The following is a 121,896-nucleotide window of genomic DNA, read 5'->3' on the forward strand; positions in this document are numbered from 1 at the left end:
GTTGTGTGTGAGTGTGAGTGAGAGTGTGTGTGTGTGTGTGTGTGTGTGTGTGTGTGTGTGTGCTGGAGATGGCAGAGATCAGAGCGTTTCTGCTCCCATCCATCCAGTGATTACTGGGTTTTGTGCCTGTGGCAAAAATTTTTCTTTGCCCTCAGTGTCCCTATCTATGAAACTGAGCTACAATTCGACCTCAGTCCGTCTGATACCCATGGGAAAGGATCTGATTTCCACAAGGGAGTAGAGCATTCAACAACTGGACTCTGGTTAGAACCAGGTGAGGCACCGTTTGGAAGAAGGAGATTACACTCTGTTAGAGAAGTAAAATTTTAGTTTTGTTTTTCTTTCTTTTTTATGAAACAGGAAGAGCCAAGCAATGCCCCGAGTTTCTGGGTTTTCCAAGGGAAGACTCTCCCTGCTGATAACCAAGCAAGCCCTGAAAGAAGTGAAGGGGCTTCCTTTCACATTTTGGGGGGAGGGAGTCGGAATCAGACACAAAGAAAACTGAAGTATGGGTGATCCAGTCCCCCCTCCCCCAAGTAGCCTTGCTTTTTAGCATCATGGGTTAGAAGTTTATAGGAATTCTGGATCCATGGTTTCCTACGGTCGCTTTTACAGATCTTGTTAATTTATTACCCGTGGTTACACTTTTAATGGAAATCATGAAGAAATGGCAAAGGAAACATGAGCTAATTTTTTTCCAGTGACACATTTCACTGCTATTTAAATAGCTGTTTTGCCAAACCAAACATAGCGCTTACAGCCAGCGGTGACACATGAAGGAGATCACTGTGGCAGATCCTGCCTGCGGCATCCAGAACAGGCGAGACTTTCTCTCAGCTTCCCCAAGGGCCGGACGCCAAGGGGGGTGGGTTGAGGGGAGTTGGAGCCTGGGGCACAGCTGGAGTCCCAGAGCTGGGGGGATTGCAGCTCCCACCCTTTCCCAGGCAGGGTGCTTCTCTCTCGCCTGGAGCCCACTCTTCACCCCACAAGGGGCACTGGGGTGACTGTTTCCCCAGCGCCTGGGAGGCCCCCCAGAGCAGGCCACTGCCTGGCTTTCAGTGCTGGATGATTTGCTCAGGCCTTTAACTGGGAACATTATCGGGTAGTATAAAACCAGAGATAGACTTTGGGGAAAGCCGGGCCAGTTTTGTTCCAGTTCTGTGGTGGCAGTGGCCACACTTGCACAGGGCGCCTTTGTTGGGCAAACCCAGAGCCTCTGATTTCTCCTCAGAAACATTGGCCTCTGACTCTTCCTTACTCCCCGGCTCTGCGGCTGTGATGTCACCAAGCATTTATTAACTTTTTAAGAAGCCAGTTGAAAGCTGTGGCATTTGGCAAGAGAGAAGCCAGGGCCTGGGATGTTGGAAAAGGGGGGACAGGCCCACAGAGGCTCTGGTGATAGCTGGTACCGGGAGGCAGTGGAAGGGAAAACTTTCTTCATAGCAGCCGAGTCAGAACCTCCCCAGGACTTAAAAACGCAGTGGGATTGAGGGAAGCGAAATGCTTGGGGCTGATATCTGGCCCTTGGACACCTTGGATCAGTTGTCAACCTCAGGGGCCCCGTGAGAGCCCTGTGGCACCGAAATTCTCATGGTGAATTCTTCTAAGGAAGACTTGATCCAAGAAGGGGGCATGAAACAAGGAGAGAAGATGCTGGAGGGAGGAGCCCTAGCCAGCAGGAAATAGGGTTTCAGCCCCACCCAGGCCCCACTGGATCTCGAACAAGACTGGCTACCTCTCTATTCCCCCAATGGGATGCTCTATGGCCCCCAAAGCCCCCTGTAAGTGTCAAGGTAGGTAGAACAGAGGGGCTATGACAGAATTCGGGCAGCAGGCCTGCTGGCATACTGGGAGAAACCACTCTCCCTCCTCTGCTTTCCAGGGAGAAAAGCCACTTTAGTGAGGCTCCGGAGAGAAGTTAACTGTCGTTTTCCCTTTGCCAAAAAGTATATTAAATTCACTGACCACATTTTTCCAAACCCGAGTGCAGAGGACATTAGATGCAACACACACTGGCTGGGCTCTGGTGCACTGGGCACCCCACACATTTCATTTTGCATTATTAATATTTAAACCAAAGCAGCTGTTCTCTGTACACACAGAGCCCAGAGGCTGCCCGAGGCTCCTATGGAGGCTTCTCCCTGGAGCCAGATGTACCAGCTAGGAAGCCCCTTGTTGACCCTCAGGCCTTGGCCCTCCTGGGGTAAACTTCCCCAAGTAGCCATTCACTGATCTGCAATGACATTTCTGGGCAAGGGGGCTTTGTGGCTTCTTTGCAAGAACAGATTCTGTTCATCTAGTGTAGCTGAGATTCAGTAGATTTTTGAGAGGGGCAAACACCAATCTCCCTTTCTGAGCCCTCTACCCCAGGGTTAGGTACACTGGACTTTCACGTGTTCTCCCCAACTCTTTCCTCCTTCAAAGTTTTTGCACCTTGGATTCTGGGGTCCTCCTCCTGGGCATTTGTACCTTAAAGCCTCATCTTTAAGCCTGGGCGGGGAGACTCTTGCCCGAGTCCCTGGGACAGCATGGCTAGCACCACACTACAACCTGATAACAAAGCCCCTTCCAACCTACCTCACTGCTTCTCCCTCAGGTCCCTGTGCTCCGGCCACTTGGGGCTGTTTCCCAGACACACCAAACACTGTCCTTCCATACACCATCTGCTACTTCTACTTGCCTTTGAAGTCCCAGGACAACATGAGCCCCTCTCTGCTACCCTCACCCCCCACCCCAGGGTGAACGAATTACTTACTGGTCTCCCCTCCCATAACAATGTATGTCCCCCTCTATTTTGGCATATATTGCATTATATTGCAAACTTTTCTTTCTATACTTATAAAAAATAATATTTATTGAGCACTTTCTCACTATATGATGCTTGAAGTAGAATTATATATTGTATAAGTCTCACAATAACACTGTGAGATGGGTTCTATAATTATCTTCACAGGTGACAAAACTGAGACTGACAGATCGTGAGTAGCTTGAGACTACAAGGTCCTCAAAGAAGGGCCATCTTGTGCATTTGGGGTCTACCTAACACGCTATCTCATTACAGGTGCTCAATATATGCTTGTGGAATAATTAAATTAAGTAAAGCAAGCAGAAAGATTTTCCTACATCAGGACTTGTTGAGATATCCCAGTGTCACCATTATCTTTAGGTCACTGCCCCAGCTCCTAGAGAATGAGGAGAAAAACCTTTGCAGTAAGCCAGACCTGGATTCAAGCTCCAGTTCCACCTGAATTTAAGCTAGTTGTATCTTTGTTTTTCAATTTCCGTAGTGGTGAAACTAATAATACCTACCTAGTTTGATCCCTACAACAACCAGTTCAGTCCTGTCTGGCTGGATTAGAGAAGGAAGGAGGTTATGGTACATGGACCATCTAACAACCCAGTTCTTGCTACATTATGGACACAACATCTTATCCATACACATTGAAGTGCTTCGATGGCTCCACAAGGCACTGCCCCCGTGATGTCTTCACCTAACCCTCACGATTCTTGTAAGGCAAATGCTGTGATGATGATCCTGTTGCAGACAGGATCTAGTGCTGTGCAAAAAACCACCCCACAACTTAGTGACTTAAAATAATAACCTTTTTTCTTGCTTACAAACCTGCAGTTTGGGCAGAATTCAGGGGGAAGCCCTTCCTCTCTGCTCCATTCAGCACCAGTGGGAGCCGTGCGAAGTCGGAGGGTCAGAATCCTCTGGAGGTTTTCACTCATATGTCTGGTCATTGATACTGGCTGTCCTCTAAGACCTCAGCTGGGACTCCCAGCCAGAACCTGCACGTGCCCTGTCCATGTAACCTGGGTTTCCTCACAGCATGGCAGAAGAGTTCCAGTGTGTGTGTGTGTGTGTGTGTGTGTGTGTGTGTGTGTGTGTGTGTGAGGGAGAGGGAGAGGGAGAGGGAGAGGGAGAGGGAGAGGGAGAGGGAGAGGGAGAGGGAGAGGGAGAGGGAGAGGGAGAGGGAGAGGGAGAGGGAGAGGGAGAGGGAGGGAAATTTAGAGCCAGCCAGAAGTCATTGCTTTTTATGACTTAGCCTAGGAAGTCCACAGTGTCACTTCTGACACATTCGATTTGTTGAGGCAGTTACAGAGACCTGCCCAGCCTCAAGGGGAGGGGACATAGACTCCACCTCTTAATGAAAAGTGGCAGGGTTCTGGAAGAGCATGTGAGAATACTCCTGTGGCCCTTTTGGGAAACACACAGTGCCCTAATTTGCAGAGGAGAACATCGAAGTAAAGAGGCTATGTGACCTGTGCAAGAGCACAGCCCCCATAAGTGGTAGAATCAGAATTTGCACCCAGATCGTCTGACTCCAAACCCTGGGTTTTTCCCACTGAACAATGTGCTTTCCAATCCCATCTATTGGGAATTCAGAAAGGCCCAGCCTCTCCCCATAAAATGAGGTCTTTCAGTGCCAGGCTGCCACACACACACACACACACACACACACACACACACACACACACAGCCACAGGTGAACTTCCTTCCAGCAGTCCCTTTCTCCAGTGGACCTGGTGAGGGGAAGCGCTATGGAGTGGTCAGACCCCACCTTGCTGCTTCACTGCCAGGCCAAGCTGAGTTGGGAGACCAAGCCCAGCCAAGAACCAGAGGTGGGAAGTCCTGAAGCTCAGGGGTGAGGGTGGGAGGGAATGACAGGGGGCAGCGTCTAGGACGTGTAATTGTAGATGATAGCAGAAGCTAAGAAGACTGTGGGTAATTTAGGGAATTTTTGGAAAATGTGAGTGTGATGTCAGCCTCAGTGAAAGAGAGAGGAAAGCTGGGGAGAGGTTGGGGGGTGAAGTCCTCAGGGGGCTGACAGGGGAAGGCAAGGGCAGTGAGTTGTAATAGGAAGAACAGTTTATTATTCTAGAAAAGTTTAACTTGAAGCTCCCAGCCTACCCCCACTCCTCTGCCTAGTGGGGGCAAATCACACAGAGGTGATTATAATCCATGCTGGTGAGTCCTGGTTGAATCCAGGGGGAGAGTTGGAAATACATTGATTTTTTTCACAGATTATTGAGCACTGAGCACAAAGCCAGCTCTTTACCAGCCTGGGGCCCTGGGGCATCAAGAATGAGCAAGGAGCCCTGAGAAATCCCTGCAGGGAACAGGTGGGAGGAGGTTGCAGAGGTCAGAGCAGGGCAGCCCAACCCTCCAGAGTCTCGGTGGCACTTGGCTGTGCCTCTAGGGGTGTTCTGATTGGCATGTTAAGGCTCCATCCGTGGAACTGGGTGCTCTCCTGACACCCTCCCCAGAGGTTACCTCAGCCCGAAGCACTCATGAACATCCTGGTCTTCGTGCACCGAGCCAGGCAGCAACCAGCACACACTGGGGCAGCCTGCTTATCATGGCAATGTGTCATATGTCTACAGCCACACACGGCTGCGATCACTGTCTCCCGTCCACCGCTACACAGCTGTGCAACCTGGGGCAAGTCACTGGACCTCATGAAGACTCAGTGAAATGGGAGTGATAATCTCTACTCCAAAATGCTGTGGTGAGCCTTAAATAAAATTGTGCAGGCTAAGTGCCTGCCCCAGGGTCTGGCACACAGAATTCAGTAAGTGGTCATTCTCATCTCTACCCCTGTTTCTCTTCCATTCTTTTACGTGCACCCAGAACCACCATTCCTCCTAAACCTCGTCCAATCCAGACAAGTAGGGCCAAAGAGAGACAAAGCTGATAGAGTGTTGGGGTGGGACTTGTGGACAGAGGGTTGAATAGGCACTTTCCGCCTCGAGGCACCCAGGATACAGGAGCCCCTGCAGGGCACTGGGAAAGCCCTAGAGCTGGAGCACCAGCTCCCACTGCGGGGAAGAAAGAGGAGGGCTGGGAAAGCTCCTCTTGTCACCTTGGACTGCTTATCCTTAGGTCCAGGCAGCCCCAAAGCCTATCCTTCAAACCTCCCACTCCATTAGGTCCCAGTGAGGTGCCCACAAGAACAAACGGAAGTACGGTCGCCAGGAGAGGGGCTGCTTCCTCGCCATGTTGGAGACATGTCCTGGACCTCTCTGTGCCTTGATGTTCTCACCCAGGAAATAGGAAGTCTGGACAAATGGTGTACTATTAGCACCCTCCATTCCTCCCCCCTCTACCTGCAACGCCCCCCTACCTCTTCCTACTACCAGGCCTCACCCAGACAAATCGTGCTTATCAAGAGGGAGGGACTGGGTCATGGCCTGTGAGGATTTCTCTTAAGCCCTTTCTGTGGCTCTGATTTCAGGCCCCCAAGTTCCTCCTTTCTGAGCCAGGACTGGGGTTTGGGTAGAGGAACCACAGTCCCTGACTTTCCTGGAGGACTCTGATGCTATTCTCATCTTTGTCCCTTGTGGGTTTCTGTCCCTCTAGGGTTCTTGGACGGTCTGAGTCCACCTCCCAAAGTTCCTGGATTAAAAGTAGATACTTTCCCCAGAACCTTAGGAATAAGAGTAAAAAATGAACAGCCTCAAAACTTGTCTGTGGCTTTACTTTGAGACTACTAACAGCCTGAAACAACCCTCCCCCTCCCTTTCCTCCTCTCCTGGCAGCTCCTACATCCTCCAACTCAGTCCTGCCTGAGCCGGATTAGGGAAGGGAGGAGGTTATGGTCCATGGAAGAGTCATACCCTGAACTTTATGGGGTTTACAGAGGCCAGGTGCAGAGCTGGGTCATGCCCTTTCTGCACAACAGCCAGAGAAATGAAATGCAGGCTCCACGGGGTAAGTAGGAAGGGAGGAGGATGGAAAGACAAAAGGAAGTTTTCATAGGGGTGCCGAGGACAGCCTCCAGGTGAGGAAGAAAATGAGAGGGGTGTGGGGATGTTGGTCGTGTTATAAACAATGAGGGATGAGGGACAGGGAATTTCCACGGGCTCACAGAGGCTGCTGACCATGGAAGTAGGTTTCAGGCAGGTGTCAGGAGCTGGGTTGTATTTTTGAAGAGCCCATGGCTACCTTCCAGGAGCCATAGCTCCCAACCCCCGGAGGACTCAGCCACAATCTATCCTCCGGAACCAGCTCCTGTCTCCCCCAACCTCAGACCTGGTGCTCCAGGGAGGAGCCTCGGGCAGCTGGAGCCCCACATTCTTGAGCTCTCCCAGCCCCAACATTTATCTTAGGGCTATTTTCACTCCCAAGAACAAAGAAGCTTTCTATTCAGCAAGTGACGAGAACCCACACCTCTGACAAGCCATAGATCACCTTCAGAGAGGGCGGGAAGGGCTGGGGGCCAGGATGTGAGGCTTCTCCCTCCCACTCAGAGCCTCAGAGGGGGTGCCTGGCTCGTGGCTTGTGGTAGGTACCCTGGCAGAAGACAGAAATTGTGCAGGACAAACTGGTTCTGAGAGCCAGAGGCCAAGCCAGGGCAGGAAGATGGAGTAGAGAGGGGATGACTGACTTTCGATGGATATTTCGATAATTGCCCATATTTTGCTATTACAAATACTGCTGCTATAAATATCCATGTAACATACTTCCTTGTGCACAATTCTGTGTACGAGTAGGGTATAGTCCTGGAAATGCCAGGCAGATCAAAGGGCATGTGTATGTATTTTTGTTTCAATGGATATCGCTAAATTGCTCTTTATAGAGGTTATGCTCATTTACCCAGACACCAACAATGTATGAGAGTACTCACATCTTAGGCTGACCCAGTGTGTTATAAAACGTGATCCATATTAATTTGCTAAATGAGAAAAATAATATTTCGTTGTGGTTATAACTTGCATTTCACTCATTATAAATAAAGTTGAGAAACTTGTAATGTGTTTAAAAGCCTGCACTTACAGGAGCTTTAAAACACACAGATCACCAGGTCCCACACTCTAAATCTGGTTCCATAAACCCCCAAATCAGTGTTTTTTAAATACTCAAGTAATTGGGGTAAAGATTTTTTAAAAAGAGAACATAGTAAAAAAAACACTATCCATGAAAGAAAAGATTGATAAATTGTAATTCAATTAAAATTATAAACATCTGTTCATTAAAGGAGCGTGAAAAGTCAAGCAACAGATTGGGAGAAGATATTTGCAATTCTATAAAGAACTCAGAACCAGAATATATAAAGAATTCCTATAAATCAACAGGAAAATGGCAGTGACAAGGCAAAGGATGGAACACAGTAGAGTTGACATCAACAGACCACAACTAGAACATATGCTCCCTGAGGATGGGGATTCTGTCTGTCTTATTCACCAGTGAATTTCCAGAGCCTAGCATGGTGCCAGGCACATAGTACATACACAATAATGTTGTCGGATAAAAAGGAGTAAGGAACAGAAAAGAGACATAGGTGACACTCCTCTCCCCAGGGTTAAAATATGAGTGACTAAGAAGATGGGGATTTAAGATGGTGTAGAGGAGAGAAGACAGTTTGGAGAAGAGAGAAGAAGATGATGGGTTATAGAGAGACTGAAAGCCTAGCAGAACACCCAGCTGGAATGATCTAGTGGTCAGTTATAGAAACAAGAAAGCCAACCAGCAATTTTCCATGTGAAGTCATCCTCCAAGAAGTGACTGCTGCAGCTGTATGACCAGATGACATAGGCAAGAGAGAATGGAGAGAAGATGGATGAGGACCGAATTCCAGGATAAGAAGCTAGGGAAGGCAGCAGGAAATGACAGAGAGAAGAATCAGGAAGGTGGGGCATCAGCAAAGTTAACAGAAGACAAAGCTTCAAGAGGAAGGTGCTCTCAGTTCATTTCTATCTGAGGAATAATTGTATCCCTGCTGCCCAAGTAATCTTGAGACAAATGCTTAGTAGGTGGTATGGACTTGAAAGAGAAACAGACAAGCTTTGAGCCTAAGCACAGCTCTGTTACCAATTAATAGTAAAATCTTAAGCAAGTTACTTAAACTTCTATTTCCCAATGCGTTGGATCTTCTGTTTTCCAACTGGTTAAAAATGGGGGATTTTTTAATATCATCTATACCCCAGGTTGCTATAAGGATTAAGTAAAGGCATATGAGAATAAATGAAATGTATGAAAATGCCCAGTACAGGGACTGGAATGGTTGGCACTCAATGCTTACTCATTCCCCTTCCCTCCCCTCCTGTGTGCCAGGCTCCATGCTAGGATCTGATATGTGGGGGAAAAGATGCTGACAAATGCTGTGTGTGATATGATGGAGTGTAAGAGATCTAAGAGTGCTCCAGGACCATGTGTGGAGACTGGAGGGAGTCATTGCACGCTAGTCAAGCCGTTGAACCTGATAAAGCTGTTCCAGAATGCTTCTATTAGTAAGGAGATGTTGGTGACCCTGCACAGAGCCCTTTTAACAGGATAGTGGCAGGGTGGAGCTCGAGAAAAGAGGCATCAAGTATCATTCTTCAGCAGCAAGAGGAAAGACACAGAACTGCCACTGAAGGGGTAACTGCAAAGATGGAAGAAATGTCCTTGGATTGGGAGCAACCTGCATCTGTATGTGGGCACAGAGCGGGAGAGGCAGAGGATACAAGGAAGAAAAAGTCTGGCTGATGGAGCAAGACACTGAAAGTAAAGGGCTCCAACCCAGGGGCGATCCAAGTTTAATGACATGGGTATAACTTGAGGAAGAGGTGCTCATTAAGAATAAGAAGGTAAATTTTTGAACACAAAATTAGGTACAAAAGTGTATGTTTATTTGTAATAAGAAAATTATTCCCAAGAAAATAAAAAGTTTTATACTGATAAATACCACAATCACAAAATCCAGAAGAATGACATATTAATTAATTAACTGCCTGACATACCCCTATAATACATTTAGGAAAAAAGTATTTCTTTTGCTGTGTACTCTCTGATTGATTCCTCTACCTCAAAAGTTTTGTGGTATTATTTTCTATACTGAATATGGTAAAAATAACTCAGTTTTTCCTCTAGCATGGTTGATCACAATTTGTTTTTTTATTGCTGATAGCTTAGAAAAGTTTTTCAGCTTCACAACTTGATACTGGTAATGTCATAAAAATTTTTAGGATTGTTGTCATATTTGGAAAAACCACTATCAAGGTTCTTTCATATATGAGTTATATAGTATTTCAGGATGTGTCAAGTTTTCTTGCACAGTGACTCATCTTAAAATATTCCTTGAATTGACAATATTCATTAACCAGTTTGTTGACTTCTCATTGTAATGGTTTACCTACGAGTTTTGCATTATCTCACTGATGTCAGTATTTCGTGTTAAACGAGAAAGAAATTTAAATATTGTTTATGTGAGTCAGTGATAAGTTCAGAATCATAAGCCCACAACTTTACAGGCAAACACTCTAGCTATTTGCAACACTGCTGCAAATCTGTGCTTTAGAAACACAGCAATTTTGATTAAATCATATTTTACACTGAAAAAAATGCATTTAAAATTGAGAATTTCCATCTTGACTTGGTGTTGATGAAAACCAAATTCTTGCTTATAGTTTTACATTTCTGATGAATGAAAAATAATTTTCCTAGACTAGCTTATGGTTCGACAGAGAGTTGCCTGCTGGCACCCAAAAAGATGTGTCCATGTCCTAAACTCCTGAACCTGTGAATTTGACCTTATTTGGAAAAGGGGTCTTCGTAGAAGTGATTAAATTAAGGATCTTTTGATCAGACTGGATTAGCCCAGCTGAGCCCTAAACGCCGTAAGTGTCCTTATGAGAAACAGACTAGGCAGCGACATCGATACAGAGGAGAAGGCCCTGGAAAGTCAAAGGCAGAGGTTAGATTGATGTGGCCACAAGCCAAGAAATACCAGGAGCTGAAAAAGGCAAAGAAGGATTTTTCCCTAGACTTTGGAGGCAGTGCTGCCCTGTCGACACCTTGATTTCAGGCTTCTGGCCTCCAGAACTGACAGAGTACATTTCTGTTGTTTGCAGTCATGCAGTTTGTGGTCATTCGTTATGGCAGCACTAGGAAACTAAGAAAAGTTCCATACATTCTAAATTTTATTTATCTCCACTACACAAACGTTTCTTGTGGGGTTTCAATAAGATATATTCACAATCTAAAATGCCCTCCAGCCATGTACCCACGGTGCCAGGCAGGTCAGCACAGTGAACTGCAGAGAGCCCCCCCAAAAGCCCTTCTCACTGTGGATGGCTGGCAAAGATCCACCCCAATATTTAGTCATTTAAAACAGCAACCATTTTATTTTATCCCTCAGTTTTATAGCTCGGTAATCAGGGAAGGGATGAGCTGGGTGATTCATCTCTTCCACATTGTATTTGTGGAGGTCATTCAATGGAGTTAGCTGGCAGATGGTCTGGTTTGGAGAGTCTAAGACGGCTTTGCTTACATTTCTAGTGCCTTCATGGCCGGGAGGCTGGACTTAGCTAGGACCACTGATCTGAGTGGCTTCACCAGCATGTCATCCTAGGAGTTGTTGGACTTTCTACGTGGTGGCTCAGAGAGAGTGTTTCAAGAGACTCGGAGAGAAGCTTCAATTGAAAATTCCAGACACTGACTTCCACTGCATGCTATTGGCCAAGCAAGTCACAAAAGCCAACCCAGATTCAATGGAAGGGGGTTAGACCCCCCCCCCCCCACTTCTCAATGGGAAGAATGTCAGAGAATTTGCAGGCATCTTTAAGCCATCACAATGGGATGCTGTCAGGAACATGATGTTTATCTTTTCATAATGGTAGCCCTGGCTGTAGTGTCCAGGAAAGTTGAAGAAGAGTGGAATTTAGCTAGAGAGATCAATTTAGAGACTACTAGAAACAGAAGTGCAAAAAATGAAGGTTTACCTTAAGAAAGTGGGAATAGAGGGATCATATCTCAACATAATAAAGGCCATATATGATAGACCCACAGCTAACATCATAGTCAATGGGGAAAAACTAAAACCATTCCCCTTAAAATCAGGAACAAGGCAAGGCTGCCCACTTTCTCCACTTCTATTCAACATAGTGCTGGAAGTTCTAGCCACAGCAATCAGACAAGAAAAAGAAATAAAAGGCATCCAAATCGGTAAGGAGGAAGTAAAACTGTCATTATATGCAGATGATATGATACTATATTTAGAGAACCCTAAAGACTCCACCAAGAAACTATTAGAGCTGATAGATGAATTTAGTAAAGTAGCAGGATACAAAATTAATATTCAGAAATCAGTTGCATTTGTATATACCAATAATAAAACATCAGAAGGAGAAATTAAAAAGCAATTCCATTTACAATTGCTCCAAAGACTATAAAATACCTGGGAATAAATTTAACCAAAGAAGTAAAAGATCTGTACTCAGAAAATTATAAGACACTGAAGAAAGAAATGAAAGAAGATACAAATAGATGGAAACACATACCATGTTCATGGATAGGAAGAATTAATATAGTTAAAATGTCCATACTGCCTAAGGCAATATATATATTCAACGCAATTCCTATCAAACTACCAACGACATTTTTCACAGAAATAGAACATATAATCCTAAAATTTATATGGGATAACAAAAGACCCCGGATATCTTCAACAATCTTGAGAAATAAGAACAAAGTGGGAGGTATAACAATACCTGACTTCAAATTATACTACAAGGCTACAGTAATCAAAACAGCATGGTACTGGCATAAAAACAGACCCATAGATCAATGGAACAGAATAGAGAGTCCAGAAATAAATCCATGCCTATATGGCCATTTAATCTATGACAATGGAAGCAAGAATGTACGGTGGGGTAAAGACAGTCTATTCAATAAATGGTGCTGGGAAACTTGGACAGACACATGCAAAAAGATGAAGCTGGATCACCTCCTTACACCACATACAAAAATAAATTCAAAATGGCTTAAAGATTTAAATGTAAGATCTGAAACCATAAAATTCCTAGAAGAAAATATAGGAAGAAACTTCACAGACATTACCCGGAGTAAGATTTTTACTGATATATCCCTTCGCGCGAGGGAAGTAAGACAAAAAATAAACATGTGGGATTACATCAAGCTAAAAAGCTTTTTCACAGCAAAGGAAACCATCAATAAAACAAAAAGGGACCCTACGGAATGGGAAAAGATACTTGCCAATGATATATCTGATAAGGGGTTAATATCACAAATTTATAAAAAAACTCACTCAACTCAACTCCAAAAAAACAAACAACCCAATTAAAAAATGGGCAGAGGACATGAAGAGACATTTTTCTAAAAAGGACACACAGATGGCAAACAGACATATGAAGAAATGTTCAACCTCACTAACCATTAGAGAAATGCAAATAAAACCACAATGAGATACCACCTCACCCCAGTCAGGATGGCTATCATCAATAAATCAACAAACAACAAGTGCTGGCGTGGATGCGGAGAAAAGGGAACGCTGGTGCACTGTTGGTGGGAATGCAGATTGGTGCAGCCACTATGGAAAACAGTTTGGAGATATCTCAAAAATCTGAAAATGGAACTACCTTATGATCCAGCAATCCCACTCCTAGGTATCTATCCGAGAAATCCAAAACTCCAATTCAAAAATCTTTATGCACTCCTATGTTTATTGCAGCACTATACACAATAGCCAAGACCTGGAAACAACCGAAATGCCCATCAGTAGATGACTGGATTAAGAAACTGTGGTACATTTATACAATGGAGTATTACGCAGCCATAAAGAAGAAAGAAATCTTACCATTTGCAACAACATGGATGGACCTAGAGAACATTATGTTAAGTGAAATAAGTCAGAAAGAGAAAGACAAATACCATATGATCTCACTTATATGTGGAATCTAAAGAAAAGAATAAGTGAATGAACTAATCAGAAACAGTTTTGGAAACATGGAGGAAAAACAGAGGGTTGCTAGAGGGGCGGGGGGGTGGGGATAAGGGGAAGGTGAGAGGTTTTGGGAACGTACAGAGGGATAGTGGATGGGGGGAGGGGGGTTCACACAGTGTGAGGGATATAAATGATAAACGTCTAAGTTTTGCTTTGTCTTGTGCACCTGAAACTAATAAAAAAATAAAAAATAAAAAAAAAATGAAGGTTTAAATGATGGTGGTATCAACTGGAAGGGAAAAGAAGGCATACATTTGAGAGCTATTTTAGGAAGCAATAGAGAATAAGAACATGGACTCTGGGGTACACAATCTAGTTTTGAATTCTTGTTCCATGAGAACTTTGGAAAATTACTTGTCTTCTCTGGGCCTCAGTTTCCTCATCTGTAAAATGGGGGTAATAATTATACTTACTTCATAGGGTTGTTGAGAGGACTAAATGAATCAATACACTCAAAAAGCTTAGAACAGTTTCCAGATATACTAAGAATAGAGCAGAAATTAGCTATTAAAAACAAAATGTAAATAAAACTTTATAGGAGTCAAATTTGATCTAAAAACCAAGTGCACTACCAGGGGAAATGACGATTCCCTCTGTATACCTGTGGTCTATTTGTCAGTGATGCTGAGGAGGTATTTCACGCTTCCAACTCTGTAGCTATACAATACTTTAAGAGTACTGCATACCCCCATAGCACCTAGACACGGTCACATGTTATACTTATTGCATTCAACTCAAGTGAGGAAGACAGAGCAATTTAAAAAAAAAATAGATTTTTGAAGTATGGAGGAATTAGGGTACTCAATAAAAAAGCCTGTCTTAATAAAAGTACAACTCATCAGCCTGACGTCCCCATCTTTCCTGCTCTTTATCCTTTCAACGCATGTTGATTTTGTGTCCACTCTCTTCCAGTCCCTGTGCAAAGTTCTCGGGAGACAATGTGAATAAGACAGTCGCCCTGCATTTAATCTATAAATAAATAAGTGCAACTCAATGTCACAAGGGTTGGATCTTGGAAAATGAGGGGACTCTCTAGGCAAATGGTGAGGGGGTCATCCTAGGATGATGGACAAAGCCACGGAAGCATCTGGGGTTGGTGCTTAGGGTAATACCATCTTGACTAGCATGTGGAATATGGTAGTCTTGGTAAGAGCAAAAACGAAAGGGGCAGCATTCAGACCCATGATGATGTGTGCTGCTGGCTAGGCAGTGGGGTTGGAGACATGTGGGTTTTTACCTGCATCTGCCAGGTACCCTTTCACAGAAATAGCTCAGAAAGGCCCCGGAGTGCTACCTGCCTGTCCGCTTGTGGGGGCAGAGGAATCGAATCAGTTTATTGCCATTCCCTGCTATTTTTTCAAAGTGCTTGAAATGGGAGAAAATTGGTCAGCTAGACACTAGGTCCAAGAGCAGGTGGGGTTTGTTTGCAGCCAGAGGTGCTCCCAGGACCCCGCTGGCTGACTCTGTGCCATAGGTCCTGAGACTGAGGGCCACAGTCCTGTCCCAACTGCCTGGCAGTGCAGGAGGACAAACCGTCATCGTGGCCCAACTGCTTTTTCCTGCCCTCCTGCCTCCACAGGAGCCAAAAGAGATAAACCCCAACATGGGGTCTTACCAGGTTTCCCAGGAGGCTGTCGTGAAGTTCGTATGTGGCATCACACCCCCAAACACTCCCCGAGGGAAAATAATATGTCTTTACCGTTTCAGCCCAAAATTGCACAGCAGAAGCGAGGGTTTGGTTCCAAGGAGCAGGAAAATGTAGGTGTGGCACACCCTCAGATGAAGGGTCCCCAACGAAGAGCTTCCAAAACCTCGGCAAACTACCCGATGCAGCCCTAGTCCAGACCCCAACAGCAATCCCCCACCTGACCCTCATCCGCTGCTAACCCCACAACCGTCGGAATCCCAGCCGAGGCTTTACCTAACTCAACGTTAACACTAATTAGAAGAACTAACATAACTCAAACACCCACTTCAACTCCAATCAATCCAATACTGCCCTCAGCCCTCACTTGAGCTGCAACTCCAACCTCACCCTCGGTCAAAGGAAAGACGGAAAGGAATGATCTTTGGGGAGCGAGTCACCTCCGCTCCACAATCTGGTGGCCTTGACCGACAGCTGTCTGCAATTTGTAGCTTGAAATGTGCCCTGATCAACTCTCCTTTGGGATTAAAATCTGATAGGAGACCATTGTCCTTATTAAAGGATTTAAAACCAGAAATCTATTTGGAAAGAACCAGACCTTGGAAGTTCATAGCTGAGAAATAGAGGCATTTTAGTTATTTCCTTTATAAACAGCAGACAGGGATGAAAGTTCTTAAGACACTCATCTCCCCCACCCCTGGTCTGCCAGCAGTCATCAGGAAATAGGATTATCTTCAATTTATAAATGATGAATAATTACCAGCTTCTAAGAGGAGAGAAAATAGAAGCATCCAAAGAGAGAAGCTAGATTTTTAAAGGGACACCAGCATGTTTCATCTGACTTAAGATCCAGCCTCCTCCCCACCCTGGGAAGCTGGTTAGGGGCGCCAGGCCTGTGGCCCACAGGGCACAAGGCTAAATGTGAAACAGGGAAAGTGGAGTTTCAGAGCATGAGGCCCAAGGTAAGTCCCAAAGTTGTACTCTTGGAGAAGGTAGAGGTCAGTCTGGAAATGTGACTCCAAAATGAGCTGTCAATCAAGGGGAAACAAGACAAATCACCGAGGCTGAACACAAAGGGCAAGGGCGGAATAGCAGGAGCAGTGAGGGCCAGAAGCAGAAACTGCAGGTTGGGGCAGGCAGGGGGTGAGTGGTCTGCAGTCATCCCAGGTTCCAAATGCCAGCACCACAAGCAGCTTTTATACCATTACAGCCAAACGTTGCACGGAAAAGCCAGATTCCTTTTTGAATAACTTTTTTCTGATTCAAAAACAGTTTAAGAAAATTTAGAAAGTATAAAAAGATTGTAGAAACAAATTAAAATTAACCACAGCCCTTTGACTTGAGTGATGGTCATTTAAAAGGCTAGGATGTCACTAGCACTTAATTATTTCAAGAATTTATCCTTTTGCCCTCTGTGTTTAGTTACTAACATCTAGAAGAAAAGCTCTCCTGCTCCCTTTCTTTGTCCAAGAGGACTAAATGCAAAAAGAAACCAAGGCCACAGCTAATGCTGACAGACCAGATTCTATTTCCTGCATAGCTAGGGGGGGCAGCTATCCATTCTGGAAGTGTGTATTGATCATTTCCTGTGTCCCAGCACCGTGAGAGGCACTGGGTTACAGCACAGCAGATACCATCCCTTCCCTGGGCACGTCCACCTTTTGCAAAGGTTGCCCTGGATGGCCCAGGCCAATCCTTACAACATATCAGTGACACACACTCACACACTTCTATACCATAGCATCATACACATACTTGCACACTCACAAATGCATTCAGTCCCCCAGTCACTCTCACTGATGCACCCACTGACACACTCACATGCTCACATCACACCAACATACGTACACTTACGCACTCAGAGACTATACTCACATGCATACCATCACACACTCTTGCACACACACAGTCCCTGATAAGCACACATACTAGGCAGGTACATGCTCCTTCCTTGGTACTCCCCTAACCCCTGGTGTAAAGTCAGCTGTGCGTGTACCACATAAAATGTGATGAACTAGATAACATGTCTCCCCCATCTCTGCCTCACCTGGAAAACTCCATTCCTGGGCCCTCCAAAGGTTGAGCAGATGCCAGGAGACTGAGCTGTACTCCTCAGTTTCATGCAGGATGGTGGATAAAATTGAGTGGTTGATAAACTTCAGAAGGGAGAGACTTTATGAAATTTGACTTGAGACTTGACCAGACTTGAACAGATGGGACTTGATTGGACAGGACTGGACATGATGGGACTGGACAAGACAAGGCAGCCCGGGCTGAGTCCTGGAGCACTCACTCCAATATTTGGCAGAGCAGACAACAAAGGAGCCTCAGAAGAAGCAGACCAATCACTGGGGCTGCTAGAGCCCCACACAGTCACCCTTCTCTTGCTCAGTCAGCTCCAGGCCATAAACTACAGGGCTTCCCATGCCTGTCACAGTGGCCACACCACACACTGGCAGAATGATAGTCCATCTTCCAAACACACGGTCTGCAGAGTTAAGGCAGCTCCAGGACCAATGGTACCCTCCGCCTGACAGTGGGGGATCAGAGCTTGGAGCTGGGGAGAAGGCTGGCATGGGGTTGGACTGGGGCTGTGTGACCCTGTGATTAGAGCTGCAGCTCAGCTCCTGCCCCTAACAAGAGCCTCAGATTTGAGAAGGAAGGGAGGTTTTGGGTGGCGGTGGGGGCATTTCTGGTCGGCTTTAGTCGTTATCACCATCCCATGTGCACAAGCACAGCCCTGGAGAGCTGGCTCCAGAGTACAATGCCTGGGGCTCGTGGAAGTAGGTGACCAAGACCCCCAACCCCCACCACAATACACAAATACTGAATCCCCTCTTTTCCTTCTGCAAGGCCAGCGGCAGCCAAGACCTTCTACTCTTTGGGGCTGCTTCCCTCACCACCAAGCTGCCCATAGCCTGCTCTCCACCTAGGGACTCATTAGCATTTTTAAGGTTCTCATTCCCCTATACATCCTGTCCTGGGATTGTCCTCTTCCTTGAGGCATTATCACCTTCCACAAGCCTTTTATCACCCCAACCCCGCCTGCCTGGGGTCAACCTTCAATCCACAAGTGTATGGGGAAGAGCCCGGAAGCTTGGTCACACTTCCCAGGCAAGTTTCACAGTCCTTCCCATTTTATCGCCTTTTTTTTTTTTTTGGTGGCAGGTCCTGAAGTCCTAAATCCCCTTCTACCTTCTCTCCCTCCCCTCACAAGAGGTGTTCCCATAATCAGTAGGCATCAGTCGGCTCTAATCAACCCCCTGTTTTGACTATTTTCGCAGCAATAAAAGGGCCATAAAGAGAAAGTCAGTGGGCCCTCTAGGAGCATGGATCTCCTTCACTGTGATATAATGAAAAACACCAAGTGCTTCCTCAGAGCCCTAAGTGACAGCCCTGGCAGTGGAGCTATTGGAGGAAGCCTAATTATGCTATAAATTAAAGGGCGTTTTTTTTTTTTTTTAACCAACATTATGACCTTTAATAAGATTGTTTTTACAACCGGCTGTCAATAAATCATGCAGGAGCACCAGTGAGAAGCATTCTCCGAGAACTTCTGTGAATTTCATTAGCTGCAGTTTATTTGGTTTTGGCGAGCTATGATGTTTTTTAAATCTCAAATTAAAGGCTCTGAACCATAAAAGCTAATTCAGAAAAGTTCCTGTTTCAGCCTCTGAAAACAAGCTTCCCTAATTGCAGAAATTAGCTGAGATGTGGCCAGGCCAGGAGGTCATTAGCTGGGAAGCCGTGACAAGTGGCTAGGACTTCACCAGGCCTGGCAGCCACGAGCCTCAAAGAATCTGAAGGTGACAGTTCCAGGGGCCTACAGTGGCCAGCCCTGGGAGGTCTTTGGCCTGAGGACTGCTCACCTTAAGAGGAACAGGCCAGCTCACCAAGTGGGGCTCTGGATGGGGCTAGCCCTGCCACAGCAGGTAGGGTCCTTAGACCACCAGATGGGGAATCACATAAAGCTGGTTAACCCACTAGTCGGAACTCCCCCCCACCCCAATTTTCTAGAGTTCAGCTCTTGTCCTTGCTACACCGACAGACGGTATTGGTGTTTTAATACATACGAGGAGATATAAGAAGAATAGGAAGTGGCCTACTCAGAGGCATCACTGCCAAAGGAGCACATGGATTTAGAAGAGACACGGTCAAGAGAAGCAGAGATGATGATGACACAGATCTGCTGTCCACATTTTAAGAAAGCAGGTGGACTGGGCATATGCCATAAGCAGCTAGCACACTAGTGCACACAGGTATCAGGAGGCCTGGGCTTAAATTCCAGCGCTGCTATTAATTACGGAACCTTGGTAGAGTGTACAGTTAAGATTGTGAATACCTTGTTCAAGTACTGGTTTTGACACTTGCTAGCTGAGTGACCAAGTTACTTCATCTTTCCAGGTCTCAGTTTCCTCATGTGTACAATGGGGATATTACTAGAATTTTCCCAAGAGAGTTGTGAAGATGAGGGACCAGAGGCAGGTAAATTATTTAGCACAGGGCTGGAATATATAAGCTCTCAATTTCCCTCCCTGGGCCTCAATTTTATCATCTGAAAAAAGAAAGTAGGACTAAATGATTTTTAAGGACACTGTGTAGAAGTGACTCACAGAGATGTCAACTCTACTTAAAGCCTCCAAAGGCTTCTCATGGCCCACAGAGTTCACTCTACGCAGTGTGGACAGAAAAGAGGCCACAGGTTAAACCTGACAAGCTCAGGAGACTGAAAATAACCACATAGGAGGCGTGAACATAAAAATTCCTAACTGAAGTGGGCCATGGCAGGAAGTCACATCCTTGGCCTGTAGCTTCCTTGACAAAGGTCAATCTTCACTTTAAGTGAGCCTATCTGTTGTCTTTTTGCATCACACCCTTGGAATGTAAGAGTAATCCCTTTCCAGGCCCCCAAGGGAGCACAACCCACCACACTAGAGCAGAAAACTACAAAATCCCTCATTGTTATCTTATTCCCCAAATACTATCTCTGTTCTGTAAAATGCTATTAATTATCCTTTTCCCACCAATGTAAAAAAAGTGTGTGTCTCTCCATTTTGCTTTTGATCCAATCCCAGAGATTTCCCCACTTTGCTTTCTCCCACCCCCTTAATCTACAACCAATGGATTTCATGTGACCCTCCTGCTTTGATTCTAATGTATAAAATAAGTTGCAAAACGGCCATTTTCTAGAGCATTTTCTCAATCCACTGAGACTTTGCTTCCCGGCAATTGTCGTCAGTTTGGCTCAAATAAACTCTTACAAGCTTTCTCTTAGGTTGGATGTGTTTTCATTGACAGCAGCTTGGGAAAAGCCTGCATGGTTGGGTCCCTGAGTGTGCCCCCAGGTCCATCTCCTGCCAGTAGCTGTCGCACCACTTGACAGAACTTACATTCCCAATATCCTCTGCCTGGGGGCCCAGGCACCATCTCCCCTCTGTCCAGAATGCACTCCACAGCTTCTTTACCTGGTTCAGTCCTACTCTTTCTTCCAGGCACCTAAAGTCACTTCCCCGAGGAAGCCTTCTAGTTCCTCATCCTTACTCCTCCACTCCCACCGGTGCTTCTGTAATACCTGGTACTTTCGCTGTCCAACATGCTGCTCCCTCCAATTCAGCGGCAAAGACCCTATCTGTTTTGGTCTCCTTGGATTCCCAAAGTCTGAAGCCATTCCTGGTGTATGATACATGCTTAAAATATTTGTCACAGGAATGTTAAACATAGCATTCAGAGACGTAACATCTACAATAACTATATGCAGAAATAGAATGATATCTTGTAAACAGGTATTTAATTTGGAAGTAGGAGTTGGGTTCCTTTATTCTAGTGAAATGATTATATTCCAAGACGGTCAGAGAATAAAACTGTTAATATATGTTACCATGGTCTCACCTTCTGACCTTCATCTCCTTTTTCTCGGAGAATGAGGAGTGAAGATGGAATAGAGAAGGGACTACACAGGGTGAGGCTGGATCAGAAAACATTGCCTTTGAGGACCAAGAGAAATGGAGGCCAGGACCCAGGAGGGTTCCCTTCTCCACTCCTCCAACTCCTTTCCCCCACCTGCCCAACTTCCAAAGCTCTTCTCGGGCAGGAACATCACTGGTTCTACAATTTCCGAATGAAAACCATTCGTGAAGTCGTGCGTGGGAAATGAAATGCCAGCACATGGGCGTCAGTGACTGTGAAGAAATCATGGCATGTACACTCACCTGGCCTGCCTTTGGTTTGCCTCATTAATCAGCTCCCCAGGTCATCGGGGTGTCTCGCCTCAGGCTTACAGGTCTGGTTTTTGTATAATACACATTTCCCCCAGTTTTTATTTCATCTGCTTTTTTCACGCAGCCTTTCCATTATTTCTGAACATTTGAGTTAAAAAAATGTAAATTACAGACGCCTGTGGATTGACGTAATGTGAAAAGAAGGCGGCTGTTTTCCCTCCCTCCAAACAGGGAACATAGTTTTTAAAACTAATACACCCCTTAAACCTCACGAAGCTCATGTCAACCTTTTTAAATGGCTATTTTTCAGAAGGGAAAGGGGAAAAGAAGAAGCAGGGAAATGTGCTTTGGGCAATGTCTTGGAAGGAGGGGGAATGGCCCCAGCCTATGCTATGTCCCCTCCCCCAGGTCCAAGGTCGCAGCCCATGGAGAGCTTGGGAGAGGAAGGTGCACAGTGAAGGGATGAGCCTCTGAAATCCTAGTCGGGAGGAGAGACTGAACAGATACAGGAGATGGAATTTCCTGGTATAGGGGGGCTCTGGAGAAGGTGGGAGCAGAGGTGTCAGGAGGAAATAGGAGGGATCACTTTTTTCACCTCGGCTGGGACAAGTGTGGGAGGGCACTGGTAGGAGCAGAGGGTCAGCGAATTAGCCGGAAGCATAATTAACGTTGTCTTCCTTCTCTAGAAACAGGACCTGAATGTGGAGATCATGGAGTTAGGGATGATGGGTGGTGGGGAGATCTGAAATAGCATTGTGAGGAGCTCTAGGGAGATGACGAAAGCCACATGTAAACCGTGATCTGACCTCTAGCGAGTGCAAGACTCTCCTGTTTTTGAACACTCACAGGGCAGGCGCCCACTCAGTAATCCTTAGGGGTAGAGGCAAGGGTCACTTTCCTCTCTCCAGAGGGCTCTGGCGGACTGTCTGTTCAGGCATCGCGTCCTGTTCAGCCTACAGCCCTGAACCAAATGCCTGGTGGAGATTCAAAGAAGGCATCTAGGAATATTTATGGAATGAATAAATGAACTAATATATGAATGGATCAATGAATGAATGAAATTAATACCTTCTAAGTAACTATATTCCTTCTGGGAGGAAGAATGGAAGCCTCTTCTCCAACAACACCAAAATTACACCCCAAAACAAGGCTGCCACGGACCGTTGCACTGGTATGAGAAATCCAAATAAAATTTTTTTCTTCCAAAGTGGCTTGTCATTCAGAAAGCAAAATGTGCTAATAACCATTAAGAAGCTTCTTTCTCTCTCTCTCTCTCTCTCTCTCTCTCTCTCTCTCTCTCTCTCTCTCTACTAGGTTAAACAGGTTGGGATTTGAAACTCAAAGAAGGCAGACGGGACAGCGAAGTCAATTTGGAAGCGCCCCAGCAAGAGGCTGGCATGAGACACCCTGTGTTTTCCACATGGGTTGCTGATCTTTGTTATTTAGAAGCCTCAGAAGGCAGACAGCCCACCCAGCCACCTGAGGGATGGTGCCAGCTCTTTCAATTTCTGAGGTTGAAACAGGCCTTTGGAGTTTCTCAATTTGCCCCCAGACTCGAGAGGTTCCCAGCACATCAGCCAGAGCTTCCCCTCTATTTGAAAATAATTTCTGGTTTGAAAATAACTTTTCCAGTGCCTTCACCTACTAATCCATCAAGGCAGCTTTAAAATGTATCAAGTTTACAGGCAGATGGGTGGCTCAGTTAGTTAGAGCACAAGCTCTGGGCAACAGGGTTGCTGGTTCGGGTCCCACATGGGCCAGCAAGCTGCGCCCTCCACAGCTAGAATGAAGACAATGAGCTACGGCTGAGCTCCCAGGCAGCCGGCTGGCTCAGTTAGTTGGAGCACATGCTTTCAACCATATGGTTGCCAGTTCGAGTCCCGCAAGGGATGGTGGGCTGCACCCCCTGCAACTAAGATTGAACACATCACCTTGAGCTGAGCTGCCGCTGAGCTCCTGGGCAGCTGGATGGCTCAGTTGGTTGGAACACATGCTCTCAACCACAAGGTTGTAAGTTCGACTCCCGCAAGGGATGGTGGGCTGCGCCCCCTGCAACTAAGATTGAACAACAGCAACTGGACTTGGAGCTGAGCCGTGCCCTCCACAGCTAAGATTGAAAGGACAACTTGGAGCTGATGGGTCCTGAGAAAAACACACTGTTCCCCCAGTAAAGTCCTGGAAACACACAGTTCCCCAATAAAGTCCTGTCCCCATTCCCCAATAAAATCTTTAAAAAATGTATATTAAGAAAAATGTACCAAGTTTAGCCCTTCCCTACCACACCCACATCAAAAGACACTGCTAGGGCAATCCAGGGGAAATGCCTCTGTGCCCCAAATCCCTGGGGTTCACGCTTCCTTTTAGGCAGTTTCCATGGGATGGGGGGGTGAATGAAGATGGAGATCATGGGAGCAGAAAGACAACCCTCGAATCCACAGTCTCTTCCTCAGCTGAAGCCAGGGAGATGTGGACATGTTGCCAGTCAAAAGACAAATGTCAGTGTCCCTTGCAATTTGATCTGGCTGGAAAAAAGCATGTGCTTCCCCATTGTCATTTATTCTGGTTTATAATTTAGGGAGTAGAGGGTAAGGCCTCATAGAGCTAAGAATCTTGAGCTAAAAGTCTTCAGGCCAAAAGGAAAATCGTTTTAAAAAAAATACAACGGCTTATCAATTTTATTCACCTCCTGTTTAGATGTGAAAAATGCTCCAGAGGGAAGTTGCCTGAGCAAAGGCCAGGATTTACTATGTATTTCCCACAAACAGGGCTCACTGGTTTGTTCTACGAGAAACGAAACCCAGAAGACCCACCCAGCAAGCCTCTTGGGCAAAAAGGAGTCTAAGCCAGATTTTAAAAATCCACTTCAGGGCTTTTTTACTGCTGCGGGGGTGGGGGTGGGGGATTAAAGAATTGTCAATGGGCAGGAAGGTAGCACATCTGGGATCTGGCTCTGTCCCCTTGTTGGCTGGTATAACTCAACGTGTACATCAGATCTTTTTTTTTTTTTTTCTTTTAAATGGCCACGATTTATCTGGCTCCTATTCATTTTTTTAAGTCCAGGGTGAATATGATTGTTAAATTCTATACATTTACATTTGTGTAAATTAAAAGCCGTATTTCACTACTCAGCAGATCTCCTGTTTGCCGCAAAGGTACAAATGGTAAAACTAAGCTCTATGATCCAAGACACCGATTATCAAACTCACCCTGAAGATACTTAAAAGAGAAGGATCTTGTGATTTTCTTCACTAAAGCTATATCCCCTTTGTGCCTTTATAAAATCTGGTTCTGGAAAAGTCGGCGCCAAGATGCTCTAACTGAAAGTAGACTTTTGGATTAATTTAGTCAGTCATGTTCTGACCATGGCAACAAGAGGCTATTATAGGCCTTTTTTTGCAGCAAGCAAATTGCTTTGTAAAATTGATATAGCCATATTAACTCCTAAAGGGATTTGAGAGGAAAGTGAGTGAAGCCTTCTGGAGACAGTGATTTCTTGCTTTTTCGGTCGGGGACTGACATCAGTTTTGACCACAAGGGAATGTTTTTTCATGGAAGTCCACACTTGGCATTTCTTCTTAAGTTAAAAGCAAGAGCAATGTAATAAATGTTTGGTAACAACCCCCCACATACTTAGATTTATTGGCTAGTTAAATCTTTAATGGTTAAAGTTAAAAACCTTTTATTTCAATGGCCTGGGGATTTGCACAGCTGGAAGGTTGCATTTTAATATATTCAAATTGGAATGGAAAAGCCAAAGTGACCAAGGCATTGACTTTCTTTCTTGGATACTCCCAAGCTGGTAGTGAGCAGACAACCGGCATGGCCCTTCCCCAGGTCCTCCCTCCTCACCCCAAGCCAAACCGAAAGGGGGAAGAGGAGAAGGGGAGAAGGAAGTATGCCGCAACGGCCAATTTGGGTGGCTCCCTTCCTACTTTCATCCACCTGCTCTTGTTCTCCACCGGAGTAGCTGAGAAATCAAGGAGCCAGCTCCACTCTGGTTCTACCACCCAAATGACTCATGTTGTCTGAGTCACTCCTTGCCAGCTTTACCCGTCTGGAAATTCCCTAGTATGATGGCCTGGATTGGAAAGATGACATGAAAAAGCAGTGGCAAAGAGGCTGGGGTAACTGAATGTATAGGGGTTGATAATGTGATGAAGGGAGATGGGAGAAAATGGAAGACTATCAAAGCATAATAGAAGTACAGAATCTAAGAGGTCGGAGTGATGGAAGTGATGGGTGGTGCTCATGACGTCTAACCAAATGTTCACTTTGTGCCAGGTAATTTCAGACTGCTTTATGTGAATTAATTCATTAATTCTCCATTGGTACTATCTTACTCTCCCTTTACAGATAAGGAAACTGAGATATATAGAGGTTAAGCAACTTGCCCAAGGTCATGTAGCTAAAAAGAGATGGAGTCAGGATTCAAACCCAGGCCATCTGACTCAAGAGCCTACAATCTTAATGGGGCCTTCAAAGAGCTGGGTATGGGAATCTCCCAGGTCTTGGAAATTAAGAGTGTTGAAGTCACTGGTAAAGCAAAACCTACAAGGACATCTCCATCACTTTCAGGCAACATGAGAATGAGGAAATTCTCATTCTCATGCACATCCCACAAACGCACAACACCACTTCGTCCCAGCAGTACCTCATGTACATTAAAACACAGAAACATATCCTGACAAAGATATGTTATGCATTCATCTACCTACTCCACAGACATAAGCTTCAGAAACATACACTGTAATGCAGGGACTCAGCTCCCACTCCCCACACAGAACACAGAATATGGTGAGGCCAAAAAAGGAATAACAACGGAGCCATAGATAGGGGAGTCATACCACTATATTCTCGATGGCAGCTGGTGGAGACACAAAAGCAAACATCCACCAGTACCTCAACGAGGGGTCTTCCTGCACCCCAGTCTTGCTGGCAGCTGGGCGAGACACAGGAGGTAGGATCAACATGATCCACAATGTAATCCACTTGCTAACCACACTTGCTAGCCGCAATCCCCCATCCGCTTCTCTGCCAACCAACCAAACCCCTTGTGTAGCCATGGCAGTTACATTAGTGGCTCATGGCTAACTGGTAACAGCTGATGGCCACCCAGCCACAGTGGATGGCCATCTGATTACAGCTGATGGCCATCGAATAACCGAGCCAGCACTTTTCCATGTGAGGCCGGGAGCCTGGAAACTGCTCTCTGGGACTCTGTCCCCACACACACACACACACACACATCGTGGCACCAATGCTTTCATACAGATGCACCAACATTCAGACTCAGATCTTCTGGCACCACACAGGTGCATAAGTGCATGCATACACAAACACACACTTGTGCACACCAAGGGGTACACCAAATGCAGTTATGTCTCAATGAGTCCTAGGGACTCAGCCATGCCATTGTTTCTCAGCTGTTGACTGACTGCTGTCTGTCGTCCTGACAATCATGCACCTGGCCAAGACTGGATCCTGAAGGATGAAGGATAAGGCACATGGATCAGACTGCCAGGGATTATAGGTGATCCAAAGGCTGCCAGGACAAAGTAGTGATCGACAGGATCATCCACCCGCCACTTCCAATCCCTAATCCTAAGAGCCCTGAGCTCTCACCTTGAGAAAGGTCAACCAGCCTTTGCTCGTGACCTCTGCCAGGTCAAAATTAAAGGTCAAGCTTGGGTCTTTGGTCCCCAATAGTCTCGGCATCCAAGATGAATGCTGCAGGCAGGAGTTTAGGTCATTCTTGTTAAGAAAACTTGATTGCTGGGTCTCCGGGAGAGAAGACTCTTGATGGAAAATGCCAGGCTCCTAGTGAATTTTCTAGTTCTGAAACGCTAATATTTCTCATATGGAGGCTCACAGATTTTTCACAGGGTTTTCAATTTCAAGGCCATTTTGGCTTTTTATGGGGTTTGATGTTCTCTGCACAAACATAGGTTTAATAATTGACAGAGTGCCAGGCTGCCCACTTTGGCACTTACAGGCCTGTCACACAGGACAGCAAGGCCACTCAGCTCATATGGCCCGAAAAGCCACGACAGTCTACTCCCTGGCACAGAGACCTTGCCAATTACAGGAAGTTGAGAAATAAAAGAAAGGTTTCAAATAAAAAGATGTCAATTTAACAACCAGGGACCTGGAAACAGATGTTCCTCACAGAGCCCGCGAGCCGCCCACTCGCCCGCCCATCCGTCCTCCGGGTTTTCAAAGTCACTTCTTGTCAGGTGCCCTGGTTAAGAGGGAGAATTAATGAGCTGTGCTCCATTTTACGGCTGCCGTCTGATGTGGGAGCCGTGTGTGGAGCGCTCCGCGGACTGGCCAGCCTGGCCCCCAGCCCTTCCTCCAGCAGCTCTGCCTGGATCAAAGACGAGAGCAGCTCAGCTTTTATAGCAAAATGATTAAAACCACGTGGGGCTTGTTTCCTCACACGTGACCTCTCTACAAAGTGCAGAAGAGGGAGCAGAGGAAAGGTGAACCCAGGGGTCTCCAGGCTCAGGGAAGAGGAGGACCCCAGATGCAGACACTATAGAAAAGAAGCACAGACATGCGTATGCGCATGCGTGCGCACACAACTGTTGCCTTTTCCCTGAAAGTTGAAACGTATCCCCAGAATGAGCAGCTGGAGAGTCTAATTAACAAGGTTAGCTAGGACCACGTAGCATCTATCAAAGAGATGATAGATGATGATAGATAGATAGATAGATAGATAGATAGATAGATAGATAGATAGATAGATAGATAGATAGATAGATCGATCGATAACCAGTTATTCGATTACTCCTTGTCCTTGTAGAAAAAAGTACAACTGCATTGTACTGACAAATTAAGTCTCAAATGTCCCTGCTGCGTCTAGACAAATAATTTCTCAGTCATCTGCAATCTTTGGCAACTCTGCCAGACCTGAAAAACATAGCACGTGGGTGGTAGGCAACCTCACTTCTGTTCACCCAGGTGATTCCCCTCCCCTGATATTCAAGGGTAATCTCCTTCTACCCCAGCATGGACAGGATTCAGTGACTTGTTTCTAGAGAAAAGAACGAAGCAGAAGTAGTGAGATGTCACTTCCAAGATTATGTTACTAAAAGATGGCAGCTTCATTCTTGGACACACTTTCTCACGCTGAAGGAAGCCAGCTTCCATTTTGTGAGCTGAACTCCAAGAGGCCCATGTGGCAAAGAGCTGAGAGAGACCTCCTGCCAGCTGCTTGTGAGGGACGGAACCCTGCCAACAGCCTCCTGAGTGAATGCAGAAGCAGACCCTCCCCCAGTCAAGCCTTGAGAGACCTGCAGCCTGGTCCACACCGTGATTGCCGTGGTCTGAGAGACATAAGCTGTGCCCAAATTCCTCACTCACAGAAACTATGACATAATAAATGTGTATTTTAAGTTGCTAATTTGGGGGGTAGTTTGCTAGGTAGTCACAGATAACTATAATACATTTACATACCAGAGAACCACAGCGCCCTCAACCTTTTCTCTTCCCCTGAGATATCCCTATGCACCCAGGTATAATGTACAGCAACCTATAAGTGAAGCTTCTCTCCTCAACCCCATCGCTACCTTTAGCTCTCTGAGCTCAGCCCAGCCTTGAACACACCAGATATGCACGCACCTCAGAGCCTTTGCGCTTCCCCAGGGCTTGCTCTCCCTCCTCCTCCAAGTCTTTGCTTGACCACCACCTTCTTGGCAAGGCTTTTCCAGACCACTCAGCTTAAAAAGGAAATCCCTTCACTCAACCCCTGGCGCTCCCTATTTCCCTTCCCTGCTCAGTTTTTGCCATAGCCTTTATCATCATCTAGCTTACTACACATCTTACTAATTTTGTTTCTTGTTTGACCCCTCCCCCCAGAACACAGGACAAGGATTTGGGGATTTTTGTCTGTTTTGTTCACTGCTCCATTTCCAGTGTCTAGCCTGGCATTCCACAAGTATTCTTGTTGAATAAATTAACAAATGGAGCTATAGAGCTCTCATTTTCTAAATACCTACTATTATATACTAAATAGATATTGTCATTAATCCTCATAACATTGTCATTAATTCTCATAACAACTCTAAGAAGTTGACATTGTTTCTTATTTTACAAAATTTAAAACCCGAGACCAGAGAATGCATTATACAAGGTCCCACAGCTAATATGAAGAGGTGCCACGAGCTGAGACTCCTATATTCTTTTTAGTATTATTAAATTTATTGGTGTAACATTGGTTAATAATGGTTAATACCATCATACAATACATTTTTATCTCTACACTTTTTCCATTGCACGGGGTAACTCTTTATAGTTAACTAAGTCCTTTCCAAAGCACGGATCTCATCTAACCTTAGCAATAACCCTATGAAAGAGGAAGTGTAATTATTATCTCCATTTTGACAGAGATGGACATCAAACCTCAGAGAGGTGAAGGCACTTGCCTTGCTCGACACAGCTGGCGTAACAACAGAGCCAGAATTTCTTTGGTTAATTCCAAAAACATTAACTGAGCAACTCCCAAGTACCAGACACCATGAACAATAGGACGTGGGCCCCCCTCAAATCCTCTGGTTCCCCATTCGCCCCATTCCTCTTCTTGTTGGCCACCACCATGTACTGAGTGCTCGCTCCAGGTAAACGTGGATCTAGTAAATGTTACTTTGTGCTGGTCAGACAGGGCTTGAGAGGGGCTGCTCTGAAAGGAAACGACAAGTGAGGGCTGAGGTCTTTGGGAAGGAACACAGAAAAGATTACAGAGAAGGGGCTTTTCAAAGATGGAGCCAGAAGATGCATTAAGCAAGAGAAGGTTAAGGTATCAGAACTCTTTGAATTTCCCTTTTGTCCCCATTCCTCTCCCATCCCCCCCCCCCCCAGGCAACCATCTTAATGTGTGCTTGATGTGTATGTATCTTGTGGTTTGCTGGTGCTTTTGCAAAGCGCTTATCTTGCCTTTGTGCATAAGTTATTTTTAGTTTATGCAAATGGTATTGTGTTGTATATCTCCTTCTGTGTTGTATATCTCCTTCACTTTTCCACTCAGCATTGTTTCAAAGATCTATGCATGTAACCGAGGGTACATATAACCACTTGCTTCCAACTGTTGCATAATACTCTGTGGTGTGTAGCTACCACATCTAACCCATGCGCTCCTCTAGGGATGACACCCAAAAGCTTCCTATAACCACTGCAGTGCTGCCATGCACATCCCTGTCACACCCCTCCCAGGCCTGTGTGAGCGGGTCTGCGGGCACAGAGGATATAAATAGTTTTAATTCAGTGATGCCTGCTTACTATCCTGATACACTCCCACGAGTAGAGCACACACATTCTTATACCCTCATATCCCTGCCTTGGTATTATCCAGCTTCCTAATTTCTGCCAGTCCAATAGTTATAAAGCGGTATCTTGTTATTTCTTTAATTTGCATCTCTCTGATCATTAATGAGTTGCAGCAACTCTCATATGTTTGTTGCCCTTTAGGTTCTTTTGAGCTAATCAGATTTAAAGTGGAAGAGGGAAGATTAGTCAACTCAACGGACCTGGATTCCTGCAAAAGGGGGAAGGGTTGGCAGTTCCCCAGGCATAGGAACCAGGAATGCTCAAACCAAACTTGCAAGTGGAAAAGGCTTCAAGGTGAACAGTTTGGGCCTGAACTACGGGATTTTCCTTGGGGGGGAGAAAAAAAAAAAAAGAAAAAAAAAAAAATATATATATATATATTTCCCCAAAACACAGGACAGAACATGGAAAACAGATGGCTCAAAGGAGGGAAATGAAGTTAGCCAGGAAGATAGAAGCTGGGTTCAACCTGTCAAAACCTATCTTTTGGAAACTTAAATAAATTGGATTCTATTTAAAAAAAGAGCATTTCTGTTCTTCAAAAGACATAATTGAGAGACTGGAGAGACAATCTACAGTGTGGGAAAAGATATTTACAGAATGTACATGGCAGAGAACTCAGATCCAGAACATAAGAATTTCTGCAAATCGATAAGAAAAAGACAAACTACTCAATACAAACATGGGCACAAGATTTGTACAAACACTTCATAGATGTCCAGTAACCATGTGACAATGTGCTCAATTTCAGTAATCAGATACACAAACTGAAACATCAGAGATACCACTACACTCCCACAAGAATGGCTAAAATGGAAAACACAGACAATCCCAAATGTTGGGTAGAATGTAAATTGGCACATCCTCTTTGGAAAACTATTCAACTATATCTTCTAAACCTGCCCTTTAGGTAAGCATATCCTTTGACCCAACAATTCCATCCTAGATATATACCCAACAGACGTGCATTCACCAAAGTACATGTACAAAGAGTGCATAGCATCACTACTCATAATATACAACAACTGGAAACTACCCAAAGACTCATCAACAATAGGACAGGTAAATAACTGTAGTATATTCACGTAAAGAAATGCTACGCAGCAATGAAAATGGAAGAGCTATGGCCCCACCCAACAGTATAGATGAATTTCACAAACATGATGTCGAGCAGAAAGTCGCCAATACAAAAGAGTACATATTGTATTTATATACATTTGTATAAAGTACAAAAACAGGTGGAACAATCTATGGTGAAGTCAAGACAGTGATTAGCCTTGACCAGATATCGACTGGGAAGGGTATGGAGAATGGGGCTTCTGGAGTGGGGGAAATATTCTGTTCCTTGATCAGGGTGGTGATTGCATGGAGGTGTTCACGCTGAGAAATTTCATCAAGCTATATTCTTATGACTTGTATTCTTTTCTGTGTGTGTGTGTGTGTGTGTGTGTGTATATATATATATATATATATATATATATATATATATGTTACCTCAATAAAAGTTCAAAACATCTTTGGTAGAGACCTATTGCCTTGCCCAGCCTCATACTGACAAATCAGAGGTAGGAGACAGACCGCCCAGGGAAGGGGGAACAGGGTGTGGAGTCCTCACACACGTACAAGAACAGATGCTTACGCTTCCCTGCTTTGTGAGCAGAGTACAAGTGAGTATGCAGCCAATACGTGCCTCATGAGATTTCAGAGAACAAGATAGCAGTGTTGTAAATGTGGGTAGGGCTTCATTAAGAACCAAGCACTTTTATGTATTTTATTCCGCCCTTTGCAGCTGAGTCAACTGAGATCCCTAAAGGTATATGACTTCCAGAGACCACACTGATAGTAAATCTCAGAGCTAGATCTAGTCCTCGGGTCTCCTAGCTCAAGAATTTTTCTCTTGGGCAACACTACCAGCTCTATTTGAGCTGGAACAATCAGGGAAGGCTCCCGGGGGGAGGAACAAATTACACGGGATACTGAAGGATGGAGATGGTTCATGAGGGCAGACAATGGAGGAAGCTAGAGCATATGCTATGGCAAGAAAATGCCAGGACCAGGAGCTTCCCAGTCTAGGGGGAACTTGTCTTCGCACAGAGGAGCGGTCAGAGGTGCTCTTGGGACACAGAAAGAAAGACTGGCCACGGGAATCCAGTTGGTGCTCCCAGACCTTGCTCTCATGCCCCCTCTATAAAGCCCTAGGAGTCTGTCCTCCCAACAGCTCTCCGTGCCCCCAGATTTATTTTGCTTTCTTTCGCTAAATCAAACTTTATCAGACAGTTTTACTGTCAGCCGTTAAACCAAAATGTGTTTGTGCAACAGTAAACACCTTGTTACTGTGGGGAAGGATTACATAAACAACAGCAGAGACAGGCCTGACTCACTGTACCCAGGAGTCCCCAGGAGCTAAGTGGCCCTCAGTGGAAGTGGAGGAGGGCCCTTCAGGGGCATCCTGGAGCCTGAGGGTGAGGGGAACAACCCACACTCCGACCTGGGGCATTTGCTTTCACCAGAATAGAATGGCTGGCAAACATTCCTCCAGTTAGAGGCTGCATGTCCTCTGGAGAGCTCAGAAGGGTACACAGACCCTCAGCAGAGCCCTGGGGGAGGGGGCAAAATGCTAGGTAGTGGTCGGGTGGCTTTGGATTAGAGTCTGGTGATAGGGCAGGCTGAGAGCTAAGTAGGTGTGGGGGGAAAAGATAACGACTGGAAGGAGTAAAGAGAGGACAGGGTTAGGGTCAGGTTGAGGAGACAAGAGGGTGAGTCTGCAGGGCCGACTGGGCCTGCATTGGAGCCCCTTTGGAAGTAGATGGGGGTATGGAGGTTTATACCCATCTGGGATGAGTGGCAGATAGAGAAACTTGGTCTGACCAGAGGCAGGGACCAATGGGCAGAGTAAGCCAGCTGGGCTGCCACTCTCACTGGCTCTGCCCCAGGTCCCCAGGTCTCAAGGCCTTTTCTCAAAGCACATTTCTCCCTCCCATCCACATACAAGACCCTCTCCATAGGGCTGCTTGCTGAGCCAGAGAGCCACGTGATACAGGCTGTCTAGGGGAACTTGAAAGACAGGCTCTAAGGGGGCTCCAAGTACTAGATAGAACACAGCTCCAGGGAAGGTTAACAAATAATTTACATATTTGCCTCTGCTGGGCACTGGACACCATGCTAGGAGGTTCTGTACCACAGACACTGCTTCAGCTTGGTTCTCACACCCACACTTTGGAATAGAAATTATTATCCCCACACAACACGCTGCCCGTTTGCATTACCTTATTCCTCTTGTACTACTACTACTCACAGTTATTTTATCGAGCACTTACTATGTAGCAGGTACTCTGGCTATATTTTTTCATGAAATGAAAAATCCAGTGTTTCATGAAATGAAAAATCCTCACATCCAGTTTATAAGGCAGGTACTTTCATTCTTCTATTTTACAAATGAGGAAACCAAGACTCTGAGAGATTGAGTCACTGGGTTGGGGTCATACAGCTGGTAAATGGCCAAGTCAGCATAGGAGCCCAGATCTCTAATGCCAAAGCCAGTGCCCCTCCTCCTCCTGTCTGAGTCTGTGCTAAAAAGAGGGTTTGGAGGAAGGGGTAGTAGTATAATTGGGGGTGGGAGGCGGCACATACACACAGAAGGGTTTGCCCTGGACACAGGGCATGCAGAGACCCCGATTGAGGAAGAGAGAACAGTCATCAGACTCACTCATGGCCAAAAGGAGAGGGAGGCTCCTGGGCTGGCATGGCCCTAAACTTCTTCCTCAGAGACTAGAACATACACTCCAGAGCCCTGGAAGCCACTGTCCATTCCAGGCTGAGAGTTGGTCAGGCACCATTTGTATTTCACACTGGGCCCTGCAAATTGTATAGCTGGTCCTGCACAACAGCACCGGTATCCCTATGCCCTGAATCTTCTTCTTGGGTCCCCAGGCCAATTCCAGATGGAGAAAGCCTAGTGTGGCCAGGAGTCCCTCAAGCTGGACACTGCTAGCCCAGAGGACAAATCATGGCTGGCCCAGGGAAGGGCACAATTAGATCGTTCTGTGGATCCCTGGCACCTAGGACCCTGGGGATAGCAGGAACAGAGGAAAGAGGTTGTCAATTAGGGAAGAAGGTGAAAGAAGAGAAATGAGCTTCCGAGAGCTGCAGCCAGGGAAGGCTGGGAAAATGGAATAATCAGAGGTCCAGAGCTCATCCCCAGGGTCCTGAAACCACAGTAACATGGCCAGCTGCAGACACAGAATCTGAGGCAGCATATCAGAGCGGTTAGGCACTTGGACACAGAGTTGAAGGTCAGGGTTCAAATCCCACTCTGCTACTCAGTTGGTGTGTCTTGTTATATGCAAGCTGAGTTTCCTCACTTGTAAAATAAAAATAATACCTACAGTGCAGAGTAAAAATTAGAGACAATGCAAGTTAAGGAACAATTCCTCAAATGCCCGCTACATGTCAAACACTGTATTAGACACATCTCCCCTGGGAAGCCTCAATTATTTCTCAATGTCAACCTGCGAGGTAGAGATTGAGATTTAGAGCAGACCGTGCCCACGGTTGTTGAGCAGGCGAGAAGTGGAGCTGAGGTTTGAAGCCAGTTCTCTGGCACTGGAAGCCTTCTGGGTGCCACCACCCCTCCCTCTCAGGCATTGTGATGCTGAGCTACAGATGTGTGTCCAGATTTAGTCACATGGACTTGTCAGTGAGAAAAGTATTCCAAGAGTAGATTACATGAAAGAGGTTCTTCTACGAACTATCATTTAAAGTCCCTCTTTTGGAAAAAAGATTTTTTTACTAAAAGGAAAAGTATAATTAGAGACCATCCATGCTGTCTCCATGGATCCCGCACCACCTCCCCACTACCCCCCCCCCCCCCCCGTCTGAGACAGAATTGAATGGAGGCTGCCATCATGTCTGGAGTGAAGGATGCTGGGATACCTGCCAGCCACCCGGCTCCCCCTTATCATACTGCATTTATTGCCTTTTTTCTGTTTTATGGGAGTATAATTTACATAGTGAAAGTGCAAAAATTGTTATGTAGTTTGATGAATTTTCACAAATCAAACACACCCACATAACTAACACCAAGAAACAGAACATTCCCAGTACCCCAGAAACCCCTCTGCTGTTCCCTTGGAATAACAACCCCACCCCACTTCCCAAGGGCTGACTTTCAACACTATCGATTAATTTTACCTACTTTAAAAGTTTTTATAAATGGAATCAAATGGAATATACTCTTGTGTCTGACTTTTTTGTTCAATATTATGTTTGTGAGTCATCTGTATTTTTCCATGTATACAACTGCAGTTCATTAATTCACATTGCTGTATAGTATTCCCTTGTATGAATACACCACAATTTACTGATTCTGGGCATTTGAGTAGTATCCAATCACTTAAAGGTTTTTAATGTTTTGTGATTTTGCGTGGCTAAAAGTCAGACTCTCCAAAAGACTCTGTAAAAAGTAAGGTTATATTTCATTACTGATGGATTTTTTTTATTTTTTAAACAAGGATGGTGATGATTTCTCTTCCCTGAAGTTAAAGCACCACAATCAATTTGTGTGACATTTTCACCTCCAAGGGGAATGCTAGAGAAATAATACCTTAAAAAGTCAGTTGATAGATCCAAGATGGTGGAGTAGATAAACACTGTGCCTGGGTCCCTCCATGAACACATTAAAATTAAAACTAAATTACAGAACAATCAACCTGGAGAACCATCTGAAGGTGAGAACCAAACAGAAGTCCTATAACTAAAAATATAAAGAAGAAGCCAGGTTGAGACTGGCAGGGGGATGGAGACACAGAACGGGCCCCAAACCTCCGTGTAGCAGTTAAGAATCAGGAGGGATATCTCAGTTGTGGCGGTTTCCCCCAGAGGAGCAAGAAACCCCAGCTTCCTACTCCAGACTCCCCAGCATGGTGATGGGAAGAGGAGCCCTCACAACACCTGCCTGTGAAAAACAGTGGGGATTCCAACCATCCAGGTGGGACAGAAGACTGTGGGAAACACAGATGTCCTCTTAAATGGCCCGTGCACAGACTCACTTGCTCGCAGGCACTCACCTTGGGCTCCAGCAGAAAGGCGGTGACTTAGGGATGCCTTGGAGACATACAGGGGTGCAGACTGAGGTGTGTGGCTTTGGGTGGAAGACTGGAGGACAACAGGCATTTTCCCAGTGAGGGAATACTCTTTCTGAGCAATTGACAGGTGACCGCCATCTTACCTATGTTAAGCCCACCCCCCACAGGCCAAATCTAAATCTGACTGGCCTGGTGAGCTCCACTGATTGGCTTTGCTGATTTAGCTGGGCCCCCACCCTCAGCTGGGACTTGCTCACTGCTGGAGGCACTTTTCTCATGAGCAGCCAACCCCACCCACATTGTATTCTTTCTTGGAATATTATCCGAGTTCAGCAGGCCCCAGGTGAGCAGCAACTGGCCTCTGTGTGCTCTGAGACTTTTGCTGAACCACTCCAGGCTCAGAAATGGCACAAAATTAGAATCTATATTAACCTGGTGACCACAACTCTTCCCACTCTAGTGACTCCTTGAGGCCCTGCCTCACCCAGCTTGCATACCCCACAGGCTCTATCTATGGCTGAACCTTAACAGAGTTGGAGGTGGCAGCAAGCGACCTGGTGTCCTGACATTTTGTGGAGTTACCCTAGAACTGGTACTGGTGGCAGCTGACCTCGGTTCACAGCCAGGCCTCTCCCACATACCTCCAGGTTTAGCACAGGCAGCAAATAACCACAGATTTCTTTATGGATCCTACCAGGCAGTCCCCAGCCCGTCACAGGCAGTGGATGATTTGGGCTGGCACCAGAGCCCTTTGTAAGAGGCCCCAGACCAACATACTTGGAGGTTGGCTTCAGACCACAGCAGAGCACCACCCAATTACCCCCACAAGCAGCACACACTAAGGGTGGTTTCTACAGGTACCAGAGCCCACTGGGGTGAATCCCACTCCATGTGGTAAGCCCCATGCACAGCAGCCCAGAGCTGTGGACGTGGCCAAACCCTACAGCCAATGAGCCTAAGGGTCAATCCCACCAATTGATGTGCCAATAGCAATTAAGGCTCAACTGTAACAGGATGGCACACACAACCCACACAAGGGAAACTCCTGGAGCAACCGGCTCAGGTGACCCAGGACACCGTGCCACTGGGCCCCACAGGACACCTACTACATGAGGCCACTTGACCAAGACTGGGAGACATAGAAGATCTGTCTAACACATAGAAACAAACACAGAGAAGTGGCCAAAATGAGAAAACAAAGAAATGTGTCCCAAATAAAAGAACAGGAGAAAAATACAAAAGAAGAACTAAACAAAATGAAGGTAAACAACCTACCCGAGACAGAGTTCAAAACAATGGATACAAAGATGCTCAAGGAACTTAGTGAGAACTTCAACAGAGAGATAGCAAGCATAAAAAAAGGACATAGAACCCATAAAAAGGACCAATCAGAAGTGAAGAATACAATAACAGAAATAAAGAATGCACTAGAAGGAAGTAATAGCAGATTAAATGAAGCAGAAGATCAAATCAGTGATTTAGAAGACAAGGTAGCATAAGACACCCAATTGGAACTGCAAAAAGAAAAAAGAATCCAAAAAAATGAGGATAGTTTAAGAGACCTCAGGGACATCAAGAGTAACAACATTTACATGATAGGGGTACCAGAAGGAGAAGAGAGAAAGCAAGGTATTGAGAACCTATTTGAAGAAATAATGACTGACAGCTTTCCTAACCTGACGAAGGAAATAGAAATACAAGTCCAGGAAGCACAGAGAGTCCCAAACAGGATGAAACAAATAGGCCCACACCTAGGCACATCATAATTAAAATGGTGAAGTTTAAAGACAAAGAGAGAATCCTAAAAGCAGCAAGAGAAAGGCAACTAGTAACCTATAAGGGAGATCGCATAAGACTGTCAGCTGATTTCTCAACAGAAACTTTGCAGGCCAGAAGAGATTGGCACATAATATTCAATGTGATGAAAAGCAAGGACCTACAACCAATACTACTCTACCCAGCAAGACTATCAGTTAAAATCAAAAGACAAATAAAGAGCTTCCCAGACAAGAAAAAGCTAAAGGAGTTCATCACCACCACACCAGTATTACAAGGAATGTTAGAGAGACATCTTTAAGATGGAAAAAAAAATCAAAAATATAAATAATAAAATGGCAATAACTACATATCTCTCAATAATTACTGTTAATGTAAATGGATTAAATGCTCCAATCAAAAACATAGAGTGGATGAATGGATAAGAAAACAAAACCCTTACATATGCTGCCTACAAGAGACTCACTTCAGATTGAAACACACACAGACTGAGATAGAGGGATGGAAAAAGTTATTTCTTGAAAATGAAAACAAACAAAAAAAACAAAACAAAACAAAACAAAAAGACTTGAGTAGCAATACTTATATCAGGCAAAACAGACTTTAAAACAGAGGATATAACAAAAGACAAAGAGGAACCCAGTGATCCCACTTCTGGGTATTTATCTGAAGAAAGCAAAAATGCTGCTTGGAAGGGACCTGTGCATCCATATGTTCTTTGCAGCATTATTTACAATAGCCAAGATGTGGAGGCAGCCTGGGTGTCCATCGATAGATGAATGGATAAAGAGGAGGTAGTACATATATAAAACAGAATATGGCTGACCATAGAAGGGAATGGGTTCTTGCCTTCTGCAGCAGCATGGATGGACCTCGAGGATACAGTAGTGAATGGAGTATGTCAGACCAAGAAAGACAGATGCAATGTAATTTCATTTATATGTGGACTCTAAAGAACAAAACAAAACAAAACAAACAAATTCATAGATACAGAGAACATTTTGATGGTTGCACATGGGAGGAGGTTTGGAGTGAGTGAAAAAGGGGAAGGGATTAAGAAGCACAAATTGGTTATTACACAGTAGCCATGGAAATGTAGGGTATTGCATAAGAAATATAGTCAATGATATTGTAGTAACTATGTATGGTGTCAGATGGGTACTAGACTAGTCGGGGATCACTTCTTAAATTATATAAATGTCTAACCACTATGTTATACACCTGAAATTAATATAAAATAACATTGAATATCAACTGTAACTGAAACATTTAAAGGGGGAGAAGATTGATAGGTCATATTAATTTTTCCTTAAATGTTTTATAATGCACCAGTGATTTTTCTGGGACAGGACTTTTATTTGTAGGAAGATTTTTAAATATTTTTAAAATATTAAAATTTTCTTGTTATAGGTAGGGGGCAAATCAGGTTTCCTGTTTCTTGAGTCAATGTTGCTAAGTTGTTTTTCAAGGAATTTGTTCATTTCACCTAAGTTGTAAGGCTTACTGGCTTAAGTTGTTCATATTATTCTTTTAAAGGTCTGTAGAATCTATATTTTTTTAAAAAGTCACTTGAAACAAATACATGGGTGAATTCTACAGGCATCCCACTGAATCTTAGAACCAATGACAGTTTCAAAAAAATGGTGAGTTTTCATGTCAGCAAATTATTTGATGAGAGAGCATGATAAAAAAAAGGTTTTGCATAAAATATCCCTCATGCAGAAGAAGGGCTAGGAAGACCCTTTCAGCTGGCAAATGCTTGTCATTTTTCCCCCAAAACTGGGAGATACAAATGTGACTTAGTAATTTCCCTTGCAATGAATTTCTTCATGAACTTCTCAGTTGCCATAAATTAAAGTGCTTATTATTACTAAGAATGCCTGAGAACTCATTTGGCCCCAAAATATCACTGAAATTTTATTTTATTTTATTTTTATTTATTTATTTATTTTTTTACTGACTCTCCACTACAAAGTCTGATATTTTTAATTGCTAAAGAAATGCTGAAAGCAATGGAGAAGTGGGAGATGAGGCTACACAGGTGGTGAGGGCTCAGATTACACAGGGCTGTAAGAGGAGCTTGGAGTTCACTTGCCTGTGAGTATGGACCAATTTCTACATGTTTAAAAGAAAAGAAATAAAATTTTCAAATACGTTTTAAACATCTTCACATTAGTCGATGAGGCAAAAATACACTTTCCCCTCGTTGTTTAAATCAATCTTATCTTTCAAGTGTAAATTCAGTCTTCTGAAAGCTTGCCACAGAAGGGCATGAGCCAATTTTTAATTTTCTCTGTTTAATTAAAAACATCGGGGCAGCTGATTAGCTCAGTTGGTTAGAGCACGATGCTCTAACACCAAGGTTGCCGGTTCGATCCCCGCATGGGCCAGTATGAGCTGCACCCTCCACAACTAGAGTGAAACAACTACTTGACTTGGAGCTGATGGGTCCTGGAAAAACACACTTAAAATAAATAAAAGTTTAAAAGAAAAAAACAACACTATCCAAGATGCTACCATCAGGGGGGACTGGGTGAAAGATACATGAACCCTTGTACATTTTCTGCAACTTCCCGTGAATCTATAATTATTTCAAATTTTTAAAGTATAAAAATAATAATAACATTAAGATAGTAAATAGCCCTATTGGCTGGAAGTTTGATTTGTTTAACCCTGCGTCATCTGAGTGCTTAGATGGCATTTTGAAGACATTGAAGCTGGAAACCTTTCTTTTCCACAAGTTTATCATTCCAGAGAGCAATATAGAAATATAGCCTCCAAAAATGACTCCAAATTACAGACATTTGCAGCCATTCAAGACTTAGAGTTTATAAAATGTCTACTTTCCTTCCATTTGGAATCCTTTGTGGGGGGAAAAAGCCCTTTGGAAACTTTTCTCCTCAAAAATGATTACACTGAAGGGCCTGGCCTTGTTCTACATTCTGTGTGCATTTTTGGTTCAATTTACATCGGGGGTAGATTTTTTTTCTTCCATAATTACATTTAAAACACAACGACGGAGTTGTGTTAACAATTGTTCATTTAGGCAGTCTGAGTTTGCAATTGATGGGGATAAAAATCTCTAAATATTGAAAATTTACTAAAAATTGTCAAAAATAGTATCATCTTTTTGTTTGGGGGCCACTGACATGGTACTGCCTGCAAATCCCTCAGAGTCCCTCAGGCGATGCCTCTACTTCAGTCTTGCAAAAAAAAAAAAAAAAAAAAAAAGTCTTGAGGGCCATTTATGTACTAGGCACTGCCAAGAGCAGCAATTAGGTGGACAGACCACGTTTCAGTTCTGATCCATGCCTTTCAGGACAACAATTAGATGTTCTTCTACCAGTCTCTCAGCAGCAGACTCAGATTAGCAAAATTCACAGAAACAGCGATGGAGACGGAGTTACGATTTATTATATTAATATGGGATTGACTCCTTGCTCCCTCACCAGGGACCAAAATACTAACTTCCCAACCAAAACCACTGTTGGGTATGCAAGTGCAAAGAAGTGGTTAAGAGTTGGGGACCTGAGAGCCTGATTGCCTAGATTCAAATCCCAGCTCTCTTACTATGTGAATTTGGGTAAATTGATTAATTTCTCTGTGCCTCAATTCTATGACTATAATATCTGGATAATAATAGTAACATATGTCATTGGTTATCATTGAGATTAAATGAGATAATGCATGTAAAGGGCTTAAAAGAATGTTCTCCAAATGCTTAGAAAATGTCCTCTATTATTATTAAGTCGAATTATTCACCAGACGACTGCTTGGTGAGCCCAGAATCAAAACAAAGGGCAGTTGAGGCAATAGTTCCCCCTTAGTTAGAGACATCAGTGGCATATCCCTTGTTCCACCCCACCCCTGAAACAGTGTCACCCTCTGATCACTAGACTACTCAGGCCCTTCACAGCCTGCCTATGCTTCCTTGCCCTGGGCCAGGCTGGAGAAGCTTGACACATCTTGCTTTTCTAAACTGCTTTTTCTATGTGAACCACCTCTTGTCTGCTACCCCATTTTTGCCCTCTGTTTAAAGGGTAGTAAGATTTTTCTTTACACAATCCTGGTAGACATTATATCTCCACCCCACCCCGACCCAGCCGGGTGTTGATCCAATTAGAACCCCACTCAGAGCTCCGGCTGGAGCACCCAAGGTCACAACCCATGTGCAGAAATCACATTACCTTCCCTATGAATCACAACCAATCATTTCATATCGGTGTCAGCAAGATTTAAATCTTTCAATAAGAGCTACACATACAATTTTACAGTTGCATAGTTCTTACTCTCTTTTTTTTAGCATAATTAAGTTTAGAGCACATGTAATTTTATTTTAGCTTCCATTACTTTATTTGTCACTCAGAATGGAAACTATATATGTTTGCATATTTTTTAATGTGGCAGGTAAACATGCTGAGGTAGACCACATCAACTCCTTTGATCTCGGTTTTCTTGCTTAGCTGAAAGTCGCCTACTTCCAATCTGAGCTTCATGTTTTCAGATGACTGGCTTTGGAAATCTCCTAGCCTGAGCACATAACTGTTGATTTGACATTTCCCCTCTGATTGCCAAAAGCACCAATGTTTCATATATCTAAGACTAAACTCATAATCTTAGTCCCCTCAAACTAGCTCTTTTTCCTGGGCACTTCATTTGCATGAAGTGCAAATGCATCTAGACAAGCCTGCAACCTAGAAGTCATTCTTGACACCTTCCTTCCCTTGCCCACCATATGCAATCCATCTCCAAGATTTTGGCTCCTGAATCTCCCCTGAATCCATCAACGTCTCTCCATCTCAGATGCCTCAACCCTAGCCACCTTTGTTTCTGAGTTAGATGACAACAATGGCCTCCTGACTTGTTCCCCTCTTCTCCTTCCTGATGCTCCATTCTCTTATTGACCATTTATTGATGAAGGAAGCGTGTTCCATTTTCCAGATTGCCTAGCTGTGGTTTCTAACCTTGGTGTACATCAAACCACCAGGACTCCTTGCTAAAGCAGCATCCACCTGTGGAGACTCTAATTTACTAGGTTTTGAGTAGGGTTCCAGAGTCTGTATATGTAATGAGCCCCCAAAATGATCCTGATACAGCTAGTCTATGAATTAGCATTTGGGGATCCTTGGCTACAGCTCATCAGGACCATATCTGGCCCATTTTAGAGATGGCCAAATGTGTTTCCTAAATGAATCAGAAATGAGTACCCATCTGACAAATATTTATGGAGCCGCACTATGTACCAGGCTGTTCAGGCACTAGGGGTACGGTAATGAATAAAATGGACAAAACTCCCTGTCTTCATGGAGCTTACATTCTGGTAGTAGGAGACAAACAAAACAAAAAATAAAATGTATGAAATGTTAGATGGCAATGAGTGGAGAAAAAGAAAACAAGTTGAGGAATGGGGACGACAGAGCTGTGGTGGGAGGGGCAGATTGCCATTCAGATAGGGAGGTCATGGAAGGCCTCGCTGGGAAAGTGGCTATTGAGTAAAGACTAGAAGGAGAGTGAGGCCTTCAGATAACTGGAGAAAGGGCTTTCCTAGACGAACTCCAGAAGGAGCAAGCACACTTTGCTCTTCTAGCATTCTCCACGAGAAAGGTATTCTCTGCGGACCTTGTGTTCCTTCTCCTAGTCCTCAACTCCCAACTGGAGAGGATTTCCCCAACAAAATGTGGTATTTCTCTCCTCCATGTCATTGCCCAAGTATTCCTTCTGCCTGCAAACCTACTCTGGACTGGACCCCTCAGCACTGAAACTTTACTAATTCAGCTCTTCTATGACCCATCACATCTGGATATCCTTCTACCACAGCACCTAAGATGCTGGCTTACACGCTTGTCTCCTCCATCCCCAAGACAGGCCTCAGGCTGTTTGTCTTGAGCTATTATGGTATCCTTAGTGCATAGCAAAGTATTGGGCCAGAGTAGATTCTTGGTAAGTGTTAAGAACAGAAAAGAAAGAGGGAGGAAGACCTAACTCCACGTTAAATGCCAGGATAGGTATTATATAGTGGAAGGTGGGCAAACCAGGACTCCTGCCAACCAGTCCTGTGGAGAATAACACCCTCATTTTTCTACCATCCTTCAGTAGTCTCTCTGGAATTCTGGAATTGCCCTCAGGTGCAGGTGAGTGATCATAAGATATGGTAATAATAATAATAATAATAATAATAATAGCTGTCACCTGTCAGGTGTATGTTATGTGCCAGGCCCTACACTAACTCCTTTACATGCATTACTTCATTACCTCATTTAATCCTCACAACAGCTCTATGAGGTACATACAGTTATTATCTCCATTTCACAAACAAGGTGTCCCAGCTGGTGAGTAATGGAGCAAGCATCCAAATCCAGGGAGTGTGACACCACAGCTCAGATATTTAAGTTCTATTTCTGAGTCAACTGAGCTGTAATTTCAGAGGACCCACGTTCTGTGTCAGGAAGCTGGGGAGAGTAAGCGAAAAAGAGAGAAGGAAGGATGGTCTGGGCCAGAAGAGACACCTGCTGATGGAGAGAGAGGGTATGTCAGCAGAGTAGACAGAGGTCTAGGGCTTTGGAACCCCCATCGTCCTCTCAGGAGCTGAGGGGTTCTTTGACAAAGCTCTACCCAGAACAGAGGAAATGAGGCTGAGAATCCTCTGAGGAAATTTGGGGAGGGTAGCTGGACTTGAAACTGGATTGAGTAGGGATCCAGAAATCAGGAGTTTCTGATGGAGACATGTCTCCTGAGTTGGTCACAAATGGACCTGGGGCTGCTTGGCCCTCTGGGGCTGCCCACTGGCCAGGACCACGTGGTTGCACAGTTCCAGTGGCATCATTCGTACTGGGCTGCAAGAGGATCTTTTTTCCTCTGGGTCAGCAGACCTGAGAGGAAGTGTATTCAGTCCCTGTGTCCACGGGACTCTCGTACCCACCCCACAGAGTTCCATTCTCCACAGCAACTCTCCGTCCTCCTCTATCCCACTCTCATCCTACATGCTCTCCACCCCCACGACAGCCTTCCTTCTGTTGGATTTTTCTGCCACCTGAATAACAAAATGTTACCATAGGGAGATAAAGGCACAGGGCTTGGGTCAAGGAAGAAAAGACACCAAAAAGGTGAACTGGAGAGAGGTGAGGGGTCCAGCTTGAGCCCAAGCAGGGCCTCTAATTCTGGAAGCTCTGGAGAAACTTGATACTATGGCCAGGTCCTGAGCCAGGGCGGGAGGAGGGAGTAAACCATCTTCCCAGAGCAGGAAGTGAGGGAGAGAGAGTGAGAGAGCTGGGGAAGCGCTCTGTTTTCTTTGGCCTCTGCCAGCCCAGGGAGGGAGGGAGAGAGGGGGGCCAGAGGGAGGAGGATGGGGCTGGTGGAAAGATCCCGCCTTTGTGTCCTGCCCTCCCCCAGGAGATGGAGGCTGGAAGAAGGCTGGGGGTGGGACAGTTTGGAGGCCAGGCCTAGTTTCTCCCACCCTGCTCCCTGTGAGATGTGCAAGGGAACTGGGGCCATAGGATTCTGGAATCAGACCAGTCAGGTGAGACCGTGGAATGTGGAGAGGAGTAGGAAGACAGGAGGTGGGAGGACAGAGCATTATCACGTTGGAGGGGTGGGACTGGCCCAAAAGCATAACCCCAACACTCTGGGAAGCACTACATTCTCCCCAGCCTTGATCTCCAAGCCACCTCCCAAAGGCCTTAACCTCATGCAGCAGTTTCTCCAGCAAACAGGGCCCGAGGAGGTGGGGGGTCATCCTGGGAAAAGTTCTAGGTTTAGGCAGGCCAAGGCACCCCCTTCAGGAAGCCAGACTTGTAGAACCCCAATGTGTCTCCTTCGTTTATGCTGGTTTGTAGACAGATATAGTCATTCTACTCCTAAGAGAAAGGCTTCCTTAATAGCAACTCTATCCCTGACTGTAATTCTCTCAGCAACTTCCATGGCAAATATCATCCTAACCCCAAAATCCATCCCTCACAGGAACCCCAAACCAATCTCAACCCAAACATTATTCAAAATCACTGAACTTAACTCCATACCTTTATCCTCATCCAAAACCGTACTGTAGCCCCAGCTCCAGACTCTCAACCTGATCTGTGTAAATCATATGCCTGACCACACAGAGGTGTCTGTTGTGAGGTGGGAATTAACAAACAGTAAGAGTTAACATGCATCAAGCATTTATGAGGTGTTAGGCACTGTAATGGGCCTTTTCTATTTATTGCTGTATTAATACCAACCCTATGAGTTAGGCATTACTATTACTACCATCTTACAGAGGAAAAAACCAAGGCTCAGAAAGACTCGTCTGGTTACTCCAGTCACGTGCCACCAGCCCTGGATGTGACTGGTGGAACCACTGCTCCCATTTGCAAAATCTCACAGGGTGAGTGTGGGACTTCAACTAGGACGCTTTCTGTCTACATAGGGAATGTTACGGCTGCTCTAGAAGCCAAACCAAGCTCCGTCATTTGAGATCCACATGGGGTCTCTGCTCTTATATTAAGTCAGAGTTGGCTCTGAGGTGTCAGAGTCTAGAAACCCACTGCAGAGTGACAAGAGAATCATAGCATAGGTGTGAAGGATCTAATCCAGGAAGACAAACCAAAACCTGGTTAACTTCCAGTCCTGCAGAACCACTGAAGACCCACCACCACGGCCCCCACCCCACCACTTTTGGGGGAGAGGGGCTCCTCCTGACCAGCCAACTCTAACTGGATCTCAGCTAATACTGATTCATCCTGAGGACTGTGCTCGGAGCCTTCCAGAATACCATGCGGGGAGTCCTCGACCAGGACAGGGATGATGACCTTCTAAGCTTAGTGTTTTATCCCACACACACACTTACAGATGGGCTCGTTCCTAAACTCACACACTGGCCCATTCAGGACCTCTCCAAACTTTATGTTTTCCCTAGTCCAGTGAGGAAAACCAATCGGGGGTCTACCTCCCTCATTCTAGAGGACCTCACCCGGGAACACTGGCCTGCAAAGTTCCCAGGACATCAGCAGATCTGGGTGAGACCAAAGGGAAGGTACCAGCCCTCTGGAGTCCTCTATACCTTCCTAGTTTAAGCATTGTTTAAGGGTCTTTATGGCCAGGGTGTCTGTCCAACCATGAAGGACCACATCAAGAAATGCTCAGTGCACCCCACCTCCACCACCACCACTCTCTATCCGTCTTGAGAAGGTGACCCAGTGAGGGAACTTTGGCCACAAACATGCCCGATCAGAGGCCAGCTAGGAGAACCAGTCAGTCTATGGCCCTAGGTGTTCTGGCTTAAAAGCCAGAAGAAGTCCACTCATAGATACTTCTGACTTGTGGGCCTGGAGCTTCTTGGCCACACAACCCTGGCCCTTATTGTTGCATGTTGGCATTACCTGGTTCCTTTCTAAAACTGTCCAAGGACCCCAGAGATAGCCCAAGGTGGCCCCCTGAAGCCACCTGTGCCCAGTCCCATCTTGCTTGCCCTTCTCCCATCCCCCACATGTATCTCCCTCTCATATGCAATATGAGTGTTCTTTCTCTTCTGCCACCACCCCCATTTGTCATCTAGGAGCACTAACCTGGAGTCAGTAACAGTAACGAGTATAATCAGCTCCCGGAAGAGAAGGTACGATTAGCATAGGCAGAGTAGGACTAGGGGAGGGAGAGAACCTGGGGAGGAGGGAGGCATGAGGCTCTGACAGGATCACTTCCCAGCTGACTCTGCCTGGAACCAAAGAGATAGGAATCCATGACTGCAAAACTGTAGGAGCTGATGCCTGCAACTGAAGCCCATCCCAGCAGCTTCTCTGGGCCGGGTGACATGGAGTCCTGCCCAGCCCTCCCCCGAAAACTGACAGCTCCTGAGGCTGGGAACCCACCACCCACAGATCCCCTACAGATTCCACAGATGCAGATAAAAGTCAGAATAGAAATAAGCGGTTCTAAGAGGGGCAAATGCAGATGTGGCCATGAGAGCCCCAGATGTGGCTTAGTCATGGCCGCCGCCAGGCTGCTGTGGCTCTGAACAGGAATGTAAGCCCAGATGGGGCTGGGGCTGGGGCTGGGGCTGGGGGCTGAGGAAGGGACAATGCACAGAGCTGTTTTGTGGGCTCCAGGAGGGGTGCAGCTCTGAGGAGGAGAGAGGTCTAGCATCTAACTTCATGAAAAGACTCAGCCTGGTCCTGGGGAAGATAAATTCCTGCAAATGAATACTCTAACCTCATCTACCGCAAGCCTTATTCCCTTCGTTCCACATTCTCCTCCAACTCCTGCTGCTCTTCCCCACCTCATCCTCCAGCTACAGAATCAGCTTCATTGGGATTCTTCTCTGCGGGTGGCCCTGGGGTTCTCCTTGGGCACTTCCTGCCACAGAGAAGAGGGCAAAACTGCCTCTGCCTCCAGGAAATGGGGGAAACGTCGGTGTCAGCCTGGCAGGATAGCCTCTGTCCTAAGCCCCGCTAACGCCCAGCATTCTGAGTGCCATAAAGATGAAGGAGCGCACGGCCCTGCTCAGGAGCCCGTGCACACAAACAACCCCAATGATACAGCTCCCTGTGCCATTGCTAAGGAGGCCCATTTACTTCCTACTTTGTTTTGAATTTTCATCTCAGGAGAAGTTTGCAAATCACTAACAGCAGGAACTTTCCAGAAGTTGCAGAATAAAACCAGTGTATTCTCAGCCTTGCCACTTACTCTCAAATGGAGCACCCAGAAGCAGCCGCCTACCAGTGAGTGGAGGAGGCAGGAGGCTGAAGGCATCAGTGGTGTCTGGGTGGGACAAGGCCAGGAAAGATCTCCTTGCCCAGCCCCCACCTCTGGGTGAGCTTGGCCTGCACCCCAGCCAGTCCCCATCCCGGCCCTGTTTGTGAAAATAAGGAGACCAGCCCACGCTCAGCTATTCACAGAGAATTAGCTATCTCAACACAAAACATCTCTCCTGGACAGGAAGTCTTTCTTTAAATATACACTAAACCGCACCCATTGCAGAATCAGCCATCGCCTTCGGTCAGGCCTCAGGGGAGGAAAGATGGAGGAAGGTAGCTCTCTCTGTCCTCCCTTAAGGAGCCAAAGCCACAGCACTAGGCTTGCCAAAGCTTCTCCACCCCCGCCACTGCTGCTCTTCTGCATGCTGTAGACCCATTCATTTGCAGAGAGCAGCTCTGTGATCTGCGTGGAAGTCCTAGGACTATGTGTCTCAGCATCACCTTGTCCCTTCGATGATCTCTATCGGAATGGCCTACTACACCTACTGCAGGAAACACAACATCTTTTAGAAAAATTTACTCCAGAGAGGATAAACAAATTCACCTGAGGTGACACAGTTGACAGGTGACAGAATAGGGCCAGGACTTGAACCCAGGTCTGTGCTTTCTCCTCTATGTCGCACTCCATCTGAGAAGGCTGGAAGCTGGACCCTGAGTGGGCAGAGGAAAGTGGCTGAGGAGAAACATGCAGCGCTTCCCTCTGGTCCTCGCAGTCACGCTCCAGCTGTCACTCAACCTGGCTGCCTTCTTGACAGGCCACTTCACACCTGGGACTCATCTTCCTTCAGCACAGGCACAGGATTCCCTGCAGCCAAGCAAGGCGAAGGGGGAGCCAGAATCACTGCTTCCTTCTCCTCCTCCAGAGGATAGCTTTTAGCGTTCCACCTGGAATTATAGATTGATGAGGACGATCAATGTCAGAGGAGTTTAAATCAAGGCAGACTCCTGGGAAGAGGGGAGATCATGGCCAGTTTTACAAAGAAGTGAAATTCTTTGTGCAGAAAGAGAGAGAAGAAAGCTCCAGAGCTGAGAAGGGACGGATCAAAGGTTGGAGAAGTGGGCCCTCCGCCATGGGGAGGGGGATGGGCATCAGGAAGGACACGTACTATGTGGGGTTCCTGACCATCTGCAGCTCTCCCATCCAGAGCTCAGAATCCCCAATCCCCGATCCCCCATCCCCGAGGGGGCTGCAGCAGCCCTCCTCCTGCGGTCTGCTCCACATTCCTCACATTCTTTATGCGCAATTAAGGAGAAATAATCAGGGGAGCAAGCAAGGCCGCAGCAGGGCGGCCATGCCCTAAGCTGGCGGCATCATGTGTGTGGAAACAAGACCCCTTGGTCAAGCCAGACCAGACCTCGGACCAAGGTGCCTGGGGGGATGAGGAAAGCAAGCAGTGAGGACAGGGGTGTTTCTCTGTGCTCCGCAAAGACAAAAGAGTGTGAAGGAAGCAAGGATCAGGAAAGAAAAGGAGTTGAGAAGGCAAGGTCAGAGCAGAGGCCAGGTGTGCAGACAGAAGTTCTCAGTCATCAATTTCCGAAGCACATTATTGCTTCACTGCGATCACAGCATTGTGTCACCATCTACCACTAGCATCAAATGCCCTTTGATGCTGAGAGCTTTCTCACCTTCATCAGTTAGTGGCATGTGTTAATTAAGTGTGTCAGTGGAATAGTACCTCTCTGTGGTCTTCAAAATATACCATCCATAGTTTGCAGGGAAATGCCATTCTTGAACTCAGTGGAACATGCATATCATTTCTTCCTCTGGGACCCAACAACTCTGGTCAGCCAAGCCAAGTCCCACTCCCTGCAGCCTCTATCCAAGGGCTGCCTCCACCCCTGATCCCCAACCTCCACCTTTACAGAAACCTTCTCTGACATCCCCAGCAGACCCAGAGTCTCCTCCAGGCTCCCCCTTTATTGAGCATGTTCTGTGTGCCAGGCACTGTGTTAGCACTTGATAGATGACCTCATTTAATCCTTTTAACATCTTTAGAGGTCATTGTTATTATTATCCCCAATTTATCCATGAGGAAGTTAAGGCTTTGAAAAAGATTAAGTAACTGTCCAAAGTGACCCAGCTAGTAAATCAAAGAGGGGGAATTTGAATACAGGATCATAAAATGCCAAAACCTATGCTATTAGTCTAACAATGAGATGTTTGAGGACAGGGTCTGTATTTAGCCTTACTTACCACTATATGGCAAAGGCTGTGCTCAATAGAAGATGGATGGATGGATGGATGGACGGATGGATGCACATTGTGGGCTTTACGAAGTTTCAGCAGTGGAACTAGGCCAAAAAGCTCTCTTCCTACCTCCTATGCCAATAGATCAAATTTGTGAAATGATTTGTTAGAACAAAGACCCATTCTATGCTCTTTATTGGGTCTACTATGAGGACACACTCTGTGGCCACTTTGGAGCTTCCATCTATAACCATATCCGCACTGTGGGGTCTCCGTGGTCAGAGGTAAGGGCCAGTTTATAATCAGGAGGGGAATCAGTCTGGGCCTAGTGTAGAGGGTCTGTATGTCAAAAGAAGAAACACCTCTCTGCCATGCTAACTTGCAGCTGAACTGAGAAAAGACAGTTCTTCTCTAGCCAGGGTGCCTTGTTCCTATGAATTTAGAGGTGGAGAGATGATAAGTGTGACAGTAACTGGTGTGTGGGACACCACAGGCTGGAGTGCCCTGGGAACAGGGGTGAGGGGCTGTGCCCAACAAGGGAGCACCGTGTCCTCTTCCTGAGTCATGGCGTGGCACATGTGTGTGTGCTGTGTGTGGTGGGGCAACAGGGGCTGGGTAGGGTGTGGGAGAGACAAGCACACACCTGTAATAACATTGGCTTCAGACGCTAGGAGAGAAGAAATTCCCCCAACTGTTTTATCAGAGCCGAAGTTACCAAATTACGTTGTTGTTTTAAATTTGAGCTTCTCGGCCTGCAAACTGCAAACTCAGGGGGTGGGGGTGGGGTGGGGGATCTCAGGTTCACGAGCTTAATGCTTGGCTGGGCCTGGAGCTCCTCCACTTCCCCACCCAACCCAAGCTCCCAGAGATCCCAGGCCCAAGGAACAAAAGTCTTCTCTCTCGGGGCTTTGAAGTAGAAACACTAACTGCTCCCTTTAATTAGAAAGAAACCCCCTATTGTTCCTGCTTTTATTACTGATGGATGAAGACATGGGGAGGGGGGATTCTGAAGAACTGGAGGGTGGGGGAGGAGGGGAGGGGACACGGAATCTCTATTTAGATTAGAGAATCTCTCCACTCAGTCTCCATGCACCGAACCAGACTTCTTTGTCCATCCAATCAACCAAGATGTACAGGGCATCCAGCCTTTGATTAGATGTCATCGGAAAGAGTGAAGACAGGGTCCCAGACCCCAAAGAGTTTATAATCTAGGTTAGGGTGGCAGGGCAGGGGGACAAGAAATGAAAGGTAATTGATATTGATACTAAATCAGTACTGCCAATATAAGCAAGACAATTTTAGAGCAGGGAGATAGTCTCGTAAGACAAACTCCTAAGAAGATTCTGAGGGTAGTATCTATAGGCTTGCGCTGAAAGCTGCAGACTGGAGAGAATTGACAGAGAGGACAGAGAGGGTATTCCCGCTCCAAGTAGGTTAATGGCCTGTTCAAAGGTACAGAAGTCGGAATGGGCACAGCTTCCTTGGAGGACAGTAAGGAAGCTGGCCTGGTTGTAGAGGAGGGTGTGTGTGTGTGTTGGGGGGGTGGGGAGGTGGCGATGACTGCAGGGAATCAGGTTGCATAGAGCAGATGTAACAGGAGAGTGGAAGAGTTTGAAAACACATAGGGGAGAATGGCCTTGATGAGACAAGTGGGAAACCATTGGGCTTTCCTGAGCAGGGGAGTGACCTGATAATAGGTGGCCCTTGGGGAGATTAATCTGGCAATCTTATGCAGGAAGCATGGAGGGGAGGAAGAGTGATGGTGGGGAGACCAGCTGGGGAGCTCCTGAGGAAACTCAGGTAATGATGGCTAAGACTAAGGCAGTGGCAGTGGGGCCGGGAAAGAAAAAGTGAGTCTAGGGTGGATTTCAAAGGAAGAAATAAGAAGTGTTGACAGAATAGACAGAAGGGGATAAAGGCGTGGGAACAGATCTCCAGTTTGGGAGACTAGGAGGGTGATGGAGGGAGGAAGAGAGTAGAAGCCCCCCCAAGGGAAGTGAGGGGCCAGCAGAGTTAATAAACCAAGCCCCCCAAGGCTTTATGCCCCTTTCCAGAGCCCTAAGATGTTTTGAACCAGGTACTCAAAGGACAGCAACTCCAGGGCAGGAAAGCTCTACTCCTCCAGACTGGGAACACCATTACGAAAACAACGACTTTTGTACAGTCTTTCTTTCATGCACATCAAAGTGATTCACACCTGTGCCTCATTTGATCCCCAAAACAACCACAGCAGGTATCATTATCCCCATTTTACAGATGAAAAAAACGGAGGCCTGGAAAGACTAAACTTCTCCTACGTCACATAACTAGTTAAGGGCAGAGCTGGGAGCAGAAGCCTTCTGACTTTCAGCTCAGAACCCCTCCCAGTACCTGTTGGCAGCCCAGGGGAAGAGAGGGGCCTGGCGCTATGTGCCCTGAGTCACTGGGGACCAGGAGTCTGGGGCTTAGGGAGAGGGTCCACCCTGGACTTGAACCGTACCTCCAGCCTGCTCCTCACACTCACATAGGGCGTAAGTCGGGAGCCCAAGGTTGGAAACGCCAAGTCTAATCAGACCTCACAAGCCCACAGATGGTTTGAATCAATGTGCTACCTTGATAGGAATAATGAGGAGCCCTGAAGACAGTCTGATGCCAGCTCCATCCGTCTGGACAGAGAACCACATCTTCCACAAAAATTTCCCCAACCAGGGTTCCATCACCCTCCAAGATAGGCAAATCCTTTATGAGGAAGACCCCTGGTCCCACATCACAGCTGCTCCCCAGCCCCCACCAGCAGAACCACCCACAGGTTTTCCAAAAACTCTGGCCTTGTGTTCTGATTTGACACACTTGGACTTCTTAGGTCTTTCAGGAGATTGAAAATGGTTCTTAGGGAGAAATGGGTGACGATAGGTCACAAGGCCAGGGCAGGGGTTGTGAGGCAATATGGGGAGTGAGTGGGCCTGCATCCAGACAAACGCAGAACCAGACCAGTGCCCCTCCCCTACTTCCTGGCAGAATGAGTATGTCCAATGTTCATGGTTTCATTCATTCAACATAAATGTCATCAAGACACTTCCTGTGATGGGACACCAGACCTAGGGCACCCAAATCTCATGAGGCCTGGGGTTAATCCATCTATGAGGTCATGGAGACCCAGGGACAGAACCAGACCTACGGTTTAATAAAACCTCGCCTCTTGCTGAGAGAGCCTATTGGAGCCAGGCCCCCAAAATGGCAGCAGTGGCCCTTCCCCAGAAAAAGCTCAGGCTTGGGATTTCAACTGCCTTTTCCCCCACTGAGGGTGGCCTTGTGGGCAGGGACCTGCTTTAATAAAAATTTGGCCTGCCCACCCCCTTGCCTAGCAAAGCTTAATTTGAAGCTTAAAAAACAATGAAGTTAATTTTTAAAAACCTTTCATTGAGTTCCATGAGACCCCTATTAATTTTATTGTTTCAATAAAGCATTTATTTAATTGTCTCCAGAAGGGCCCTGTTAAAGGCACAGATGTTACCTGAGTCAGAAGGGAGGGAGCTGGGAGCCTTTTTTTTCACCCTCTCCCGTTAGCACATTAGCAGGATTCGGTTATTGGATTAACTGATTGTCACCTTGAAAGTCACAAAATAGAGCTTTGAGGGAACGAGACACAAGGCAGGTAAATTCTGGGGAGAAGTTCAGGTCACAGTTGCAGGACGTAGGAAACCAGGCTCATGATAAAGAGGTTGGGTTTGGTTGAGACAAAGAAAAAGATGTTTTTCTGCTGATGAGGAGACATTTATTATTTAGCCTCTGACACAAACCTGGTATTTCTGAAAAATGTCAGAGGACAAGTGCATTACTAGATGCATGGTGTCCAAACCCTAGGAGGGGAAGGGTTCAGCCTGAGTTGGCAGAAGAGCTCTGGAATGTCATGTGTAGTCCCCCCACAATTACTTACTGACTAGCTACTATATGCTGCCACTACTTGGAGCTTGGAGCATACAGCAGTGAACAAAGCAAAACCCCGCTCTCATGGTGCTTATATTCTAATGAGGGGAGACTGACAACAACAAAAACAAAAATATAATTGATATATCAAGATAATTTCAGACAATGATACGTGTTCTGAGGACAAAACAGTAATGTGGTGGAAAGTGGTCAGAGGAGGCTGTCTGATGGGATGACATTTGAGCCAAGACTTGAATATACAGAGAAGGAGCCAACCACGGAGCCTTCCAGGTGGAGGGAACAGCAAGTGCAAAGATCCTGGGGCCCCATTTTGAGAGGAGAATTATCAAAAGAGTAAGTAGTCAGAGGAGCATGAACTGGGGAGAGGCCCAGGAAACCCTCTTACATCAAGAATATTTCAAGGACTACCTTAGGATAGAGACTGCATCATTCTTCTTTGTGTCCCTAGTTATTTGCTTGGTGTTCAGCACAGGGTAGGAGACCAATAAAGGTAGGATTAAAAGGGGGGAGAGAAATGAGAGGAAGAAGAAGATAGAACACTTAGAGAGAATGCCATTTAGACAGATTATTTTTTTTATTTAATAACCAATTATTAAACCAGAAAGAGAGGGGGGAGGAAAGCTCAGTCTATATACTAGTTCATTTGTTACCAAGCTAAGGAGGGGGGTTGGGGGGAGGAAGGCATGAGAGATACACATCTGGATCCCTCTAGAAAGGCAACATTTAATTGTAGAAATAGTAATCACTCCTAAAATTAGGCTCTGATCTAGAGCTTACAAAATGCTTTTGCCTACATTACCTGTTTCTAACAGCCTTGTGAAATAGCAAATAACAATATTAGTCAATATTTAATTAATTGCCTATAGTTCTTGGCACTGTGCTAAGAATATTGGGAGCAGAAATCAAACAAGGCCCTGCTTTCATGGAATATCTAGTCTAGAAGAGACAGACTTCGATCCAAGGACACAATGAGAGAAATTACAACCACGGTGAGTGTTGCCATGGACAGGTACCTAGGGCTCCAAGAACCCATAGTGGGGGCGATCACAGAAGGCATCCTTGAGGAGGTGTCTTAGCAGCTGAGTTCTAAGGTGGAATGGAGTAAGCAGGCAAAGAGGGAAGACAAGAGTGTTCCAAGCAGAGGAGCAGGAAATGGGGGTGGAGGGAGAGTAAGGTGCAAATGAGGGGCAAGTGAGGGTACGTGAGTCTAGGGCAGAGATAGGGAGGCAGGGCCTAGGTAAGGGGGAAGAGCAAGAGATGGAGAAGGCGGAGCAGTGTGGGCAGACAGTATGTGGGACCTCAGAGAACATGGAGGAAGGTTTGTCTTGGGCCTGCTGGAAACCAGAAGCCCATGAAGGTTCTAAGTTATCTTCAAATACTTGAAGAGTGTCCGGAGGAAGACGGCTTAGATTTTACGATCAACTCACCTCTTGGCTACCTGCAAGAGAGTGAGCTTGTCCGTCATGGGGCTGCGGGGTGGGGGTGAGTGGGCTATTTGAATGTCAGGGAGGAGTCGTACTTTAGTCAGGAGATTGGGCAGTATCAATGGCTCCAAGTGTTTCACCATCAAGGTCCATTTTATTCCTCCTGCTGTCCCACAAATACTAGCTTTTTTAAAGAGTCTGCCTACCAGGGTATATTTACATAACACAATTCCGCCCCCGCCCCCCCATTTTTATTACTAAACAACCAGTCATTCATGAACACAAGAGATCCAGCTACAAGCAAAGAAAGTCCGTTTCCCTTGACTGGGCAAACTTATCATAAAATATGTATCATTTCTGATAGGCTTTCTAAAATATCGACAAGAGCTCCACCGCTCCCCAGTACATTCACAGACTCCTGGGGCTCTTTGGGCTTCAGGCTGGGAACTACTACTCTATGGGCAGACCCAAGGTCTCTTCCAACCAGGGGACTCTCTGAATCATGAGGTACAGTCTCAATGCACTCAGGCATTTGGGAAAAGAGCAATAGATGTGAACTCAAGCAGTCAGGGAAGGCTTTCTGTGGGGGGGAAAAACAAACAAACAAAAAAAGGTCTTGAGAACGGCCTTGAAGGACGGGCAAGCTTTGGACAGGTGAAGCAAGGGTGTCGTGAGGCGGGAGTAGCAGAGCCTGCTGTAAGGTTGGTGAAGCAGCCTGCAGGGCTGCCACACTGAGTCAGGAAGTCCTGGTGGATGCAGACGGGGAGGGGGAGGTTGCAACTGACTTTCAATGCCAAGCTAAATTATCCTCCAAATGACAGGGAATCGTTACAGATTTTAGAACAGAAAAGCGATGTGTCGGAAGCAGTGTTCCTGGCAGATGAATCTGGTGCCCATACATGCTTTGAGGTGGGAGAAGAACCTCGTGGGGACCCAATCGACAGACCAGTTGTGAGAGGAAGAGCCTGGCCTGGGGAGGATGACAATGAGGAAATAAAGGAGCAAATCAAAGGGACATTTTTTTTTTTTTAAAAAAAAGCACGGGACTTGAATTTGAATGTGGAAGCATCAAAGAGATTTTGAGGTGTCTTGGAGCCTGCTGGTACAGAAATGAGATAGTCATCAAGGGAAACTCGTGGGGGGAAGGAGAGGATGAATCCACGGGGCATCTCAGGGAGTCTTTACACAGTAAATCCTTCCTAGCGGTTACCTCTGCAGGTGGGGTTGGAGGGGCAGGCAAGGTGGCTTTTACATCTTATGATATATAATCTTTTAATGGAGGGATTTTGTGTAATTTTTACTTCCTATTTTGTACTTTTTGGAATTTTTCTAATAATTATTTTAATTCCATGCAGACTCACAGAGTCTCATTAACCCTTTGTAAGCCATCACTGCTGATTCATTCCCTCTCCCCGACAGTGAAGAGGAAAGTGGGAATGATTTACAGAGTCTGCCAGGGTCTCTGAAAAACACTTCATAGGGGTTTAGTGTCAGCTCCCGAGTCTGTGGGGTTCTCCGTGGTGATGGTGAGGGTTTCCTCTATGTCCCTCTTTCTGTGTCTCCCTCCTTTTCTCCTCACTATCCCCCGATCCTACAGGGCCTGCCTCTGTAGCCCAAAGGCTCAAACATCACCAGCCCCCCCCATCTCTGAAGCCAGATTGCAGTGTTGGGCTTGGAAAGACTGACCTTGGGATTTTTATAGCTGAAATCAGCCCAGCCCAGTTCAGCTCATGAGCTAAGCTCCAGGCGGCAGGATGGATGATGGGAGAGTATGAGCTCTGCTGTCAGACACAGCTGTGTCCAAATCCAGCTCTGCCACAAGTTACCTAACCTCTCTATGTCATTTTCTCATCTTGAAAATTGGAGATAATAATAGTATTTATCTGCTAAAAGTATTAAGTGGATTAAATGATGATGAAAGGCATTTAATAAGTGTGCTCTATCATTGGTGTTAATAAGAACAATAAAATAATAAATCTTTATAACCAAACTTTGTTGCTTAGAGGCAAAAATAACCTTAACGCACTTCCATCTTGATTCCCACTGGTGGCATTTCTTTGCATCTCTGCCTCTCCCTTTGACTGGTTGGTTTCCCCTCCCACGACCCCCCCAAACCAACAAAGAGCTGAGAGAAGAGCTGAATCAGGGCCTGAATTGCTGCTTTCTGATTCATGGTGGTCTACTCTGCCACTTATGTTTTGTGTGGCATTTGACAGATTCCTTAATCTCATGAGCCTCAATTCCCTCGTCTAGAAAGCGGGTGTAATAATACTGAGCTCACAGTCTGTGTCAAGAGGTTAGACAGTTCCTGGCACACAGTAGACTTTCCGTACATAACAGTTCTCCACTGGGGTTCCAGGTGGAGACCAGCTCTTTCTTACCTGCCCTCCAACCCCCAGACCTTCCATAATCTCCTTTGTATCAGTCCCTGATGGTTTCAGGTGTATCTTCCCATTACATCATAAGCTCCTGAGGACAGAGGCAAGGCCAAGGCCTCACTAACTGTAAGGAGTATTCTTCCTCCTGGGTCTGGGTCCAGGCCAGCCTCCTGGGACACCTGGGGAAGAGGGAGAGAAATGTCAGCCCAGTAGAGGTCCGGAACCAGATGCACAAACTCAACAGCCCCTCTTCCTCCCTCTCTTCTCACCACTTTCCAAATCAGAGGCCTCAGGCTGCTCAGAAAGAATTGATTCTTCCTATTTGACCACAGCCTAGCAGACAAGTTGCCCCACTGGCTCAGAGAAGATGTGATATGTTAGATCCCATCACTGGCCCCTATGCTCCCCATTCCCATCCCTCTCCCATACAAAGGCCTCTGGACAAAGGCAAAAGCCTCCCCTCCACCACCCCCTGCACCAAAGACCATCCATCACCCATTGATCCAATGGCCAACTCTCCGTTCCTCTATCTGCCTGGGGGAACAGAGGCCCTGGGGTGCAGCCCTCACTGTTCTTCACCCCTAAAGGAGCTTCAGGACTGAGTCTCAATTCTGGGGTAGGTCCAATGCTGGGTGATAGCTCTAAACAGTCAACTCTCAGTCTTCTCTGTCCTTAGCCCCACCCACCCCCCAGTTCCTCTAATCAAAGCGAACAGTGAAGGAGACAGGACACACATCTCAGACAGCCAGGAAAGGGAAAGAAAGAGAAGCTGTCATAGAGCATCTCTCTGGGTTGGTAGGTGATGTTGAGCAAGAGGGAGGAGGGAGAAAGAAGAGAGCGAGGCCCAGGGAGGGAGACTGAGAGGGACTCGCTAGACCACAGACCTGGAGGCCCAGACAGACAGAGAAACCAGCCCAGGCAGTGAGAGCTCTGGGAGCCCACAGAACCTTTTGGTTTCTGGGGTCCTGGAGGGCCTCACCCTCTGCCAGGGTCGTGGAACAAGAATGGCTCATGTTCCATCTTGAGACCCACAGAAGAACTAAGCTCTTTTCCAGAAACAAGTAGAAAGAGCCCGCCTGAGTCAGGGGTTTCCGCCCTTTGTCTGACTACCCTTCCCAAGGTCCAGGGGGTTTTGTCTGTCTCCATGTTTCTGCGTCTTTGTCTACCTGTCTCTTCTCTCTTTCACTCTCTGCACCTCATCTCTGTCTCAGATAATTTCTTGGGGTCTCTGCCTTGGGGCTTCCACTCTCCAGTGTGTAGGAAACCTGACCTTCATCATCTGTTTTTTATATTTTGGAAACGTCCGCTTCACTTCCTACCTGAGGGAAGTGGGGGTGGGGGAGAAGGCTGCCTGGCTCCAACCCTTTCCCTCCCCCCTCATTTTCTGAATCCGTTCCCTCCTTCAGCTCCTTGCCCCAGGGAACTTGGAGCTGAGCCCTTCCCTGCTCTGGGTCACTGTGGCATCAGTAATCAGGCCCTGATTCATGATCTTCCCTCCACAGCTCACCGCAGGGTGAGGGAGGCAGCGAGGCCTCCTCTGATCCTCTGCTGGTTTGCGGATTTGGGAAAAAGTGAAAATTCCAGGCAGAGAAAGAGCCCAGGAGGCTGAGAGATTTCACCAGTGGAAACCAAAATAGAAAGGAGTTAAAGTCATTTCTGCCTCTAGGCAGGGTTACAGCCAACCAGGTTGCCTAACATGTCGTCACAGATGTTTATTTGTTTAATATTATTATTAATGTTAGCAATAGATTACACATACTGAGGGCTTATCCTGTGCCAATGTCTTTGCATTTCAACCACTCAACAACTTTACGTAGTAGGTACTATTATTATCTCCCATTTTCTTAATACCACATAGAGAGGTGAACTGACTTGCCCAAAGTAACTCAGCTAATGAGATCTGAACCCAGGTTTCTTCAACTCCAAGTCCTGAGCTCTTTACATCAAGGTTTCCAAGACCTGAGACATGTATTTTGCTATTTCCTTTTAAATGAAATACATCCACAGAACTCAGAACAAACCTTCAAGATCCCAGGGACCATGTATCCCCAGTCGGAAAATCATTATCTGTAACTCACTACTTTCTGGGAGACCTGGAAGAACCAGCTAGCAAAGATTATGTGGAAAGGCTGGAAGAGGGCATTTCAGGAAGGAAGAACTGGGAGGGCACAGTGAAAAAAAAAAAGTAAATGGTGGTTGTAACTCGGGAGACAGTGCAGGCATGAGGCTGGGGGAGTCTGGTTCTGTGCAGGGAAATAAAAAGAGGGTTAACTGAGCTAGGTAGAGGGCTGGGGCCAGCTCACAGAGGTCTGAAAGTTCAGTTCAGTTTATGCTCCAGGTTATTGAGCAGCAGACTAATACAGTCGGCACTCCATATCTGCAGGTTCCATATCCCCAGATTCAACCAACCATGGATGGAAAACATTTGGGGAAACAACTGTTACATTGTTGCTTACATGTACTATGTAGTTAGGCCTATGATAGTTGTATCTACTGAATATGTAGATACTCCTCTCCATCATTATTCCCTAAACAATACAGTATAACAGCTATTTACATAGCATTTACATGATATTAGGTATTATAAGCAATGTAAAGATGATTTAAAGTATATGGGAGGCTGTGCATAGGTTATATACAAATACTACTCCATTTTATACAAAGGACTTAGGCATCTGTGGATTTTGGTGCCCACAGGGGCTCCTAGAACCAATCCCCTGTGGATACCAAGGGAGGACTGCTCTCCAAAAGAGGGGCTTGAGACTTGGGCTACAAGGAAAAGGTAGACAATTAAGAGGACTGCTGAGAGGTTGGTATCACAATCCTGGCAGCTTAGGACAATCTAACAAAACACGCAGAACAAAGTTATCTAAGACACTTCCAAAGAAATTTGGCATTTTGGAGTCTGGGCCATCTGCTTCCTTCCCAAGGATTGCTATCCAAGTTAGTGTTTGGGTGGGGTTGGGGTGTGGTAGGCAGAAGGAGGAGCAGGAAAATACGGTGTGTCTCCAACACTGAGCCTTCACACTAGCAGAAACTCTGGTCTGAGAGTACTCAGCGCTCTGAGCTGCACACTGGCCTGAGCACTGGTCTGGGAGGTCCAGGCGACTGGCCCTGCCCGTTCTTTGGGGCAGAGTAGGTGGGCAGATGGTAGACCTGGAACCTGAAGCAGCAGTTTTGTGTCTTTTTCAATTCTTTGAAAGGATGATTCCTCTCCCTGGGTGGCAAAAAAAAAAAAAAAAAAAAAGCAAACATGCAAAATTTGGTTAAGAACTCAAGTACTGCCAGTTCAGAAACGCTAATCTGTTCAAAAAGTGCAATCCCTTTTTTTCAGAGGCCAAAAACCTATTTCCATCAAAGATTGTATATGTCTTTGTGTCTGGGAGCTGGTGTGGGAGACAGAGTGAGTGTGAGAAGGAGAGAGTTGAAATGTCTTTGTTCCTGTGTGTGCGAGGCTGCTGCTCAGTAGGCTTATGTGTACGCGTTGTACGTACATTTGTGCCTGTTTCTCAGGCCTCTGTGTGCATTGAACTTTCAAACCATAACAGAAACACTGAAGCTTGGCAAAGATATCACAGGAATAATTATCTAATTTTGGAACATGTTATTATAATACCTACATGATGTGTAACGAACTTAACAATGTTCACGTTATATTCACCAACTCTGAGTTATAGACCCGCAATGCCAAGTCCTACCTCAGAGGCTTCTCCAAGACCTGAGAGCAAAGCAGGCCCCAGAGAAAGCTCTTTAAGGAATATCCCCCACACAATGGCTTCTTCATGGATGGTGTTTAGCTGGAAGGGGGCAGAGCTTATCTTGGGATGGCAACTCTGTTCCTCCCCAGGAGAGGAGCCTCTGGAACTAGTAAGGAAATAGCCATATTAGGGGTCACAGAGACAGATAGGTTTTCCCTGATTCAGCTTTGAGCCAGGGGGCCTCATGATTCGCAAGGCTCTCCTCTTCCCCAGGGGGCTGGATTGAACTGAGGCTGAGTGTGAGGGGAATGTTTGCTGTTTGCTGCTGCTCCCTGTTGACTTTAGCCAGTAGCTCTGTTTACAAACCCAGGTTGGTTTTCCCAGCACAGTTAATTAGACCAAAGACATCTGGAGTGAGGGCTGGGGAGGGCATCTGCTCAGAGCCTTCCCCCAACACCCAGCAGCCATGGGCCAGCACCAGGCAGAACAGCTAAACAGGACCAGACAGAACACCACCAAACCCAAAGTTCTCAGGAGAATCGTGGTGGCTTCTCTCACTCTGCTTTTCCCATACTTGCTAAGTTAGAAGGCGCCCCAGCTCTCTGAGTCTTCCGGAACCACAGAAGTCAGGGCTGCATGCCCCTACCTCAGTGGGATCACAGGCTGGAGACCAAGGACTCAGTCGTCTCTTCTGCGCTTCCGTGTCCAGGCAGAGATTCCTGCCTTCTCTCTCATCACAGTGACTCTGCTTTCTATAGGAATACCAGATTTCTTCAGCCCCCTGCAGTAAAATCTCCCCTCTCTGGACACCTTCTCAGAGAGGAGGCTCTGGGCTCACCTCCCCATCCCTGCCTCCTCTCCAGTCTCTGACACTGCGGGGAAGGAAAGAGCTTAATCGGCCCAGCACCAGAAGGAGGCAGGAAGGTGAGACCATCTAGGTGGACAATTCCAGGGCAGTGGGGAAGTAGAGGGCTGGGGAGGGGGAGGGGCAGGGGCTTATCTCTCCCAGGAGGGGGGAGTTCACTCCAAACAGCTAATGCACTGGCGTGTGAAAGCCCCTCAATTAGCACTAATGATGCAATCAGGGAGGGAGGAGGAGGGACCAGAAGTTCTGGTAGAGTCAGCACCAACTTACATACAAAGTACGCATTCCCTTCCTCCCACAAAGTGGCCCCTTCAGACACACCAATGCACACACGCCATAGACAGTCTGGACCACTCACGTCCGTGGGTCCTAATGCACTCTTTGCAGTAACAACTAATATACATATGGTTCGTGAGCCGCTGCTTTTGACTGCGGGGATCCTGAGGAGAGGGGTTCTATTTTAGGCTGCAGGGACGAGGAAAATCAGAAATCAGAAAGAGGAGGTTAAACAGGGTATCTCCAAAAACCTCATGATTATTCCTCTAATCCCAGAGTTCCCGTCCCACGCGCGCTCGCAGGTGCCGGCCCCTCTGCGTCCGCCTCTCTGCCACCCTGCCCGCGAATCCTGGACTGGGCGAGGAGCCGCCACCCTTAGTCCCACCCGCGGGAGGCGGGACCCACGCGCCCGCCCTTCGCTCAGCCCACCCCGAGGCCCCGGGTCCCAGGGAGGGCGCTCTGAGATCACGCGGATCTCCAGCACCCCAGACCTAGCTAACCCCCTTCGGAGCCCGTTACCCGCCGGCCTCGCCCATTTATCTACTCCCCGACCCAGCCCGGCCGGCTCCGTTATCCGCCTCCCGGTCCCGTTATCCGGCAGCCACGGCCGGGTTATCCGCCCTTGCGCGGGGTCGTCGCCGGCCCCTCCCCCTCTTCCCGGCCGGAGCTCTGGGGGCCGCCGGCTGGGCAGGGCCGGAGCCGCCTCAGCGCCGCTTCCCAGGCCCGGACGGCCGCGGGAGGAGGTCCTGCTGTCAGTCAGCGGGGAAGGCCGGGCCGGGCGGCCGGAGGGGGCGGCGCCGAAGACGGGCTCAGGCCGGGAGCTGGGAGGCGGAGGCGGAGGGGGCGGGGGCGGGGGCGGCTCCGGGCCTTATAAGCGGCGGGGGCAGGGCGGGAGGGAGGCAAGTGTCAGGCCGATGTGCGGCCCGCGAGGGGCCGGGGTCGGGGCCGCCGGGGCCATGCGCACGAGCTGGGCAGGGGGCCGGCGGGGCGCAGAGCGGAGCCGCCTCGGAGCCTGAGCCTCCCGGGGCCGGGGCCGGGGAGCCGCGCGGGGCCGGCCGGCCGGGGGGAGGGGAGCGATGCGGCGCCGGCGGGCGGCGGTGGCCGCGGGTTTCTGCGCCTCCTTCCTGCTGGGCTCCGTCCTCAACGTGCTCTTCGCACCGGGCTCGGAGCCTCCGCGGCCAGGCCAGTCCCCCGGGCCATCGCCAGCCCCGGGCCCGGGCCGTCGCGGGGGCCGCGGGGAGCTGGCCCGGCAGATCCGAGCGCGCTACGAGGAGGTGCAGCGCTATTCCCGCGGGGGCCCCGGGCCGGGGGCTGGCCGGCCGGAGCGGCGGCGCCTGATGGACCTGGCTCCGGGCGGGCCGGGCCTGCAGCGTCCCCGGCTCCCGCGGGCCCGGCCCCTGCCCGACGGCGCCCCGGGCTGGCCCCCGGCTCCCGGCCCGGGTTCCTCCGGCACGGGCCCGCGCCTGGGCTGCGCCGCGCTTCGCAACGTGTCCGGCGCACAGTACGTGGGATCCGGCTACACCAAGGCCGTGTACCGGGTCCGCCTGCCCGGCGGCGCCGCGGTGGCGCTCAAGGCGGTGGACTTCAGCGGCCACGATCTGGGCAGCTGCGTGCGCGAGTTCGGGGTTCGGAGGGGCTGCTATCGGCTGGCGGCCCACAAGCTGCTCAAGGAGATGGTGCTGCTGGAGCGGCTGCGGCACCCCAACGTGCTGCAGGTACGAGGGTGGCGGTGCGGGGATGAGGGTGCTGGTTGGACGTGCCCAGGACGGGTCACTCTGGCTGGAAGAGAACCCTTGGTCTTATAAATAAGAAAACGGAGCCCCAGTGACTGTGTCCAGGTTAACCTAGGAGCGGAACCCGGACCATGAGCGTTTCCCACTGCACCATCCTACCTTTCACTCCTGGGTTTCTCAGCCTCCACACCATATCCCTTGAAGACAGAAGCCAGGATAGAGGGTGGGAGGTCTGTGAGGACTCAGCACCCTGTTTCTGGCTGAAACTAGGGTGTTGAACACCAGGGAAATGACCCCAAGCCAAGAGGCCGGACAGCGGTCATCCCTGAATCAGGAGATCCCAACTGCAGTGGTAGGGTCCCCTTTCTTCATGGAATCTGACCCCCACTTTTCTCAACTTCCAAAAAGTGACTTTCTGATTTTGAAGATGGGATGGGACATTGATGGGGTTGGGAAAGGCTAGAAAGAGACCCTGTGTCCAGCTAGATTCCCAGAGACTATCTCCACCCGCTACCACACCCAGAAACCACTGGAGGGGCAGGAGGGAATTGGGTAGTAGGCCAGAAAATGCACAGCCCTTCCCAGAGGTGACCATGGGTTTTTCCAGGCCTTCAAGTGGACCTTTGAACCATTGGGGAAGCCTTGGGGTCTTAACTCAGTGGCTCAGGGGACAGGCTGAGGGCCTGAATGTCACATTATCTGAGTAAACATGATCAAGAGGCTGAAAGATTGAGAAGGCCAGATGCCTAGGTTCCCACTAAATGGGACTCTGTCTCTCCTGTTCATTGGGGTGTGGGACGGGGGCAAAGAAAAAGATGAGTCCCCTCCAGGCTAGACTAAGAGAGTGGGCCTCTCACGTCCCAGCACTGCCCTAACACACCCACTTTCTCCTCCCCTCCAGCTCTCCGTCCTTGAGTCGGCCTTAGGATTAGACAAACCGTTCCCTTTGCACATGTCTGAGCAGACTAAGAGGGGAATCCCTGACTGCTCTTGGCCTCGTGAACATAGGTTGTATGCAGATTCCCCAGTGGAGGAACCTTGCCCACACCTTCCACCTCCTAGTCCATTCAAATTAACCTTTCTGCACCCAGCAGAACTGATCAGAAACCCAGGAGTCCCTCCCCCCCTTTCCTTACTAGTATGGACCCCAGGCCTGGGTGGGTATTGCAGAATAGGAGAAATAGGCCAGAGAGCTATGTGTAGTCCTGCTGATTCCTGGTCTCCGCAGGCTAGCCCAGCCCTGATCAGACACTTGTGACCCGGTTCTGGGACCCGAACTGGTTGCAGGTCAGGCAGAGCCAATAGTTGTGGGTGGTTATGCTTATTTGCATGGCTGACGCTGGAGCTTCAGGGAGTAAGTGGCTGGTTACGTGGCCATTCTAACTGGGAGGATCTTGTTCTCTTCCCTTCCCCGGGGCTCTTGGAAACCCCCACTTTTTGGAAACCTGGGGTGTCAGCCAGATTCTGAGGTGGTAGAGAAGGTCTTGAGTGACTTAGCAGGACATTAAGTATCAATTGACTCAAGACGCCCCTCTCTTTAGACAGGTTTGAGGTTTGATTTGCTTTCCTGTCTCTTAAGGAGCTTCTCCGTCCCTCACCCACCCAAACTCCCTAACAAGCAGCTAGCTAACTGCCCCACCCATACTGCAGGATGTCCTCCACTTGAATGTCAGGTCCCCAGCACAATTCTCAAGGTGCCAAAGAAAAAAATTACAGCTGAATAGTTTTCATCCATTCCGTCACTAAACGAAGACTGGTCCCTAGGGCACAAGTGTTATAAGGTGGATAAGGTCCCAGGTCCTTTCTGTTGGGGGAAAGATGAGAAACTACCATTACAGAGAGGCAGGAGTCCCTTAGTGTGAGTTCAGGAACTGCTTTTGGGATGGGTCTCACCCATTTTTATCCCCCAATCCTCAGAGCACTGTCCCTTTGGTTTCTTCCGCAATGCCACCTCTGCTGCCAGGAAAGCCTGTGGTAGGGTCTTCTTGCTCAGGAGGCTTCAGTGAGGGTGCGCAGGGAACTAGAAATAGTGTTGTTTTAGTACCTCTCAATCGTTTAAAATTTCAAAACTGTTTGACTGTTTGCTGAGCTAGGGAGGAGCCAGAGAACATTTCTTAGAGTTCCCGCTCCCCCAGGCTGCCCGAGGCCCCCTCCCCTACTCGGGCAGCCCCAAAGTTGGTACTGTGGGTTCTAATAGAAAATGCCCAGGATAGCATGTTCCACGGGGCACCTTCCAGCACTCACTCTGGTCTCTAGGGACTGCCTGGGTGAGATCTCTCTACCCATCTTCTGTGTCCCCTCCCTACCTCACCTCTGATACACACACACACACACACACACACACACACACACACACACACACACACACGCCCTCCCTCCCTCCCTCACGTAATGGAGTCCTCTATAGCCCAGGGTCAAAGGGCGCAAGGGTCTTACCTCCCCCCCCACCTCTGTTGTCCTGGAGCCTCAGGCCTCAGATGGGGCCCCTGGCCTGCTTGGACCCAGATTCTGGCCCTGCTAGAGTATATTTCTTCTCCCAAATGAACAAAAGATGAGACTGAAATGCTCAGCCTCAAGCTTCCTGGGGGGGTTAATGGTGTCTTTTTATTTTTTCCTGAGGGGTGTTGATTAATACCTCGTTAACAGCGCATTTAACGACCTCCGGGTGTTTAATAACCTTCAGAAGTTTCCCACAAAGGCTCAGACTCTGGGCAAGAAAATGAGAACCAGGCCCCAGGGCTGCTCCCCTTACCTTCCCCCGCCTCACCAGGGTCTGGGGCCTCCCTGGGCTGATTTGGGAAATGGGGGGGGGGCGGAGAAAAGAGGGAAGAAGAGGGTACCTGGGACTGTCCCCAGATCCAAGTCACAGTCCTAGGGATCTGATGGCGGACACTGAGTGGTGCCTTCCCTTGTGCCAGCAGGACTGGGACAGCTGACTCCAGGGACGGGGAGCTGCAAGGGCACTCCTGGGATGGAATGGGGCACTCAAGGGCCTGGAGTGGAGCTGGGAAGGGTTTGAATGATGTCATGAAGGGTGACGCTATACAGGGACATCTAGCCGGTGGGCTTGGTCCCCCTGCCACCCCACATCGTGCAGCTCTCCCTTCTCCCTACTCTGCCCTGGACAACCCGGCCTTTATGTTCCTACCCCACAGGGTGCTGGTTGTTTTGAGCATAGTCTGACCCCAGGTCACGTGGAGTACAGAGGAAGAGGCTGAGAGAAACAAGGTTCTCTGTGGATGCTGGTTTAGGTGTTAGTGACAAAGTCAGGCTGGGCTTCCCAAAAGTCCCGGACCAGCTTAGCTGTACCAAGCCCCTCCCCGGATCATATGGAGTGGGCAGGCCCGGTGACCATGCCCCCAAAGAACTGACCTTCCCCAGGAGCCGGCTCCTACTACCACCCCCATTGATATTTGTGGCCCCTGCCCCCCAACGTATGCAGAGAACACCTAAGGATATGCCCCCTAGATGCTTTGTTCTTATCAGTGCTTGTAACCAATCCCCAGGGAGCTTGCTTCTCCTCCCACAAGACCTGAGCAGAGTGAAAATAAAGCTGCCAGAAAGTGGAAATGATGAGGAATAGACAAGGATTGGAGCAGGGGAGGAGATATAATAACCATTTGCTGGCTAGTCGATTAGCAAATGGTATTCTTGGAAAGAACCATGCTGTAGAATTAAAAAGACATAAATTTAAATCCTAGCTCCTGTATTTATTCACCGTGTGGCCTTGTGCAAGTAACTTAACCTCTCTGAATTGGTTTCCTAACATGTAAATTGGAGATAGTAATAGTCACTACTATGCTCATTTGAGGTTATTACAAGAATTCAGTTATACATGTAAAACATGGAGCACAATGCCTGGCTTGTGGTTAACACGTGGTAGCCAGACCGGCCCATTTACCTGAGTGGCAAGAGGTAAGGGGTTCATATAGTCAGTAGGAACTCTGAGGGCAGAGGGCAGGCTTCCCAGGCAACACTGCTATTCTCTTCTGGGCTGAGCTAAATCAGAGGCCTGGGGATGGCCGGGAAGGGATGCTGGGACAGAGGGAGGGGGCATATGACAGCCTCGCCCTGCTCTGTCCCCACCCCTACCCTGTAACCTAACGACTCCCCCTGGGCCTCCCAGCTCTATGGCTACTGCTACCAGGACAGCGAGGACATCCCCGACACCCTGACCACCATCACGGAGCTGGGCGCCCCTGTGGAGATGATCCAGCTGCTACAGACGTCCTGGGAGGATCGATTCCGAGTGAGCAGGGAGGGGGGGCCCGGGCCCCAGGCTCCTTGCTGGGATGGTTCTCCCTTAGAAGGCCAGCCCTCCAGAGCAGCTTTGATGCCTCCTCAGGGGAGGGAGAGAGAGGGAGATGGAGCAAAGCGGACTCGGCCATCGGCCAAGAGGTTAAAAAAAGAAGCAAGACATAGATGACCCTGACTTTTTGTGTGCTCTTCTACACACACACACACCCCCTCCACCAACACACACTGTCAGCCTGACTGCAGAAGGGCCAGTGTCCTACGACTAGAAAAGACCTTCAAGCCATCTTGACCCTCCCTCTCTTTCCATACACAGGACCATACTAACATGCAAGTTCAGGGAGGAGATCCCTTATCCCCAGACGTCCCTGCTGCCCACTTCCCACTTACTCCATGTTACATTCAGGGTCAGGCCAGACAAGGGTTACTAGAAAGTCACTTGCTTGCTCTGTAAGGCCCCTGGCCTCAGCCTTTAGTGAGCACTGGGGCCTCGAGGAGAATGGCCAGCCCCCCCCCCCCCCCCCGAGCTAAGTGTGGAGCCCTGGAGTCCCCAGGTCCCAGCCCAGGACAGGAGCAGTGAGCAGCCTTGTGTCTGCCCCTCAGATCTGCCTGAGCCTGGGCCGCCTCCTCCACCACCTGGCCCACTCCCCGCTGGGTTCGGTCACTCTGCTGGACTTCCGCCCCCGACAGTTTGTGCTGGTGGATGGGGAGCTGAAGGTAACGGACCTGGACGATGCACGGGTGGAGGAGACGCCGTGTACAAGCAGTGCCAAGTGCATACTTGAGTTTCCAGCCAGGAACTTCACCCTGCCCTGCTCAGCCCAGGGCTGGTGCGAGGGCATGAATGAGAAACGCAACCTCTACAATGCCTACAGGTGACTTCCACCCCCACTCAGGAAGGACAGTGCAAGAGAGTGGGCCGGGGAGGGCATGGCTGGGAGAGAGCCTCACAGGTCCTGGAGGGCAGCCAGAGCCCCAGGCTCAGCCCTGACCAATGAAGGAGCAGGGGCCTGGAAAGGCTTCCACCGAGGCAAGAAGAGAACATTCAGGCTCTTGCTGGTGAGGCTAAAAATAGCCAGCTCCAAGGAGAAATCCGGGTTGGGGGTGGCAGCTGGAAGCTTCTTAAAATAGTGTCAGACTCAGAGCCTCAGGCCACTGGCACTGGCCCTGCCTTGTCCTCCCCTGGCCCTTCACCTCTGGAAGCTCCTCGCTGGGCCCCAGCCATGGGTCTGACACTTGTCAGTCAGCCAGGGGGTAATGTGGGGCTGAGCTGGGGAAAACAGACCTCAGATTTCAGTTGGGTATGAAGTTGGTTGTGGCCTTAGCATGTGCCCCCGTCCTCCGATGCGAGTAGCCTCCATGGTACATTCTGGGGACACGCCTAGTTGGCAGACCCGGGGGATCAAGCTCCCTGGCCAGATTCTATCCCAAAGTTGGCGTAGAGGAAGGATGCGTCCCCAAAGGCTGGACCACTGAGCCCCTGGTTCTCTCTGTCCCAGGTTTTTCTTCACATACCTCCTGCCCCACAGTGCCCCACCCTCACTACGGCCTCTGCTGGACAGCATTGTCAATGCCACAGGTGAGGTCTCCAGGGCCCAGCTGCTTCCCTTTGCCCTGCCCCGCCCCCAGCACATGTGGGGACAAGAATGACCCAGGACAGTGCATGGTCCAGAAAATGTCATTTACCAAAGTGGCATTCTGTGGCAAACCCCCTCCCCCCTCCCCGGGTCATCTGGGCCCAGGCTCCAGAGGGAGAGAGGGAAAGGCCGCTGGCTGCCTACCTAGGGGAGGGGTAGGAGCCCATGTTCCCTCTCATAGCCACACTGAATCTTGCAGGAGAGCTCACCTGGGGGGTGGACGAGACCCTGGCCCAGCTGGAGAAGGTGCTGTATCTGTACCGTAGCGGGCAGTATCTGCAGAACTCCACAGCAGGCAGCAGAGCAGGTGAGTGCCCTGGCAGGGATCCAGGGGCTGGGAGATGGGGAGCAGATGGGAAGGTGAGTGAGCCCCCATCTGCTACCTGGGCTAAGTGGTCATCAGCTCGCTAAGGCTCGCTTGGAGTGATGCACAGAGAATGCTGACTGAAGCCTTCACTTGGAGGCTTCTCATCTCTGGCTGAACTAGAACAACTATAATTTGGCCTCACACTGCAGGGTAGGGACAGACACCCCTTCTATGGGTGGCTCCAAACCCCACTATGTACTGTGTGACTTACACCTTGGGCCTCACTCCTCATCTGTGAATTGGGTTTAGTATTACCTGCCTCACAAAATTCTTATGGGGATGACATACCAGGTGAAGCGTGTGAAAGCAATTAACCCAGTTCCTATTCCACAGCTCAGCTGGAACACAACATATGTTTGCTTCTCTTTCTTTCCCCTACCCTTGTGGGGCTAGGAGGGGGGCTGGAAGAGGAGGGGGCTCCACACTGAAACCAGTCCAGAAGCCCCAGAGCATGGGGAGAAGTCTAGCCACTGCTTATGGGCTGTGGTCCCTCCACTGAGGCCCTGGGGTTTAACTGGTGGGCAGGGGGATGAGGCTTGGGCAGCCTCTGTATTCAAGGAGCTCCGGCCAGTCTTAGGGGTAGGGGAGCCCTCGTTAGCCCTGTAAATAAAGTTTAACGAGGTGAACAATGGCTGGCTCTGTCCCTTAGGACGCCGTTTATGGGGCTGTAAATCACAGCCAGCCCTGGACTTTGGTCTAGTCCCTGGTAGAAGAAGGAGGCAGGAGGGCGGGGTGACCAGAGGCCCAGGGTTTCTGCATTATCAGTCCAGAGCCGGGCTCCGCAGTCCGCGGGAAAGACTCGGGTGAACAGGCAGTCTGCCGCTGAGCCGCTTCCTGATGGAGGCGATTTCAGAGGCTCTTCTGTGTAATGAATGGGGGGCGCTCAGGTTCTTCCTCCAGCCTCCTCCCTAAACACTCAAGGTGTGGATTCCCAAATGGTAATTTGTGTGTTTTACATTCATTTGCATGCCTCTTAACTTCAGAAATCCCTGCCTGCCCCCCACCAGGGAGGCTTCCCTAACCTCTCCCCAAGGCCAGGAGGAAGTAGGACCAAGGAAGTAGCATGCTCTAAGCTCATGCTACTCTATTTGTGGTTGGCAGAGCAGTAGCATCAGAAGCTGGTGAGAAATGCCAATTCTGAGGCCCCACCCCAGACCTTCTGAATCAGAGTCTGCATCTTAACAAGATTCCCTGGAGACTCACAGACACAGTGAAGTGTGAGAAACCCACTGTAAATGTCCAACATGTCCTCACCTCAGCAACCAACCTGGACGGCCAGTGGCTCTGGGTGGCATTGTGTGCTGCCTGAGCCAGCTGCATGCACTTAGATTTGGGAGATGTGTGTCTCCCCAAAACTAAATCTGAGCCTTGCCTTTACTGAGGGGTCAGCCCAGTTTCACAGTGGTAGCTGCCTTTATCTCCGTGCGAGGGGAACTGGGCTGGATTTTAGCTTTCTCCTAGGAAATGAGTCTTACTGCACTCTTCAGAAAATGGCCCATCCCTCACCCCTGGGCACACCGAGTTCTCATCTGAGCTCCATCCCCAACCCACAGAATACCAGCACCTTCCCCACAGCACCATCCCCCAGGAAGACTACCGCTGCTGGCCGTCCTACCACCACGGAAGCTGCCTCCTTTCCGTGTTCAACCTGGCCGAGGCCGTGGACGTCTGTGAGAGCCATGCCCAGTGCCAGGCCTTCGTGGTCACCAACCAGACCACCTGGACAGGTGAGTCCATGGGAAAGGACATCCTGAGGGAGGTGACTGGACTTCCCTGGAAGAGACTGACAGGTAGTGTCCCCCACCAGAAGCCAGAGATGATGAGAAGACAAGAAGGCTGAGATGATGAGACAAATACATGTGTCCTCAAGGCAGTCACATTAGGAGGAGCCCTGCCTCCAGGGAGAGAGAGATCCAAACTTATTCCTTCTCACCTCTGCCCCCAGGTCGGCAGCTGGTCTTTTTCAAGACAGGATGGAGCCACATGGTCCCTGATCCCCATAAGACCACGTATGTGAGGGCTTCTGGCTGACGTCTCTGAGGGCTCAGCTGACCAGCTGACCATCCCGGCCAGCTGGGCTTGCCGATGGAGGGAGACTTGCACTCGCAGCGCCGTATGTCACCTGGGAAACCCTGCAGACAAGGCTGACCTCCCAGACAGACCGAGGTGACCAGGACAACGTGCAATAAAGCCAAATGTTAAAATGTGAGTTTACCAGTCTAGATATGGGACTGCTGGCTCCAGGGCCAGGAATTGTGGGGGCTGACTGCCTCTCCAACCCTCTGGACTGCCAGGAAGGCTCAGGCTGGTCTCCACTGGGGGACTCTGCCCCTCACTGGGACAATTCCACGGGCAGCCCTATCACTGTGTCGTGTGAGAATGTAGCCAAAGCCCCGGCTGCTGCTGCTCTTGCTACAGGTGCCATGGCCTAGTGGGGGCTGCATGGGGACAATCGGTCATGGAGTGTTCTCTTCTCTGAGCCCCGGACGGGAGACTTGACAGGATGCTCCGGGAAGTCAGTGATTCTGCACCTGGGGAGGCTACCTCTGGCCACAGACCGGGGGTGCTCACGGGCCAGCCCAGGGGTTGGGGCAGGGGAGCACACATGGTATGAGCCAAGATGTGGGGTTGAGGAGCAGGTTGCGGTTTGAGCCAGGACCTGGGGTGGGGGTGGGGCCGGGGCCTTTCTGCCTCATTTGCTTTCAGTGAAAGCCACAAAACAGCCACAACCAGCCTCTCCCCCCTCCTGGAGTTTGTATATCCAGAAGCTTTTGTACTTCTTGTTCATTCAAATGTTTATTTTTGTAAAAAAAAAAAAATCAGTCAATTAATAAAATGATGTTTCACGGCAAGGCCTCTTCCCAACCCAGTTTCTTGGGCTGACTGACTTGTCCACAGTTGTGTCTTTGGTATATGTTTGTAGGGAGAGTGTGTCACGGGGGATGACCTTTGAGGGAGTGAAACTTCCACAACAAACACTGACGTCGGCAAAATGTGCTCAGGCCCTGCTCCCATGGTGCCCACGTCCCTCCACAGCCATCTACATCCAAGTCCCAACAAAGGACATAAGGGACTCCTTCCCCTAAGGTTTGGATTTTAACATATATCAGCTTCTTATATGCAGAGCCTTTACCCAAAGAAGGGATGTCCTAATGGTGGGATGTCAGCTGCGTCGGGGGACATGGAGCAACCTCCAGTCACGTCAGCTTTGCCTCCACACAGGGTTGGGCCTGACCATTGGATACTTTTCCTTTTCAAAGCCTTTCTCTGAGCAAGAAATATATGGAAAGTGGAGAGAAAGGAAGGTCGAAGGAAAGAGCAGCCCCCTCTTCCTGGGTTTTAGGAGGGAGGGTGTAGCCATGGAAGGTCCAAGTCTATACAAGCCCAGAACGAAAAAGGAGACCTAAGGGTTCAAGACCATACTGAGACCAGAGAGAAACCCAGCATGGATGCAAGTCTTCTAACCCGAAGCCCCACATCTTCTCTCCTGTACACCATTCTGCTCCTAGAATATTCTCAACGTGCACAAACCTTTGAGGGATTTAAAAAGAACCACACTTGAACTCTGAACTCAGTTTCTCCTCAACAGATGTGGTGGGTGTAATTTCTCACATACAAGCTGTCCTTGTAGTTCTAAGTGTTGGAGGAACTGATTTTAGCTCTGGCGTCCTCATGGACACCACTCGGACCCTCCACCACCATGCCCGACCCACAGAGCCCACATCTTGCCTCTGGCTACCTGGGCTTGGTGGTTGTGGTGGGGGGAGGGCCAAAGCTTCCACAGAACCTCACGCCATGACTCAGCCAATCCATATCCTGCCACGGTCATCACCCTCAGTCCCCGCCCCTCCAAGGAGGACTCAGCTATCATCAGCCTCCAGACCTCTTTCCTCAGCTGAATTCATGCACTACAACACGTATAGCCTGTCCCATGCCCTCTGTTTTCCTCCAACTACCAACCAGTCTGTGGGGGCTCTGAGAGCAGGAGGAAACACATTACGGTGCTGGGCCCAAGGGGGTGCCACGGGGCTGGGGTGGGAAGGTCGGAGGGGGGGTCTGTGCAGTCCAGAGGGAAACAAAGAACCTGCTTACAGTCATCAGAGATGCTCCTAGGGCTCAGTGAGGAAAGAGAAGGCTGAAGATGAACCAAGCACTGCCTTGTGGGCTTCTGGAAGTTTCCAGATGAAGGCTTATTGGCCCATGGAAAGAGACAGTCTCTGGCCTCAGTGAGGTTGGTTATCATTCCAAATTTACAGACCTGAAAACTGAAGCCCAGGTCACAGCTGCTAAGGAATTTAGTGAGCATTGAAATCTATCCCTAAGTTCCAAGCCTGTCCCGGAGGGGAGAATTACAGCCAGAGGAATCTAAGATAGAGTTAGGGAGCCCTCGCTTACTTGAGGTATGTGACAAACTAAAATGGAGGTCCAAAGTGCATAAAATCTTTTTAGCAAGACTCACCCACAAGTGGCTGAAGGGATGGTACATAGCTTCTTCCTCCTGAGTGAACCTTGCCTCAAAACCTTCTCAGGGCAAAAATGGCCAGGCTCAGTCCTATAGAGTAGAGAGAAAGGACATTTGCAGCTGGGAATGGAGGGGTGATGGAGGGCCCTAAAAGGAAGGAGATAGCGCGTGAGAGCCCGAGGCAAAATCATTTCTCCCCTTAGATGGCCATTTACATGTAACCACCTGTCTCCCTGGAAAACCTTCAGTTCCTGGGTACATTCTGTCCCCTTCCTGCGGAAGTCAGACACCCCACCCCCCCAAAGTCCATGTTCTTTCCGCTCCACTGCACAGCCAGCAATACCCAGGTATAGTGAATGAAAGAAATACATTCACCCGACTGAAGCCTAAGGTGGCGGTGCCAGAGGAGGGAAGCCAGCGGTGGGTCCTCTCCAGGGCTGCGGAGGTAGGAAGCAACACAAGAGGGCTGCGCTGCTGTTGGTACCCCATGCGGCGCTGCAGGAATTCTGGCCTGTCCTGCTTTTGCTCACTGTGATCTGGGTCAGGACAAGTCCCTGAGCCTCCGTGTCCTCATCTGCAAATTTCAGATTCATAATATCTGCTTCACGGGAGTGTTATAGGGATTGAATGAAATTATGGACGTAAAGTTCTTAGCCAGTGTCAGCAAACAGTGAGTGCTTAGGAAATACTGGCTGATACTGTCATTGTTATTGTTATAAATGAGCTGAGCCCTCAATGCTTACCTACCACCTGGCCTGGAAGAGTATCCAGGTCAGCTGGGGACGACTGTCCCCACACCCCACCCCCCTCAGCACCCACAACAAGAAACACTGCCTCCGCCTGGAGGAGGTGGAGCCCAGCTCTCTGGGTCAGTGCCCTGGGAGTTGAGTGTGTGGCAGACAGAAGGAGGAAGAGGATTAACATGAAAGCAGAAAATGGGATTAAGAGGCCTCAGGAAAATGTGCCCACACACCCCCCATCATGACAACAGATTTTGCTTTCATTCTGTGGCTTCTGGAGCCCAGAGCATGTAAGGCTTGGTTGCCCTCTGCTCCCAGGGACAAAGCTGAAAAGAGCCACGGTGGACTCAGTGCACGAGACTACTCAGTCTGCTAGGAAGAGAGGCCCGGCTGCCTTCATATGCACTTGCTCATTTCATCCCTATGGCAGCAATGTGAGACAGGTGATGGGTCAGCGAGGTGAGGAGCCAGGATTCAGGCCTAGGTGATTGTACCTAAAAGCAGGCATTCCTTCCTTCCTACCCACTATCTCACACAGGAGCACAGCACCTCCTAAAGATCAATGACCGACTCAACCCTGCCACTTTCCTTGGGAAGGATTCCCAGACTCACAACCTGCCTTTGATGGGAAGCCCAAAGGGCAATTGAAGGAGACCAGGTCTGCCTGTCCGGCATCAACCTGTAGAGATGAGGATGTCCCCAAAGAGCCCAGCCTTTGTGAAGGATCCCTGTGAGTGCTGTCATGCAGGGCTTTTATTCTCCTGTGAGTCCAGGCCAGTGCTGCCCCCTTGGATGGAGAAAGTGCTTCATCAGTCCCAACTATGTAAAGGAGACAGACCACAGTATTTCCTAAAATTACCTCTCAAGCTCTAGAGGATCCTTGATGACAGTGTAGGGGGATGTTTATTCTCCCACCCCATGCCATAAACCCTTTCGGCATCCTTTTCTTAGGACTATGATTCCCTGTCCTCCTGCCCCATCTCACCCAGCCCCCCCACCTCCTCTGACTTGCCCTCTGCTGGCCTCATTCCACTTCCAGATGTCTCTCCTGAGGTGCTGTGACAAGACCTCCTCACTCTATCATTCAGGGTCCCAACAGGAAATCGAGAGCACAATGAAAATACGATTAATTTACAAATGTGTGGGTACAGGGGAACCCCAAGGGATAGTGCTGTAACCTGGGGCTAGTAGCAATAGAGCGGATACCATCTCTACCCAAGGGGGTGGGGGTCTGTTACCAGAACCCAGAAGAAGTCAAGTGACCAAAAGACAGCCAGGCAGGTGACCTCACAAGGAGAAAGTCAGAAGGACATACTCTTGCCGAACTCTCCTCCCTCCCCCGACTCCCATCTCCTGCGGAGCTCTCCATTGGTCAAACCTACTTGAAGCCAGAGGGAGCTGAATGTGAGGTCCATAATCGTCAGGCCACTGTGACGGAGACCAGGGGAAGAAGGGGAGAGAGCAGATCAGGAGAGGCAAGGAGAATACTCCCAGCACACTGCCCCACTTCACATATGAGCTTTCGTTGGGCTTGAGGGGAGGACAAGAGAAGCCTTTCCTTTTCTGTGCCCAGTTCTATTCTTAAATGTTCAACTACTGTTTGGTTGAAAGAACACATTGCGCCCACATCTCAGCGTGCATTCTCATCAGGGGCGCAAGCAACCCCAAGGAGACAAAACTTGGCTCTTGGGAGAGGAAAAAAGCCTTAGCAATCACAATGGCTTGTATGACCTTCCAAGAGCCACAGTATATAAACAGATATACAGTATAACCATGCTATTAAAATTTCCTGAGGGTGGTAGCAATTAGAAAAAATATCCACAAGAGTGCTTAGCAGGGGGCAATAATGAAAAATAGGTTAAGAAACACTGGATTGGGCCGGCCCGGTGGCTCAGGCGGTTAGAGCTCCATGCTCCTAACTCCGAAGGCTGCCGGTTCGATTCCCACATGGGCCAGTGGGCTCTCAGCCACAAGGTTGCCGGTTCAACTCGTCGACTCCCGCAAGGGATGGTGGGCAGCGCCCCCCGCAACTAAAATTGAACACGGCACCTTGGGCTGAGCTGCCGCTGAGCTCCCAGATGGCTCAGTTGGTTGGAGCGTGTCCTCTCAACCACAAGGTAGCTGGTTTCGATTCCTGCAAGGGATGGTGGGCTCTGCCCCCTGCAACTAGAAACGGCAACTGGACCTGGAGCTGAGCTGCACCCTCCACAACTAAGATTGGAAGGACAACAACTTGACTTGGAAAAAAGTCCTGGATGTACACACTGTTCCCCAATAAAAAGTCCTGTTCCTCTTCCCCAATAAAATTAAAGAAAAAAAAAAAAGAAAGAAACACTGGATTATGGTGACCTATAACCTTTTCTTGGGTTGTCACTGAAAGCTTCAAATCTGTCACCCTCAAAAGTATAGTTTATACTATATATACTAATACACTAATATTTCTTTAAACTGCTCATATATATGTTTAGACATACTCTCTGTGCAGTTCATAATAAAAACAAAGTGCAATTTGAATTATTTTTCACCTAGTGCTTTATTCACTGTACCCTTGCCCGTGGCAAATATGTTGGGCCACTCCCGAGCCTCCTGCATGTCCCCATAGTTTACAGCTTTTGGTTAGTATTTCCCTACACAGAAGAGCTCATTGTCATTGGCAAGCCAGGGGACTTCAAGGTATACTCACTCTTCTCTCAGCTGCTCAAGCCACAAAATATTTCTTGAGTGCTCGTCACTGTAAGGAATACTGAAATATCAGACATTCCCCCTGCCTTTCAGAGGCTCACAATGTCACTAGAGATGTCACAAATTGGACAAATTCAACAAGGTAATATATGAGCTGTGACTCTAGGGCAATGAGGCCAATTTCCGCATGTAGGTTGTGGAAGCAAAGGGCTTGTTGGTCACATCTCAAATCACTAAGAGCCAGTTAACCTAGTCCCCTAAGAGCATCAATTCCCCACCAGGAGCCCCACTGTTAACTCTTTTTCATCCAGAGAAAGGCGTTTTTATCCTTGCTCTGTATTTCTTATCTCCAGTAAGCCAGTTCCCTATTGTCACTAGACATTCTCCCCATTCCCATGGCGACTCAACAGGCTTTGGTGTAGAGCCTGTCAGAGGCTTCTTGAAAGTGTAAATAGAGTGTGTCTACTGTTTCCCCCCTTATCCATACACTTATTTGGCCCTTCAAAGAGCTCTAGTAGATTAGGGAGGCACAATTTCTCCTTACAAAAGACAGGCTGCCTTTCCACAGGAGGCGGAGTTTGCTCAAGTGCTCCATAATCCTGCCCTTAGAGGTTCTGCTGACTTGCCTGGCGTGGAAACAAAACTTGTGAGCCATTTCCCAGAAGCCCCTCTGGCACCCTTCAGTTCTTAAGCGCAGAGGTCAATCTCAAGAAAAGGCTCTCATTTTGTCCTGCCCTTCCATAATATCCACCTTCTTGTTTATTTGGGGAAAGACATACAGGCAAAAAAATAAAATAGAATAGAATAAAATAAAATATAAAATAAAATAATAATAATAATAAAATAAAACAACATAAATAAAATGTATGCTTTGCTTTCCACTGCTTGGAGATGGAAGTCACTGTATTAATCAGAACTCGTACAGAAGATAATAGTGAAGTTATCTGTATCCCATTTCATTTTATGACATATCACCTTGTTTACACTGCTCTTTCGGTTGTTTATAGGATATAGATTACCTTTAAAGGCTCTGGTCTTGTTTCGTCATTTTTTTTCCTCCCATCAATAAAAAATTTTAAAGACAGCCATTGTTCTAAGAAATGACTATTGTACTTAGGGCTCAAAGATGCTTTAATCAGGAGAGACAGTTTGTCTTGTATCTTGGCCTCCCATATCTTTTTGAACCAGGCTTTGATGCTATGTGAAGTTTTCTGACTCCATCGTTGAGCTATGCAGCATTTTGCAGTTATTAAGAGCAAATGAGTTTCTTCTTTAAACATAGGCCTCTGCTTAGCACATTTAGTACTATTTGACTTGGGTCTCAAGATAGTGCTATTCCTGGAATGAACTTCACATGCTGAAATTTTTTTTTAATTACCCACAATCCTATCACATATGCTAAAATGACCTTTTCTTTCCTATAGCCTCTCCAACAATTTGCTGAGGTGAAGAGATTTATACAGGGTACTTTTGGGTTAGGAATTTACAGGTTAACTCTTTAATGCACAAGTCATTATATAAACCATTTGTGCTACTTCTGAAAATGTATTCTGAGCAAATAATTCAAAATAAGGAAAGATTTAAATGCGCACAGATGTTCCTTGCAACATTATTTAGAATAACAAAAGATGAGGGTTGTATAGGAATCTGATTAAAATCTAGAAATTAGAGTGTTAAATGAAAAAAGCAGGATGCAAACCCATGCATGCAACTATGTAAAAATGTATGTGAAAAAAGACTGGAAGGAACACACACAACTAATAATTTTGCAAGGATGACAAACTAATTAGTATTTTTTAATTTCCTAAACTTCTCTTGTTTGTTACGATGTTGCTTGATTTTTATTTTTAAATTTTAATTCAATAACTGTTTCAGTGGATTAAAGGAGTAGCTCAATCTTTTCACCTGAAGTGGGACCAAAATCTCTCTCTCATATTTTATATAACTTTTATTTAAATTGGACTTTTGGAAAGTCAGCCCCAGTAACCCCCTGATCCATAAAAAGCATTGGATGGCTTAATACAGGAGGTAAAATCATAAATGCCTATAGGAGCCAGCAGGGAAGGAGCCTGCTGCCACCTTGATAACTGAGGCCTAAATGCATAGGTATTTCAAGGGAATCCTAATTTATGCATTTTGACCACTAATTCAAATTCAAAAATAAAATAAAGGCATTTGTGGGCTAAACACAACATGTCTCAAGCTGGATTCAGCCAGCTGGCTGCCAATTTGTGACCTCTAACCTAAAACCCATTTCTGAGTTTACAGTCAAAAGCCTGATTTCCCAGCACTCAGGCAACCCAACCTTCCCCATATTCTCCCATTCCCTTTTCCCCAGTGAGCCAGGCACCACTTCTACTGTTTGATGAGAGTGATGAAGGACATTAGTCCTCAGAATTATGAAGGCTTGTAAATCTGTCCCTAGTTGGAAGTATTTCTCTTGCCAAAATGTGAAAGCTGGTGACATTTTAAATATTAATTTGTTTCTCTGTCTGTCGCTTGCATTTAGTGTGTCTGTGAGGAATGGATTTGATGCTGTTCAAATATGTCCAATTTCATCCCCGAGCCCCTTCACAGTTGTCAGATGGGGCCAGCTGGGCCCAAGCTCTGCTTCCAGCTTGTTGTCAACCAGACTTGAGCAGTCAATATGTTTATCACTATTTTTTCCAAAACCACTGCCTGGCACCACTTACTGGCCTCAGAGGGTTGACCTCAAGATGTAGCCACCTCTTTTGCACCATCTCCACTCTCTCTCCGTCTCCCTGACCCTCTCATCCCTGGAAGCTCCTTTGGCACCACGACCAACCGTGAAGGGATCCTACCTGCTGCCATGCTGGCATCTGTTTCTGATGTCTCATGAAAGAGCCTAGGTAACCTCCACCTCTGGAAAATGAGGCTTTTCCCTAAAGTGACCCCACTGCCTTTGCCACACCAGTTTTCCCACTGTTCTCAGGTCCTTAGATATTTGAACTTGGACTTACAGCAAGGTGCAGCTGACAATCCAGGACTGACCATTATTCCCTACCCCTGCTAAACCATGAACCATCTGGCCCCACAAGGTCAATGTGACGGCCCTGCTGCCCTGGGTGGCATGCCAAACTGCACCAGCGGGATCCTCTAGGAGCTTGGGCATTGATCAACTAATTAACCACTACCCATCAATAAACAAATGAGTGAGACTGCCCAAGTAGCAAGCTTTGGCTTCTACAGAACGAACTGCCCCTTCCTTTCCCATCCAGGACCTATTGTGGTTACAAATGCCTCCTACTCGTTCTTGGTTTATTTTGGGCACTGCAGACGCTGCCAGATGTTTACTTTTAACACAAGAAGAATTACACAGCTCTTATGGCTGGGGAGGAAGAAAAGAGGAGCTCAGGGCTCTGGGCAGGACTGGCGTGCCCCTCTGTAGCCCAGCCACTGCGGGCTCTTTCCCTCTCCCCTCCAGATGTGGCCCAGCTCCCAACCCGTTTTGCCAAGTCAGCAAATCCAGACTATTCCAAGTATGGAGGGCCCTGCAGGCTCCAGAGCCCGGGGGGCCACACACATGGCCCACCATGTGGGGTGCACGTGTGTAATTTCGAGGTCAGGCCGGGGCTCCACTAGCCCTCATGGTGCTCTCAGAGAGGGACTCCTCACCAGCCCCTTCTCACTTTGGCTCCGCTTTGGAATCAGCTCCCTCCTTGACAAGCCCAAAAGCCAGAATTCCCTTTTGAGTGATTTGGACTACGGTGACATGGCACTTTTGGCAGTTATGGTCTTGGTAGGACCCCAAAAACTAATCTTGGAATCTCACAAAGCTTGATCCATTTTGTAGCTACGACACTGTGGCCGATCATCACAGTGTCCGATACGATTTGCAGGATCTTATGCTTCTAAGGGGAGCTGAGGCTGATGGCAGAGGCCAACACAAATACAGGTTGTTCCCACCAGGGTCCAAAGTCTTCCAAAGACATGACAGGCAATTACCTACGATCCATACCCTTTGGAGGAAAGTTCCTAATCCCATATCACCTGGTGCCACCATTATTTTCACTGCTAGACAAGGAAGGACAGCTTACTCCTTTGTTTTCCATCAACCTATCTGGTCCATCCTCCTTCTCCCTTCAGTCTTCTTGGGCTCTAGTAACTTAGAGGTTAAAAATACCTTCTCTTTTTCTTTTCTCTTTCTGGTGCCCAGAGAGCAGGACTGAGAAGCAACTCATAACTAGCCCATACTCCCAAACAGAAATGGACCTCCGAGGAGTGACAGGAGAGCAACAGCTCCCAGCCCAGCCTAGACAGGCTGGAGGAGACTTCCAGAGGAGATGCCCAGGATAGACTCACACATTTTTATTGAGGACTTATTATGTGGCATCGTACAAGTAGCTGTATGGCTGAGTTGGCTAAACCCACATGCTGGATTCTTCTTAGAATTTGTAGCAACTATGCCTCTCCCATTTCTGAGCCATTTAACCCAACTCAGCAATGATTGGGAGCTAGTAGGGGAGACAGCCTTGGTAGCTTCCTGAAGAATAAATGGGAGGCAGAAATCACAAAGTGATGTTTCAATATGAAACTGTGAACTTAAACCCAGTTCATGCCTGTTTCCAACCACCCTGCAGACCGCAATCCTTCATCATCTCAACGCCCTGCACCCCTCGGCAGTATATAACTATTCAGGTGGGAACTGAAGTACTCCCAACCAGTGCTCATCCTTCCTTTTCCTCTCCCCAGAGCTACTCTGGGCCAGGACAAAAGCCGAGGTGATCTTCACCACCGCTGGCTCCGGGAAGCCCCTCTCTCTTTTTCATCAAAGACTCCTGCACCCCCAGGGCAGGTGCTTGACTTCAGAGCTCAGGAAAGGTGAGCTTTCCTTTCTTGCTTGCCCTCATGGAGTCTCTGATCCTTCTGAGAAGGTAGCTCCATCGATTAACAATTTATTCATACACACACCTATTCCATTTTGCAGCTTTATTTAACAACATTTCAGGTGACACCCCCTGAACACTTTAAGGAGCCCCAGGGAGGGGACACAAGGGAAGAAGAACCTTGGGACATGCAAGGAAGACTGGGTGATGTGGAGCTCTGGTGGCTCCCTCCTGAAGGTGACCAGGAGTGAGGTTATTCTAGCATTGTCCTCAAAAAGAAGAAGGAAGTATCCAAAGGCTTGGCTGAGACTGTGGCCTTAGCCGCAACCCTATGTTTGTGGGTCCGTTGATCTCAAACCAGGGAGAGGTAGTTAGAGATAATAGAGAAGATTGCTGGGGCCTTCAGACAGAGGTCGTGGAGGCATTCTGAAGGAAGTGGTGATGAACTTGAGCTCTGAAGGCAAGCACCTGGTTCTGAATTCTAGCTCCATAAATTGTACCGTGTGGGACCTAACACACACTCATTTATATCATTTACCCTTAGGTTCATCGTCTATGAAAAGGGGATACAACAGTCCTTACCTTATAGGGTAGTTGTGGGATGTACATAGAAAAATGCTGGTAACTCAGGAGCCTGTCATACCACAAGACCCCCATAAGCATTAAGTATTATTATCATTATTGTCTTTTATTATTGGGTTCCAGACTTGGCCCCTCCAAGAATTTCTGAAGGAAGATGACCATCTTTCTGGGGTTCAGTGTGTCAGGGGCTCATTCAGACTTCCCCAGCTCAGTATTCAGCCAGATGTGGCTCAGTACACGTAGCAGATGAGGTACGCTGGGGGCCTGGGACCGGACAGGACCACCCATCGGGCTGGGGAAGGTGCTGGCAGGATGGCCTCAGCTGCAGCTGCTGGGCAGCCATCCAGGGTGACAGGCAGAGTGCAGTGTACAACGGTGTGGAAACAGACAACAGGTGGCGGCTCAGCAACAGTGGGTGGGGGAGTGGCAGATCTGCTAGCATTTGGGAACGGGGTGTCCCTGCCAGCAGGTGGGCCGCAGCAATGGGAAATTCCATAAGGGGATTCCAAAATGCAAGTAGGCGGGCGGCGTCAAGGAAGTCTATCAGAAGATCTCAGCACCCATCTAAGTTTAGACTCTTAGGGAGAGGCCAGAGAAAGCAAAGCAGAGTCCCGGGCCTAGAAGACAGACAGGTTCTGAAGACAAGCTGCAGGCCCAGCACAGGGAGAAGTGGCATTGACAGCACACAGCCTCTAGCTCCCAGGAGGGGCTGACAGTGGGGCAGGTCCCGAAGTGGTCCAACCTCACCCCCAACCCCGGAGCCCCCAGGCCAGGCTAATTTCCAGGGCAATTGGGCCAGGCCTGAGACCATGCTCTCTCCAGAATGAGGGTACAGGGTGGGTGCAGGAGAGGGAAACTGGAGGTCATCCTGGGATACTTCCTCTTTCTCTCTCTCTCTCTCTCTCTCTCTCTTTCCAGCTACTACTCCAGTTTTCTTGCCCTTTGGCCTGTGTTTTTTTCTACCCTAGATCTTGCTTATTGATAAGGAAGAACCAAAATGGGTCTGAGAAGCTAGTGACCTAGACCTGGTGGGAGCAGGCCAGGCTGCCTTCTCAGTTTGCTCTCAGCTTTAGAATAAGGTTACTGGTGTATATAACATATGGATCCACCTGGACATGAACTCTGTAAAATCCACCTGGAGCCAGGATCTTTCCTCACCTACAGGACTTCCTGGGAACTTAAAAGGCAGATGGCCAGTGAGATCAGTCAGAAGAAATTTAATAGAGAGAAGAGGTTACCTAAATGATGGAAGAGCTAAGAAGCTACACAAGAGATGATAAGCCAATCCAGACATGAGCAACAGCAGGGAGCCACTTCTGCCCTAGGGCTGGAGGGAAAAAGGAAAGCGAAAAAGTGGAGTTACGAGTCCAAAGCCAGGACTAAGCGGTAGGAAATGCAACCAGAGAGAGGGGTCATCTGATGTGAGCTAGAGCCACGAAGAGATCCAGATCCTGACAAAGGCACCATAGGAAGCAGAGAGAAAAAAATATCCGAACATTCCCCCTCTTAATATTCTGCCAGCACACCCTTCCACTGGGTGACCTTTCCTGGAAGCCAAAGGGCAAAGAGACTAGGAAATGTAGTCCCTGCACAGCAGCCCTCGAAGGCCAAGGAACTAATCTGAGAGCAAGCAGGCAACTGACTAGCACCAGCCAAGAATGATGTCCCACTGAGCCTTGAATGGGCCAGTTAGAAGTGTCTCTGCTTTACAGAAATAGTAGACCAGACCCCCCAACCCCAGGGAGCATCCTCCTTAGTCCTCTCAGCCTCAGAAAGGTGGAAATGGATCAGCTGTCTCTGATGCCCATCAGAAGGTTATTTTGCACATTCATCACAGCAAGAAAACACCCCTGAAGAAAACCGGGCATTGTTTTTGTTTGTTTGTTTGTTTGTTTTTAAAGATTTCATTGGGGAAGGGGAACAGGACTTTATTGGGGAACAGTGTGTACTTCCAGGACTTTTTTCCAAGTCAAGTTGTCCTTTCAATCTTAGTTGTGGAGGGTGCCGTTCAGCTTCAAGTTGTTGTCCTTTCAGTCTTAATTGTGGAGGGCGCAGCTCAGCTCCAGGTCCAGTTGCCATTGCTAGTTGCAGGGGGCACAGCCCACCATCCCTTGTGGGACTCGAGGAATCGAACTGGCAACCTTGTGGTTGGAGCCCACTGGCCCTTGTGGGAATCGAACCGGCAGCCTTCGGAGTTAGGAGCACGGAGCTCTAACCGCCTGAGCCACCGGGCTAGCCCCGGGCATTGTTTGTTAAGAAATGGTGCCCTTCCTCAAGGGCTTTCTGGCTTTGTGCCCTAGTTAGGGCTGGGCTGGTCCAGGCACTGGTGGGACCCTTGGAGTCATTTCCTACACGAAAAATGCATGCTCTGCACCTTGGCAAATGGTAAGGTATCTGGCTGGAGACTAGGAGCGTGGCATTGTCCAGGGCACCAGAGCACTCAACATGCTCCTTGGAGGAGGTCAGAGAGCTCTTCCTCCACCTCCTCCTTGTCCTCCCCCAAATCACACCACATTTGGCCCAGCTTCCTTTAGGCCTCTTCCCCAAGATCTTCTGCCTGCGCTGGGCATTAGGCACATGTACCTCTATATCCTCCATCCCCCCTATACCTATTCCAGGAGCCAGTCCTGAAAGGGGAATACCCTCCCTGCAAGATCTTCAGCACAATGGGAATACGGGTAAGAAGAGGCAGGGTGGGGAAAGGAAAGGACATTTCTATGATTCCTGGAAGCTTTTCTAGCCTCAGAAAAGGAAAACTTTGCCCAGCGTGGGTTGCAAGTCTGAATATGAGCCTAAGACAACATGCAAAATGGAAGATTCCACCCCATCCTGCTTTGGCCCTCCTTCACCATCACAGCCTAACTTCTGCTTAGACATTGTCATTTACTAGCTGCAGTGTTTCCTGAAAGTCTTGTGTCCTCGGCTAGTCTGCAAGTTCTCCACAGGCAGGAAGGAGCCCCACCTGCATAGCACAGACTCAAGCATGAGCCCCAACCCTCACCATGCTGCACAAATCCTTCACAATGGGTCCTATACAGGAGCAGCTACAGAATTTACAAAGCCCAGTGTAAAAATGAAAATATGGGCCTCCCTGTTAAAAATTATTAAAAATGTCAAGATGAGGACAACGAGCAACTACAGAATCCTCCTAAGCATGGAGCCCTGCAGAACTCCACTGGTCACACACCCATGGAGCCAGCCCTCGTCCTGTGTGGCACCAGTGGTAGCTTGCTTCTAACCATCGATTACTTACTTTCCTGGGCCCACAGGCCATTCCCACATCAAGAGGTGGAGTCTACTTCCCCTCTGTTGAACCTGGACTTGACCAATAGAACATAATGGAAATGACATTCTTGTACCTCCTCCAAGACTAGGTTATAAGAAGCGTTGCAGGTTCTGCCTGAGCCTCGTGAATGCTTGCTCTTGGGACACCCCCATCTCAGAACTCAGCTACCATGCTAGGAGAATCCCAAGCCATAGGGAGAAAACACTCATAAATCAATGGACCCGGCTGAGCTCCAAGGGAACAGCCAGTGCCAACTGCCAATCATGTGACTGGACCACCTTGATCACCAGCCCCATTAAGCCTTCATCTGACTGCAACCATGTGACAAACCCCAAGCAAGAACCACCCAGCTGAGCCTAGTCAACCACAGAATTATGAAAAATCATCATAACTTGTTGTTTTAAGCCACTAAGTTTTGTAGTGATTTGTCATACAACAATAGATAACGGGGACATGCTCCAAGGAGTGATGGCATTCACTCAGAATCCAATGTGAATGGCCTTGGTTGTATGTCATGGCAATACTGGCTGAGCACACAGTAGGAGTTCAAGGAAGGGTGACTGCCCTTCCTGACCACCAGTGTGTTGGCACCAGTAATGTGGATCTCCTGACCCAGGAAATGCCCTCACACTGGCAGATGCCTTCTGTGATAAAATATTTGCCATCTGGTTTCAACCTGACATCTCCCTGGCTGACGAGGACACAGATACTGCTGTCTCCAGAGATTCGTGACCACTTCCTCCCACCCTGTTCCTACCCTTCCTATCTCAGGAAATGAAAAGCAATTTTTCCCCAGGGCCTGTTTACCCATAGCAACATAACAGGATTTCCAAAACCCATCTCGCAGCCAGTTGCAATATCTGTCTTCACTGTAATAATAATACAGATGCTGCACCTGCCTCTCGATTCTGTCTTCTGCCCTTGTGTTTGTTCTTTTGTTTCTCCAGGATCTTTATACATCTGATTAAATGTCATGCTTCAAATGAAAAGTTCTGAAGATGGAAGATTATCAGACTTGGTAACTTTCATCAGCCCTCCTCTCTGCCCGGCAGCTTTTTGCAACCCCTATTTTCTCTCTCCTCACCCCCTACCTCCCAGAAGTCCTCTGTGCCCTGTGAATTTCTCTCCCACTTATTGGTCACACTGTTCTCTCCCTGAAAACCTTGACATGAGTATCAGTGAGAGGTGGATCTCCTGTCAGCATGCAGCCTGAGACTGACAAAAGATGCAGTTTGGCTGGAAATGGGGTTCCCTCTACGTCAAACAGACAAAAAGGGGTCTGATATTACAAGCTCCCATGACACTCCCTTTCTGTGATGCCCTTTACCACATGGCCTTGCTCCTCAAAACACCAACTCCTCCCAAATTCACCCCTCCCTAAAGTGGGCAGACAGTGCAGGCAAAAGTAAGTGACTGACTCCTAAGGACATATAACCGCAGGGGGTCCTAAGCCAAAGTCTCCCACCAACTACCCCACTTGGGACAATGAAAGCATGCAGTGGGACCCAGGCCACGCTTAGTCAGCACGGCCTGATCCTCATTTTCATTTTGTGAACATAAATTGCCACTTTAGAGATCTTGGTTGTCAGACGGGTCCCCAAGCAGCTCTTATGTACTATAATACTAGCAAGTAGCATGTTCGCCTACCAGGTGGGTGGTGGATCCAAGACCAACAACTGTAATGCAACAGGAAACATTTTTGAGATAATGACCAATTTTTTTCCTCCCAAGGGCTCCCTTCTGTCCTCCCATCCCTGCACCCCACCCCCAACCCATCTTCAAGTAGTTAGGCTGTTCTATGCTTTTGGCCTCAAGGGAAGGATGTGATAGCGAGAAAAAGGAAAATACAAGCTTTGATGTCTGGACAAGATTAAAATATTTAGGAGAAACATCTTGAGTGAAAGCAGGGCCTCTCTCCACCCTTCCTCCATACTCCCAAAAATAAACAGTAAAGATTCCTCTTAAATGGTGAGGCGGGGAAAGAAGTAGGGAAGGTGATGAGAAAAGCTAATGGGCCCCTGACCTGAAGGGTGCACGCAGATGGGATAAAGAACATGCCGCAAAAGGGCCTCCATAAGGGGCACTGCTGGCACCCAGAACCCTGGGCACTACATGTCACCAGCACCCAGGGACCCTGTGGCTGTCTTTCCCAATGGGCCCAGTGGTAACTCTTCATCCCACAGCAGCCAGCAAGGGTGGGAGCTATACTTTGCTGTCTCCCCATCCAAGTTACCTTCACCCAGCCCCACAATGTCCCAGGACACCTGAATCCTCAAGAAAAGGAAGTTGGGTCCTTAACCCCCATTGTCATCACCCCTCCCCCCACATCTACCGTGAAGGAGCACAAAACCTCCCTCACCACCCACTAACTGGAAGGGAGTTAAACCTGCCTCAGTCACAACACAGACTGAGCATTTGCGAGGTGGCAGGCATTGACATAAGGCTTCTCATGCCTTATCTTATTTTGTGATAAAACAGGCATGCAAATTCCTCCCGCCCACCCTGAAAACCTGGACTCGTTCTTAGCCTCCCTGCCAAGCCTTTCCTTACGGCACTGCTCAGCCTCATAGAGTAGCTCATCTTTCCTTGATGTTACATCTGAAACCTTCCTTCATTCTATCATTCCACCCTTACACCGCATTGTGATTATTTACTAACGGGTCTATAACTCTCACTGGACTGGGGCGTCTTGAGATCAGGGCCCAAATCTTACTCATTTTTGCACACTTTGCCATTGGCACATAATAGGCACTAAATTAATATTTGTATAGTTAAATAGAATTGTCCACCCACCCAATTCTCTTACTAAAATTAAAAACAGAATTCCTCGGGGGAGGGGAGGGGGGGGAGAAAGGCGAAGGAATGAAGAAGTATACATTTGTAGTTACAAAATAATCATGTGGATGTGGAATACCGTATGGGGAATACAATCAATAATGTAAAAACTATGTATAGTGTCATTGGGAACTAGACTTATCAGGAGGATCACTTCATAAATTATGTAAATGCCTAACCACTACGCTGTACACCTGAAAGTAATATAAAATAATATTGAATGTCAACTATAATTAATATATATATATATATAGTCACGGGATGTAAAGTACAGCAGAGGGAATACAGGCAATGGTAATAGCTATGTACAGTGTCGGGTAGGTAGTAGACTTGTTGGGGTCATCACTTTGTGACGTGTGTAAATGTCTAATCACTATGTTCTTTTGTACACCTGAAACGAATAATAAAACAAGAGGATGAGCCCCAAATCCCTTCTTGTTAAAAACTAATTGGTGTCATTAGCATGCTAGAGAGGCATGCATTTGAACAACAAATGATATTTAATAAAGTTTCCAATTCAGTAAAAGGTATTTTTCTTATAATTCCACTATATGCCAATTTTCTTTCTCATAGAAATATTTTCTGTATCTTAATTAGAGATTTGAGATAAAAAATAAACATGAAGAAAATGCTGAAGGTGGATTTTGAGGATCATGAAATGATCAGACAAAAAAACCCAGACTTCCTCATTAAAGCAATTCCAAAGCAAAAGAGACAGTCTTACAGAGCAAGCAAGTAAAGAAAACACAATTTAGTAAATTATCATCAGATTCACCTTTTCCTAACACTCCTTAATTTTTTCTAGAGCAGGTGTTCTGAGCCTTCTCACCTTGATTTCACCTTCGCTACTCTCCTTGAGTGTTGGTCTTACCTTTGAGCCCCTCCGTCTGAACTCTGGCCAGGATCTCACCTCTTATTTTATCGAGAAGAATAAGAATGTCTAATATGAATTCCTTCAAATTCTCATCTCTCTGCCTCAAAAATCTCTCTAAAATGACTGGCAAAGTATGAGGGGGCAGGGGAAACCTCATACACTGCCAAGATGCAACTGATAAAATCTTATTGGAATACAATTTGGTGATAGGTATCAAAGTCTTAAATGGCATAACCTTTAACTTAGCCATTGAAGCTCTAAACTTTTGTTCTAAAGGAAGAATTGGACCAGCGCACCAAGAAATCCACCAAGATGGTCTTTGCAGTGTTGATAAAACACACCCTCTGAGCTTTGTTTTTGTACCATCTTTATTTTCTGGCTACTCTGGCCTGCTTTCAGTTGCTCTTTCTTCTCCCTCTTTCTCTAATATCCCCAAAGTCCCTATATCCCACCTGAAAGTCCCCTTGTCTGTGTCTCTGATCCCATTCCAATTTCTTCTACCTCACTGAGACCCCCCATAAGCCCCCTAGTGACTATCAAACTGGCCACCTTGAAGAGAGAGCATCATTCCAGGGGTAAAGAAAGAGCAACTTAGGTGGGCTTGCTGACACCTGGCCCCTGCGTCTCTCTGACTCATGCTCTGGCTATACCACTCTGCCGAAGCCTGGGCAAAATTCTTTTCTCCTGAGTTCACCTAAAACAGATTGGAATTTTTCAAAAGGAACTTTAGTGGGCTTTTTTTTTTTTTTTTTTTTTTTTTAAGAAGGGAGATAAATTCTGCTATATGAAACATGAAAAAAGAAAGAAAGAAATGAGTTTGTGTGTTTCCTATCTTAAAATAATGACCACCTGGCAAGATATCCCTTCCCTGGTAAAGCTCACTGAACACCCCAGCCCTGGCTGCCTGCCCTTCAGCTCTGTGTGCATAACCACTTCTCCTTCCCACAGGGAAAAGTGGTCACCTTGGGTGAATCATGGAAAGCACATCTTTCTTTGTGGTTGTTGTTGCAAGTTATACTGTATTTTATTATACATTTTCATGTTTAAAAAGTTAATCCCTGATCATGTTTAAAAAGTTTTCCAGTGATACCAAAGCATATACAGTGAAAACAACTCACTTGTATCATCTCATTCCCGCCCAGCTACCTTTCCCAGACACTGTTCCCTGGCCAGCATACCATACACCCTGTTCCCTTCCTTGCCTTTTTCACGTAACAACATATCGTAGCGATTGCTCCATAACATGCATATAGCTTAGCCTATTCTTCTTATCAGCCCTATGGATGTGCCATAATCCACACACCAAGTCCCTGTCAGTAGACATCTAGCTTGTTTTCAGTCTTTTGCTATTGTGAACATGCTGCAATAAATATCTCTGAATGTTTCCCTTTGTGCATCTGTTAGAAAAATGCTAGAAATGGAATTTCTGGGTCAAAGCAAATGTGTATTTAAAATTTTGATAGATATTGTCAAGTTGCCTCCAAACTGGTTGTTCCAGTTCACACTTCCACCAACAATATGCGAGAGTGTTATTTCCTCCCAGTTTTACCAATTATCCACCAAACGTTTTTTTAATCTTTGCCAATCTCATATATAAAGATTAATATTTCAGTGTAGTTTTTTTTTTTTTTTTTTTTTAAGAATAGGTGACATTGAGCAGGAGGCCTTAATGCTTGAAAGGACAAACTCTGGTCCCTGATTGCCTGAGTTCAAATCCTAACCCTACCATTTATTAGTTGGGCAATTTTGGGTAATTTACTTAACCTCTTTACATATTTGGTTACTCATTAGTAAAATGAGTATCATAATACTAATACATTCCTCATATAGTTATTGTGAAAATTAAATGCATGAAGATTAAGTTCTATATAATTATCATTATTATATTTTAAATGTTTAATGACCATTGTATTTTTTCTGTGAACTGTGTATTCATATCCTTTGCCTACTTTTCCCATTGTTTGTTATTTTTCCTTTCTGAAATATAAAAGCTTTTCATATATTTAGGAAATTAACCCTCTGTCATTTGTATAGCAAATATTTTCCCTAGTTTGTCCTTGTCTTTTGACTTTATTTATGGCATTTGTCATTTAGACGTTTTTAATTTTAATGTAGTTAAATATATCAACCTTTTCTTTTATGACTTTTGGAGACTTTAAGCTAGGCTCCAGAAATGTCACACTTCTTGAAGTATGAATGAATTGAAACTAGAACTACTTCCTGTTTTCACTCTGCCTTTCCTCTCCTCACTCTCTCCCTGTCCTGTGAGTAAGTCAGGGTTATTTCTTAATACCTTCTCCTTGGCTTTTCCACGTTCAATGTCTCCTTGTGCCCATCTAAAGTCCATCAAAAGTAACTCTAATCAGGGCACTTCCCTGCTCAAACTGTTCAATAACTTCCCATCTCTAATGGAACTAAGAACCGGCTTCTCAGAGGCATCTGCCTAGATTATGCCAGTGTATTTTGCCAGCCAGTGATTCCCCTATCCACTATCCTAAATGTCTCCTATCCTCCAGTCCAACTTCACTTTTCAATGTTCCCCTAAATAGTCTTTCCCTCCTCCCTGACTTTTATCACACTATTTCATCTACCTGTAAAGCCTTCTGCCCATCTCCACCTACCCAAATTCTCATCTTTCAAGACTCATCCCCAACACCCCCTCTCCATGAAGTCTCCACTGGCCCACAACAATCAGATATGAGCTCTTCTTCCCTTGCATACTCAATGCATCTTATTTGTTCTTTTCCTGAGATATGCATCTCAAGCTGCCTTAAATAAACCAAGAAATCAGTCTCAGGGCAAAAAGCAAGCTGTGTTTTATTCATCTCTGCACCTGCCACAGCTCCTTAACCTCTTGTTGAAATAAATTGTAGATACAAGTAATCAGATTTATAGGAAGGGGGAATTATGAGAAAGTTACTGTTCGCTGGCTAAACCATCACATCCAGACAGTTGTGCTGGAGGCTGCAGATGCTGCCTCCCCTAGTCAGTTTCCCTTGCTGTGTCAGGTACTGGTTAATCTTTTTTCAGTTACAAGTGAAAGAATACCCAACACTTAAACAAAAAGGGGACTTCTTGGGTAGAATTAGAGGCTGTAATGTTGCCATCAGGAGCCAGTTTCTCTCTCCAGCCCTCAGCCTCACTTCCTGTGTATTGGCTCCATTGTCAGGCAGGCTAGGCCCTGTGGAGTTAAGATAATGGCAACAGCTCTAGCAGTCAATCTATTCCCACTTCATCCCAAATTCAAGTACAGAGGGAAAGGGCATCTGTCTCCCTCCTAGCAGACCCAGCAAAGGTCTCATGGCTTTTCTCTGTCTCTTAATGGGTTAGATGCCCACCTCTGAGCCAATCACTATGACCACGGGAATGTATTGCTCTGGTGGGTTGGACCTGAGCACATGTCCACTCTGAGAGCCAAGGACTAAGTGGATTCTACCAGTATATAAGCTCAGCATACACCCTGGACTAGTTCCACAGAAGGAAAATGACGTCCAGTTAGTTACCAAAAGAAGGAAGAACAGATGCCATTAAAACCACTAAATACCCACCACGCAGAATGCAGAACACTGCTGCCCTCCTGGAGGAGGCGGATGGGCCTGAAGGCCCAAGGCTGAGCTGCCACTCTCCCCTGCCCTGGAGGCAATGGTTCTAGCTTCCAAACACAACATGGTCCCCCAAGGCTTGTGGCTGAGCCGCAGGACCAGTGCGAACAGATCCTAACCAAACCCCAGACCAGGAGATGGCTGGCGTGGTCCAGCCGGCTCCAAGTTATTAGAACCAGGAGTTCCAGCCCTAGTCCCAACAGTTGTAGGATTGTTTATCTTTGTTGGGGAAAAACTGCAGCCAGAGCCATAAATCACTGCCCAGCTGGATGGCTTCGCTGAAATGTTTGTTTAAACAATGAAATCTCCTGACGGACTGAAAATATAGGATGGATCACCCTGTCCTTCTTGGGACTAGTCTCACAGGCTGGAGCCTGAGGCCTGTGAAAGGGACTCAAAATTGTCTCCCCACCCCCACTCCCATCCCTCCCACCCCCAATATCAGCCCTAAAGAATGAAGCCACAGCATAGCTAATCTGAAACAGCAGATAATGCAAAAGCCATGTCTATCAATCTTTGAAATGCAGTCTGTGGCGTGGTTTGCATTGGACGTGCCTTCCTAATGGAAGTAGCATTTCTTGGCTAACGTGCATCAAGAGGCTGCTGCCGGGGTGGTCTCTGGAAGGACAGTGCGTGGAACGAGGGCGCTCTGGCTCTGCCCTGACCACTCTCTGGGCCTTGGTTTCTTCACTTGTTACATGAGGGAGTTAGACTCGGTCTTTATGTTTTCTTCCAGCTCTTGCCGGCTAAGGAAGGCAGCTGTGGGTTTACATTCTCAGAAGAAAGACTAGATAAACAGGAGGGGGCAGGGCAAGGAGAGGGAGAGGAGGAAGAGGAAAGTGTTGAACTGGAAGACTCCCTGAGGTCCCTTCTAGCCCTAGGGTGCGCCCTTCTGTCATCTGTGGCCCTTCAGAGGAGAGAGACGAAGCAGCTGACCAAGGGACAAGCTGGCAGACCTATAATCAGGAGCCTGCTCCACTCTGCAAAGGAGGTAAACGGTGACCACCGATGGGTGTGAGTGACAGGGACCGCATCAGAGCGCAGACCCGGCGCCTGTGCCCAGGCAGTGCTCTGCCTCTCTCGGCTGGCTCATAGAGGAAGGGAGGGTGGGAGCTAGGGAGCCTGTAGGGGCTGAGGGAGCTTAACGGGGGAGGGGAGCATCCAGAGGTGAGCAACTTCCTCCTCAGTTCTGTCTTAAAGGAAGAATGCAGCAGAGGCCTGAGCCTCTGCAGTCTGGGGGCTGTAACCCTGGCTCTGTGATGGGAGCCAGGACAGGCCTGTGATAGAGTATGTGATACGGGGTATTGATTGATCTGGTGGTTGGTTTGCCAAATGTTTTCAAGAACATATTACTTGTTGGGTACTGTGGGAGGCTTTGGGAAGGCAAAGATGAATACAACAGGGGTTCTTTGAGAATTTGTGGTGGGATATTCCAAAGGGGTGAGCGATGGGATTCACAACAAGGATCGTGGAGGAGACTGGGAAAGAGTTGGTTAATGGTTATATGAGGGAGGTGTGGGGGATGGAATAGGGTCTGTAATTAAGATCTGCAGTGGAGTCTGTTATGGGATTTCACGATGGAGAGTATGATGGATGTTTTGGGGGTCCCATCAGCTATAAAATGGGAATCTAATGGGGTGTGTGATGGAAGGTGTAACAGAGTATGTGAAGGAGTGGGGGTTGTTAGGATAGGTGATGTTTTATTATTAACAAAGAAGCCTTTCCTGACAGCCCAGATGAGATCAAATTCTTCTTAATATGGTCTCAATAGCACTTTATGTTTATCATTTATAACACTTCCCACAGTTGAAATGAGTTCATTGTTTCATAATTATTTGTTCAATTTCTGACTCTCTTGCTAGGATGTAAGAGCTGTGGAAGGAGTAGCCTTGTGGGATCTTGTTCAGTCTTATTCACTACTATACCCCCTCCTTCCCCACCCCCCAACCCAACACATAGCCCAGGGCTGGGCACATAGTAGGCACTCAATAAATATTGAATGAACACATAGCTCTGTAGTAGTCAGGGTGGTCAAGCTCCTCCCCAAATCCTGCAGGGCAGCTGGAGATCCTCAGAATGAGCAACAATTTTGTGTCAAGAGTCAGGTGACTTTGGTTCTGTTTGAAGGGAGCTGTTACCATCTGGTGGCCAAAAGGAAAAAATACACTGAGAGTTGGCTTGCATCCTGCCCCAGTTCTAGCTTCCACTGCCTAAGGGGCCAGCAAGCCAGCAGCCACCCCTCAGCTAGAGGCCCAGCCCCCAGCCACACAGAAATCAACCCTAGCTTTCCCCACTGCCTCAGAAATGGAGCCAGAGCAGGCTAGAAAATGGAGATTGTGCAGGCCCTGAGCTGGACTGCCCCTTGGTCCATCCTTCCATCAACTTTCAGGTCCCTGAATATCATGGTCACTTAGCCCTGCCTGCTTCAGGCTGGGTTCAGCTCCCCTTTCCCTAAATTTGAATTTAACCCTTTATTTTTGGGAAACAGTTAGCCTAGGGCAGGGGAGTGATGCAAATGAAGCTTTGGTTCAATGGCTTCCGTATGAAAATGTCTCACCCTCTGAGGTTGCACTTGGGACTTTGACCAAAACCTGTACAGGAATAGGATGGAGGGGGGCAATTTAAATCAGGACTCACTCACCATTATGTAGAGCAAAAATGCTGTCATTTGTGTGTAAAACTGGATTGACTCACTCTAGACAGTGTGTGCTCGGGGAGGCTGTTTGCAGACATAGGATGTGTCTATGTGCTCTCGTTGACAGATAAGCAGATTCCTCAGCACTTACCCTCTTCCTTCTCTCCCTCTGCTCTCCTTCCCTTGATACCAAACATCCCTGGGCTCACATTACAACCAGGCCCAGATTTTTTTAAAGTCTAACATTCAGACCAAACTTGTAAAACAGAGGAAATGGAGCTTTACCTGCAATATAAAGGGATAAGTTGCTTTACAGTGTCAGTACAGCACCACTGAACAAATATTTGTTACACACCTATTGTGTGTTAAGTACCATTCTAGGCACTGGAGAATCAGCAATGGAGGAAATAGGCCAAAGCTCCTGTCCTAGGGAGCTTACCTTCCAGTGAAGCATCCTTTAATTACACGGCTTTCGCCATGGAGCTACTCATCCTCAGCTAAACCTGGGGTAACAGCATCCTCCCTGCTACCTCACAGAGCAACGTGCACGTGAAATATTAACAAGAGAATTGCACATTGAAAGGATTGGTTCATAGGAATCCAGCTGCCCTGTAACCTGAGTTAACAATACCCATATGTGTTTTATAATTGTCTTTTTATAATTCCAGGTAACATTTTATTTCCACGGTTGCCATTGGGTGAGAGACAACAATAATGCCCCAAAACCATCTCATAAAAGCATGCTGACTGAGTACAAACAGTACATTTGCTAAGTAAACCCAGATGCATGTCCCTTTGCCACTCCCCACTCAGCACCCTAACCCATTCTACATGGGAATTCTGAAGCTGTCATGGCCCAGGGATTTAGCCCTAAGGACACAGGAGCATCTCTGAGCATCTGGCATCAGAATGATGCTCCCCAGTGGACAGGAAGAAGCCCAGGCAGCTTACAAGTAATAAAAGATGTCCTTGTCTCCAACGTACCACTCTCTGCGGGCGCCCAGGTGGCCCGAGTCAGCAGTGCTTCCAATGCCACAGTTCTCCCCAAGGCAAATACGTCTCCTCCAGCTTGTATGGCTTTTTGCATTAATCTCCCAAAGAGTAGCCTGATTCCTTCCATTTTACCTTCCACTTTACAGCTCCTTCTTTGCAATCACTTTAAAAATGTTTTCCCTGAGCAAAGTTTAAGGATATAGAATGCTACCCACTAATGAATGCCACCTTACAGCATCCTTGGGGAGCAACCCTGAATCAGTACCTGTACCTCAATCCTTCCCAACCTCAGGCTACATCCTCACCCCCACAGGAGTAGGCAGGACCAAGGGAGACTGTGCATAGGCTTGTCTCCTGCCTTCTCCACTCAATTTGGTGCTGAGCTGACCATTGCTCCCAAATGTTTCTATACCATTTTCACCAAGAGGCCCACAGTATTCCCTCCATGTGTCCCACCATTCTTATCACAGGTGTGTAGAGTCAGCATCCTCAGGGGACTCTTACTATAAAAAGATAGGCTAGATAAGTGAAAAGGACCTTAAATTAGATTATTAATACAAATACAATAAGATAAATCAGAGTAAAAGAAAAGTGGGTGGATTAACAAAATAACTGCCACGTTGAAACACATACACACTCACAGCTCTTTCTCTAATAAAAACAACTAAAAAACACAAAAGTTAATGTCCTGTGCTTAAAGGTGAACAAAGCTAGGGTCCTTGACAGGGAAAGCACTGTAAGGACTAAAAAAATCCTGGCTAGATAGAGCACAGTGGACAGTGAATCTTCAGGCCCCATCACCAGGTCCACCTCAGGCCAAGGGCACAGACATTAGCATATATGTGTGTAACAGAATGGAGGAAACTGCATTTCTCAGAACTCCTCTCAGGGAGAGTATTAGATGTGGTCCGAAAGGACACTCTAAAGCTGCTTAGGTGGAGGTACGGGCAGGGAGGGGGTGGCGGAAGTCAAACCACTAAGGGCAACAACAGATGCTCAAGTAACAAAGGATGGAGGTCCAACTACCCTCTAGCGAGACAGGCTTTTGTTTACCTGGTGGGATGTACACATTGGAGGCCAGAGTGCACCTGCTCAGGACAACGGAGAGGAGGCTGAGACTACAAGAAGGAGCCACTGATGGTAGGCAGCTTTATAAACAGAGGACCAAAGAAAAGAACTGCATCAGCAGTGTCATCAGAGACCATGCAGGCCAGAAGAGAAAGGAGTGACATATTTTAAATGCTGGAAGAAAAAAAATCTCTCCCCAGAATTCTATACTCAGTGAAATACTTTTCAAAAAGGAGAAATAAAAATTTTTTTCAGACAAACAAAAGCTGAGAGAATAACATTATCAGTAGGTCTCTCTTTCAAAAAATGTTAAAATAAGTTCTCCAGGGAAGAGGAATATGATACCAAACAGAAATTAGGATCTACACACCAAAATTAAGATCTCTAGAAAAAGTTACAATCAGAGTAAATACAAAATGTTTTTTCTCCTTTTTAATCATTGTAAAAGATAATTGATTGGCTAAGCCAAAAATAGTATTAAAGTATTGTAGGTTGATAGCATAAAAATGAAATGAATGACACTAGCTGAAAAGTTGAAAGGAAAGAATTGGGATTATATATTGTTGATGGTTCTGATACTATAAATGAAGAAGTATGTTATTAGTTGGAGATAGGCTGTGATTAATTAAATATGTATATTTGAGATCCTAGGGCAACCTAAAATTGTGATTAATTAAATATGCACAATTTAAATATGTACAACATGAAAAACCTTAAGGTATAAATAATAATATAATAGTGGAGACAAAAACAAATGATAACAAATTCTCAATCCAAAAGCAGGCAGTAAAATAGGAAAATGTGAACAAAGAACAGATGAAAGAAATAAAAAACAACTAGCAAGGTGTTAGATTTTGATCCATGTGAATGGTCTTAACAATCAGATTAAAAGATGGAGATTGTTATATTAGATAAAATAGTGAGATCTAACTATATGCTTTAAATATAAAGATATGTATAGTTAAAAAAAAGGGTGGTAAAAGATATACCATGCAAACACTGATAAAAAAAATGTAGTAACTAGTTTAATATTAGGCAATGTAGACTTCAATAGAATAAATATTACCAAGGATAATAAAGAATGCTCCTTAATGATAAAGGGGTCAATTCACCAAGACATAATAATCCTAAATTTTTAAGTACCAAAAAAAAAAAAAATAATACATTAGAGCTTCCAAACACATGAGGCAAAAATTGATAGAACTGAAAGGAGAAATAGATAAATCCACAATTACAGTTGGAGGCTACAATTAAGTTATAAAATAAGTACACAGAAAATCAGTGAGGAGATAAAAGACCTAACCATCACTATCAATGAACTTGACTAATTGAATTTATAGAACCTTCCACCCAACAGTAGAATTCATATTCTTTTCGAGTGGGCCTGAAACAGTTACTAAGACCATTTTGGGGGGCATAAAACAAATTTCAACAATTTTAAAAGACTTAAAATTATACAAAGTATTTTCTCTGATCAAAATGGAGTTAAACTAGAAATTAATAACAAAAATATACTTGGAAAATCCTAAAATATTTAGAAATTAAAAGTCTGATGGGAGTATTTACTAGGTTGTTGCTGTTTGGTGTGAGATATAGCCCTCTACTCCACCACCTCACAAAAATCCTTGGTAAAATCTGCATAGCTTACCAATGCTTTTGCCCAGGGGGTGGCAACCTATGGCTCAAAGAACAAATCTGGCCTGCAAGCTAAGAATGGCTTTTACAATTGCAAAGGATTGTGAAAGAGAAAAAGAAGGAAGAGGAAAAGGAGGAAGAGGAGGAAGAAGAGGAAGAGGAGGAAGAAGAGAAACAGCAGCCCTAAAATAGCCTAAAATATTTGCCAACCACCTTTAATCTTATAAAATGAGTTGGGAAGTGTTTCCTCCTCTATTTTCTGAAAAAGTTTGTGACACATTGGTATTATTTTTTTCTTTGAATGTTCACCAGAGAAGCCTAGTGTTTAGGGTTTTCTTTGTGCAAAAGTTTTAAATTATAAATGCAATTTCTTTACTAGATATAGAGCTATTTAGATTTTTTATTGTTTTCTTTTGTCAGCTTTGGTAATTCATCCCTTTGTGTTGATCAAAGTTTCCATCTGGCATTGTTTTCCTTCAATTTAAAGGATTTCCTTCAACATTTCATGTAATGCATTTTGCCAGTGTTGAGTTCTGTCAGGTTTTTTATTTTTTTTATTTTTTTAATGCTTCTATTTCACTTTCATTTTGAAGGATATATTTTGCTGGGTACAGAATTCTAGGTTGACATCTTTTTTCTTATAGAACTTTAAAGATATCATTCTCCTGTTTTCTCGCTTTCATTGTTTCTGAGGAGAAGTCAGTGTTTAATCTTTGTTTTTTGTATGTAATGTGTCTTTTTCTTCTGGTTGCTTTTACAGATTTTCTGTTCGTTATTAGATTGCATCAATTTGATATGATGTGCCTTGGTGTGGTTTTCTTTGTGTTTATCCAGCTTGGGGTTTGTCAAGATTCTTGGATATTTGAGTTTATGGCTTCTATCAAATTGAAAAATTTCAGACATTTTTTTCCAATATGTTTCTGCCATATTCACTCTTTTCTCTCTTTCTGGAACTCTAATTATATGTTTATTAGACTGCTGATATTATCCCACAGGTCACTGAGTTCCTAGGGGCTTTAGTTTGGATAGTTGCTATGTTTGCACATTTATAGATATGTTCTTCTGTAATGTCTAATCAATGTGCTGTTGAGCCCATTCAGTGAATTTTTCACTCCGCATAATTTATTTTTTTAGTTCTAGAAAAAATAATACTTTTGTTCTTTTTTAGATTTTATATTTCTCTTCTCATTATGTTCATGTTTTTCTTTAAATCCTGAACATCTTTGCAATAGCTCTTTTAAAGTCCTTGTATGCTAATTCAATAATCTCTGCCATTTATGGATCTGGTTCTTATCATTGATTTTTTTCCCCTGCTTCTCATCATGGCTACTAATTTTTGATTAGATACTGCTGGATATGGTGAATGTTACATTGTGGAGTGTCTGAATTTTGTTTTCTTTCTTTGAAGAGTGTTGAGATGATGGGGAAGGTCAGATAGTTGAGCTACTTACAGGCAAACTAAATGCTTTCAAGGCTTATTTTTGTGCTTTGTTAGGGTAGGTTCTAAAGCAGTGGTTCTAAATCAGGTAAAAATTTTCCCCCACCCCCAGGATATTGGCAATGTCTAAAAATACGTTTGGATGTAACAACCAGAAAGGTGTTACTGGCATCTAGTGTTTAGATGTCAGGAATGCTGCTCAATACCCCACAATGCACAGGAAATCCCCCCAAATAAAGAATTGTCCTTTTCCCCAAAGTATCAATAGTGCCAAGGTTGAAAAACTCTGGTCTGGAGTACCTTCACCCTAGGGCCAATGTTACCCTACTAATAGGATATCTATCTGATGCCTACATCTGCTCTCCAGTCTGGCTAATTGGAACTCGAACATCTCCCAACCTGATGTGAGCTCTGGAAAGTGTTCAGCTTACAGCTTCCTGGTAGTTGTTTTCCAGTAGTTGTCCTTTGCCAGGCTTAGTGGAGTCTTACCCCACACAAGCACAGCTTAGTATTTAGTCAAAACTCAAGGGAACCCATATAAATTGCTGGAGTTCTTTCTCTGCATAGCTTCCCCCTTTCTAGTACTGTCACATAAATTCCAGCTGCTAAGCTTTCCTGACATCTAATATCTGACATTTCAATTCAATGAGATCTCCAGACTTTGTTTGGGTTGCCCCTTCCCTATGCTGGGCCTATAAAGTGCCTCCAGGTAGAAATCCTGGGTCATCAAAGGGCTCTCTATGTGTCTCTCCCATTCCTACAGGTCAGGCAAGCCAAGGTACTACCTGCCTTTGTTTCTGACTATCTTAAAGATGTTGGTATAGTGAACAGCATTGAAAAACAGAGATAGTATCTCCCCCTGGAGCAGAAGGCAGGTTTCTGCCCTGTCCAGTGTTACAGAGATAAGTTCTCTTTGGAGGGCACAGGTCAAGTTGGCTTATTCCCCATTATAAACAATTCTGGGTCCCTAAGGTCAGGGTTCCTCTTCTGTAATGCAACCTACTACATGTGCACATGTCACCTGGACCTCTTCACATCACCATGTGGGAACCGGGACTTGAGGAACCAGTATAAATACGAATACTCTGCCCTCTGCTATTGCTGGGAGCAATAAAGGCCTTTTCTTTCTGCCCTAGGTGTCTTCTGCCAGCACCCATGAAACAGCACCAAGCTAACCTGTTAACTGGTAAGTAGGGGAACATCTCAGTGCCCTTCACAGTTCTTCACATGCCTATTAGGTACTAGGCACTACGCTAGGCTCTGAATATGGACCACACACCAAACAAAGGACATAAGCTGCCCTTCTGCATTCTACAGTCTAGCGGGAGAGACAAAGTTTTAAAAAGACAAACATATAATGTTTAAATGGCAGCAAGTATTTAGAAAGAAGTAAGGAAATTACAAGAAAAATGACAAGGGGGACAATTTGATATTAAGTTGTTAGGGGAGGCCTCTCCAAACAGGTGACATTTAAACTGTGCCTTGAAGGGTAAGAAAAGGCAGAAATACGATGAGCAAGGGAAAGTGAAGAAACAGTAGCTACAGAGGTCCTGAGGCAGAAAACAGTTTGGCACATTTGTGGAATTGAAAGAAGACCAACAGAGGTAAAGCACAGTGAACCATAGGCCTGGTGGTGCTAGGTGAGGATGAAAAAAAATGGACAAGGTCTAAAGCAGAGGTTCTCAACCCTGGCTTTTGCATCTATTCCAGAAACTTATAAAAATAACAGTGCTCCAGGCCCATCTTAGACCAGTTAAATCAGAACGCTTAATTGTGGAACTCAGTCACTGGTCATTTCTTAACTATTCCTATATAACTCTAATGTGAGGCATTGAGGACCACTGATCTTGACCCTGAGGATCCTTGAAGGAGCTTGGGTTTTACTGAGGAGTTTGGGTTTGAGTCAAAGTGTAATAAAAAGCTATTGATGATCTAGAAATTTGTTTTTATTTATTTTTTAAAGGAGCTATCTGACTGCCTTGAGAAGAATGGATTAGAGGTCAGTGGTGGGAGCAAGGAGATAAATTGGGAAGTTATTGAACTTGTCTAAGCAAGAGATGATGGAGGCTTGGGCTAGGGTCTGGCCATGAAAAGAATATTGGGAATACTGGGAATTGAGGTTGGATGAGTAGAATGATGCCAGGTAATGAGTGCTCTGCCTCAGGACCTTTGTAGATACTATTCTTTCTGCCTGGAAAGCTCTTTCCCTTGCTCATCCTACATCTGCTTTTTCTCATCCTTCAGGCTCAGTTTAAAAAATACCAGGTTAAAGAAATTTGGCTTTATCCTGTGGGTATTGGAGGAAGGGGGATATTTAAAAATCATGAGTTGGGATTACGTCCAAATGAACATAACAAAAAACATGACTTCCAGTGGCTTAAACAAGCAGAGGTTTGTTTTTCTCAGATAAACAAGGAATATAGAAGCAGTAGCATTTGTTTAGCTGCTCAGTGTGGTCAGGACCAACAGCTTGGTCTTTCCCTCATGGTGGCAAAATGGCTGCTGCAGCTCCTTTGTAACCACTTTCAAGGCAACAAGAAAGGAGGACAAAGGGCACGAGCCAGTTGTCTCTTTTAACAGGCAATGACAAACTTTCCCAGAAACCACTTCCACTTATTTTTTTACTGATCATAACTGTGACTCTTTTCCCTAAAGGGAGAGTAGAAAAGAAAGGATATCATTTTTTCCAGACTTTATTATGCAAAGCAGCAAGGACTGCTGGAGTTCCTGAACTAGGGAATAATACCATCAAAGAGGTGTTTTAGGAATGTGCAGCAATGGAAAAGTAGAAAGGAAAGAACTAAAAACGGAGATGAGTTAAGATGCTATTGCTATCAGTTCGTGGGGGAAAGCTCTGGATTAGACTGAAGACAACAGAAATAATCAAGGACCTAATTTAAGGGGCATAGCTGTGTCATTTATTCCTTCATTCAGCAAATACTTATTGAGCGCCAACTACGGGCAAGGCAACGTGCCAGGTATTATGGGGGAATACGAACATGAATCAAGCACAAATCCTACCCTCAAAGAGCTTACAGTCTAGAAAGGGAGAAAACACATGTCCCCAAATAGCTAAAATGCAAGTAAGTAAAATGATAAATATCGTAAAATTATGAAACTTCAGAAGAGGAAGTTATTACCTTAACTGGAGAGAAAAGGGAGGAGGTGGCATTTGAACTTAGTCTTAAAGAATTAATAGGAGGGAGAAGGAACGTAGGCAGGGGACAGGTAACAATGGAGCATTCTAAGCTAATTGGCTAGAAAGGATGCTGAAAATTAAGCCTGAAAGAAAGCTGATCTAAAGAATTTGGATTTTATTTTGTAGACTAGCAAGTATTCATTGGACCCCTACCAAGAGTGAGGTGCTGTGCTAAACCCTGAATGTCTACATGTGATCGTCTCCCTGTGTTCCCATACACGTGTGCCTGCTTGTGAACACATGTATGCTTCACTGTGTGTACATAGCTTTGTCTCTCATTTTAACAATTTCTTTGTGTGTACATTATACTAACTCTGTGTCTGTGTCTACATGTGACCAGCAGATGGCACCACAAAATCATAACTAGCAAGGACAATTCTGCGTCTTCCAGCCAAGCAGCATCTCAGACCCTATCAATCCCTTGGAGAGATGCCCTTGGAGGGGCTGAGCATTAGTTTATCTATTTCCATCATTATCATGATTCACCACTGTATTCCCAGGCCTACCGTGTTTCCCCGAAAATAAGACCTAGCGGACAATCAGCTCTAATGCGTCTTTTGGAGCAAAAATTAATATAAGACCTGGTCTTATTTTACTATAAGACCAGGTCTTTAATATAATAATATAATATAATACCGGGTCTTATATTAATTTTTGCTCCAAAAGACGCATTACAGCTGATTGTTGGGCCTGGTCTTATTTTCAGGGAAACGTGGTAGTACAGAACCTGGTAAATGGAAATATTCAATATATATATGTGTAGAATGAATTGATGAAATGCTAACATGCCCCATGGGAGAAGTGGGAAATGGGGGGTGGGGCAGGAAAAGGGGAGAGAAGGTGGCCCATGAATAAAGACCCCACAGGAAATAGGAATTCAGTTACATAGAAGTCACAGAGGGGTCTGCAGGGGAATGTATAATAAAATAGTAAACTCAGCCATTGCTCTCACTCCTAAGACTTCCCCTTCTTATGATATGGCATCTGACCCTGATCCTTTCCTTCAGCTTTTATTTAGTGCCTTGCGAGTATAAGGACCTGTGGGAAATACCACCTCTGTTCTCCAGGAGCTTACAATCTAGGAAGATAAGTAAAATTAAACACAAAAACAATACAATTCCCTCTGCAGAGAAAGCTTCTTCCTGCTGCATGTGAGAAGTGCTCTGTTAAAGACAGGGCCACAGAACCAGAGAAAGGTCCAGCGGGGTCTATTCAGGGATCTTCTGATCCAGAGACTTTTGCCAAGTGCCCCTCTGGCACCTCTTCCCTGACCCCTCCCCTCCCTGGCTGCCTTAGGAAACTTCCTGTCTCTCATCTGGGCTAACACAAAGTCTCCCTCTTTTCAGAGCCCAAACCTGTGATCTCTCAGCCTCCCCATGCAAGCACAGGCACCCCTCATTAGCCCATCAGGAGGAAGAAGGCCTCTGCCCACAATGACTACCTCTCTGGTCATTTCATACAAGAACACAGATATCACCTTCAGTATTCACTGTGCTCCCATAGAGGAACTGAAGCCCGGCATTTTGCAGCAAAAATCTTAGACCAACAAAGGACTAAGTGGAACCAATTTCAGGTTGGCTGCATGGATGAGGGCCTGGGAATGTCAAACACTTTAATGGTCTGGCTGCTTCCCCAGTCCTCCCCACTGCCTCACTGCTTTCTCTGAGCTACCAGCATCACATATTGCTGGATTTGTCACGCCCCTGCAGGTCAAGGCCTCCTCAAGGCCCAGAGGAATCCCGCATCCCTCACTCTGGCACTCAGGGCCCTCCACAAAGTGGACCCCACCTCCTGCCTCAGCTGTTTCTCCCATCACTCCTTTGGGCCCACTTGCGCCCTACACTCTCAGAGCCCTATATGTACATGCACTTTTTATAGATGGAGTTCCTTTGGCCTTGGAAGTCCTCCTGCCCCATCTACACCTGGAAAATGCCCACCTGTCTTCAAATGGCACCTTCTTCCTAAGGCATTTCCTACTCCACTCTAACCCGTTGTAGCCTTTCCCTCCTCTCATGGCAATTGTTATTGTCAGGTTCATTACCTTACTGCTTTATTTTTCGAATGCCCAATTCCTTCTATTAGACTCTAAGTTAGGCAAGGGAAAAATCTGTCTTATTCACCCAGTATCTAGCACTTGTTTGACATGTAGTAGGTGCAAGTAAATGCAGAGAAGGTGATACAGCTAAGGGTGTTTGCTGTATGTCTATGCTATGAGACACAGGTCCAAGGAACCATGAGCTCTGAGGGACACACAATATGGATATTCTTTCCATGAAGAGATGAAAATAACACTGAGCACCTATGAGGTGACTTCTAGCCCCAACCCCACCTCCATCAGACTCCTGGCCTCAATCCTCAAGGACACACCACTTTAAAACTATCTCCCCTTATGGCCTCCCTACCTTCTGCTATACCCTTCTCCCTTTCCCTTCCCTTCTCTCCCCTACTGTTCCGTAAAACCCTGAGGCTGTTGCTGCCCACAGAACCCTGGGGAGAAAATAGAAGGGCTGATGAAAACTGAGATGAGGAAGTGATTATCAGAGGTCACTGTCTTGGTCAGTTCCTGTTTCTGGAGCAAAGATGCCAAAATCTGTTCCTGTTTCTTGTGAAAAATGTAGGGGTTTTGACTTCCAAATTTCCCAGAACCAATACTGTCACGGTGAGCTGTCTGTGTCTGTGTGAAGGGTCTGCCAAGGCTCCCTGGACCTACTCCTCATGGGCAGAGTATCCAGGGGCAGCCTTGGAAATGACACCTCATTCTCCGCCCCTCCCCAGTTCCACCACCAGCCACCCACCAGACCTGTCTGAGGAGGGGCAAGCACATTAGGACAGGCCTGCCTCTGGCCTCCTATCTCTTCCTGGGGCCTTGCAGGAGAGTCCCTGCCCAGGGCCATGTCTGGCTACTCAGAAGCCCCTGGAGAGGGTGGAAATTTAAGCTGGTCACTTAGACTCTGAGGTGATGTAATGGATCGCTGTGGGAAACTCTGTCCCTGCCCTGATCCTGAACTTGAAGCCATCCCACTCAGAGGCAAACAGACATAGCCACCGCCATCCCTACCCCCAACCTTGGGTCAGGGCAGCATCTTCTGTTCCCCAATTCCATTTCGAATGGGTGGACAGCACCACTTCGCGTGGAACCAGACCCTCCTAAGCCCTTGGTGGAGAAAGGAGGAGGGCCAGCATGGGAAGTGTTGGAGGTAGAGTTCGGGGAGGGTAGGATAGGGAAACAGGTACATATCAACTAAGCCAAGCTCAGACTAAAGCCAGGGTAAGAAGAGTGAGAATGGACCTTGGGAGTAAGGTTAGGATCAAGGTGGGAAGGTCAGAGTGATCTTGGAGGAGTAATGATGCCCAGGCCTCTGCACCCTGGGTGAGAGAGGGCTGGACAGGTCCTAGGTGACAGATTCTTTGTGTATGTAGGAAGCAAAGATTAGAACTTGCTAGCAGGAGCCACATCTGGCCTGCTTTTCCTTTGGTTTCTGCTTCTATTTGTACTGTGCCTGCCCAATTCCTCCCTCTTTCTCGCATTCATTCACTCAACAAACATTCCAAAAGTGTCTTTACTGTAAGGCAAGCACCATACAAGACAACAGCCCACAGAGGTACGTAAGATTCGGTCAGCCCTTGACCTCGTAAAGCTATTGCCTAACTAAGGAGATAAATTTATAAGCCAACATTCATGATCTGGTATGAAAGGTGAAGTAATATATGCCATGGCAGCCGATGGAGGGTATAGAAGACAATGGAGGTCAAGGAAGAATTCACAGAGAATAGAAGATATTTGAGCTGAAAGTGGGATTCACCAGCCAGAGAAGGGAAGGGAGGACCTTCCAGGGTGATGAACAACAAAGGCTGGAGAGTATCAGTACGAAAGTCCTCAGAGAGAGTTTCTGAGTATGGGGCAGAAGGTAAAGGCCCCTCTAAATGATATTCTTGATTGGACCAGGCACCCCACTGAAGTGGAGACTGAGGGAGGAGAGAGATCCTAAGTCAACCAATCCCTGTTCTAGCCCTACCCTCCTAGCAGAGGTTACATGGGCCCTAATCTAGGGTCCTACATCCACCTTCCCCACCCCAAACCAAATTTGTTTTGCACTTGTCCAGGGGAAGTGGGGGAGGGGGACGGTGGCTTTCCCAATCTATGCTGACACTAACAAGGTTTTCTATCCCCTCCTCATGCCTCCACACTCTGGAACCGTCTGAGACAGCCTCATTACTCAGGCCAAGGTCACTGTTCTGACGGTTGTGGCTCTGTCTCTACTTCCTGTACCACCTAGTTGCAGAGGTGACAGCCAGGTGGTACAGTATGAGGGGTAAGCCTCTCCGTCCAAACAAACTCCCTGCCTCGCTCTCAACGCCTGCAGTAAAGAAAGGCCTGCACAGAAGCCACGAAGGCCAGGCCTAAAACATTTGGAGATATTAGTGGCTAGGGCTTTCCAAAAGCGTAGGCTGGGACTAGCAGAGGCATAACTGCTCTGAGCCTCCGCAGCCTCCTACGCTGGGGCCCGACGTGTCGTGCGCCATCGGGAGGCTGGGGGCCTGAAGCCTGATCAGCAAGGTTGTAGGACGGCTTCGCAGGTGGCGCACCTAGACCACCTGAGTCAGAAGCAGGTTAAGCGATCAGCCGGCTGAGCCGGGGAGCCTGCGTTGAATCCCAGCGGCTGGCAGTGAATGGGGGAGAGCGCTCCCAGAGGAGAGGGCCCAGCCGGTGCGCGAGGCTCGGAGACCCGACAGCCCTGGCCAGCGCCGCGCAGCGCCTGCGCACGGTCCCTCGGGCGCCCTCCCCGCCCCGCCCGCCCCGAGGCCCTAGCGAGGCGCCGCGGGAGGAATTCCAGCCATTTCCTCTGCGCCGCGCGGTATGTGGCCTGCTTGCTGCCCGACCGCAGAGCGGCCCGAGGTGGGGGCCAGGCGGCGCGGGCCAGTCCCAGCCACGTCTGGCAGCTGCCCGGCCTCACCGTCCTACTCGGGATTCCCGGCCCGCCGCCCCTCGTCCCGGGCGACCAAACCGGCCTTTCCAGCAGCCCCGAGCCTGCCTGGCGCCCCCGGGCTCCGGCTCCTCCCTGCGCTGCTGCAGACCGCACCGCTCCCCGCTCCCCGCTCCGCGCGCCCGGCCCCCGGCCGCCCCAGTCCCTGCCGTGCCCCCTACCCGGCCACTGCAGAGCCCTGGAAGTCCCCAGAATCCGAGTTTGAAACTGAAGTTGGCACTTGCTTCGTCACCTTGGGGCAAGTCCCTTAGCCTTTCTAAGGCTCAGTTTCTCCTTTTGTGAAATGGTAACCCTAACAATAGTGCTACCTCATTTGTGCTGTCCTGGGATAAATGAGAAAAGGAATGTGCTGGACGAGAAGAGTCAATGATGTTTTCTCTAGGTATCGCTACTGTCTTTTGCTTTCCTAGATCTTTCCATCCTCCCTGCCATGGCCTCTCCAATTTAATTTGCGGGTGGAACAATCCGGGCCGGCTTTACAGGTAGGCACAGTAGGTGGCTGCCTCCCGATGGGGCCTGCTCAAGCCTGCTCCTTCTATGTCTAAAAAAATGCCTGAAGGTCAGATGGGAGAGTCTTCCTGCGGATTAAGCATTACCCTCTAGGTTCTTGAAAAGCCTAAAGGCCAATTACTAAAATTTTTGTGTGATGTCATCGTAGTGTGAGAGCCGCCAGAGACGTAGTGATTAGAAGTTAGGGTGCGGACCCGGATGATGGATGCGCAGGCGTGGATATACGCTGGTCTGAACAAGAGGATTGGCCACCACGTGCTTTCCGGGCTCCTCTTTCAAAGTGCAGATCCCCCGGGAGAGGGAACATTCTTTCAGTCTTAAACCCTTTGGAGGAGCAGTGAGGAAACGCAGAGCCAGAGCCTGGGGAGACTGAGAGGGTGGGATCCGCTTCCCCCGCAGCCCACACCTGCCTCCCCCACGCCCACGGCTGCTGTAAATGTCACACTAGATGGGGTTGGAAAGCCCCGGGTTTCACCAGGCCTAACCACCGCCTGCTTTGCAGACATAGCACGGAAGAGCCGCTCTGCCTCGGTGTTCCCCCAGATGGCCCCTTGTTTTGATTTTGTAACTTCCATTCCAGCCAGAATCCCAAGGCCAAGAATCAGCCTTTGCAGCAAGATGTGCCTCCCTCGTTCCCCACTCCCGCTACAGCCACAGACCGCATAAATCCAGGTGGAGACAGGTCCAGAAACACAGGTGCTATAAATATCCCAGTCCTGCCGGGAAGACAGCTCAGGCAGCCCCTCCCCACCCACCCTCCTCGGAGCCCAGCACTTCCGGCCTTCGCGGCGCTGCAGGCGGGTCTCCCCGCGGTGGGAGGGGCGGGCTTCATCTGTAACAGAGGCCTGGCTTCCCCTTCCTCCCCCGGCACCCCCTGACTGCCCAACCTGAGGATTTTCCCTCTACTCAGGGTACACCTCCCTAACTCCCAGTCGCAGATGGCTCCCTCCCTCGCTCCCCAGGTACCTGTTCTTAGAAGGCTTCTCTCAGGGACTCCATGCTGTGGCTAGTCTTCAAGAAAGGCTGACTCCTCTCTCCAGATGGTTGCCTTTGGTTGGAAGGCAACCTAAATCAGATTTACAATTTAAATTTTGATTCCAAATTTTTTGGTAGCATATTTTGTTTTGGGGAAAAAAATAGGCTGGAGGCACAGTAGCTCTAAAAGAGCCGAAAGAAGAAACTGGGAGTACATGCGAAGAGGGGAGAAAGCCCACTAAAAAGAGGTGTTCTCAGTAGGCTGGTTCCCAGGAGCTTAGTGGGACTTTCTGAGCCAGTCTCATGGGCCTGGGACTTGATGTGGTACAGCTCCTTGAAGAGGAGCCTGTGGGCAAGCAAGAGATTCCACTGGGGAAAAGATTAATGAATTTTCACCACCTAGGGCCGAGGATACAAAAGTTGTCCCCAGGAAACTCAGACCTGATGGCTTGGAGAGAGGGTAGAAAGAGCATGGCAGGTTTGAAGACCATGAGTGAAACAGATCTGAACCACCAGTTTTCAAATGTGGTAGTGAAAATAAGCTTTAACTAAATAAATAAATCCCTGTTTTAAAACATAGTGGGTAATCCTAAAAATGAAGTCACATTGCCTCTTCCAATGTGGGAGCTTTCTCTTCAGTCTCTGTGCTAAGAGAAGCACTTTGCAAACTCTAGCTCGCTGAATGCTACTTAGAATGTACTATTAATTTCCCATTTTACAGATAGGGAAACTGAGGTCAGAGACGCTAATTAGCCCGAGGACAAGCAGCTAGTAGAAGAGAAGTTTGAATCCAGGGAACTGACTCTTACAGTCATATATTGAACCTCTGTTGTGGGATAATCAACTCCGCTGGTCTCTCTGACCAGAGATGGAAATGGCTGTACTATAGTCTTCAGCTGCCTTTCACAGTGAGGAAGACCTTCCTGTAATTCTCACCTGCCTCTAGCAGACCTGAGTGATTACAACTTCATTGAACCTGATGGCTTTCCCGAGGGTCCCAGGAAACCTACCCCAGACCCCAGTGTGGAGAGGAACAAACTGTCCATAGGAGCAGGATTCCAAACGGACTGGATGCAAGTCCCCATGAGCAGAGTCAGCCCTGGACCAACTCTTCCTGTGTGATTTTGGGACCACAGGAGCCCCAAGGCGTCTTTTTACTGAAAGTCAACCATAAAAGAACCATTGTGCTTAACACAGAACCAGATGTGTGCTTAAATTTACATAGGTCACTGGATCTCACCTTGGGCCATGGGCCAGGGTGACCCAAAGATATATTTTGTCTGGCTTTCCTAGCATTTTTTTTTTTTTAAGTTGAGTCAATGACCAAACATTTAAAATTGGAAGATTGCAAGGAAATATCTGAATTTTTTAGCTTCTCCCCCCCCTGCCCCCCCCCCCCCCAATCTGAAGATCTGACCACACTGACATGTACTCTGGAGTCTACCACAGCCCCAGCCCTCTCATCCTGTGTTTTGCTTCCACCCTACTGCTTGGCCCATTGGCATTTGAATTTGCTGACCCCCATTTCCCTCCCTAAAACCCAGATATTCACTAAAGAGGTAACTACTGTGTCTTACTAGTCACATTCCAGTGTAACTATCTTTTCCGGAGAGTTGGTTAAGGGAGATTAATGGAAGTAAGTTGAGATGAAGGTAGGAGAGAAAGTGGGACTCCTCCCAGACAAGGCATCAGTCTATCCCAGAGCAGAGCAGAGATGATTTCTTGGGTCCTAGAAGACCATACGATGAGCAATTGGTGTTCAAACAGCTGTCATGTGTGTGCATCAAAAACATCACCTGTTTCCCCGGAGCTCATCCTTTTTATTTAACTTAGCAAACACCAAGCTTTTATTAGCCTCCTGGGTTCCCTTCCCCAACCTCGTCTGGAAAGTGCCTTGGGTAGTGTCCAGAAGCAAACCCTGGAGGTGATTAGCAGGCTGGCGACTCCAGCTATGACCGAGCCCAAAGGAATGGGTCTGGCTTTCCACCAGGACAGAGCTAAACCCAGAAGAGCTGAATGAAGATGAGCATCAACTGATTAACTGGGGTCTGGGCAGCCAGGAGCTGAAGCACGATCTCGTTCACCAAGATGGTGAACAGCTGTGTTTTCTGAAATGCGGACCACATGAGAGAAAATCATCTTCCCTGAATTTGGAAGCTCTTCCTGCCAAAGCAGTTTATTGTGCAGGCAGAGAAGGGAAGAGGTTTTGTATGGAGATGAGGGAATGGATGAGATGGCCTTAGACGGACTCTCTGATAGACCTCAGAGCTGCCTCAACCTTCCCAAAATGCCCATCTAGCAGGGTTTCAGCTCTCTGAACATTTTCACTCGGACTTTATTTTGGCAGTAGCTCATGTGACAAAAGAGTAGCCCATGTGTAAACAGAGCCCAGGATGTATACTCGGGTGGGGACTGGGGTTGATATGATGAAGTATTTTTAGGGCTTTTAGAGAAACAGGAAGTTAGTAATCAGAGACAGAAAGATCTATCTACTTCTTTTAAAGCTTGTAGGTAAGATGGCAGTCAGAATCATCGTAACGGCTGGGTGCGGTCTTTGAAAAAAGTGAAAATGTAGAGAACAGAAGGGAGGGAAGAGAGGCCCCTGTGGGGAATTGCCAGGCTGGGTCAAGGCACACTCAATTCAGAGAGCCTCCCTGTGGGGACAGAGCCCCAGAAAGTAGTTTCCAGGCTCTCGGCCTCACAAAGACAGGTGCTGGCTCAGGTAGTAAATGGCCATCAACTGTGATGGGATGGCCATCAGCTGTGGCTAGTTGGCCGTCAGCTGTAACCAGTGAGCCATTGGCCACTAATATAACTGCTGTGGCTACGCTAGCGGAGGAGAAGGAAGGAGGAAGAGAGAGAGAATGGGGGCTAGCAAGAAGATGGCGGCTGGGCTGGCAAGCGTGGATGGCAGTTTGCGGACAGTGTGGATCCAGCCTCCAGTGAGAGTATAGTGCCGCCAGAGAGAATATAGTGGTATGACTCCCCTACCTATGGCTCTGTGGGTGTTCCTTTTTGGCCTCACCATATCCTGCGTTCTTGTATGGGGAGCGGGAGCAGAGACCGAGCAGGGTCTCCCGCACAACAAATGGCGCAGCGAGCAGGGTCTCCCGCATGACACTCCCCTAACCTACCCCCATCATCAGGTGGGAAGGAGCCCCTGAAACCCCTTCTGGGCCCCAAAACTGAGTCTTGCCACCATTATCTGCCTTGCATCCAATGAGACTCATCGCCCCGTGTCCTTATCCCTGTTTACGTCAGTCCTCATGTCCCTGGTTTCCAGATCACCTATTTCCAGCTCTCGAATCCCCACAAAGCCCTGTCTTTTCCCTAGTTTGTGGCCTTCTCCCACCCTCTCCAAATCCTGAAACTCTTCCTCCATGACCTCTAGAGTTCAGAATTCATGATTACCAAGATCTCCTTTATCCTCAACTTATTCTCTGAGTATCCTCTTCTTTCCCTATGGGAGACACCTGGTTCTTCCCTGAGTGCCCTGCTGCCCACCCACCCCGCCAAGCCTTCTCAAGGAAGGCCTGCTTTGTTCTCTCACAGCCCTCATCACTAGGCCTGGAGGGGAGATAAGTGTGCTTCTTACTACTCATTGTCACTTTAGATGTATTTCCTCCCTCCGTCATGAACTCTTGTACCCCACATTGAATTTCTTGTCATCAGATTATATCAATCACTGTCTTCTCCTGACTCCCAATGGTCATTTTTCAATTATTCTAGTTCCTGGTTCACTGTCACTCTCTTAACTCTTTGTGATTTTTAATATACACATAGATGGCCCTTCCAACACTCAGGCCTCTCAGTGCCTTGATCTCCTCTCCTCCATTCAACCCATAGTTTTGATTACTCCTAACTGTAACCCCTCCATAATCTCAATTTCATGCATCCCACTCTCTGACCCCAACCTCCTATTTTTTCCAGCTCACCTCCTTGCCCAATTTTAACCATCATTTGACCCACCAGAATCTCCAATCTATTGATCCCACCACCCTTCACTATTGCCCACCCTTTTGATGTTCTTACAGCTCCTCCTGACCCAGTATAAATTTCATGGTTAGTCATTATAATCACCCGCCCCCTCCACACACCCTCAACCCTTTGCCTTTTTTCTTTGTCAGCTTCACCTGGCATGACAATAGACTTAGTCAAATTTAACTCTCTTTCTAATCCACACCTCCACACCTGGCTAAAGAAAAATACACCGCCAACTGCTTAATCTCACTTTAAATTCATGGTGATGAAACTCAAGTGAGCTCTTAATGCTGCCCAACAGTCATACTTATATTTCCCTGATCCATTCACTCACCTATGCTCCTAGATGACAGTTTCAGACCTTCTTTTCTCTTCTCAAACCCTTAACATTTCCTTTCCATTCTCACTCTCAGCTACTAATTGGATTCCTTTTTTTTTTACTGTCAAGATTGTAGCAACCAGAAGAGAACTGTGTGAATTCCCACCGTCACATTTACCTCCCTGTCCAGCAATTGCATCTTCATACTTTGCCTTTCCACCTATTATTATCAGAGATGACCCATCCATCAAAAGCAAATCCCTCCACTTGTACACTCAATCCAATCCCTGTCACCTACTCAAGGACCTTATGTGGGGGCAGAGCCCCAGAAAGTAGTTTACAGGCTCTCGGCCTCACAGGGAGGAGTGCTGGCTCGGGTAGTAGATGGCCATCAGCTGTGGCTGATTGGCCGTCAGCTGTAGCCATTGAGCCATTAGCCACTAATATAACGGCTGCGGCTACGAAGGAGAGCCGAGGAGAGTGGAGGAGAGTGGAGGAGAGTCGTCGGTGGGTTGCAGACAAAACGGACAGCAGGTCGCACGTCCAGTGAACCCAGCCTCCAGTGAGACCGTAGTGGTATGACTCCCCTACTTATGGCACCGTGGGTGTTCCTTTTTGGCCTCACCATATCCTGCGTTCTTATGTGGAGAGCGGGAGCAGAGACCCTGCAGGGTCTCCCGCATGACACCTTATATCAGCAGTTCTCTCCTACACCAAATTGTCACTCTCTACTGGAGCATTTCTATCAGCACACAAATATACTATCACTTCTCTCATCTTAAAAAAACAACAAAGCCTTTTAATGACTGCACTTCCCTCGGCAGCCTCTGTCCCATTTGTTTGTTCCTCTTTAGAGCAAACTTCTCAAAAGACTCATTTATACTTGCTCTGTCTGGTTCCCCTCCAGTTCTCTCTTAAACCAGCCCCAAGTCAGGCTTATATCCCCATCACTCCACAGAAATTGTTCTTGTCAAAGTTACCATGACTTACATGTTGCTAAATCCCATGTGGCCAATTCTCAGTACTCATCTTATTGATTAATGCCATCTGATGTAATTGACCACATCCTCCTTGAAACACTTTCTTCACTGGGCTTCCAAACATTTCACTCTCTTGGTTTTCTCATCCCTCACTGCTCCCACCTCCTCTTTTCCCTGACCTCTAAATGTTGAAGTGCCCGGGGCTCAGACCCCAATTCTCTACTCTTTCTTATCCACCTCTTTGGATGATCTCACACAGATATATGGTTTTAAATACCATCAATACGCCCATGACCCACATTTATATTTCTAGCCCAGACCTCTTGCCTGAACTCTAGACTCCAGATGTCTACTCCACATCTCCAAACTCAAGATGTCCAAAACTAAACTCTGGATATGCTTCCCCAAACTTGATCTGCAACGTTTCCCATCACAATTGATGGCAACTCCGTTCTTTCAGTTGCTCAGCAAAAAAACGAAGTCATCCTTGACTCCTGTCTTCCTGTCCCGTGCACATCAGATCTAGCAGGAATTAACTCTACCTTCAAACTACAACCAGAATCAAACCACTTCTCACCTCCTTTATGGCTGCCATTCTCGTTGGAGCCACCATCATCTTTCACCTGAATTACTGCTGTAGCCTCCTAGCAAGTCTTCCTGCATCTACTCTTGTCTTCAACACAGCAGCCAGCATGAGCCTTTAAAAATATACCTTAGGTCATATCACTTCTCTAATCAAAACCATTCAGTAGCCCTCCTCTCATTTCTTTTAGGGTAACTCTTCAATAACTCCTCACTTTCTTTCACTGTAAAAACAAAAGTCTTCACAACGGCCCAAAACGTCCTGCATCATCTGCCCACTCCGCCTCTCACTGCTCTGTCTTTCTCTTCTGATACTCTCTTCTTCACTCACTGTGGGAGTCCAGGCTCCTTACTGTCCCTCTGACACACTAGGCGTGTTTTCACATTGAGGTTTCTGCTCTACCTGAACCGTTTTGCCCCAGAAATCTACTTGACAAACTTTCATACCTTTAATCTTTAAATCTCACCTTTTAAATGAGGTCTACCCTGATCACCCTGTGTGACACTGAAACTTGCCCTTTCCCCTACATCCCAACACTCCTGGTCACCTTTAACCTGCACAATCTTCCTTTTTGTCCCCGTGGCACTTACTACCTTCTAACGTGCTATGTAATTTATATATTATGTTTATTGCTTATTGCCTATCTTCCCTCTAATCCCCTTAGGGATCTTTGTCTATTTTGTTTACAAATATATTCTAAATGTCCCAGAACAGTACCTGGTACATGGTAGGGAGACAATACATTATTTTTAAATGAATGAAAAGAATTCAGACAGAGAAGGGTTTATTTCCTTGGCCATCAGAAATGACCAGGCCAAGAGCAAAGGGGAAACTGGAGCTAGAGAGAGCAACTGAAGCTGACGATAAACATGTGATTCATGAGCAAAGTCAGGTCACGTTGAAATGAACAACCAAACTATCCATCCATGCATGGCTGGATGGATAGACAGACAGGCAGACAGACAGATAGATAGCAGGAATCTCCCACGTGGTAGGTAATAAAGTGACTTTATTTACCACAAGTAAAGTAAATGAAGGCCTGGGCCAATGACATTGACCCAATTCCCTTCATGGTCAGTTGCTTTTTAGTTGCTCTCCCAGCCCTAAGTGAGCCAATCACACCGTTTGACAGAGAGGCACCAGAGAGAGTAAAGGCAGGACAGGATCCTGTGAGTGAGATCTTTTAAAAAGAACCTCTTCTCTCTTCTCCTGTTCTCCTAAGTGCCTTCTCAGGAGAGGATATTGCAGTACCAGATATTTGGAGCTGTCCCTGGGCCCGTTCCATCAGAATTCTGCAATCACTGGATGTAAATGGGTTAACAGTTCTGCTTGCCTGGCCCCCAACATGTTCCCTGTGAACAGAGGCCCTCTGGAGCCCATGCCTTTCTGTCCCACAGGGATTGCAGCCTCCAGGCAGACTGCCAACATATTCTGTCTCCAAAGATGCCAATGTTATGCAAGGAGCCTCTGTACTCAGGATAAATCGAGTTAAATGAAGCTCCTCAGGCCTTCCAGACGTTTTGGTTACAGATCCTTGTGTGTCAGCCAGGTGGCTGCCCCAGGGTTGAGGCCAGAGTAGAGTCTAGGGCAGGAGGCTTTACCTGTCTTGAGGAGAAATAGAATCCCAGAAGCCTTTCCAGTCTTGAGGCTTCACCTCACAACATTCCTAAACAACCCCAGGCAGGTCTTAGTTTCCAAAAGGCTCTGGGCAGACCCTCCAGAGGATCCCTCTTGGCCAATCATGCTGACAAGACCCCGGGAGATACTCAAACCATGTGGCAACACAGGGGCATGCTTAGCTGCACCTTTCATTATAAGGAATATATGTTGGAAAGCTATATTAGGAATATATTGATGGAGGTCACCTAGTGCTCACAGGGAAACCAATAGGCAACGAAATAGGGTAAGCCTGTGTAATTTTTCTCCATAGAATGGAGAAATTCATTCATCAGGAAGGCATTCATGTTTGACATGAATAAGGAAGCCGGATGCCCTGTGTGGTTCAAAGTAAGCACAAAATACAGTAGAAGAAACGGCACTCCTGTAGAAATATGTACTTTCAATCAGTTAATATATTTACCCAGTCTCATGAGAAAAAGTCAAAGGGGATATGGTGATTCTCAACACACAGTCTAACATCTTTCTTCCACTCACAGCTGCCCCATTTTATTCGTCTTCACTCTCCCCAAACTCACCACGTGACCCACCCCCACCCTCTGCAACACACACACACCACACACACTCACACACACAGACTCTTGATGCCTTTCCTCTCTCTCTGTATCTTTTCTTTTCTCCATTTCCAGTATAACAATCCCTGGCTTACTCAGGCTCCTTCAGAGTCCTGGCTTTTCCTGGTTGTTAGTCTGATTAGCATGGTAGCAGACCAGCTAAACTGGAATCTTCCCTGGGCAGTAGCCTGGTAAAGCTGTACATACTCA

The 121,896-nt window shown here is 47.1% G+C and overlaps 2 protein-coding genes and 1 long non-coding RNA gene across 3 annotated transcripts; 2 read left to right on the forward strand and 1 right to left on the reverse strand.

The window, feature by feature from the left end:
- Positions 1 to 29,860: 29,860 nt before the first annotated feature.
- On the reverse strand, positions 29,861 to 64,942 carry LOC109461097 (uncharacterized). Its single transcript, XR_012496307.1, has 10 exons — positions 64,806 to 64,942; positions 64,336 to 64,442; positions 63,759 to 63,864; positions 63,113 to 63,278; positions 62,494 to 62,631; positions 59,418 to 59,593; positions 50,265 to 50,382; positions 50,042 to 50,148; positions 45,061 to 45,219; positions 29,861 to 30,267 (listed from the first exon to the last, which is right to left on the reverse strand). It is a non-coding gene; the product is annotated as an uncharacterized LOC109461097 (long non-coding RNA).
- Positions 64,943 to 65,175: 233 nt separating this feature from the next.
- On the forward strand, positions 65,176 to 75,109 carry PKDCC (protein kinase domain containing, cytoplasmic). The gene is made up of 7 exons (XM_019757071.2): positions 65,176 to 65,968; positions 70,113 to 70,235; positions 70,844 to 71,115; positions 71,740 to 71,819; positions 72,077 to 72,184; positions 73,798 to 73,971; positions 74,190 to 75,109. Exons 1-7 carry the CDS (start codon positions 65,330 to 65,332, stop codon positions 74,273 to 74,275), a joined length of 1,482 nt encoding a protein of 493 aa, XP_019612630.2. The 5' UTR covers positions 65,176 to 65,329; the 3' UTR covers positions 74,276 to 75,109.
- Positions 75,110 to 83,473: 8,364 nt separating this feature from the next.
- LOC141571774 (uncharacterized) lies at positions 83,474 to 113,409 on the forward strand. The gene is made up of 4 exons (XM_074333910.1): positions 83,474 to 83,628; positions 84,842 to 84,970; positions 111,747 to 112,589; positions 113,198 to 113,409. Exons 1-3 carry the CDS (start codon positions 83,474 to 83,476, stop codon positions 112,387 to 112,389), a joined length of 927 nt encoding a protein of 308 aa, XP_074190011.1. The 3' UTR covers positions 112,390 to 112,589; positions 113,198 to 113,409.
- Positions 113,410 to 121,896: the final 8,487 nt, after the last annotated feature.

The sequence above is a fragment of the Rhinolophus sinicus genome, linkage group LG05 (assembly GCF_036562045.2).
Source record: "Rhinolophus sinicus isolate RSC01 linkage group LG05, ASM3656204v1, whole genome shotgun sequence".
NCBI lineage: Eukaryota > Metazoa > Chordata > Mammalia > Chiroptera > Rhinolophidae > Rhinolophus > Rhinolophus sinicus.

What these genes read in the sequence shown, in the direction of transcription:
- PKDCC (XM_019757071.2), top strand. Translation starts at nt 65,330, where the DNA reads ATGCGGCGCCGGCGGGCGGCGGTGGCCGCGGGTTTCTGCGCCTCCTTC. An exon ending in GGCACCCCAACGTGCTGCAG is followed by an intron (nt 65,969 to 70,112) that starts GTACGAGGGTGG and finishes TGGGCCTCCCAG; the next exon opens with CTCTATGGCTACTGCTACCA. An exon ending in AACCTCTACAATGCCTACAG is followed by an intron (nt 71,116 to 71,739) that starts GTGACTTCCACC and finishes TCTCTGTCCCAG; the next exon opens with GTTTTTCTTCACATACCTCC.
- LOC141571774 (XM_074333910.1), top strand. Translation starts at nt 83,474, where the DNA reads ATGGCTGGGGAGGAAGAAAAGAGGAGCTCAGGGCTCTGGGCAGGACTG. An exon ending in GCAAATCCAGACTATTCCAA is followed by an intron (nt 83,629 to 84,841) that starts GTATGGAGGGCC and finishes TCCTCTCCCCAG; the next exon opens with AGCTACTCTGGGCCAGGACA. An exon ending in GACTTCAGAGCTCAGGAAAG is followed by an intron (nt 84,971 to 111,746) that starts GTGAGCTTTCCT and finishes TTAAGCGATCAG; the next exon opens with CCGGCTGAGCCGGGGAGCCT.